General features: G+C 37.0%; 2 protein-coding genes across 2 annotated transcripts; both read left to right on the forward strand.

Moving 5' to 3' along the window:
• The first annotated feature begins 355 nt into the window (after positions 1 to 355).
• On the forward strand, positions 356 to 38,389 carry LOC125225213. The gene is made up of 7 exons (XM_048128821.1): positions 356 to 596; positions 10,061 to 10,291; positions 13,667 to 13,795; positions 24,624 to 24,738; positions 33,609 to 33,787; positions 34,598 to 34,663; positions 36,601 to 38,389. The coding sequence occupies exons 1-7, from the start codon at positions 356 to 358 to the stop codon at positions 36,690 to 36,692; spliced, it is 1,053 nt and encodes a 350-aa protein (XP_047984778.1). The 3' UTR covers positions 36,693 to 38,389.
• A 34,651-nt stretch (positions 38,390 to 73,040) lies between these two features.
• Positions 73,041 to 78,463, forward strand: LOC125227234 (glucose dehydrogenase [FAD, quinone]-like). The gene is made up of 6 exons (XM_048131498.1): positions 73,041 to 73,182; positions 73,685 to 73,945; positions 74,495 to 74,731; positions 74,903 to 75,035; positions 76,956 to 77,078; positions 77,198 to 78,463. The coding sequence occupies exons 2-6, from the start codon at positions 73,690 to 73,692 to the stop codon at positions 78,450 to 78,452; spliced, it is 2,004 nt and encodes a 667-aa protein (XP_047987455.1). The 5' UTR covers positions 73,041 to 73,182; positions 73,685 to 73,689; the 3' UTR covers positions 78,453 to 78,463.
• Positions 78,464 to 144,179: the final 65,716 nt, after the last annotated feature.

Genomic DNA, 144,179 nt, shown 5'->3' on the forward strand with positions numbered 1-144,179 from the left:
AATAAAAAACATTTATTGCAGACCACTGATCCATAGAATATATTAGTAACAATTTTAACTTACAAACTATGTTAGTAGATTCATAATAATTATCATACACACTCACAAGAAAACCCACACACATTACACACACACACACACACACACACACACACACACACACACATACACACACACACTCTCTTACTTAGCCTTGCCGATGGCAACTTCCACCCAGTATTTAATTATGGGGCAGTCGTAGTTCCCAGACAGTACTCTGAGGAGGCTATTGCTGCTGCCACGCACTCGCCTAAGCAACGATCCAACACGCTTGCGTCTGATTGCGAAAAAGTCGTCAGTTCGCACTTCGGCAAACATGCCGGACGCACTACAATGCTTCGGCAGCCGCAAGAGCATCCTCAGAATATTGTTATACTGCACTCTCAGTGCGTTATATGCCCTCTGGGTAAACGCTACCCACAGGCTGACAGTAGGCTTTAAAAAGCGTCAACTTGACCTGTTCATTACACTTTGCAAACCTGCGGGCAAGCATATTGCCACGCACTGCCATCGCCCTTCTCTCCCTCTCCAGATCCAAGTCATCCTTAAGGTCCTCCGTAATGACATGTCCCAGGTATTTAAACCTCTCAACTCTAATTTTAACGCCGAATGTGGAATTGAAAAACGAGCAAGTGAAAGGATTCTATAGTTGAACCACGAGCGACGCGAGTGGTTCGAGAATAGAATCCTGAACTTGCAAGTTTTTTAACACACGAGAAGTAAAATACATTTGCACCCGAGTGTAACACAAAACTTTTCCCCTCACTATAGCGAGGAAACTACAACGCAAAAAATGCGTTTATCGCTGCTTCCAGTAGTTCCACAGGTGGTAAATCATCTTTATTACTAGATTCACTTACTTTTATCAATTTTAAAGCAGTTAATTTGACTTTATTCAAGGTCAAATTACTTTACCCACTAGTGGATAAAATGCGTTTTTACCCGCTGGTATTAAAGGACAAAACACGTGTTTCCGAGCTAGTGAGGGGAAAAAATAATTACTGAACACGACCGTGTGTGACCGCCTTTACCACTTCCCAATGTCACCCAATGTTATTTGTTTCGGCATGTGCCGTCAATCACTTGACTTTAACTTGAATATTGTTCTTAAGGGTCTCTCACACTAATTAATTCATTTATTATAGATGAAAACGATGATTTTTTTTTTGCGAATTTAACTAAAAGTGATATACAGAGTGGTTCCTGATAACGAACCTAACGACGTGTCGAATTTAACGGAAAACAAAAAAAAAAACACGGTGTATAAATAGTATCTGTAGGTAGATAACTTTGTTCGTAGGTGGTTGCTTATTATTATTAAGTCTGCAGCTTACTGTACAAAACAATGTATTTTATAAATAAATTGTATTAATAAATTTTCTAAAGAAAGGAAAAATTCACCACCCCGATAGGTTTTACGAACCTGCAACCTTCAAGTACTGGTCCGGAGTACCAGACCCTTTAGCACAACTTGCCTTGTCGCGCGCGAGTCCATACATTAACGCCAACAAACTGCTCCGCAGTTTGGCGAAGCATAATGTAAGGTACCCACAGTAAATTGTATTTTTGATAAAACAATAAAAAAAGCGCGACTTCAAGTAGGTATGGACTCGCGCGCGACAAGGCAAGATGTGCTAGAGGGGCAGGAGGTCGCACAAGTTGAGTCCTGACAACGATCTGACGGGGGTGTGAATTTTTTATTGATTGAGATGTTGATAATGTTCTCAAAAGAATGTGATAATGGACAAAATTACTACTTACCGGTCTGGGTAAACCTTAACAACTCCCACAAAAGTTAAAAAAACCGCCAGGGTTCGTAAGTAATTATTATAAAAACACATTTTTAACGACTAAAATGTCGCCAAGTAAAAGTATGATATTTCATACCCATTAATCTTTGCTTCAACAGTCTGAAACTTTTCAGCACGCATGCGTCCCTGTCAAAGCCAAGTGTTCTCGGAAAGTTTTCAGTCCGACCGTCTCGGCTGGCGCGGTCAGGCGGCCCGTCCTGAACAAGTTCCAACTTGTCACGACGCCCACGCCCGACTTGTTGAACTTGTTCGATCGGACATTAAATTGAAATGAATTCGGCGAAGTTGGTGATGCTGGTTCTGTGCTCAAGTTCGTATTTGTTTTATGTGGTTGTTTGTGTCGGCAAAAGTTGCGTGAGGACTGATTTTTTTACAATTTTCAAAATATAGAAATATAAATACCTTCATAAAAGTTTTCGTAATAGATAATTAGGTACTTTGCTGTTTAGTTTATGATATCTTTGAATGTCTTATTGTTTATGAATTTTATGATTAAGTTATTTTTAGTCACATTATTATATCGTCAGATCGTCACTACTTTGAAAAAAACTTGTATCGTCGTCTGTCAATGAAAAGAAAATTGTAGCAAGTATGTATTATTAACTTACTATTTGAGGAAGCATGAGATACGTTTTAAAGTAGTTCACATTATTATTTACGGTATTTTAGTTCCTATAAGTCTAAACTTAGGTTTTTATTTATTTATTCGTATTATTTACAAAGTAAAATCGTTGGTTTTCATTTCATAACAATAAAAATAGAGAACTATAATCATTACAAAATACTTAAATATTAACTACTTTTGGACTTATTTTTGTTTAAATGGGTATCTTTTTTGGCACGCTTTCCTACCCTTCTCCGCTGGTCAGAGATTGGCTCGTGGTTGTTTATTTATGTCAATCAAACAAACATTTGATTAATGGATGCCTCAAATTGCAAAAAAAAGATATCGGATCTGCAATGAGGTAATAAACGCATTTTTTTTTTGTTCATTTTGCCTTAAGTTAACAATATCACTTACACTTTTTAAAAATTACAGATGTCGCAATTTATGAATTTTATACCTTATACTTTTAAACGAGCAATTCTTGTATACTTATTTATTTATTTATTTATACCGACGATCTCGGAAACCGCTCTAACGATTTCGCTGAAATTTGTTATGTAGGGGTTTTCGGGGGTGAAAAATCGATCTAGCGTAGCCTTAGATCCCGGAAAACGCGAATTTTCGAGTTTTCATGAGTTTTTCTTTCGCGTTAATAAACGTAAAAAATGGTCGTTAATTTCGCCGCGCGCGCATCGATTCCGCTTAGCTCAGTCGTACGAGGTCGGTCTAATGTACGCAGATAGATCGTAGGTGTCAGGGTTTCGAATCCCGGCCAGAAATAAAATTTTTGTTTTTTGTCTTTTTTTTGTTTTTGTATTTATAAGAGTTTTTTTTATCTAAAGACGTGATATATTAGAATAGAACCGAGCGAAGCTCGGTCGCCCAGATATTAGTTAAGTATATGGGATAAAAACCGAAACTGCGTAATAAGTAGGTAATAAACCGGTATCTAATACTCTGGTATTTCCGATGAACGGTATGGGGTTCTTCAAAAAACCAGTGTACTAATTTCTAATGGGTCGCCAATGCGCATGTGACACACCTTTAGTTGCAGGCGTCTATTTATAGGTTGCTAAATCCGTTTCCGTTAGACGATGAATCGTCCCCACAAAATCGCTACGGATCATGGTAGCCTGGATCTGCTTTGGCAACTAATCCCAATATAGTTTTAACGAAAGCGACTGCCATCTGACCTTCCAACCCGAAGGGTAACTAGCTAACTAGGTCTTATCGGGATTAGTCCGGATTTCTCACTATGTTTTCCTTCACCGAAAAGCGACTGGCAAATATCAAATGACATTTCGCTCATAAGTTCCGGAAAATAATATAAAAGTAAAGTTTCACTACTTACCTATTTCTTTTCCGTAACAGCTCTGTCGTGCGGGCCCTAAAGTGATTTATAAATTACATTAATTTCTGCTTTTTGTTTTGTTCTCGATTCTACAATGGGTTTTAAAACGAAAATTAAAAGTCCCAAAATACAGTAACGGACTAGTTTTCGTTACTTTTCGAGCCAATTTCAGATTATCCTGAATGATTAATAAATTATTTATTGAAGTATGCAACAAAGCAAATTATTTTATGAAATATTTTTTTTTGTTTTTTTTTTAAGTAATAGGACTACTATAAATGTATATTATAAACTGAGATAGATACCATACACTAAAGAAAAAGCGATCAAGCCCACGGTGGCGAAGCCGGGAATCGAACCTGGGTCCGGGGGGCGCGAGCGGTCGAGGTGGTGTAACGGTTTAGCACGTCAGCCGCGATAGCTGGAGACCCGGGTTCGGTTGATCCCTTTTTATTTAGTGTATGGTATCTATTTCAGTTTATAAATTATTTATTGTTAAGATAAACAATTAAAATTGTTTTCCGTAAGATATTATGTCAAAATATGTAGAACTGCTTTTGAAATGTTGTAACTGGTAAGTGGTGTACCTACTGCTTTATTTTTATCTGGGAATCGCTTTTTGGCATTACTGCACTTTTACAGCTGTATGACAGCTGCATAAACGTTAATTTTAAATAAAATCTCTCATAAATAATGTCCAAACATGGCGGTAACCAAAACTGAGGGTATTCGGACGGACGTTTGTATATATTTTATCGCTCATTTCAGAAGACTCATTTATTAAGCTTGCATATTAATTCACCACACTCATTATAATACGTAGGAATTTCAGAAACAAATGCAGGATTTAAGCCACAGAGAAAGTTTGCACATAAATAAAGCTGCTCGGTGATATAGCGGCGCTGGTCCAATATGCTGTTGTTTTTATACCAGCCCTCGCTTCGAAAAGGGCTTATGTGTCGATTATCCCCTATGATGTTAGGCTGTTTGTGTTGTAACAAGGAGTTCATGAGCACTGGATTGTTAACAGAGCGTTTTGAGAGTATTTTCAGTTGGGTGACCCGCGCAGAGCCGGGTACGAGATATCTCTTATTTTTGTGAATAATGAAATTTAAATCATTTTCATAACAAAAGCTGTGCTCTAGAATATTCTAAAGTTTATATATGTACTAGCTTTTGCCAGCGGCTTCGCACGCGTTAGAAAGAGATAAAAAGTAGCCGATGTCACTCTCCATCCCTTCAACTATCTCAACTGTCAATTAGTCGCTCCGTTTTGCCGTGAAAGCGGATAATATTTAAAGTATATGGATAAACTTATACATAAACAGTTACAAGAGAAAGGCTTTATATTCGTGCTTGATTTAGATTTAGATTTAGATTTATTTATTTCATAATATAGAATTACATTATAAATTATTCTACCTTAATCTATAAGAATTTATATTATGATCGTCGAGTATGATTTTTAATGAAATATCAATTACAATTATAATTTGATACTAATTTTAAAAATATAACAATAATGATTTATAAGTAATCACAATGTCAATTTTTACATAAAAAGGAAAAAAGAAAAAACAAGGTATCTCATAATGATCGTCAATTTAAGGATTAAGGATTTCTTGTTACGTTCGATTTAAGGAAGCAATGAAGTCAGTCTTCCATAAGAAGGTTAAAGTCAGAAAATTAGACGGGGAAAATAGATGGTTCCCATAGTTTTTTTGTTATCGTTTGTTTGTTAGATTGTTTGGGAAAAACCTTATCTACCCGTGCCAATTTTAATCAAAATAATATCATCTATGTAAAATCAATTTTATCGACAACCGATAATGGTCTGATTACTAACCAGTTCTACATAGCAAGAGGCATAACATAAATGAAAAGATGCTTTTTAAAATACAATTTTACGTTATAGTTGGATCCCAATCTTAGGTTCACATAAGTCAAAACTACATAAAAAAACCGGCCAAGAGCGTGTCGGGCCACGCTCAGTGTAGGGTTTCGTAGTTTTCCGTATTTTTCTCAAAAACTACTGAACCTATCAAGTTCAAAACAATTTTCCTAGAAAGTCTTTGTAAAGTTCTACTTTTGTGATTTTTTTCATATTTTTTAACCATATGGTTCAAAAGTTAGAGGGGATAAATATATCTACTAGATAAAGTTATCACTATCCTTTTCATCACACGTATAAATGACAATGACAGCTAACATTTATCTGACAGATATTATTTATCTGGCGATTGAAAAACCAGCCCCAAAACAACAAAATAATTAATTAAAATTCGTGGGAAACGTATAAGCCTAACCGGTTGTCAAAGTTTATATGAAACGAGTTTAAAATTTAATTAAAGGTTCAACCTTTATGTACGTACTGTAGGTGAATAAAGTACATACAACAATTTTCCTGGGCTTGTACTTACTTTATATAAACTTTTGAGTCTCATATTACCACACGTTATAATTAATTTGAACAAAGAACAATGGAATTTAATAAAAAACCTGGTTTCTGCCTGCGACATCTTCATCTCTCATTTTCACTGAGAGTGAGTCGCTATGTATCTGACTAACTCTCAGTGAAACTATACGTAGGAACGTGTTTGGCACCGCAAATATCATTATAATTATCATATTTGTTTTAAAATTTCAAATTGTCGTGTTTTAAATAAATCCCACAGGCAAAAATTGTAAACTGAATTTGTGTTAATTAGTGAATTTTTCTATCGAGCACAAATTAAAAACTCAGAAGCTCAGACAAGTAAGCATGGTCTTGCGATAAATGATAAAACATCAGGCCGTCCCTATCGAAATTACTAATAGTGCGACAGGGACGGCCTGATATTTTATCGTTTATCGCGCGATCATGCTTGCCTGCCAGAACTCAAATTAATTTTATTTATTATAGGAGTCGCGTTACGATCCAAAAATATGCAAAGATTTTTAAAAACTAGATTTTCTGAAACTACTGCTACATTATGCGAGCGAGAGAGGACCTTAGCAGTTTAGCACTGTAGGTGTATACTTAGTTCGAGCGTTACGCCGTGTCTTGCGTGGGCGACGGTCGCGCGACCGTCGCCGTCGCGTCTCATACTTCCATATCGATAAGGTTTGATTTCGTATGCGTCGCATCGCCGTCGCGCGACCATCGCGCGACCGTCGCCCACGCAAGCCACGGTGTTACGAAAACTCGGGAACCGTATTAATTTCGTAATAACTAAGTTTTAATACTGGCCTGCGATCAGATATAAAAATAAACCATATCTGGGTCAAAATTCTTTTCGATGTCTTATTTTGTGTCCCTAAAAAACGTGACGGAGTGGTGATTTTTGTATGAGATGATGTTTTGTTTTTATTTTTTCGTGTTTGAACTAAAATCTAGACTGAAAAAGAAATACAGTTGCACCGGTTTTTTTTTTATATTGGGTCGAACAGCATATAAAAGTGTGATAGAGTGGTATGAAACAAGACATCGAAAATAATTTTGACCCATCTAATTCTAATATTAAAATATGAAGACGCATATTATTTTAGTAACACAAATGGATGTCCAGATGACTCAGCACACTCCAATTACCCTAAGAGCTGGGGCAGTGATACATTATGTTCAGGAAAATGCGTTATTCATGAGCGTGAATATCGCCCGATATGAAGACGAATACCTGGCTCTCTAGCCAATGTTGCAATCGGTAACGATCTTTATCGTAGTTATCTCTCTCTATCGCTCTTAAGACGCTACAGGAGCGAAAATGCTAAAAAGGAGGAGATTTATCGAAAAAAATAATTGTCCACTCAGAACAACACAGTTAAAAGATATTGCGAAAAAAATCTTAAAACAGAGGTTCCGCTCTCAACTATTTCCTCCTTCAAAACTTAATTAATCGTAACGCAATATGAGAATCTGAATAACAATGAAATAATCTGTGGACCGTTTATTTTTTTTTGCAAATTGTTACCAATTTTGAATACCACAACTTTTTTACGCCATAATGAACAACGCCGTTTTTGTAAATTTTTAATGGGCCCTAGCATCTTTAAAAAAAGGAATATCAAAAAATCAAAACGGTCCGACACAGATAAAAATAATAATAATCTGTGTTGAAAAAATCATTGCTCTATCTTTAAAAACCAGGGAGGAAATAGTCGAAGGCGTTTGTATGGAGAATTGACCTCTCTTGTATCGTCTTAACGTCATTAATTAACTAGGTACTCTTTGTCACCGTTTCATAGCCTCTCCCTATCCCTGTTTTGATTTTCAAGTGGCACGACAGAGCCAGACTGCGTTAGAATCGCCACGCCATTACTAATAAATGAGTATTGGACTTAATTCGTAATTTTCTTGAAAACCTGAGCAGTTTTAATGAAATAAAATAAGTAATAAAAATAAGTAGCGTCAGCGATTGTCACCCAAAATCTAGAAAATTACTTTGCTAATCCGCAAATAGATGACGTACTTAGGCCCACTTGCACCAACCACTTAACTCAGGGTTAGTGGGCTGTCATCTGTCAAATTCCATATAAAATGGTGGGTTAACCCTCGAGTTAACCCACCATTCTCGTTGGTGCAAGTGGCCCTGGGTCAATCAGTATCGTGAATGTCTAGTATGTCAGGCAAAGTAATCTTCTAGATTTCGATTAAGTAACATGGATTTCATAATACATAATTAATTTATTGCATTTGTAATCATTGTGTTTACACAAGGTCTTACAATAGGCAATATACTTACTTTAACTACGGCTAAAATTATTTACATAAAATGGATTTTTAAATAACTTTCCGCAAAGTAACGCTTGATTCCATCGATCAACGATTGTCACTTCGTCTAGAGACCGGCTTTATTGACGATGGCGCGAGAGAGCCAGTCGCGTATCGTACAGTCGACTTCATAAATATATGTACATTTCGTCACCTTAACTCGTTGAAATAAGGTGAAAAAGTGTACACATATTTATGAACTCGACTGACGTCAACAATTGTAATATTGGCTAGATACCCAGAGCATCATCATCAGACTAAGTGTCCAATTTGCATACTAGAATGGTATTGATTATTTTGTTTGTATTATTAGGCTCGGGTGACTACTTAGACAACAGATGATACAGAATAATATATTGCGGTGAATGAGTAACGCTAGAAATGTTAATAGTGAATACCTACTAGGCATTGTTAAGTAAATAGCCTTATTTGAATAAGTAATATTGTGGCTTGATTGAAATACTTGACAAGACTGTAATGGAATATGAATTCAGAATATATATTAGGCTTATAATTTGATAATAATATCTAAGAACCGTAGCTATTGTTTACTTGGAAATATTTAATAATATTAGGGTCAAGCAAGATAAATGCGTTACTTGAGAATCTCTTGAGATAAAATCAACATACGACATTGAGTAGACTTAAAATTAAAATTGACCATTTATTGGAAATTATACCTTACTTGTCTATATCGAAGGTTTAAACAGTCAAAATAAATGTAGTATTAAATGTAGTTGTATAAACGCAAGAAAAATTCATTCGCAACTCATGTCTTTTTTTAAACACGCATCGGATGTTTTGATTTATCACGCCTCGTTTCGAATTTCCTCTTTTCCGCTCTCCTATCGATAATAACTATTGGCACATCACTAGTACCTAAGTACAATCAGCAACAAATATGAATAAAATTCTGAGGTCGTATTTTATTTGTTTCGGTTTGAATTTTGGATCCGCGCCCTCACAATCTCTCCGCTTAGCCTCGAGGTTGACTGGTAGAGAATGCGTTAAAGCATTAAGTCCGCCTTTTTTATTGTAGTTACGATTTTTCTTTTGTTACAGCCATAGTGCCAAAATATGTATACCGTATACCAGACCTTTATTGTCTGTCCTATTGAGTGCTAATTACGACAAACCACAGTTCAGCGTCGTTCAGCGTCTACGATGCATTTTCGCTACATTCCGGAAAATCCATAAAATTCATACAACGTAGCGCTATGAGCTATGACCGGAGCTGAGCAGTGAACGTGTTAAGATCCTGTAGGGTCTCCGCTAGCTGACGTGGATTACCCGGAATTCTATAAGTACAATTTCTTATTAGACGAGCGTCCGTTCCGAACATACATAGATATATATGAACAGCGCTAAATAGCCCGGGCGCGTGCGACGGACTTATTGGTCGTCCGCGCCATCTAACGGAGGCCCGAATACATATTTTTTATCACTTTTTCTGTATTCATATCTTTATTGCTGACTGTAACTATAAAAATCGCTTGTTACAGAATGTGTAGCAGTCAACATAAAGCGGCTAGAAGTCCCGCCACTAGTGGAGCTGGGCACCGATCACGTTATCCTGGACTGCGAGCACGACGCCCCGGAACTGCTGCCGGGGTTCATGATGAAGTGGTTCTTCAACGGCGCCTCGGGGCTCGTGTACCAGTGGATACCGCCCATGCGGCCGCAGGTCATAGGCTTGTTGAAAGGGAAGGTCGATCTCAACTTTAGGATATCTGGTGAGTATCAACACAGAATACACAGAAGTATTCTGTAGTGGAGTTTTCTCCCGCACAGATAAGACACTTCGTACAATATCGACGGTTAAGACGATACAGGAGGGGTCAATTCTCCATACGAACGCTCTCGACTATTTCCTTCCTGGTTTTTGAAGATAGAGCGATGATTTTTTCAACACACATTATTATTATTTTTATCTGTGTCGGACCGTTTTGATTTTTTTGATATTCTTATTTTAAAAGCCGCTAGAGCCCATCAAAACTTTCCAAAAACGGCCTTTTTCATTATGGCGCAAAAAAAGGTGTGATACTCAGGATTGGTAACAATCAGCCAAAAAAACTAAACGGTCCGACACAGATTATTTCATTGTGGTTCTGATTCTCAAATTTCGTTACGATTGATTAAGTTTTGAAGGAGGAAACAGTCGAGAGCGGAACCTCGATTTGAAAGATTTTTTCGCAATATCTTTTAACTGAGTTGTTCTTAATGAACAATTTTTTTTTCGACAAATCTAGTTAATGACACTAGTTTATTTAACTAAAATTCCCAAATTGAAAGGAGCGACTCCTTTCCATTTTAGCATTTTCGCTCCTGTAGCGTCTTAAGAGCGGTTCAAGTATGTATGGATATCGGTCCGACATCCGATATCGGATCGTATAATGTGAAAACGCACTACTGGCCAACATTTGTTCAGCAACTTTTGATTTTTTGCATTGCATTTTGATTTTTATCACCCTTGAAAGTTTTTCCTAGGAGGTAATGTATTGCGAAATCTGTTGTCTAAAGTGTGACAGACAACGTCAATGACTAAAGCTAATCCATACTAGTCCATACTAATATTATAAATGGGAAAGTGTGTGTGTCTGTTTGTTTGTCCGTCTTTCACGGCAAAGCGGAGCGCGATATTGACGTGTTTTTCAAGTGGAGATAGTTGAAGGGATGGAGAGTGACATAGACTACTTTCTGTCTCTTTTTAACGCGAGCGAAGCCGCGGTAAAGTTAGTATTTATATGTATGATATGAAAAATTAAAAACCAAAAAGACTTCTTAATTTTTAAAAGTCGCCGAACAAATCTTGGTCAGTTTAAGGAACCTAACCTATATCCTACTGTTTACTTTTTTACTTTCATTATTCACCCTGTATACTTAATTGAAATATAATTGAAGTTCTATTTCAATTATACATACTTAAAATTTAGTTTGGGACTAGACATGTCCATTTGTTGTGTAATTAGTGTTTACTAGAAGTTCTGAACTACGAATAATTTAAAGTTATTACCTATGTGTACACAATTACAATCCACTCGATACCAATCGAATCAAAAATAACACAATCGATTCGAGTTACGTGACCTAATGGTAGGTACTATGTAGTAGGTAAGTCCTATTAAGTCTGGAGCTTTGCACTTAAGATCACTCTAGGCCAACTGTAGTAGCCTCCCCTATATTGCACTGATATCACCAGTCAATATATTTAGTATAGAGAGTAGAGTTAAGGCACACCTCGGACACTGGCGATCAAATATATGAAAGAGGCGCGATCCTAGCACACATTCTAAGCTCGTGTAGGTGAACGAGTACTATGCTTGTATGAGTGAAATATGACAGATCGACTGTTCGCGTTTTTAACAGGCGGTAACTGTGAGGCAACCGAGAGGGGGTGGGCGGCACTTTCAGCGGGGAGCGGGAGTGGCCATACTGTACGATAGTACTCTTTATTATACTGTGGTTAAGGGTCACTTGCACCACCGAAAATGGAGGGGTAACCCGGGGCAACCATTTTATATGGAATTTGACGGTTGACAGCCCACTAACCTTGAGTTAAGCGGGTGGTGCAGGAGAAAACTCTCTATTTAAGAGTTACACAATCTACGAAGTGATCACTATATGCATGTCATCAAATGAACTTAGCCGTTATTGCCGAAGCATTAGCTGAACCACGCTTTATGCGTATAATTAAATTTTTTTACGGTTTTATGAAGTGAAAAAATACTAACGCAGTGTCTTGCGTGGGCGACGGTCGCGCGACCGTCGCCATCGCTTCGTCTACTTCCATATCAATAAGCGACCGTCGCCCACGCAAGCCACGGCGTAAGTAGTGTTCAGTCAGCAGTGACCTGCGTTAACCTCACCCCAGGCCCCGTAGCCGAATGGCATTTCTCCGACGCCAAACGAAAACGAAACGTAGTCCGGCTCTGTCGCGCCAATACGCAAGAGCGATAGGGATAGATATCTACTAGCGTTTCGTTTCGTGAGCGTTTGTGCCATTCGGCTACGCACCCTGAGCTGATTCCTGAGCTAAATTATCTCGTCCTTCAGTTTTTAACCCCCGACGCGAAAACGACGGGGTGTTATAAGTTTGACGTGTTTGTCTGTCTGTCTGTCTGTCTGATGTCTGTCTGTCTGTCTGTCTGTATGTTTGTCTGTCTGTCTGTTTGTCTGTCTTTCTGTGTGTGTGTGTGTGTGTGTGTGTGTGTGTGTGTGTGTGTGTGTGTGTGTGTGTGTGTGTGTGTGTCTGTGTGTGTCTGTCGTATCGTAGTTCCCGAACGGATGAACCGATTTCGATTTAGTTTTTTTTGTTTGAAAGCTGAGTTAGTCGGGAGTGTTCTTAGCCATGCTTGTTTCATAAAACCGGCCAAGAGCGTATCGGGCCACGCTCAGTGTAGGGTTCCGTAGTTTTCCGTATTTTTCTCAAAAACTACTGAACCTATCAAGTTCAAAACAATTTTCCTAGAAAGTCTTTGTAAAGTTCTACTTTTGTGATTTTTTTCATATTTTTTAAACATATGGTTCAAAAGTTAGAGGGGGGGGGCACACTATTTTTCCTTTAGGAGCGTTTATTTCCGAAAATATTAATATTATCAAAAAACGATCTTAGTAAATCCTTATTCATTTTTAAATATCTATCCAACAATATATCACACGTTGGGGTTGGAATGAAAAAAAAAACAATCCCCACTTTACATGTAGGGGGGGTACCCTAACAAAATATTTTTTCCACGTTTTATTTTACCACTTTGTCGGCGTGATTGATATACATATTGGTACCAAATTTCAGCTTTCTAGTGCTAACGGTTACTGAGATTATCCGCGGACGGACGGACGGACGGACGGACGGACGGACGGACGGACGGACGGACGGACGGACGGACGGACGGACAGACAGACATGGCGAAACTATAAGGGTTCCTAGTTGACAACGGAACCCTAAAAATCGGTCCAACATGTCGCGGTCGGGGATTTTTTCAAAATTTTAATTTAAATTATAAATGGGCTTACTTTTGGCCACAGACTAGCCAAAGGCAAAGACGTGGACTAACTACGATGGAGTGAGCTTGCCCAGATTACCAGATTACCTCTTTTTTTTTTTCTAGAGGAGCCGCTACAAGCGTACAGAGCCATCAAAATCTTGAACCCGTCGACACACCTGAGTGGGAACTACACGTGCGTGGTGTCCACGTTTGAGGAGGAGGATCGAGAGACCAGTTCCATGCTCGTTTACAGTGAGTATAGCCCTTACATTAGTTAACCCATAATATAATCATTTTCGGTCGTCGTTCCTACGTATTGTGTGCACGGCATTACCACGCGTTTATAATATGTCACATTTGACATTTAGTTTTAGGCATTTGAAATTTAGGCTTATTCAGTACATTTGTTTACTAAGTTTGCGATTGCATTCTGTCGTAGGGGTAGTTAATAAAATACATTTTCCTTAGGCAGTTAAGAATTTTCTATCTGTATTTATTTTATTGCAAAAGTGATGAAAATATTGTGTGTAACCATGGACGTAAAACTATCACAAACTCGAGCTTTGCGCTCGCGAAGGCTTGCTTACTCTCCATTGCAATATTTAATTTACGTCCCACGTTGCATAATGTAATAATGTACTATGTATTATAACCTCCAATAACCTGATAATAGAAATCAAGAACGATATAATACGGGACTGACAAAGCCCATACTAAAAAGCGTACCCCTGAAATGTATGGACTTTTTAAGCTTAAATCTAAGTAGATGGCGCTGTTTCGCAGGCTGGAAGTGGCCAAAATTGTATTTGCCCCTAATATTTTTGCGTGTTTTTATTTTTTATAAGAACAAATAACATATTTCTTTATTTTAATATCATGATATCACGTCAATACACATTTTGAAAAAAAAAAAAATTGTAGCCATCATCATCATCATGTAGTATTTAATAGGTGGCGCTAAAAAAATGAGGTACGATTCTTAGTATGAAGAGTATAAATCCTATATTTAATAATTGATTTCTATCAAGGATTATTTAAATCATTGATATAAATCAATTATTAAATTACATCGGCAACTTGTATGATGATCTACTCTAGTGGCATAGGCAATATCTGCTTCTCTTTAATGGAAATGCAAATTCTCCTCCCAATAATATCATGCACGTGTTTGGTTAACCTATATGTTCGTAGCCTGTACAGATGTATGTAAATAGGGGAAATCGAGGCAAGATGAGGCTCGGGGCTGGACGGAAAAAGGGGGTTTGTGTGAGTTATGCACGATATTAAGGAACGGGAGCACCTTTAATAGTTACCGAGTCTCGGTGTGTGACCAAAAGTGAGTTTCGGCTTCTGCGCGTAATAGGTAATATTATAACTAGGCTTGGGACTTTTGGATGCTCGCTATGGTTCTGGCATCCGCAGAGTCGCCATTATGTTAAAAAAATTTTTTTGAAGTCTAAGTCAAAGCCTGGAAATAAAATATCTAACAACAATATCTATATCCAATCTAACAACAAGCTATATTCACCACAGTTTTTTTGATGGGATACACTTTTAATATGGTTAGCAATAAAGACTTTTCTTCATCATATTTTAATTCCTGATACGGCTCTAACCAGGATTTAATTTCGCAAGTCGTAAAATTATTCATTTTAAAATTTTGTTACAAATTGCGTAAACGATATTTCATCTGAACCGACAACTTATTTTACTCAAGTGTTTTTATTTTTATTTGAAATAGATGTCAGTAGTCTGTCAAACAAAACACAAGTATCAAAGAGGATGCATAGTAAAGTAAATCGTAGGTACGTATATAGTATATATTATGCATATCGCGTCAACTGTGAACTTCGACACGTGTGTGTAATAGATTTGTGATAAAATTAATTGCATATTGTTATAGGTATACGTATAGATCATGACATCTAACATGTTTTATTTCCAGGCTTTGACTTTGACTTCGAAAAAAATGTTTTAACATAATGGCGACTCTGCGGATGCCAGAACCATAGCGAGCATCCAAAAGTCCCAAGCCTATACATAAGTAAAAGTGAATGTGCATTATAAGGTTAATGACGTCAAATTGATTTATTTTATTAATTTGATTAAAATTAAAATTAACAGATAAGTAGAAAATTAATCTACCTCCTCGTAAAATACTCCGTTCAATGACCCATTATATTTACTCATTGTATTGTCTCTCCCTCGTTGCTTATAGGAATGGAAACCAGCTTTGATAGCTTTTTCTTGCTTTATATTTTATACCGTCTACTTGCAGTCTGAGAAAATTATATCTGTTTTAATCTTTTAGAATACGCTACTTCGTAGCGTAAATGTTATGGATGATGTACCTATATGATTTTTGGTTGTCCCTAGTTAAAGAACGAAATGGCCAAGCGACCTATTTTGGGTAAAGTATAGAGTATGTGAATGTGAATCCAAGGCTTGTAGAGTTAAACGCTCGACTCTACATGGGATCTGTTAACTTTGTGACAGGCTAGCCTTATTTATGGACTCATCTTGGCAATATTTTACATGAAAATGTTTTTGGTAGAATAGATTTGAACTTCTGATCTTTGATAACATGAACACATTATTCTGTTTTTGTAAAAGACTAAATGTTTTTCGAACGTTTTCAATCCACTTCAAATGCCTAATTCTATCGCGAGATATTGAATCTATTACAACTTCACAAAACTTTACTCTTTACGTTTTTCCGAGTCATAATGGAGCGCGCTAGGTTTTTATGCACACTTTTTCCTTTGTATTGTTCGAATACCTACCAATGTAGCCCGATGGAAAAAATAGCAACACGGAGCAGTACGATGCAATAGAAACAGTGAAAATGGCTCAAAAATAACATTTCAGATACCTACTATCAGGGTCCAGTTTGGCTTGTGAAACAGCCAGACGGTAACATGACTGTCATTTATGTTCTTTTCGAGATGTTAAATGATAAAAAAAAACATTCATTCAGCTAGTAGGCCACAGGGCCACTTAAAACGCGTTTAGTTAGACAAACAATAAATAAAAACATTACAATAAATATAAGGTGTTAACAAATTAGTCACGGATATTTTTACGGCTGATAGTACTCCGTTCCTGGAGTATATTTATGTACAAAGACATCATAGCTTATGTTATGTATTTTAGAGAAAACTAGGAAACAGATTTGCTACGTTAGAACATCCTGTTAGTGTAATCATTTAATGAAAACTCCTTGAACAGGTTTTAGTATCTCTTAACTGTAAGTGGCCAGTTTTTCCGCTGAACCATAATAACATTTTTCTACTCGTCGACTTTAATCTGTCAATTAGGACACCACAGACTAAACTATAAGTGCTGACTTTTCAGTGTTGGATAGTCTTTGAAAATTAGTCAACTATAATATTTCATTACACTTCACTTAAGTTAACTGAAAAAAAATCAAAAATTTCTTCATACAAGTTCTGTACTAATTTGCGTCACCTGGCAATTTTTTCTGCATCTGAAACACATTTTTTTTTATCTATCGCGTTATCGACCAATCAGAGACGGTTATAACAAATAATTGGTTGCTAGGTAATTCGATGATGATACAACGGTTAACGACGCTATTAACATTAATTTTAACTTGAATGATGATATTTTTCGTCCATTGATGATGAAGATGATGACTCATAGAAAAAGTATTGTATACAATAGTGATATAATTAAGCTTTTCACTTTCGTACAGTACTATTAGGCCACTCAGCAAGCTTCGTGGCCTAAACATGGTACTCGACTGAACAGCTTTATATTATATCACGAATATCACGATTGTATAAAATACTATTAATACATACAATTCATGACATGACAGTTGAGTGACGTGATAAACGTCTTGTCATGTTAAATGTACATGGTGATTATTTTTAGATGAAAATTACAATAAATTTTTTGTTCGAAAAATTAAAACAAAAAAATCGTATGAAATGTTTTTTTTTAATTTCTAGTGGATGTTAATTGTTTTAATGTTAGTTAACGTTCCTTAAAATATCCGTGACATTGAGGTATATGTACTACGTACTAGAGGCGACGTTGCTAATGGCCCCTGTACACACATGGCCAACGGTTTCACCAACCCCCTTGGCCAAGCGTGTAGAGGGCTACTTGGCCGTAAGTTGGCAGTTGGCGCTTGCGCTTGCCGGCCAACCGAATGGTGTCGGTTTTTTGTCCACACATCAAAGGATCTTGGCGCCAATGGCCAACTGCGTTTACACGTTGGCGCTTCATTCAGTTGGTCGTCAGCCGTCAGAGAGGACAGTAGTGAAATATTTACGAAAATAATAAGTTTATCTATGCCAATAATAGTGTAGATTTTAGGAAATAAAATAACCTTGCAAATGTTTAATGTATTTCCTAAAAAAGATAAATGTTCTTATCAGAATATTCAAAAAATTGTTAATATTTCAAATAATTTAATTTTACTACGGGGTTATTATTTTTTAATCAAATTTTTCTGACAACGTCTATGACCTAGAATTTCCTAGACTTTTCTATTCCACGTCCATCTTTCATGAAGAGCCAATGCCAAGTGATTGGTTCGCCAATGTGTAAACAGCGGCTCTTATCTTGGCCAAGGGGTTTCACAAAGGGCTGGTGGAACCGTTGGCCATATGTGTACAGCGGCCATTAAGAGAATTTTTACACAACGCACTGCGGTCCACTGGACCGCAACGTTGTCAGTCCTTACCGGGTCCTTGCGGTGCAGTGACGTGCCGTGATGCATTTACTTTCCACGTGAATAATGCCTTCTTGTGTGTTAAAAATTGTACTAATCACTCGAGGAAATCAAATAAAAGCCAAGGTGTGACATTTCATCGGTAAATTAAACAAAAAACTCGTCTATAATATTTTAAGATTGAATATTCTACAAACTCGCGAGCGGGCGCGACACTGCCGCCATTTTGGTGACGCAATCATAGACTATAAAAAGTTAACCGCGCAGATGTGCCATTTACACTGTTCCTACTACATATGTAATGTGTTTCATCTCTAATAGAGTTGCGAAATATAAATATTTCTATTTGGAAAATTAATAAGTAACTACTTACTATTTCATTAATTATGTTACTAAAATATTTAAAAAAAAAAATTTTTTTAATATATATAGTTAATAGTTTTTGAGTAAAATTGTATTTTTAGCACGCTCACTTTTTGCAGTTTTCTTCGGCCTGGTCATGAAAAAATGGAACAATTTATACGCTTTGTCCAATAAAATCGTGCTGAGGAAACTTGGTTACCAACTGACCACACATATATATGTTCATTGTGTATTTTAAAGAAGAAGATAAATACAGCACATTTATTTTGTATTAATTTGTATTGTTTAAGTTGTAAATAAATAAATAAGTTTGACTAGAATATCCGTATTTAACTATAATGTAAAATTCCCGTTAGGCAGAATATAATAATGTGTCACATCTGGTGATAGACCTACTCTACGCGTAAATAACCGCTCCCCGCACCCCGCGCATTTGTCAGCATGTGCAGTGTTTTTGCTTGGCAACGTCGCCTCTAGTACGTAGTACATATACCTCAATGATCCGTGACTAATTTTTTCGCACCTTATATAAATACTTAACATGAATTCAAGTAAATATGTTATTAATTGTTGTTGAAGGTTCAAAAGTTCGAATCTAAGTCAATGCATCTTTTTGTGTCTTTATTTAGAACATTAGCTAGGTGTACGGGCAACCAATTGGAACCAGATTGTAGGAAATCTCTTACCTTACTGCTTGTCAATTTGACATGGTTGTAGAGTGATGGCCTAGGGTTCCAAATGGTTGACTGTACTATCAGCTGTAAAAATGCATGCCGAATTCATCAATGAATTCATTCATAATTTCTCCATGCAATTTTGCAGCTGATAGTACTTACATGTGTATTTAAGTTTATCATCAAATAGGTAGTTCAATTTTACCTTTAAAACAAATATGATAGTCAAGTTTCCTTCTATTATTTTCTCAAGTGAAATAGAACCTCCAGACTCGATTTACATGTCTCCTAGACACATAACTAATAAATTTCTCCACCCTCCTGATTATTTTTGTATGGAAATTTTACGACATCCATTCTTTCTCGATGATAATCAAATGGATAATACTTGTTTCTACTGTTTACCGATATCCTCTGAAGGGGACATTTGTTATATTTTACATGCTATTGTAAATGGGATTAAGATACTTAAGTACCAATATATGAGGGTGTTTTATATTTTTTAACCCCCGACGCAAAAATGACGGGGTGTTATAAGTTTGACGTGTCTGTCTGTGTGTATGTCTGTCTGTCTGTTTGTCTGTCTGTCTGTCTGTCTGTGTGTGTGTCTGTCTGTGGAATCGTAGCTCTCGAACGGATGAACCGATTTTGATTTAGTTTTTTTTTGTCTGAAAGCTGAGTTAGTCGGGAGTGTTCTTAGCCATGTTTCATGAAAATCGGTCCACTATGTCGCGGTCGGGGCTTTTTTCAAAATTTTAATTTTGTGGTTAGGTTATTTGTAAAGAAAAATATTTTCTTATTGAGAGTTTGTTATTGACTGCGAAAGATTTGGTATGTTTTGAAGTCTATTATCTCGAAATCTGACAACATTTTGTTGAATTTTAGCGCAGTTTGGTTGTCGCGAGAGCTTTAGCGAGGTGCGCTCGTAATAGATTCTCGCACAAGATTGCCGGCTCGGCTGACAACACGAGTTTAGACCGTGCCGCGCTGTAAACTCTTAGGGTTCTGTGTTCTGTCTAAACTTTTTATCCACTTTGAAACATAAGTAAGGTGTAGCTTCATTGTATTTAGTAAATAAATGTGAGCGTGCACGGGAAAACGTCCTACTTTGTCGATTGCTATAAAGCCGCTTTGTCAGTTTATTCATATAAAGATACAAGTAAACCGACAAAGTGGGACGTTTTACTAAACACATTCACAAATATTCTTTAAAATAATAGGTTTATAATAATAGTACATTACGATACAAGTGCGTAAAAAAGGAAGTTCGAAACGAGTGGCGATAAATTAAAACACGAGTGTTTTAAATCGACACGAGTTACGAATTTCCTTTTCGCACGTGTATCGTACGACGTTTAAGGAACGTGTAAGGAACGTAAGGATATTGTTTCCATGTCTGTTGAACGGACTATAGAACTAAGTGCTGTAGAATTGGAGCAATTTATTGTTGTCTGTGTGTATAGGCCGCCATTAAGTAATTTTGAAACTTTTGAAAAAATTATGGAATCTGTGCTACTTAAAATATCATCTTCTAGTAAAAAAATACTTATATGCGGCGACTTTAATGTAAACATCTTGGAAAATTCAATAATAAGTATCAGATTGTTGAATCTTTTCAAATCATGTAATCTCAATCATATTTTTATGGAGCCTACTAGAGTGACTGCCACTAGTGCCACCTGTATAGATAATATTTTCACTGATATTTTTCCTATTACTAAAGATGTAATTAGCAACTTAGAATCAGACCATTTAGGCCAATTGATAGTATTTGAGACATTAAGGAAAAATACTTTGAGAAAACAAATAACTTTTGTACCAGTAACCTCCGACCGCGTGGAACGAATGAAGCAAAGTTTGGTTCAGGCGCTACCCTCCCTGTCTTCCGATATGAGTCCTAATTGTATAATTCATTCTTTCACACTTTTCTGCAACATTATAATGCAATATTTACTTCAAAATCGGTCGTAGTTAGTGGTGCATCAGTTTTTAGTGAGTGGGCTACTGCAGAGTTACATCAACGAAGACGTGCATTGTATGCCTTGTATGAAGAACGGCGGTTTAATACGAGTGATGAATTTAAAGAACATGTTAAGCAATATTCGAAGAAGTTCAAGATAGATTGTCATATCGCTAAGCGAAATTATCTTAGTAATAAAATAAAAAATAGCTCTGACATTATTAAAGCAACGTGGAAAGTAATTAATGTGGAAACTGGTCGCTCGAAACACGCAGTAAAAGATATTAAACTGAATATTGATAACAAAATTAAATAAATAAAATAAAAAAGCCTTTTATTTCAAGTCCAAGTTAAGCTATTACATATCATCAAATGTCGTCACAATTTATAGTTATATTCTAATTACCTAGTTATGTCAATGTTAATTTAATTTAATTTATAATTTAATCATAATTTAATATTTAATAAAATTGTGGTATTTATTTATGGCGGACAAGAACCCCTCATCGGGTGAAGGCCTCCTCCAAGGACTTCCATCGATCCCTGTCTGTAGCTACATAGTTCCAGTTTTCTCCAGCTATTTTATTTATGTCATCAGTCCAACGGCTATTTGGCTTGCCGGCGCGTCTTTTTCCTGCAGGTCCCCTCCACGTGGTAGCTCTCAGAGTCCAGCGCGAGTCAGACAGCCTGGCAACATGCCCTGCCCATCTCCATTTTTGTGTTTGGGCGTGCTTGAGTGCATCTATTAATTTTGTTACAGCTCTTATGTTTATGTGAGGTATTCTCTGCACTTTTTTAATATTTAGCAAGCTTCTCTCCATGGCTCTCTGGCATGTGGTTATTTTTGACTTTACTTTTGCAGTAAACAACCAGGTTTATAACAAAATTATAGATTCCAATTTTGAAGTAGCAACAGAGTTCGAAAAATTTTTCACCGAGATACCAGCATTCACAACTAAGGATTTAAATTCATCACCCTTATCTGCCGTCACATTATTAGAGGAAAACGTTCCTGAGTGTTGTAGAGACCTTTATTTTGAACATGTGTGTACCTCAGATATAGTAAAGGCATTTAAATCAATTAATGTCAAAAAAACTAGTGACCTCTGGGGGGTCTCCGTCCATGCCGTAAAATCCTTAGTTGAGGTTGTAGCGCCTGACTTAGCAGTTATATTCAACAACAGTGTTGACTGCGGCGAGTTTCCTGATCTAATGAAACATAGCAAAATAACTCCTTTATTTAAATCCGGCAGCCACTCTGACCCCACTAACTTTAGACCAATATCTGTGCTGCCAACTTTCAGTAAAATATTTGAAAAATTAGTTCTTTCTCAATTAGTACGACATTTTAACGTTAATAATTTAATGCATAATAAGCAATTTGGCTTCACACGGGGTCGCTCGACAACCGATGCTGGTGTTGAGCTAATTAAGCATATTTTCGATGCCTGGGAGGAGTCACAAGATGCTTTAGGTATCTTTTGTGATTTATCTAAGGCCTTCGACTGTGTTTGTCATGAAACATTGATCAGGAAACTACATTATTATGGAGTCAGAGGATCAGCACTAGACTTACTCAAGTCCTACTTAAATGGTAGAATACAAAGGGTAGATGTCAATGGACAGAGATCAACTGGGTCATTGGTCTCTATGGGTGTACCACAGGGATCAATATTGGGGCCTTTCCTGTTCCTTATCTACATAAATGACTTGCCATTCCTTGTAAAGACCCACCATGATTTTCGAGTTTTCATGAGTTTTTCTTTCGCGGTAGTAAACGTAAAATATGGTCGTTAATTTCGCCGCGCGCGCATCGATTCCGTTTAGCTCAGTCGTACGAGGTCGGTCTAATGTACGCAGATAGATCGTAGGTGTCAGGGTTTCGAATCCCGGCCAGAAATAAAATTTTTGTTTTTTGTATTTTTTTTTGTTTTTGTATTTATAAGAGTTTTTTTATCTAAAGACGTGATATATTAAAATAGAACCGAGCGAAGCTCGGTCGCCCAGATATTTATTATTAAATGAAAAAAAGACTAAATGTATTAAGTTTGTCACTAATAGTAACGTAAGGAATGAGCAAACAAGTGTCGTTGTGAAGGATGAGGAATTAGAACTGGTAGATAGTACAGTTTTTCTTGGTATAACTTTAGATTCTAAACTTCAGTGGGGTCCCCATATTGTTAACCTCTCGAATAGACTTAGTTCTGCAGCTTTTGCAGTGAGCAAGATCCGTCAGTTAACAGACGTGAAAACAGCTCGATTAGTTTATTTTAGTTACTTTCACAGCATTATGTCATATGGTATTTTACTTTGGGGCAGTGCTTCAGAGATAAATACCATATTTATTCTGCAGAAGAGGGCTATTCGAGCAATATATAAAATGAACCATAGAGACTCACTTAGAGATAAATTTAAGGACATTAATATAATGACAGTGCATTGTCAATATATTTATGAGAATATTATGTATGTACATAAAAACATTTGTAATTTTAAGAAAAACTGTGATGTACATAATATAAATACTAGAAATAAACATAAACTCGCGGTGCCCTTCACACGGCTCTGTAAAATTAAAAAATCATTCATGGGTAATTGTGTTCGATTTTATAATAAACTTCCGAATCATATTACTGACTTGTCAATTAATAAATTTAAGAATCATGTAAAGCGTGTACTCATTTCCAAAGCTTATTATACAACACAAGACTACATGAATGATAAAACAACGTGGGATTAATTGTTATTCGAAATGGTTTCTTATTTTTACGTTTATTATTATTATTATTGTTGATGAAATTAATATTGTATTTTTTTGGACATTGGATTTTTCCTAGAAATATTCTAGACATGTATTTTTATATATACATATACCTAATTATATATTTTTTGTTTAACGATTATTTTTATATGAAATTGTATATTATAGACTCAATATTATTATGAACAATAATTTACAACAATAAATTGCTCTGATAATTAGGTTAGATTAAGATCATAATATATATGTAATGAACTATTCATAAGAGCTTGTAACTAGGCCTACATGAATAAAGATATTTTGAATTGAATTTGAGTTTTTCAGTACAGATGGCCCTCTGAAGTTTCGACCTGACATATAATGAACCACTTCTCGCACTAGTGCGTAAAAAAACCCCATCTGTACTGAAAACATAATAGACGGTCTTCGATGTCGCTTAGTGACTAACTCGTCTGACTATGAAACCGATGGTTCGGGGTTCAAATCACGGTTAGGGTATTTATTTATGTGATGAATCTATTATATTCCTGAGTCTTGGGTGTTCTTCAAATTATTAATTTATTATATCGCTGTCCGAGTTCCCAGAACACAAGCTTTATTGAGATTGCATTTATTTGCAGGTCCAGGCAAGAACTTCCACTTCGTACAGGAGAAAAAATACGTGTTTCTGGTGACGCTCACATGCGCCGCGGAAGATTTGTACCCCAGGCCGACCATGATCATACTCTCGAAAGGGTAAGTTATAGGCTATGTAGGTATTTGCTAATATTCTTCAAAAAAGGACTGCACAGATTTCTAATGGTGCTCCCACACTGGGCTCAGCACCATAAAGCCCAGTCACAAATGATGGGATGGTGAGTGACGATGAGTGGCATGAGCCCAGTGTGGGAGCACCATAAAGGGTCAGTAACGCGCAAGTAACACCTCTGGGGTTGCAAGCGTTAGGCTACGGCGGTGACAGCTTTCCACCAGGCGGACTGTATGCTTCTTGCTACCATGCGGTAGGTATTAAAAAATACGTGGTTAAGAGGATATGCTACCAGGATTCATGAGACTGATATATCCCGAGAATTCCAGAGAAAGACCGTTGGCTGTTTGCATGGAATGTAAAAAATATGTGGAAAAACCTAGTTTAATCAATTTCCTGAAATTGGCCGTTTCCAGAGAATTTCCGGGATTAATCTTGAACTAGTGCCGGAAAATTTGAAACCTTTCCCTGAACTGATTTTGCGTGCCCTAGTGATTAAGCTAAAGTGTGTAAAGCAACCACCAAATGGATTTTTTTAGACGAAACTCGACACGAATTTCAAAATTGTGTATCAAAAAAACTAACATAGCGGCCGCTTAGTAAATAAAATGTAGGAAATAGTTATTTGTTATACAAGGGGGCAAAGTTGTATTTTAACGCCGAGTGTGGAATTGAAAAACGAGGAAGTGAAAGGATTCTATAGTTGAACCACAAACGAAGCGAGTAGTTCGAGAATAGAATCCTGAACTTGCGAGTTTTTTAACATACGAGAAGTAAAATACATTTGCACCCGAGTGGAACACAAAACTTTTCCCCTCACTATAGCGAGGAAACTACAACGCAAAAAATGCGTTTATCACTGCTTCCAGTAGTTCCACAGGTGGTAAATCATCTTTATTACTAGATTCACCTACTTGTATCAATTTTAAAGCAGTTAGTTTGACTTAATTTAATATTGTCTTCGGTTACCGCGATAGTTACTCATGAAATAAAACTATGGAAACGGATTAAATCGCGTATAATGAATTTAAAATACATCCCGACGTTTCGAACTCTTTACAGCGTTCGTGGTCAACGGGTGACTGAGGAAAAATTAAAATGTGCAAAAGCTACCCACTTACAAGAAATATTAACGCGATTTAATCCGTTTCCATAGTTTTATTTCATAAGGGTTAATTTGTTCAAGGTCAAATTACTTTAACCACTGTGGATAAAATGAGTTTTTACCCGCTGGTATTAAAGGACAAAACACGTGTTTCCGAGCTAGTGAGGGGGAAAATATAATATACGTAGATAACATATTTAAAACAGAAGTTACAACATAAAATATAACGTACTTATAATATATGTAATATATAAAATTATATTAAATCATTTGTGATTATGTAGGTATAATTATAGATAGTTAATGTAAGATGCATTAGGGTAATTTCGAATGACAGAAATTCTCGGGTAATTTCGAAAGGGGAATCTTGATATGATGGAGATAGTGGTAATTTTTATGCGGATTTCGAAATTGGACGACTTTCGAAATTATCCTAATGCACCTTATAGAACTTAGTGCTCCAGCACACGTTCAGACTACATAATATTAAAACCTCGAAGGCTGACCTAGCATCGCCCGCCCTCAAAAAACTCATTGTTAGATACATACATAACTGTTACCAATAGTTACTTATCTGAGTAAATAACAAAATATCCATTGTGTGATCGCAAAGAGGATGGAGTATTATAGAGAGTTACTGTCAAAGTAAAATGTGTAATTAATCACAGTGCATAGACTGCCATCTCTCGACACAAGCTTAAATTTTTTTAACCTCAGTTTTGACAATTTGGCCCATATTGTTAGCTAAAATGTCAAATATTAATATTAGCGCCATCTAGCCGAGCATTCCCCAAAGGTTTAACGCCATCTAGGCCACCGTACCTTTTTAGGGTTCCGTACCAAAAAGGTACAACAGGAACCCTTATGGTGCGACTCTGTCTGTCTGGCTGTCCGTCTGTCACATTGTTAAATATCTCGAGAACTACTTATGCTATCGATATGAAATTTGGAATAGTTATAAACATTGTGAACCTCTACAAGTTGAAAGTATTTTTTTTTTAATTAATTAATATAAATGATAGAAAATGGCCAAAATTCAAGGGGGACAAACTGAAAATTTCAAGTAACTAGGTCAAGTGGGGTATCGTTAGAAAGAGCTCAAATTGTACATATCAAAACTATTTTTTATAATTTTTTGGTTGTGGAAAAAAAAATGTTTTTTGAAGGAAAATGTAAAAAAAAAACCGCCCCCCCCCTTATCTTCGAAGTTTACCAACATAAATTTATGAAATTTTCACTAAACATGGCTATTATAATAAATACTACAGGAAAAATAAAATCGTACACTTATCTTGAAAACTTTTTATTTATTTATAAAAAACCTTTCAGATTTACATTTTCAATTTCAACACCCTTGCGGGTGTTTATGGTACCTGTATTTTTTAACAAAATAACAATAAAATTACCTGCTTTCAAATAGAGGCCAAATGGTTAAAATCGGTTCACGCAATAAACAATTATTCCATAAAAATCATCTTCCATACTAGCTCGCGCACATTAGTTTACTCAATTTGCCGATAGATGTCGCTGTACGTTGAACGCTCATTTCCTACATCGCGTTTTTCCTGATATAATGAGGTCGGTTCAGGAGCGTCCTTGCGACATGTCGTAAGTCGTAAACTATTGAAGTCGAATAGTCTTGATTTTATTTGGACGTTGTCTAACAATAAAATTGTATATTAAAAATATTAAAATATTACTTGTTATGTGAGTAATTGAGTCTTGAGGGATTTAGTCAAATCTGTAGAGTTCTATGAATAACATTTTGATGATTCAACTATTGAAAGTTTGTACGGAACCCTCGGTGAGCGAGTCCGACTCGCACTTGACCGGTTTTTGCTCTAGGGCTTTGAGGTACGTTTTTTCTTGTACTTTATCCGTCTATACAGAGTTACATATGTCTTTGGTGATTGCCAACACACTCATAGAAAATGTCCTAGAATTTTACGATACAATGTACATTTTCCTTTCTATAAATAACTTCTTGTTTAGGTAAGTAAGTATTCTGTAGTAATTTAGTTGTTGGTCTAGTGAAGTACTATAAAAATAAAAAGGGAAAATCATAATTTCATTCCGAATCAATATAACGATATGCTTTTATAACTGTCATGTTACAATGTTTGATTCAATAAATATCTAGTTTTTTACTGTGGTATGGTTCAATTTCGACTGGAAAGCTATAGGTGGTTAATGTTCGCTTAGGTGTATAATTATGCGAGTATTTTACGTCCTCGGTTGTAACATTTAGGTCGACTTGCTACAGCTAACACGAATAGATTGAATGAATAAACGAATTTATTTAGGACAAATTGCGTTGTGGTTCATGGTTTCTTTTTTGATCGCTAACCCATTATAGTAGCGGTAGTAGCAGTGCCATATGGCACACAATTTTGTTTGGACAAGATAAAGCTTTAAATGAACTAAAATCCGTTCCAGAATATACTTGCGAGATTTTTTTCAAAATCCGAGACCTAAAAGAATTCGAGCTTTAATGGCACACGAAATTCAGTAATGGTAGACGAGAATTTTAAATTTAATAGTTAAGGTTTATAATATTCAGAGATCGGAAAAATTTGCGTCATTGCTCGCAATAATGTGGACATGTCTCCAAAATTAATCAAATAATTAATTTCTTACTTGACATATAATTTGATTCCTAGTCAATAAATACAAAAGTTTGTTGTAAAAGTATAGATTTATTAAAGAAAATAATCAGTATTTTTTCCAAATTTCAGCAGTCAGCAGTACTTAAGTGCTGAAAAACTCCGCTCGCAATCCACTTATGCTAATGGGGCAAACTTAAGTACTTTTATAGGAATATTATTATTCCAGTATAATTCAGAGTTATTTTCTGTTCTAAGTTGTGGGCGATAACCTCAAAATCGGGATTTAGTACCTGGATAGTTGTTTGAATTTACATCCATAATATCCATATATATCTAGTATAGGTAAATACGCATACGTACCATTTTCACGTCGTCAATTTTCGCCACTAATTCGTTTTTAAACTGGCGATATTAGGTACTCATCAGTAAAGAAAATGGCATTTTTTTAAATTTGCTGCCGATTAGGTATGGTACGTACCTACGTACGTAATTTAGGTACGGCAAATACGACTGTAATTTGAATACTATCAATGTCAAAATATATATATTAAGAAAAAGTGAATCCACGGAGGTTTTATATCTAGAGAACTAGACGAACTAGTTAAATAAATCTACACTTCAACAAACTTTTGTATTTATTGACTAGGAATCTTTATTTCATAATATAAAATTACATTACAAATACATAATAATAAAATAATAAAAAAGGTCCTTAAATAAAACTACAAACTAAAACTAAAATCTAAACTTATAAATAAACTTATAAATAAAAGACTTGCCCTAAATCGCCGTCCACTGGCAACGTGCCCAGAAGGCTGGCAGGAATCTAATTATATGTCAAGTAAGAAATTAATTAAATGATTAATTATTTGATTAATTTTGGAGACATGTCCACATTATTGCGAGCAATGACGCAAATTTTTCCGATCTCTGAATTAATATTACATTGGTGCTGAAACATTTGTCGTAATAGATGGGCATCAATTTTTCATGCCAAGCAATTATTATCGCAAGTATTTATTGGGAAAATTACGGCATCAGGGTCTATAGTATATATGTACCTACATATCGTCACTACTTTTAAAAAATCTCGTGTCTCACGCTGTTCCTCAAAGTTAAAACGCAGTAAGTCTATATGCATTCCATACATACTACAATTTTCTTTTCATTGACAGACGTCGATACAAGTTTTTTTCAAAGTAGTGACGATATCGTACGCCTACATAACATGAGAAGCTGTATAGTTTAGAATAGCTAGTTACTATTATAAACTTGTCGCAATTATTTGTCGATTAGTTACGTCCTGTATGACCGGATAAATTATCTATACATTTAAGTTTACGTATAGATCATATTAGCTTAAGTATGAATGGTATTTTTAACAGCGGGTTCAGTGAATACAATGAGGTTTTAAATGAAATAGAGTGGTAAGTCTGAGAAATAAATATATCTAGGCCTCAGATTACAAGTTGATCACAGGATGAGTGATTTGTGCTGTTGTTTGATAAGTTGGTAGCCTTTACACGCAACGTTTTCTAACCCCCGACGCAAAAACGACGGGGTGTTATAAGTTTGACGTGTCTGTCTGTCTGTCCGTCTGTCTGTCTGTCTTTCTGTCTGTCTGTCTGTCTGTCTGTTTTTCTGTCTGTGTGTGTGTCTGTCTGTGGCATCGTAGCTCCTGAACGGATGAACCGATTTCGATTTAGTTTTTTTTATTTGACAGCTGTGTTAGTCGGGAGTGTTCTTAGCCATGTTTCATGAAAATCGGTCCACTAGGTCGCAGTCGGGGGTTTTTCCAAAATTTAAATTTAAAATATACTATGTGCGGTAACCTGTAAATGGCAAATATGAGTAAGGGAATAGAAAATAGTTATTTGTTTTACAAGGGGGCAAAGTAGTTGTTTAACCACACGTGCCAATATTGATACCTGAGCAAGCGAAAGATTCCAATATTGAACCGCGAGCGTAGCGAGTGGTTCAAAAAGTGGAATCTTGAGCGTTGCGAGGGTATCAAGGCACGAAGGTTAAACAAACTTTGCCACCGAGTGAAATACAAAATTTTTCACCACACCAACACGAACAAAATACTGACTATAAAACATCAAAATAAATCAAATCCATCAATTTATTCAATATTTATGATTCAAAATCATCATTTATAGGTAAAATCTAGATTTTACCTATAAATGATGATTTTGAATGCAATTTTGCTATCTGTTTTCGAATAGCAAAGAAAGCTTTTACCAGTTAGTGTGGTGAAATAGTTATTTGTTATACAAGGGGGCAAAGTTGTATTTTAACGCCGAGTGTGGAATTGAAAAAGGAGCAAGTGAAAGGATTCTATAGTTGAACCACGAGCGAAGCGAGTGGTTCGAGAATAGAATCCTGAACTTGCGAGTTTTTTAACACACGAGAAGTAAAATACATTTGCACCCGAGTGTAACACAAAACTTTTCCCCTCACTATAGCGAGGAAACTACAACGCAAAAAAATGCGTTTATCACTGCTTCCAGTGGTTCCACAGGTCGCAAATCATCTTAGTTACTAGATTCACCAACTTTTATCAATTTTAAAGCAGATAATTTGACTTTATTCAAGGTCAAATTACTTTACCCACTAGTGGATGAAATGCGTTTTTACCCGCTGGTATTGAAGGACAAAACACGTGTTTCCGAGCAAGTGAGGGGAAAAATAAATTAAGCCATTTTAACGCATTGAACAACGAAGCCCTTGAAACATGTGAACCACAACAAGGTTGACGCCATTATGTGCAATTACATATTACTTAATGAGTTAGGTACCTACTTTAGGAAGGTATGCGCATTTCATACTGAAGCCGCAATGAAACCAAACGTAGCACTTTTTACTTTTGCCTTATTATTAAAAAAAATATTTGCCTCCGAAAAATATGTTTCTACGTGGTTATCCATAGAACGGTGTTCAGATCCGGCCCCGCCGTACGCAAAAGTTATCCCATTTAATGTTGATCTGGAAATGTATAACACCAGCCAAGGAGTGAGTTACATGCGAGGGTTCTTAGAAGCAAAGGCAGACATCAAAGAAGAGGGACACACAGGGTACATGGGGTACGGATACGAAACACCAAACGGTATAGAATGGCTGTTCGAATTGAAAAACTTGAAATGCGAAAGCTTCGCTCTTAGAGCCATTTTTAACGCATTGGGTCTTCCTTTTTTGAAGAAGTGTATGTTCAAGAAAGGAAAGTACAATATAGTGAAGGTGGACATGAACAAATTGGAGCACACGTTTCAAGGCAACATGGCGAGGAAGTACGGAGTGTATGTCGCTATCGTGGCTATTCACAGAGACTCGCACACTTTGGCTTGCTGGAAAGCGCGGATCAATGTGCAACCAGATAAACGCAAACATTTATAATACTATTGAAATAAAATATGAGCCGCTTTTTTATTCTATCTTTATTTTACAACGCTACACAGGACAATTTTGTTTTTCATTTTATTTAGTTAAACGATAAATAAATGCTTGGATAAGTAATAAACAAGAGAAATTAATTTTATTCTTGTCCACTAAAATATTTTGGAAAATACTTTCTTATTAATCGCAAACTCAACACGATACGCATCAGTAGCTTGTTATTTAAATAGTAGCGTCTACGGCGGCGGCGGCGGCGACCTTAATATTCATAAAATTGGCTAAGGAACTATACTATCAAAGAAAACTAGAAAAGAAATTGATTTAATTTGCTTCGGAAAATAACTTCATAAATGTTGAAATGGAATCTGAATTTATTATTAAGGGAGACATTCTGACTGCGGGAAATTTCAACTAAATAATCGAAATATATTCCATAGTTTAAGATATATTTTTTTTAATGTGATTTTACAATTTTTTCTTGAGTTACATATTTATGGATTATTGTACGTCCCTCAATATAAAAAAACCCCTTCGTTTTTGCGTCGGGGGTTAAAAAATAGATTTTAATAGTATTTTTGTGATAGTATAAATAGTATAGTATAACTAAATTATTATTTGGTTGTCGAAATTGCCCCTCCATATTTTATAAGAAATTGAAAAACTACTAGTGAGTGATGTACACAATTCAACATAACTATCGATGCAAATTCTTGATTTCAAAACACAGGTAGAATTATAAGTTCGGGAAGTTGAACTTTTACTATATAGTACGATTTTTAAAACGCAATTTAGTCCAGCTAAGCTCAGTTGAAATTACCTCACTTAAATTTTGTAACTTGTCTTTCGCACGAATAGACAAAGTCAAAATATTTATATATAATGTTTTATTTCATTTCCTTCCGCCCTGACAAACCGTTCACTTTAACGAGACTTATTACCCAACAGTTGAAAACGTACTCTAAACTTATTAAGCCGATAAAGTTCGTTTGTCCCTTTCCGACGTATTGGTGTGATAGAATAGGATAAACGAACTTTATCGACTTGATAACTTTAGAGTGCCTACGTTTATGAATAAGGGGGTTAGTATCTACATTCTTGGATAAGAGTCAGATAAAATGAAACCTAATTTACAATATCATTTAAATTACTGTGTAATGTGGATAATAGTTTTCGGTAGTCAAAGTTATCCTTTGTGATTCACCAGCCTAAATTGTTCCTCTCAACCTATCCTATTCTTGCTTGTCTTTTATAATAGAAATAGAAATAAGACTATTTCTTTTATAGGCTCCTTATTATTACGGTTAGATACCTACTTATCAAGATAAATGATAAAATTAAGATAGCAACTAAATTAAAATCCATTGTACTCGTATGTTAGATGTGTAAAGTCTCTAAGGAAATCTCTAGGTGATTTCCACAAACGCATGGAATGAAAGATTTTAGAGATATCAGAAAAGTCTGGGACATCAGTCTTCCGACTCTTCCGTAGCCACGGCCAGTGCAACCAGGCCGAAACGACGTAAAAAATCTAAAATAATGATATTTAATCGCGTTCGACCTGTTAAAACCAGAAAATGAACATTTAGCTGTAGTACAGTACCTACCGGGCGATTAAGAATACACATCGGTTTCTCGTCTTCGTAGAGCGTTGTCTCTCTCTTGCTTATGTGACGTTAATTTTCTCTTTCCAAAGACCGATGCGCATTCTTTATCGCCGTTTACTGTAGTTACCTAATCTATTTGTTCGCAGAAATCCCCTAAAGCAAGTGGAGACCCGAACAGAGATGGACTCGTGGGGCATGTACACACTCACCAGCACTGCCGTCGTGCACGATGACGATGTTTCTCGGCCTTGGGAGCAGTTCGTGTGTCTGCTGACCCTGCCGCCCGCCAACTATACCACTAATCGAACCACTTTATACTATCCTGGTAAGTCTGTGCTGAGGAGAAATGTCTATTCCAGCTATATCTCTGACGCTGTAAGTGTTGCTTAGAATGTTAGAATTAAGTATCGGATCCTGCCGCTTGCCATCTGCTCAAGCGGAACACGAAGAGGATCATTCTCAGGTATTTGCGTTGCATTTTATCTGCCTTAACCAGGAATCTAGAACGAAGGAAGTACTCCATCACCAGCACCACCGTCGTCCATGATGAAGATGTGTCGCGGCCTTAGGAGCAGTTCGTGTGTCAGCTGACCCTGCCGCCTGCCAAATATACCACTATTCGGACTCTATCTCTTTCTCTCTCTCACTGTATGCCTTGTTTAGAAGCAGCGAGTGTCCTGCCACTTACCCCATCTACCCCACTAAGAGAATCTCTCTCTGGGTTACAACCCTTGTCTGTTATTATGTACGGTGTTGCGTTTTGCTTATAATACTCGTAAAGATTGGAAGAAGCAACTCTAAACAGCAAAGCAGGAAATCCAAACTGAGATGGACTCCTAGGGCATGGATTAACAGTCTTAGGGTCGATTGCACACAACCGTCTGTGACCGAAATTAGCGTGCGAAATTTTTTTTAATGGAAAATTTCCACGGTACTTTGCTGCGTGACGTTGATCAATTGATGTGTCTGTCTAACAACTGTGGTTGATGCAACTGGCTCTTACACTCACCATGACAACAGAGAAATCGGATTATCGAAGGCTAAATAATATACAGGAATAGTTATTATCCCGTATGATACGGTTCTGCGAATTGATTTAAAAGGGAATCGTATAATAAGTAAGAAAATGTTTCAGGTTTAATGCCGACTGCCTACAGTGCAGCTATCGAGGTGGTGAAACCACAGGAGAGGCATACTAACAGTAAGTAAACATGATTCTCTTAGCCTAATTCTCTGTACTTTTAGGTACCAACTAAATGCAAAACCAAGCGAATCGGTCACTGAGCGACTTGTTTTTGACAGAAAAGATTAGGTTAGGTTAAATTAAAACGGTGCCCCCTATAAAATGAAACTGCTATCAGAAAGTAGGTTAAGTTGGGTTAGAGTTGTGACCCCCCACAAAATGAAACTGCTTGGAAAGTAGGTTAGGTTAGGTTAGGTTAGAACTGTGACCCCCCAGAAAATGAAACTGCTATCAGAAAGTAGGTTGGGTTGGGTTATAACTGTGACCCCCCACAAAATGAAACTGCTTGGAAAGTAGGTTAGGTTAGAAGTGTAACCCCCTACAAAATTAAACTGCTTGGAAAGTAGGTTAGGTTAGGCTAGAACTGTGACTCCCTAGAAAACGAAACTGCTATCAGAATGAAGGTTAGGTTAGAATTGTGACCCTCTAGAAAATGCAACAATTTTTATATTAAAGGAAAAAATGGAAAAATTTACGCTTCCGGCGGGACTTGAACCCGCATCATTTGCAATCCGTGCAAGGCTCTTAACCAATTGAGCTACGGAAGCCACGCCGGACATCGCAAATCTTTCCATGCCTTTCCTTATGTACACACGTCTTGGGGTGACGTCTAGCGCCATCTACCGACAGACTATTACATCTTGTAACGGAAGCGTAAATTTTTCCATTTTTTCCTTTAATATAAAAATGTTTAGAATCGTTAGCAGACGTTTCTGCTTGTTAAAAATAAATTTTTGCAACAATTTTATTCAATAATCGTATATTTATTAAAATGTTATAATAATATGGGCAATAATTAATATGGCAATAATTGCTTATGGCGTTTGAATATTCTATTAAACCATATGCGAATGCATATAGCGAAGAATTGACGTAATTTTTTAAGCGGAGATAGTTTTAAGGGATGGAGAGTGACATAGGCTACTTTTTGTCTCTATCGAACTCCTCACTTTTCTAAAATGGGGGGGGGGGGGGGTGAAAGTTTGTATGGAGCATTCCGCAATTTTCGAATTTAACGCGAGCGAAGCCGCGGGAAAAAGCTAGTGTTATATAACAGCCAGTGTGGGAGCACCATAAGCCATTGTGACGTTGGCTAGGTACACTGTGAACCAACGTACCGACATCGTATTAATAAAATCGTATATGATACGATAAAAGTTTAAGTCCTTTTTATTTCTCATAAAAATAATATTTTGTCTGGAGGTCAATAATTCGATACATATTCAACTTCTTTACCTTTCGTAATAAAACATGACATGAGTAATATTGCCAACTGAAACGGCACTTGTTTTTCCTATTTATTTTGATAATAAACCTAGATTTTCTTTCTAGACAGTATTTTTAAACGTGTAACATAATTTAAAAACATTAAGAACGCCCGCTGTTCCATACAAAACGCAGTGCCCTTTTTCCTCCCAAAATATTATTGACACTATGGAAAATAAGTTTAACATTTTTCATAGTGTTTTATATTGTTTAATTTTATAATGAATGCTAAAATACTACTTTTGCTAAAAAGTGTGAACTGTGTGAATATACAGCGTGTAACTCCCTTCGGTCGTGTTTTAATTTATCGCCACTCGTTTCGAATTCCCTCTTCGCACGTGTATCGTACGATGTTTTACAATACATATGGCCATTTAAAATGTTGTCTTAGGTGCATAATGAGCTCATTACCTAATTATTTTAATCCATTTAGTAAAAAAACCGGCCTTACACAGTCTGTATTAACTCAATCTGAAAAACTGATAATAAAAAAATGAATGTAGCTAAATTGTATGTAATTCCGTGCATTCTGAATATTATCATTTTATGTCGTAATTTCAGGCTATGTAAGTATGGCCTTTAGAATTAAAATTCTCTGCATTGTCTATACGATTTATCTTTTATTACAGGATGCCCCGCTCTGAAAGATCATCGCGACAGCCTAACTCTTTCAGTGGTACTTCTCGTTGTTTCATATTTAAAACTTTTCAAACTTGTTTGAACGTTGAAATATTATACTAAGCCCTATTTTGGAAGCTCTGTCTGTTTTATACTATTGATGTAAATAACTATGCATTAAATTTTCAAGTGCTGGGGGCCGATTTTTGAATCTCGATTGCACGACTTCGCCATTCGAAAGTAAGCAGAAAACGGTGAATAGCATTTTTTTGTAAAACGAGCGCTAGAATTTTTAAATCTAGTGCTTTTTCGATTTTGTTAGTAGAGTTTAAATCGCCGGTAGTGAGGGTATGATTTAATGAATTTGACGAAATCGAATGGAAGACATTAAAAATCTGTTCCCTGTTAATTTATTATGTGAATGGATATGAAAAGATTGTAACGTAACAAATGAATGTTATGTTCAAGATTTAACAAAACATTATTATTATTCAGGTTTTTTTTTTAATTGCCTAAATAGAGTCCCACTGCTGGGCAAAGGCCGCCCCTTCCTTTCTCCACTCCTCACGGTTTGACGCCCGCTCTTGCCAGTAGCTGCAAAATATGACGAGGTCGTCCCGCCATCCTCTTCTTTGGTCTACCTCTGCCCCGGCAAATTTTTAGGTACAAAAAAAAAGACGCTTTTTTTTAATGTGGACTTTGTTAACTAAAATACTTTTTCAAATTATGTACTTGCCACATAAATATGGTGACAAATGTTGTTGGTACCATTTTAATTTACTCGTCTTTCGAATTGATTCGTATGCCAATGTGTTCAAAAAACTACAATTTCCTCATCAAAATAGTCTTATGTAGATTTAACACGCATAATACAATGTTTTTTATCATATTTTGGGCACTTACCGTGTCGAGTACGGGTATGTTTACCTTATAAGAAGAATGCAAAATTATAAACATTTTATGTTATATTTTATATTATATGTTTCTTGCTTACAAAGGTTGTTGGAATACTTTGTATTTTGTACTGGTATGTTCTGTTAATAAGGATAGAGAACGACATCATTTGTTTGTGTATATATTTTTGTCGCGAAATACCAGGAAGAAAATGGCGCGCTCGGTAACTTGAGGTATTTATGAAATATGTTGTTACTGTGTAACTATCTAAGTATGTTACAGTATTTTAGCCATGTTTCCTAAAGACTAACTGCTCTAAAGCCATGCATAGTTTGTTCAAGCGTAACGTCAACAAATTAGAATCCTAGGCCATTCAAAACCCTGCCGTATTGACACCGTGATTTATTTTCTATAGAAGTCAGTTCGACTTTTACTGTGAAAGGGTTTTACAAAGGCCTAGGATTCAGATTGGTTGACTGGTACGTAACAATTGTGCCGACTTTAGATGCAATCACAGTGCCCATTTTCCTCTTAGGTGCTTGTTTATTGACCCAAGATGTATCCCTTTCTTTGTTTTTATTTATTTTCCATTTTGTTTTTAAATGGAGAATATGTTTTTATTATTAAGTGGTTAACCACTTCCCTCTTAAATCAATTCATAAACCTATTCAATATATGTAAATGTTTAATGTCAGCTCCAAAAATCTCGGCCCAAGCCCTCCTACAACTACACTTACAACTCTTCTGGGCAGCTCTACTGTGCTCCGTGCTGTCGGAATTTCATAACCAAATTCGGATTTGCAAGTCACGCTCGTGCTCATGCTCGTAACAATTTAGTTTCATAAATAGTAATAATAAATTGATTAAAATTGTCAGGATGTCGCCGTCGACGGATACGTCTGGGAGGACGTCATCATCATCATCGTCAAATGTTTAATCTTATACTATTAAACGAGCAATTCTTGTATATTTATTTATTTATTTATTTATTTATTTATTTATTTATTTATATATACCGACGATCTCGGAAACCGCTCTAACGATTTCGCTGAAATTTGTTATGTGGGGGTTTTCGGGGGTGAAAAATCGATCTAGCGTAGCCTTAGATCCCGGAAAACGCGAATTTTCGAGTTTTCATGAGTTTTTCTTTCGCGTTTGTAAACGTAAAATATGGTCCTTAATTTCGCCGCGCGCGCATCGATTCCGCTTAGCTCAGTCGTACGAGGTCGGTCTAATGTACGCAGATAGATCGTAGGTGTCAGGGTTTCGAATCCCGGCCAGAAATTAAGTTTTTGTTTTTTGGCTTTTTTTTTGTTTTTGTATTTATAAGAGTTTTTTTTAATCTAAAGACGTGATATATTAAAATAGAACCGAGCGAAGCTCGGTCGCCCAGATATTGTAATTTAATTTGGCACACGAGTTCTAACAAGTCAGCATTCTTTTAATAAATTACATATATCTTTATGAAATATTGCCAGATTACTTTTTACCGGAATTTCCGGAAATCATAATTATCTTGAAAAGAAAAAAGTATGCCTTATTAAATTACTTTCACTACGTAAATGTTCTTTTTGATGGGAATGTCTTCCTACGTTTTCTGTTAATTTCTCATATTTGAATTCTCCGATAAGATCTGTTATACGGAGTATTTTAATAACCTGCATTATTTTACGACGTAAAATATATACATTTATTTGTAAGTATATTTTCTATCATTTTTACTAAGAAAAACTTTCATAAGGCCTCAAGCTTAAGATCCTCAAGTAACCCTCGTGTCTGTAATTCTTCAAATTAACAAACAATAATTTTGAAAAATACTTTATAATTATTTAGGTAAAAAAGGAGGTACAAAAATTTCTACTAAAAAGTACCTAGTAAAAAGTAATGCTACATATAGGGTGCATTGGGGTAATTTCGAAGCACAAAAATGCTCGGGTAATTTAGATTACACCAAAAGAGAATACACCCTACCTGTTATTCTTGGAATAAGTATTTTAATTTAAAAATAGAAGCGTTTCTTGTTCATTTGCTCAGTGACATCCAACCGGGAGTCTTTTATTTCGGATATCCGAGAGTTACTCGAAACTATTCTGAACGTTCTCGCAGTTCTGGAGGCCAACTCTGATTTACCTAATTTTACCATTTTGTGTAAGTGCTTTTCTGCTCGCTGTGTTATTATTACCTTTTGATACTTTTTTGACTATGTTTCCCATACTAGTTCGCAACCACCAAAAACGTTCTAATAACCCAGCTCAAACCCTGCAACTGAACTGTGCAAATCCTAGAATCAAGGGTGAACAAACACCTTCGGCACAGAACAAGCTCGCTCCATCGTAGGCCACGGGCCGTCTTCGTCTCGGCTAGTCTGTGGCCATAAGTAAACCCATTCATAGTAAAAAACTGTAAATGAGCGATGTGTAAGCAATGGTCGTGTCAAAACAATATCAAAGTAATAAACCGGTATTTCAGACGGTCCGAACAAAATGAAATGTATTTAACTGAAACTTATTTCCTGTTTAAGCAGAAGTAATTTAGTTATAAGTATCTAGTCATAGCTTTTGTATTTAGTAAATTAATTTGAAGAGCTTTAACTATAAATATGTAAATAGGTCAAAGGATATCGATAAGACCAAATACTAAAGTAAGTACGTAAGGTACAGTGGGACAAATTCGTCTGGGGGCAAATGCAACTGATCCATCTCTTTGCCATGTTTTACAATGTTTGCATTATTACTTAGAGTGTCCATTGGTTATATATGCCACGCGTGTTCAGTGGATACATGTGGAACTCAACTTAATAGTGAAATAATGAAAAAATGGATCAGTTACAATGGCACCCCAGTCGAGTTTGCCCCGCTGTACTAAGGTACAATCATTTTTGTATAAGTACAAAAATGATTGTCATATTATTCCGTCGTGTGTAAATATTTTCATTTAGATCGATACCTTTTAATAAGTTAAGCACTTTGATGTGTTTTATAAATTAATAATTAAGATTCTGTTAATCAAGTGAAATTCTAAAAGGAAAAGTTTAAATGTACTTACACCTCTGTTAACTTTCGATGTAAAAGTTTCGATAAGATTTAATAAAGTTCATATTAAAATGGCATGGAGTTTACCATTGTTTACCTAAAAGTTAGGTAAAAGTACCAGTTCTCGACACGCGAATGCACAATGGATGACGCGAATAAAATTCTATCATATTTAAGGCCCAGCCACGACATTGGTCTAAGCGCGACAGCGGTGAGCGGCAGCCATACGTGCGAATGAAAAGTCCCATCGCTGTGTCTCGCTCCAATGTATGGCCGCCGCTCACCGCTATCGCGCTTAGACCAATGTCGTGGCTGAGCCGTTATTGACTCGTTAATGACTTAAGGTTAAAAGTAGCATACAGGTACCTACACTGTCGAGCACTGGTACTTTACCTTACACCTATATTAATTTCCCTTTTCAGTAGGTACAATCGAGTTCATAAATATGTGTACATGTCTTCACTTTAACTTTAGCAGCGGCTGGTCCATACAAGCCGATTCCCACCGACTTGCCTAAAATTGATTACTAGTAAAGTACCTAATGTTAAGGAAGGTTTCTTTTTGCTCAGTGTTGCCTAGCAGAAATTTGCACCAGCCGCCACTGGTAGGTACACATATTTATGAACTCGACTGTACCTACCAGGCCCCGTAGCCGAGTGGCATTTCTGCGACGCCAAACGCCTACTGGCTCTGTGACGCCAATACGCAAGAGCGGTAAAGAATTAAAGATGCTACAAAAGAGATATTTTCAGTACAGATGGTGTTTTTTTTACGCACTAGTGCGAGAAGTGGTCCATTATATGATAGGTCGAAACTTCGGTAGGTCATCTGTACTGAAAAACGTCGTACGATACACGTGCGAAAAGGAAATTTGTAACTCGTGTCGATTTAAAACACTCCCTTCGGTCGTGTTTTAATTTATCGCCACTCGTTTCGAACTTCCTTTTTTACGCACTTGTATCGTAATGTACTATTTCAGTACAGATGGTGTTTTTTTACGCACTAGTGCGAGAAGTGGTTCATTATATGCCAGGTCGAAACTTCGGAGGCTCATCCTTACTGAAAAACGTCGTACGATACACGTGCGAAAAGGAAATTCGTTACTCGTGTCGATTTAAAACACTCCCTTCGGTCGTGTTTTAATTTATCGCCACTCGTTTCGCACTTCCTTTTTTACGCACTTCTATCGTAATGTACTATTTTCTCGCACCCCGTTTGTTTTTTCCTAAATCTGTAACGCCAATCTTCATTAATTTGAAATCGAGGGAAGGCCTCCCGAGACCGTTTTCGCGCAGCAGCACGTGATTCTGGTAGCTGACTTACTGACCGATTATCAAAATATGCCCTGTACAAGTAAATAAGTCTGCCAAAACATGTCAGACTATAACGAAGAATGCAGGCTAAAGCTTATAATAAAGAATTTACATCCATTGACATCTTCAATATCACAAAGCCTGAATATCGTCAGCATATAATTAATAGCCTCAGCGGCAAACCTGGTTTCCGTCAGTAACATGTCGTCCTCAGTATCGCTATTGTTGTTGGCATCATTATTATAATTACCTAATGTTCGTACCGTGAGCTTGTAAACCGCTTGTTAATTATATTTATATAAATTTGTGTAAGCTTAGTACCTTATGCCTTGCATGTAACTTTTTTTTTTCTCTTAGTTAAGTCCGTTTACCTTAAGTATGTTTTAGTGAGAACGTTTAAGGAAGTACGTGAACAAATCTCGATGTATTGTTGCTAATGTAATCTTATTATCCTGTCACATACTTCTGTTGTATCTCCAAGAAATAAAAATAAAAATAAAATAAAGCTTCTCCTTATGGAACAAAAAATATGATACATTCTTCGACTTCATAAGGATGTAGTGTTAAAATCAATCATAGGTCATACATTTTATTTGTAAATATGTAGCTTCATGAAGTTTTACTGCATTAAAAATCAACAATATAGCCGGTGCGCTGGAATCAGGCGAACCAAAAATAAGATGGCGGACCTTGAACGCGTTCTACCCAAAATAGTGTGAAAACGCTGACGATAGGATTGAGTGGAAAAAGCGAGGGGAGGCCTTTGGCCAGCAGTGGGACGCTAAAATAGGCTAAAAAAAAGTATAAACTTGATTATAATACAATGTAATTTTATTAATTTTAACCATTAATTGCCTCTGAAGTTCAACAGACAACACATGGCCAGTAATATTATAATCCATACTTACTAATATTATAAATGAGAAAGTGTGTGTGTCTGTTTGTTTGTCCATCTTTCACGGCAAAACGGAGCGACGAATTGACGTGATTTTTTAAGTGGAGATAGTTGAAGGGATGGAGAGTGACATAGGCTACTTTTTGTCTCTTTCTAACGCGAGCGAAGCCGCGGGCAAAAGCTAGTTATTATATAATCCATACTTACTAATATTATAAATGAGAAAGTGTGTGTGTCTGTTTGTTTGTCCATCTTTCACGGCAAAACGGAGCGACGAATTGACGTGATTTTTTAAGTGGAGATAGTTGAAGGGATGGAGAGTGACATAGGCTACTTTTTGTCTCTTTCTAACCCCCAACTTCTCTAAAGCGGGAGGGTGGGAGTTTGTATGAAGTATTCCGCAATTTTCGAATCTAACGCGAGCGAAGCCGCAGGCAAAAAGCTAGTATATTATATACCTAACGCGAATAGAACCGAGAACGGAAATAAAATTCGAGTCCATTACGCTAACATTCCCGCTATTCCTCCGCCACTAGAAATAAGTGGCCATGTCTATTATAAGCACAGAAAACCTGCTGTTGTCTGAGTACCTGCAACACAAGCCATCTTGAGCTTACCGTGGGGCTCAGTCAATCTGTGTAAGAATGTCCTATTATATTTATTTAAAACGTTCTCTCAAACTCCATTCGGTCCGTCCTCATTTTCACTAAAACAACACGGCAAACGTCCCATCGGATCTTTGATTAGAAAGTCTCAACACAAACAAGAGTTTTGTAATTGTTTGAGAGCCCCCGCGATCGCGCGGCAATAAGGGGTAATCAGGGCAAGTTAGTACAGTTCGCGATAAGTCTCTACTAGCCGTAGATTAACTTACCTAGACTCCGCTTCATCGAAAAAAATAGAAAAACACTAGAGCGCCCACAGCAACGACTGCCTTATGTAAACGTGACTTCTCACTCGTCCAAATATGCAACTACGATTTACGATCGAATATGCATTTTATGCATACAAATCAGATCGATGCATAGAAAGCTAGTTAGGTTCGTAAAAATATTATTATTTTTGGCGGTTTGTCATCATCGTGGCATCTATATTGAATACCTTGACTGTACAGGTGACAGGCTAGGCAGGCTTAGATGAAGTTGAAAAAAAAAAAATTTATTCGTAGTGTTCCATTTTGTTTTCGCTCATAGGTACTCTGATATTATTATTAGTGAGGGTTAGTTGAATCACAAGTATGTTATGGCGACCACAGGGTGTATGTCAGTTTCACACTGCTAAATGTGTCTACGTCTAGTTAAGGGGGCACCTCAAGCTACATATTATGTAGTATCAAAATGTGTATACTTAGATACTTGGGAATATTCGACTCGGTCCGCCGCGCCGTGACCAAAGTGGCTGTATGGTGCCGCGATAACAGTGGACGCTAGATAAACTTCATGCCTTGGTAATGTTTTTCTTTGTATATTTAATTTATATGAATGTGAAAGGAAGTAACGGGAGAAGAAAACCCCTCGGTTTGTGGACTGTGTGAGAGATAGGTAATATAAAACGAAAGCAAGTGAATGATGAGATGACGGGCGATAGAGAGGTATGGAAGAGGTAGATGCTGCGCCGACCCCAAATGACTGGGATAAGAGCAGGCGAATGATGAATAATGATGAGGGTCTACTTAGTAAGTGATCTCTGGTAATAGCACTCCCGCGGAAATGGGGTAACGCGGGCAACAGAAAACACGTCGCGCGTACGTGCCCTGAAATGTACGGACCCCGGGTTCTGATAGCCGAGAGTCCACCTAGAGGGTGACTGGTGTAACTTTGAAATTAGAAACAATACTGTAGCTCAACAGATTCTTCGAATTTCATTAAAGCTTAATAAATATTGGCCAAGGTAAATAGCTAGATGGACCCTATTAGAAGCAACAAAATGGACCGGACCCGTAGGACGGAGGCGCCCAGGAAAACCACAAAAAAGTGGATAGACGATATCTCCTCTATCGCAGGAAAAGATTGGCTCCGGAAAGCCCAAGACAAGGAAGAGTGGAGGAAAAATGAGGAGGCTTTTACTCAGCAGATGGGATCTACAGTCAGCCTAAAAAGAAAGAAAAAATAATAAACAACCAGAATGTAGAACGAACGAAGCTTAAGTAATAATAATAATAAATAGTTATACGGTTCCTCTCTCTGCAGCCCTAACCACCGGCAGCTTGGGCCCTGCCCCGCTGCTGGCGGCACCCTAGGTTAGGTTTTTTATATTTTGTATTGTTTTGTATGTGGTTTTGTATTTTACTTTTATAATGATATTATAACAAACCTAGCCTAAGAATTAAAATAAATAAAGAGAATAATAAATAGTTATTATACATAAAATGCAGCGCCTAAATGTGCGATGGAATAACTTCCGCATAAATCTAATTGATTTAGTTCATTTTGATTTCGATATGTTTTTGATGTTCCGGGGAGGTTTACGCCGTGAAAATTATGAATGAATGCGATAAAATGCTTAAAATCAACGATTTACAAAATTTATTCTACTGACTAACCTTTGTGAAATCGTTGATTTTATGCATAACATTAAAGGCCCTACTATCTGGAAAAATACTTCAACTCAAATTAAGAAGAAAGTGTAGGTAATTTTAACTAACTGTTAATACGCAACTATGAGAACAAATCAAATTATTTTAACAAATATTTTGATTTGTGTTTTTTTATGTAGTCACACTACTATATATAAATTAAAAACCGGCCAAGAGCGTGTCGGGCCACGCTCAGTGTAGGGTTCCGTAGTTTTTCGTATTTTTCTCAAAAACTACTGAACCTATCAAGTTCAAAATAATTTTCCTAGAAAGTATTTATAAAGTTCTACTTTTGTGATTTTTTTCATATTTTTTAAACATATGGTTCAAAAGTTAGAGGGGGGGGGGGGACGCACTTTTTTCCTTTAGAAGCGATTATTTCCGAAAATATTAATATTATTAAAAAACAGTCTTAGTAAACCCTTATTCATTTTTAAATACCTATCCAAAAATATATCATACGTTAGGGTTGGAATGAAAACCCTAATAAAACATTTTTTTCCATTTTTTATTTTTGCACTTTGTTGGCGTGATTGATATACGTATTGGTACCAAATTTCAGCTTTCTAGTGCTTACGGTTACTGAGATTATCCGCGGACGGACGGACGGACGGACGGACGGACGGACGGACGGACGGACGGACGGACGGACGGACGGACGGACGGACGGACGGACGGACGGACGGACGGACGGACGGACGGACGGACAGACAGACATGGCGAAACTATAAGGGTTCCTAGTTGACTACGGAACCCTAATAGTTGACTACGGAACCCTAAAAATCGAAATAAGATGTCATATATTAAAGAAAGAATTCAGAAAGAAGAAGAAGAATTCTTTTTTTTCCTTTTTTTTTTCTTTAATATATGACATCTTATTTCGATTTTTAACTGTTAAGTTAATACTTTGATCTTAATTTAAGAACGTGGAAAAAACGGTTTTTTCCACGAAATTTAGCAAAATTTGGTCAATTTCGAGTGATTGTCGAGATGAGATTTCTCCATAAAAAGTCACTAAGGTAAGGTCAATACGGGTAAGTATGTCATATAGGGCGTGTGTGTGGCCTTCACATTTTGCCCGTTTAAACCAATGATCGGTATTTATTGAGAGTTCATACTCGTATGTTTACCTGCATTGCACCTGGAGGCGGAGCGTCAGCGTAGAGAACGAGCTGCGGGAGTTCGGGCTGAGTTGGAATGGAACGAGGCCAAGGCGGTAGCTCAAGATAGAAAGGCGTGGAAGGATCTTGTGGAGGTCCTATGTACCTATGGGGTGCCCTAGGATAAGCAGCAACAGCATATGTTTACCACTAATTAAAAAAAAAGCAAGTAGCAAAAGTATGAACTCGCAAAAACACCTGTGACAATGAGTAAAAGGGTCAAATGTGAAGGCCAGACACTTCTCCTTATGACACACTTATCCGTATAGACCTTGTAGATGTAGATGTAGTGTAGGGACGCCTGGCCGGATACAGGCGGGCTGTCGATCGCTGGTGCGTTCATTCAGCCCAATTCCCTGGAGTTGGAGCTGCAGGTTACTGTCCCGGCTGCCCTCCCACACTTCTCTCCTCAAATCTTCTTGTTTTCCTGCAGAACAGAAGGACATCTTTAAGTTTGACATCCTTGAGTTCATCTTCTCCCAGATTGTCTCTACCGAATGTGTCATGTCGCGGTGCCGCATACATGATACATTCTGCTAGTAGGTGCAAGCTAGTCTCCTCCTTACCACAATGTGGACAGGATTCGTCACTACTGATACCTATTATCTTCATATGTCTGTTAAGAGTGTTGTGTCCCGTTATGATACCGGTCAACATTCTTAGACTGTTCTTACCTAGTTTCAGAAGATACCTAGTTCTCCTTTGGTCTCTACCTTCTATCATCATCTTCGTTTGTCTACAACTGGTCTCTCTTTCCCAGGCTCTTTGTGCTTCCATCTCTTTTATCCTCTCAATGACTCCTTTCGTGACGTCAGCTGACATAGGCAGAGCCGGTTCCGGACCCAAGAGTTCCGTCTCCGCCCCCGCCCTTGCCAACTCGTCCGCTTTCTCATTACCTGTGACTCCCTGGTGTCCCGGTACCCACGCAACCGTTACACTTCTATGCTTGCCTATCGAGTTTAGCTCTTCCCTGCATTCTCTCACCAGGGACGAGGTCACCGATATTCTCTTCAGAGCCTTTAGCGCCGCTTGACTGTCGGTGTATATTACCACGGCTCCATCTTGTTTGTCGCTTTCTTTTAATATACGTGCACAGCGCGCTATGGCACATACCTCTGCTTGGAACACGCTAGTGTATCTCCCTAGTGGTATCGATACCTTTTCTCCTAGTTTCGGGATTACTATTCCCGCCCCTGCTAGCTCGTATAGACCTTACATCAAAATTGTATTTTATTAGACCACAATAGCCCTGTTAAAGAAAGTAACAGAGAAAAAATTATGATTTACTTTGAGTGGTCTGTGACTTTACATCACACTGAAAAAGTATGGTACAGCGGGGCAAATATCGACGGGGGGTCAATTGTAACTAATCCATTTGTTCCATTATTACGCTATGATGTTGAATTCTACATGTATCCTCTGAACACGCAGAACTACCGTATGACACTCTATTTAATAATGCAAACATTGTAAAACATGGAAAAAATGGACCAGTTACATTTGCCCCCCAGTCGAGGTTTGCCCCGCTGTATCTTACTAAATTCATGAGCGGTATTTATCAAATTGCAACATTGGTTGGGTTCTGTGTAAAGATTGTCCATTCTGAGTGCAATTGGAACACTGGATATTATGTAGTTATGTGTACTGTGTATATGTACTGGATGTAATACAGATGACACGCGGCGCGGAGCGGACCGGGGATATTATTATTGTATGCGCCTCCACGGAGAGTTACTATAATACATACAAAATGCATGGCCTTTGAGCGCGGGGTCAAAGAACACCAAAACTGTCTTTGACGGTAAGTTATTTTGCTTAAGTTGCTGAAATGGAAACGAAAACGAGTCCCTTAAGTTCAACCTGGGATAAAACATACTGTCAGTCTTTGTTTTTAAGGAAAGATAACAGGGTAATTATTAAATCATTTCTTTCAGGGTACCTACTTTGTAATCAGGGTCTGTTGCGAAAACTGCGTGAATAATTTAATAACTGTTATTCGGGGATTGTAATCTACATTTGACCTGTCAAATACCAAAGTGTACACTTGATTAAATTCCAGATGGAATTCAGAATAACAACTGTTTGATTTACTTAAAAATATAGTTAGAATACGGCAAATGAAATATCAGATCGCATAGGTACATCCATACTAATATTATAAATGGGAAAGTGTGTGTGTCTGTTTGTTTGTCCGTCTTTCACGGCAAAACGGAGCGACGAATTGACGTGATTTTTTAACTGGAGATAGTTGAAGGGATGGAGAGTGACATAGGCTACTTTTTGTCTCTTTCTAACGCGAGCGAAGCCGCGGGTAAAAGCTAGTAATCTATAAATACATAAGACTAAACCAAACCAGCTTTTGATACGGAAACTTCGTCACAATATTATTCGTAGCATTATTAGAACTCGATGAACTTTCAAATAGCTTCAAAAGCGAGGATACTTTTTCCTACGTCTTTTTTCGTTATTATACTTACATATTATACACTGAATATTAGCGTCCATAAAGTAGGTATACTTAATAATTTTGAAACCCTCTCATTTCGATATATTTTAAATACCACTTTTACTCCTGTGTTTAGTTAAATTATAATGTAATGTATCTTAATTTTTGAATTTTATAGTTTTAATTTTTATATACTTATTGTAATTTGTAAATTTTAAAAGTAGGCTTATTGATGTACCAGTATATGGCCTGGTTGTCTGAAATAAATTTAATTTTAATTCGGTCCTGGGTTCGCATTTATTTGTGTGATGAGCATAGATATTTGTTCCTGAGTCATAGATGTTTTCTATATATTATAAGTATGTATTTATCTATTTAAGGATGTATATCGTCGCTTAGCACCCATAGTACAAGCTTTGCTTAATTTGGGTCTAAGTTGATCAGTGTAAGGTGTCCCCAATATTTATTTATTTATTTGTATGTACATTATATATATGAGTTCGCCCACTATTCACTTTATGGCTTAAAAGTTGTACCTACATTTAAAAATAATTTAAACTAACACAAAAAAACCGAAACTATAAAGTAGTACGAGTAAATGAAACTAAAACTAAACTAAATCTAACTATAAAGTTAGGTAAACGCCACCCACAGTAAACAAAGCTAGGCCTTTCACTAAGGTTCAGATTTCCGAGCTCCCGATAGTTTGGACAAGTTAATTCCTGTTTTATTTATCAGAGTGTAGCAGCGAGTATGATCCCCAAGGAAATGAGCTTTGCAAAAGTCTCGCAAAGCTTTTGGGCAGCACTGATTGCTTCAGGGTCGGAAGTGACCGCTAAAGTTTTACTAACAAACTGTTTAAGTGGAGATTTTGGGATCACCTGCTGACGAAAAAATGGAAAACTTTTTGAGGATGCAGAAATATACGTAAGTACATATTTGAAAACTGGAAGCTCGCAGAAATTGCGAATAATATTCGCGTCTACTTAGATGTAAATGAGGTTAATTGATCCATCAGTTTGACTTTATCTATATCTAAGCATTAACTGGCAATGCGCAGATAACTAACACTTTTGAAATTACAAGTGCCTATTGGCTACGATACCTGCTTATCATCATAATGCTTGTTTGTCACCATATGATATTATAAAAAACCCTCATCATTTATAACCCCCTGGGCCACTTGCACCAACGAAAATGGAGGGTTAACCCACACATTTTATATGGAATTTGACAGATGACAGCCCACTAACCCCGAGTTAAGGGTCGGTGCAAGTGGGCCTAAGAAACGTCACATTTGAAATGACAAAATAATATGCGATTTACGAGTATGTATACCAAATAGAGCTCGTATTTTTTTTGTTTAATTACGTTCAGATCGGCCTGTAACTTCTTTTCTAGGAACTTCTCAAACCGTTTTTAAAATATCAAGACATAGGTACAAAATTAATAACATTTAGCGTATGTATGTATGTATGTAGGTAGGTAGGTATCAAAATATTTAACCGTCTGCCAGCGCCTCTTTTCACATAAGTGGACAATGTGGGAGCTTGTCACGTACTGTCATTAAGACAAGGGTAATTTGATTCCTCACAATGGGCTTCATAAAGAAGGGTCAAAGTCACTCAAAGGGCAATGGGGCACACTCGACGCTCAGCAGTCAGGGCTGACCGTGACGGACAATTGACTGGGTGGTAAAGTGATATTTTACAGCAAGACCAGCTTAGAAGAGATAAAAAGTATTATTTCCTCCGTGTGGTGACATGATGGGATTTACCACCCCACTTTTCATCCCGAGGGGGTATCAACTATGAACCTAACTTATATATTGGTCAAATATAAATGTCTTACTACTAATTAGTTAGTTTATTTTAAGATGTTTTTCGTTTTCATTCAACCCTTTGTTTGCCAAGAGTGGCACTGTATCTTTAGCAGTTTCATGTGCTCTGCCTACCCCTTTAAGGGAAACAGGCGTGATTGTATGTATGTATGATTGTATGTATTTTAAGATAGTTCATAATAATCAATGTACTTTTTCCCTTGTCAGTAAATATAAATGTTCGGCTTCGCCTCAAAATGTCCTACGTCGTTGCTCCACTAAATCACGCGAACCGCTAAGGAGTGTAACTCATGTTCACATCTTTTTCCAGGCCTAGCTTTTAAGCTTTTAAAATCAAGAGAATATGTTATTCATAGTTTTGGCTAACACGTTGCTTGCTGCATTTTCTGTCAGGTGAGATTGTAGTACCTATATTTGACTTTATACTCTCGCCCTACATGTTCCGATTCATAACTAACTAACTACGAGTAACTAACTATTTTGGCTCAGAGATCCAAAGTGAATCTTGGCCTCCGAAACGAGAGATCGCCACCTCTCCCGATCCTGCGCAGCCTCTTGCCAGTCACTGACTTGAAGCCGACGCAGATCCGCCACCACACTGTCCTCCCAGCACCAGCACCAACCTGTTCCGATTCATACATTGATTTATTTAAAAATAATAATATTTTTCTCTCGCATTTGATGAAATCTCTTTAATATACACACTGATAATCAGACAGTATCGTAACTTTCCCAGCAATTTTGGTGTAGAATTTGTTGTTAAAGGGATATATATGTCCGAAGCCAGCTGGAATAGTTAGGATTAATAACACTACAATGAGCCTTAATTGATCATCCACAATTAAAAACACATATTTTATTTCTACCATGCTGCAACCGACAACCCTCAAATGTAGGGTAAACTAGCAGATGCCGAAGATTCCGGGCGAGCTCAAAGCCAGCCAGCCAAAAGCCAAAAGTAAGTTCATTTATAATAAAAAATAAATTTAAGAAAAGCGGCCAAGAGCGTGTCGGGCCACGCTCAGTGTACTGTGTAGGGCTCCGTAGTTTTCCGTATTTTTCTCAAAAACTACTGAACCTATCAAGTGCAAAAGAATTTTCCTAGAAAGTCTTTATAAAGTTCTACTTTTGTGATTTTTTTCATATTTTTTAAACATATGGTTCAAAAGTTAGAGGGGGGGGGGCACACTTTTTTCCTTTAGAAGCGATTATTTCCGAAAATATTAATATTATCAAAAATTTTAGTAAACCCTTATTCATATTTATATACCTAAGTATCCAACAATATATCACACGCTGGGGTTGGAATGAAAAAAAAAATCAGTCCCCACTTTACATGGGGGGGGGGGGGGGTTGTACCCTAACAAAACATTTTTTTCCACTTTTTATTTTACCACTTTGTCGGCGTGATTGATATACATATTGGTACCAAATTTCAGCTTTCTAGTGCTAAAGGTTACTGAGATTATCCGCGGACGGACAGACATGGCGAAACTATAAGGCGAAACTATAGTTGACTACGGAACCCTAAAAAAGCACTGGAAAAGTTACGATGTCGGCTGATAAAGTCAAAATTCTATAATACATAGAGTTTGGGTTACCCCAGCGCCAAACGGGCGTTGACATGTGAGCTTTAAAGGGAAAACAAAATGTCAGCCTTTGTTCGCGGCACTTTACAGACCTTTGTCGCGTAAGTTGTGTCACTGATGAATTGACCTACTTGCTACTTCGGCCTCTGACCTCGTACGGATAGCCACAGTATCCTAATCTGTAACAAAGAGAACAATAGTTAAAGGAAATAATCATGTCATTTCCGTTTCATCGTGTATTCATCAATCATGGTATATTTTTCTAATGCGGTGTATATAAGTGCGTTTTCACACACACACACACACACACGCACACGCACACGCACACGCACACGCACACGCACACGCACACGCACACGCACACGCACACACACACACACACACACACACACACACACACAATAGGATCCTTTCAATTCCTCGGCAGGAGTTTTCCTATGCATGTGGAAAAAGTGTTTTCAGATGTTTTCTCTTTATTTTGATATTTTTTTACTAATTACGTTGGCGGTAAACAAGCATACGGCCGATGGTATGGTAAAAAGTAACCTTAGTCTGGAGACAACTCCAGGATTTGGTTCAATTTTGCTCGACCGATACCACGATACTGTTAGTCGATAGAAATCTAAGATGAAGAGAAAAAGTGTGCCTTTTGCCTAGCCAAGGTGACAAACGTTTACGCTGTGAATATACGACACGTTCGTATACTTCCTTATCTTATAATATTACGTTTGCTACGATGGGTAAACGGTTAACATGTATGTTGGCTACGGGGGCAAGACTTTTAGTGCACTCATCCTTTATAATTTTAACTTCATAAAATATTCAACGAACGTTTTAAAATCCATTTTCCCCTCACTAGCTCGGAAACACGTGTTTTGTCCTTTAATACCAGCGGGTAAAAACGCATTTTATCCACTAGTGGATAAAGTAATTTGACCTTGAATAGAGGCTAATTTTCTGCTTTCAAATTGATAAAAGTGGGTTAATCTAGTGATAAAGATGTTTTACCACCTGTGGAACTAGTGGAAGCAGTGATAAACGCGTTTTTTGCGTTGTAGTTTCCTCGCTATAGTACCTAAGGGGAAAAGTTTTGTGTTACACACGAGTGCAAATGTATTTTACTTCTCGTATGTTGAAAAACTCGCAAGCTCAGGATTCTATTCTCGAACCACTCGCTTCGCTCGTGAATAGAATACTTTCGCTTGCTCGTTTTTCAATTCCATACTCGGCGTTAAAATACAACTTTGCACTCTTGTATAACAAATAACCAGGGATGTAACGGAGCTCTGCTTCTGCTTCCGTTTCTGCGCAACTTCCGTTTTGTTTTACACATCCGCTTCTGTTCCGGTTCTGTTATTTTTCAAACGGAAGTTATAGCGGATGTCGGAACCTAGCGCGTCGGTGGGACATGAGCGGCGTACATCAAAGACCAACAGGTCTATACCTGTCATTCGCTCATCTCTCCGCTTGCCACGTGCTGCGATACTAAACATCAATCGCTTCATTCCATTGCGCGCCAATATTTGTCCTGTACACCTAGTTAGTAGCGAGTGAACAACTATTCAGTGGTGCAGGGCTTATCTACAATCCCCTTAGAAGCAAACTGCCGGGAGATAAAGCTGTTAATTTGTTTATTAAATACAGTTTACTTCTTTTACAATCACTCCATTTAATTTAAAAATTTAATTGTGTGCTAACAATTACACATATAATTTTTACTGGTTAGTTTTGGATTGTATTATACTACCTACGAGTAAGTTTTCTTTTCGTTTCTAAAACCTTTTACGGCATAATAAAGGTTTAAAAGGATTCTTATGTGATTTTTAGTGATTACCTAAACAACTAAACATTTTAAAGTTCAAGGTGATTTAAATTTTTGGATTGTAATGAATGATATACTTAAGATAAAATATCAGGTAACTTTTCTTTTCGTTTTTAAAACCTAAGTGGGCCTAAAGGCTGATTACAAACTGCTGATTACAGGCGCCAGGCTGAACAGTAAACACCTAAAAGTTCTAGGTAATTTAATTAGTTTTGGTTTAGGTTATACCTATGTGGTATTTTTTCATTTCGTTTTCAACATCTATAACTTCCGCTTCTGGTTCCGGTTCCGCTTCTGCTTCCGTTAAACTAAATTCAAAACTTCCGCTTCCGCTTCCGGTTCCGTTAAAACCACATCCGTTACATCCCTGCAAATAACTATTTATATAGTTAAACCAAGTTCGTTAAAATAGTAGCACAATTTAATAAGTTAATAATAGAGTTCTAGTCTCGCAATATATTTTCCTACTTACTTGGTAGGTTCATATTAAAATAAAATTGAAGAAAACGCTAATTACTTAATAACTACAAAAACTCGTAATCGTTTAACGCTTGTCACAGATCTGTCTCAGAGAATTTAAACTGTAATTTACAAACTGAAGGTTTCAACGGCAATTTTTTGACAACGGCGTTCCAGGGGTTAAAAGTATGCCATAAAACCAGTTAGACTTCAGGTTTAAAACCTAAACCATGGCGACTACTGACAGCATAAAGCTAATTCACCCAAATTAATACAAGGCTCAAGGATCAAAGTAACTCTGACGGTAAATGCCCTGTTTTCTGAATAGACTATTTTCCTGTACGTTAAAAATCCTACTGTGGCCCGAGTTATATATCAAAAGGAAAATGTGTGGGGCTGACTTTTGTAAAACTTTCATTCGCAAGGGCCACTTGCAAAGGGTTTTATGAGTCACTTTTGCTGGAATAGCTCTCCGCCATAGAACACGAAGACGGGAGTAACGTTATGTGTCGTATTGCGTACAAAAATGTCTAAAAAAATTGGCGGGCATGCACAAGATTACTGAAGGACAGTCATGGGAAAATTACATTTGTCAGTAAGTACACAAAAAGACACAAGTACTACAAAAAGCACACACACAAGTTCCATTTTGAAGCACATACATATCAGAAGTTAGTGTTCCATTTATCCGCACAAAAAAAATGCCTCATCTTTTGTGATGCGGACTGCAAAGGAATGGAATGCGCTCCCACCATCGGTGTTCCCAGAAAAATACGACCTCGGTCTCTTTAAAAGCAAGAGTAAATGGTTCGTTCTCAAAAAAGTGGCACCGTCAGGGTAAAGTGAATGAAAAAAAATGAAAATGGTTTTTTGTACCTTTTTGGATTTAAATATGTTTTTGAGTGCATCAATGATACGGAATTTGCAGGAGGGAACGAAATAGTCGTAAAAACGTAGAACTTATAGCGAGTTGAAATTTTAGACATGCAGGAGAAAGTGAATAGACAGGGTAGCAGGGAAAAAGTGGCAGGATAAAGGGAGTTTGAATAAAAAAACAAGTTTACCACTAATAATTCAACGTATATCGACTATTATGATTTCGTTAGGATTCAATTTTTTTTTCTTTAAGTAGAAACAAAAGCAAAAAAAGGTATTTTTTTAAACAATATCCATTATTTTTTATTCAAAACAGTTGAAGTACAGTAAGTGCTATCTGATTATTATTTTCAGTCACGATGCCTGCAGTTTTTGACTGGTAGAGAATGCCTTAAGGCATTATGTACACCATTTTGTACTTTTTTATGTGCAATAAAGAATAAATAAATAAGTACCTACAATCACAGTCTTGTAAAACAACAAAGCACATATCATGATTCAAAATGTGAGTTGTACTTGTGCATGTAATGCCTGCAATGGCTGCCCCAGTGAAAGAGTTGGTTCGTCTCCTTGATGTCTCCTTGGTAACAGATGTCGAGATAATGAGGTCAGTATTTAAAATGAGGGCCACTCTAGGGCCGGACGGTGTGCCTTGGCTCTTTAAACATCTTGGAAGTAGATTACGTGGCCACATTGACGACTGCCTCCGAGAGAGTATAAATTCTCGTTGGAAGGTGGGCAGACTGTGCCTTTCGAAAAAAGGGTAGTCCAGCTGACTGTCCCTTAGGATACCGTCCCATTGCCCTCCTAGATGAAACTGGCACGATGTTGAGCGCATCATCGTAAGTCTCATCTACTGCTGTGCACGCATTTTGAAAGACACGTGCCCAAACATCAGAGATCGGGTTCTGGGAGGAGCGATAGACGCAATTGATGCGCTGCATAAATACAGCGGTCTGGTAGCAGAGAAAAGGCAGGGAGCTATCTCAGTATCTCTTGACATTGCCAATTACTTCGGCTTTCTTCCTTATGTGGTAATAAAATAGGCGCATTGCTTCCACGATGCGCCTTTCTATTTGAAGATCATCATTCACCATAGGGCATTACCTTGCAGATAGAGTACTGCTCAATGAATCAGGAGGAAGATGCCTAGAAAGGCGAATGGAGTGTGGTGTTCCTACCGGCTGCGCCATATAAACGTATAGGGACAGGTCAATGAGACTACGTGCTCAAATCAAGACTGACTTCTTTATTCTTCTTCTTACCCACATGCATATTCATAATAATCATAACCTACCCACAGTTTTCCACAGGGGTCGGTACTGGGCGCCTGCTCTGGAGCATTGGCTTTGACTTGGCTATCAGAGTAGTCCAACTTCTCCGCATGATCACCATTTGTTATGCCGATGACACAATAGTAGCCGTGAGGGGAAGAAAGTACCAGGATAATAAGGAGAGCCACAGTGGCAACTGAGCTCACAGTTAGGCGCATTAATTTGTTTGGGCTTGCGGTGTTACTTGCCACGACCGATGACGTGGTTTTCGAAGGAAAGGTTGGCTTCTGCCCGAAGAAAGTGATTGCTGTCAAGCCAAAATGATAATTGTTGACGCTATACGCCGATCGAAATGCAATCTGGTTCTGTAATGCCTATATGCAAGAGCGATAGGGATGTTGCCTTGCCTATTGGCGGTGAGGCGGTCCCTCTTACGCCCCAAATTAAGTACTTGGGCTTAAATTCAAACCAAAATTGGTACTCCGAGGAACATTTTATCAAATTGGTTCCTAGCCTCGTCGGGACTGCTTCGGCGCTGAGCAGACTATAGCCCAATATCGAAGGACCCAATGCCCCATATCGGCGCTTATATGCGAACGTCATCCGCAGCGTGTATACAAAATTTCAGCTCAGTCGGTTGAATATTTCTGCTTCAAATTGGGTTGCAAGATTTGACCTCAACATACATACATACATACATTGCAAGTTAGCAAAAACCATGTCAAAATAGCTTTTTTTTACTTGTGTTTATTTATCCTGTCAACAGTCACTTTACCCTGATGGCAGGATAAAGTTACACAGGGTGTAGTGAAAATCCGATTAACTAGATATTATCTCCGAAACTGTTGATAATACAACTGTCATAATTTTAATATACATAGTTATACTTCAATACAACATTAAAATGTTATTGGTAAAAAAACTGCCGTATTAATATTTTAAAATAATCATGCCAGAATAAAGTGGACATACCTGTTACAAACTCCGAACGTCACACTTTGAAAACTTCTAACCACAAGACCGCAGCACCTCACACACAAACCTTTACACCGGCGGCTAGAACCATACTGGCTACGTGTTTTACGTATATTAGGGCCTCAATAAGACTTTCTGTGTGTGAGTGAGGTGCAATACCGCGGACGCACAGGATATGGAGAAAATATCGCTGGACAAACTTTGAAGGTGAAAATTAGTGTTCAAAAGTAATCGAAACATCCCGTGCAACGTATATTTAAGAATATAGTAGTCTATTCTCTACAAAAAACGATATTTTATTATCATAAAACTGCAATTTAATAATCTATAGAGCGAAAACTTGAGCAGTGTCGCGTTGTGACAAGGCAGGGTACAGTAGAAAACGGTCTTCTTTATATTTTTTTTACAAAAGTATTATATTTATAGAAAAAATATGTGTTGGCCTCGATGTGTCACGTTAATGCCTACTTATGAAAATTTTAATTATATGTGAAAATTATATATTTCGCATACTTTCTATTCAAAAACGTGATGGCAGGGTACGATGCCACTATTTTGAGAATTACCCAAATAGGCTATTACTGAATCGGTGAGCTCCATCTTGGACTCTGTCTTCACTTTCCACCAGGTGTGACTAGGGTCAATCGCCGATCACTCCATAATTAAAATAAAATTCGAAAATCTGTGGGGGTATCTTATTAGGTAGGTAATTTTTTTGGCACATTGTGCATAATTTTTTAGAAAGGGTAAATTACTAAAAGTCTACTCCATTACTGCCATGCTCAAAGCGCTCCGCCATATTTTATAACGCTGGCGTCTGACATAAATGAATTTTATTGTAGCTGGGTTTTTGAGAAGCGTATGCACTCATACAGTGGAGCGGAGTATAATAGATAAGTACCTAATATGTGAAGCAAACAATTGAATACAGGTATTATTTTAACTAGTTATGACTGTCTTTAATGTTGTAAATCTAGCTGTCAAATGCAGTAACAAAACTAGGTATAGATTCTTACATTTTTGAAGTTAAATTAGGTAGGTATATCTATATAATTCATATTATCATAAGAAGTATAATTATTTGATTTTCTATTATATACACAAAAAGTTATTTTTATGCATAATAACATGATAATTTACAAATGTCTTAAAGCATCCTCCTTAAAGTAAAATCCACAATCCTACGAACTAAATTGACAAATGACTGACAGGTAAAGTGATACCAGGAACAGCAAAATAAAAATAGTGAAGGGTATAATATGTCGATAACAATATATCGACAAGTTGTAAAGTACATAGACACGTTTAAATCAAGAATAAGTATATTAGTTTAAAATAAGAGGTACACATTTTGGTTTGTTCTATTTTCGAGGTAGTGGATGGATGTTTTTACCCACTAGTTTTAAAACATAAAAAGGTTTCCGAGACTATAGATAAAAAAAAATACCATGTCCGACGATAATTTTACTAGTCTTTATTATAAAATATTATTAATTCCCAGCTGGTGTATTATTATGTTTTCAATTTTATCACATCTATGGGGATAAAGTATCCGTCACTCTATGGCAAGTATATCATAAATAGCTATATAATTTTCATATAATATTATTGATGCTTTGAAATAAAAAAACATATCTCTAATTAGGGGTCTATAGACCTTTTGATCTGTCGGAATCACAGAAAAAATTGGTATATTGATTAGCCGATCAAATTGCCAATTTGATTGTCCCGTCTGGGTGCACCTCAATCTACGATGTAATAATAATTTTAATATCGATAAGAACGACACTGGCCAAACTGTGGCAACATTTGTTCACACTTACTTGTCAATTTGGTCCGTAGGATTATGGATTTTACTTTTAGTTCAAAGGCACCACTAGCAAATGACAAATCCAAAATTTGCCACTAAGATATGAACAATTGAACACTATATGAACAAAATTTCAGTTGCAATTGTAAGGATTGTAAATATAGTTGGGGAATAGAGCTGGCTTGTTTGTTTAGGTATTGGATGAAACAAAACAAGTGTCCCCAAAAATAAGAGGGTTTATATGTATGTATGTTAATAGGGAACTTGACTGTTCTTAAAATAAAATATGTTTGACCATTCACGAAATAAAGCATCAGATAATTATTAGAAAAACATGGACAGAAGTTATTTTTAACACCGTATGTCTATTCAATAAGTCAGGGAGAAATATAAAAGTAACTGAATTGACCGTGACGTCAGTCAATTCGATTTCATATTAATTCCATATTAGCAAGTCGTTCAAATTCGTTTTGACAGTTCTTAAAAAGAAGCTGATTTGACTAGTAGGCAAGTAGCCTATTGTATGAATCTTGGAAAATTTTGGTTTGCATGCTCTGCGATTAGAGAAAATGTAATAAGTATTAGAGTATTAACTGTCTATGTTAACCCTAAAAGATTAATTACATGATGTACCTTACCTAAGTATACCTATACCAGAACTGTTAAGGTAAGCTATATCGTATTGCTAATTATTGTGCTAAGCATCAAACATACAAATTTAGTTTACAATTCTCTCGCTATTGCTGGAAAGCTTTTGCAGCCACAGAAATTCCCTTAACGTATGCCTTTCTGCTAAATTTATTACCTCAGTAATTTATGCAGTAATTAATTGCTAGCATTTGCAAAGGCGACTGGGGTCAAAGGGAGTCTTTCGGACTAGAAGGAATATTTTAATTAACACTAATTCACCTCTCTGAAGTCATGCTGGCATACATTTCGTTTGAGTTGTCTGTAAGATAGTGAACTGCGTAATTAAGACGTGGAGTGTGCCGGGTCATGAACCTGGTCATAATTCATGGAATAGCAGTCTCGTATCGCAGGCTGATCAACGTTCAGCATTATTTAGTTCTCTAATGATAATTATAATATTCAGAACAACAAGGTCGGCTATAGGCTAGTATCCTATAGGTACAGTCAGCCAAAAAAGTGGTTTACCACTTTTCGACCTTATGAGTTTAAAATAGAGTCGAAAAGTGGTAAACCACTTTCTTGGCTGACCGTACTTAAAATAAAATATTCTATACAGTGCACGAAATAAAGCACCACATAATTAGAAGAAAATTATGGACAGTAGTTATCTTTAAACATAATTAATAAGTCAAAGAGAAATATATAAATTAAATGAATTGACCGTGACGTTACTCCTCAGTATTTCATATTAATTCCATATTAGCAAATCGTTTTGACAGTTCTTAAAAAGAAGCTGATTTGACTAGTAGGAAACTAGCCTATTTCAGCCAATTGCGACCACACCAGTTAGCAACTTGAAAGCAGTCGCCGTGGCCGTGTCGGCCGTGTTGTGTTACGAGTGTTACACTTCACTTACACGACATTATTTACTTTGCCAAAGGCTCTCTTGATTGGTCGAAAACGGATCAAAAAGTTACATTTTGTCCACATATGAGAACAAATAATCTAAATACTATTTTTGTTGTTTCCTTTATGTTGGCCGTTCCACTTTTCGAACCACTCGCTACGCTCGTTCTTCTTTCTCGTTCAGTGTTGAAACTGTCGCTTGTATAACCCGGGTTTCAAAGTAGTACGTGCGCAAATGTACATCAACATTGTCCCCTTGTAGAAACCATAATAATATCTGTAGGTAGAAGTGTAGAAGCTATGAAAACCAATTGATTAATTTCTCAAAGTTTTGCACAATCTAAAGAATGTAAAGTCATAAAGTTCAAACAATTTTATACATTTTACGTTAAAATTTCAGTATAAGTATTAAAAGTTTCATAGTTCGTAGCTAAAATCTAACCATAATATGAAATTCCTTTTGAACTTTGACGCTCTAAAATATTATTAAAAAGGCAAAATATGTGCTACCTGGTTAAAAACTGTTTTCGGTTCACAAACAAATGGCGGTTTCACAAGTACGGTATAGCAATAATCAACGAGAAACTTTAAACAAAACACACCACAGTCAAAATAATAGCATCCCGAATTGAAAACCTTCATTTAAAAGTACCCAAGCTCCGTGTGAGCACGCGGCAGGCATCAAAATACAGAATAAGAACACGTTAAAAATCCAATTACTATTTTCATTTGGACAATTTATCTGAACCTCCAGTACGACTATCGAGAGACGGCCTTGTCGCCTCTATTGAATACTCTTTATGTATTATTTTGGTACAAAACTCGGGTTTTATATACGAGGTTGTGAAGGTGAGTGCTAAATTTGGGGACGAATCGTTGATCGAACGTAGGCCGATCATACAGTGGAAGCCTATCCGCATTCCTAGCACGTACAGAGCTCAGGCAACTCAAACATAAAAGTTTTGACCACCTTAGGAAAGTTGACCAAAATTTATGGTAGAATAATCGTCTTTGTAGATTGACTGTTGATTCACTGATTTACAAACTAACCTAACCACAAAATTAAAATTTTGAAAAACCCCACGACCGCGACATAGGAGACCGATTTTCATGAAACATGGCTAAGAACACTCCTGAGTTACGCAGCTTTTTCAGACAAAAAAAACTAAATCCAAATCGGTTCACCTGTTCGGGAGCTACGATGCCACATACAGACACACACACAGACAGACACGTCAAACTTATAACACCCCGTCGTTTTTGCGTCGGGGGTTAAAAAAGGAAGAATAAAAACTTAATCAATAAACGTGCGTGAAAATAAAATTAGGCAATCACCCGGCAGCAGCAGTGCAGCAGTCAGTTGCCAAACATACGATGTTACTGCTACCTACTCATGCAGCAAACCCAGCCATTTCTACAAGATGAAACGCAAACATTGACAATGAAGAGTATTAACTTTCATATGGTGTAGGATATATGTAGAGATGAAGCATCGCTAAAGCTCTATTACAATTATATCCAATTTTAATGTCATCGAACTTGAGGACCATTAAGGGCCACTTGCACCAACGAAAATGGTGGGTTAACCCTCCATTTTATACGGAATTTGACAGATGACAGTCCATTTGGTTGGTGCAAGTGGGCTCAAGTATGACCGCAAACCGCGATCTTTACGAGGATAGCAATAATTGTTAGCATTAGGGCCTATTTACACGGTGTGAGAACACGAGAACTATTATACAAGTTTCAGTACTTTGCGGTATTCGATTGGTGCGTTGAAAGTATCAGACCTAAAATCGGCTAAGTACGAGTTCGCGTGCCGTGTATGTAGGCCCTTAGGTTATACCTACTATCATCGTTAGCGTTAAGCTCTGTACGCAATGAGAACAACACCGCTGCTGTTTCCGATAAGGCATAACCCTTCTAAACCAAATAGACACAACTCTTCACATTTCCATTGTAACTTATGTCGTTTTGATTCCGCATGTCAGCACGGAAGGTGACTTTATGGGATTAATTCGAACGCACGAGTGTCGTGAGTGATATGTTGTTCCTGTTGTATTTGAGAAATGGGATAAAATTGTATTCTGTTATAGATTGATTCACACGCTAAAAGAAAAGTAAATTTGAAATAAGTCTCCAGAGGTAAATTCGTCACTTGGTGTAAATACTTACTTGGCTGACACGATAACCCAAAATGAGTTTTTGCCTTCAACACAAGAGCACGTCACTTTGCTCGATCTTGAGCGTTTTCGCGCCAGATTTCGCCGACGCCGTATGAACGGCAACCAACATACAGGCGACGCATGTCTTACGCGACAGGTTACGACTTAGGCGACGCGGCGCGCTCCTCAAGCGACGCGCCCCAAGCGACGCGTTGCCTGGGGCGCATCTTACGTCCTTCCTATACAAAATGTACTGAGGTGACGTTTTTTAAATTACATTCGGGCGGCGTGGCGCTGACGTCCGTTCCGCGTCTCAGGACATGCGTCGCCTGTGTGTGGATGGTCCCTGATAGGATAAAGTGAAAAACCGTGAAGAGGTGGAAATCACTTACTAGTTTCTGCTCGAAGCCATACACGAGGTAGGCAATTTACAATAAAGGCTTTTTTACAGAGAAAATCTACAAAAAATATTGATGAAACACAGTCTGAGGTGGAGTTGAAGGTTACAGACTGGGCTACAATCTAAGTACCTACGATGATTGTTCATCTGGATGGTCATATCGTATTTTATACTATTTGCCACCGATGTGGTGGTGGTGGTGAAACGTGTATTGAATTTTTTTACCTTCGTTGTTGTGGGTCACAGTTGCTATACAGTATGTATAAGTAAATAAATGCAACTTATTACTTAAATATTTTATACTATTTTATCAGTACAAAAAAGACGCAAGTATTATGTTTTGATACTCTGTGAACTCTGTCTCTACCGGGCCGTAGAAAATGTTTTAAACCTGTTTCATCCCGCCATCTAACGAAAAATGTGAGAACTTCCTTGTCTCGCATTTTCATGTCGCTTCAAAGGAAAACTTGGGCATGCTTCCAACGCTTTGTTTAGCATAGTTCCAGTAGGAATCGCTAGATGGCGCTAAAATGAAACGTATTCAAACGACAATTATATTTTGTAGAAATAACATTTGTACAAATGTCACAATGTTTATTTAATCTATCTACGAGTAAGAATATGTTTTACGCAAACATCTTTCTTATATTTCATGTTCTTTCGCGATCTTTAGTTGAACCGTTTCAAATCGCCATCTCTAAACACAGGTTTAAAAGTTTTGAGCCCCAGTTTTGACAACTGATGTGTGTTAACAAATATGAATAGTAGCGCCATCTAAACGACCATTTTTTTCTCTTAGACTTTATCTGTCTACCGAGTATGTACGATATCATCATGTTTTGGGCACATCCATACTAATATTATAAATGGGAAGGTGTGTGTGTCTGTTTGTTTGTCCGTCTTTCACGGCAAAACGGAGCGACGAATTGTCGTGATTTTTTAAGTGGAGATACTTGAAGAGACGGAGAGTGACATAGGCTACTTTCTCTCTTTCTAACGCGAGCGAAGCCGCGGGCAAAAGCTAGTTGACTATAATTTCGACAGACGGTAATGGCCTAGCGGAAGTAAAAAATGAGCCACCGTCCGGCTAAAAGTTGACTATAGAAATGTTTACTTACTTACTCCTTTGGCTCAGTGCCCCAAGATGAGACTTGGCCTCCGACAAGACACTCTCGGTCCTGCGCTACCTCTATAGAAATGTTTAACCATTTTCAAAATAAACAAATATAAATGCAATAAACCAAGAAAATACGACAAAGGCCACCAAATGTCCAAGGCTTAATATGAAATGCTCTTTTGGTACGGAAAACCACAATATGATCTGAAGGTAGCCCTTCAGATCATATTACATATAATATTAGCACATGGTTAAAGCGAAAGAGCGAGATTATGTCTACGACCTAAACTACCCGTCCATAAGTAATTAATACAAGTATAATAACCTAACCACAAAATGTAAATTTTGAAATAAAAAAAAACTCCGACATAGTGGACCGATTTTCATGAAACATGGCTATTAAGAACACTCCCGAGCTCCCGACTAACTCAGCTTTCAAACAAACTAAATCTAAATCGGTTCATCCGTTCGGGAGCTATGATGCCACAGACAGACACACACACTGACAGACATACAAACAGACAGACAGACAAACAGACAGACAGACAGACACGTCAAACATATAACACCCCGTCGTTTTTGCGTCGGGGGTTAATTAAAAAAGACGTGGGTCTATATCGCGGCGAGGTACCGCCGCAAATCATGTGCTAGCCCTGCTGATGGCGAATGTACTCGCGTTCAGAGATAATGGACTAAGAGCCCAGGGTGGCTAGCCGAATGGCACAATCGCTCACGAAACGCTCACGAAACGAAGCGCTAGTAGATATCTATCTCTATCGCGCTTGCGTATTGGCGCGACAGAGCCAGCGGCGTATCGCTTTCATTTTCGTCAAGGATAAAGACTTCCTCGGGATAAAACTGTAATGAGTTCGCATCGACGTTTCATGTCTGCATATTACCTAGTTCGGCCCGTCGGCAATTTTTTTGCTACAATTTTTTTTTTAAACACAAACTTTTCCTTAATTTCTCAAAACTGATTTTTATAGAAGAGACTGCAAGACTGTAAGAATTTGATAATGATCATTTCCTGAACATTTCCGACAGCCGTAACGTTTGCCAGACGAAGTCTCTGTTACTTATCCTAATTTCTCAAGCTACGGCCGGCGCAAATGGTCAGGAAATTATAATTATCAAATCCTTACAGTCGGTTCTAACACATATATATATAAATCAGCCTTGAGCATTTAAGGAAAGTTAGTGTTTTCCAAAAAAAAAACCTTATAGCAAAAAAATGGCCGACGGGCCGAACTAGGTAGTATGCAGACATTAAACATCGATACGAACTCTACATTATCCCGAAGTTTCATCCTTGAGAAAATGAGGAAGGTCTGGCGGCTCTGGGCTCTTAGTCCATAAGTCAGTACGTTGTCGTATTAAGCACAAAAAGCGTGCGAGTATTTTGTGACATACTCGCAAGCTAACGGCACAGCCGGTTCGCAAATAGCAGTATACTGATCGCTAAAGAGAGCACGGAGGTCAACGACCGTCCCTTCCATACCTACTTACTGTTGTTGGTTTTTACTTGTGTGTCTTGCACACAGCTTACTTGATAATACTTATGGTGCGTTTGAGTTACTATTTCTATGATAATTTTTGACTAATTTTCGAAAATTGCTCGACATGTTTCGCTCCATATCGAGGAGCACTTTCAATTAGCGTGCTCGATGGTAACATGTGTCTCACGGAAGTTTTATTATTTAAGTAAGGTACAGTGGGTCAAATCTCGACTGGGGGGCCAATGTAACTGGTCTATTTTTTCCATGTTTTACAATGTTTGCATTATTAAATAGAGTGTCCACCGGTTATATATGGTAGGCATGTTCAGTGGATACATGTAGAACTCAACATCATAGTGTAATAATGGAAAAATGGATCAGTTACAATTGCCCCCCAGTCGAGATTTAACCCGCTGTACCTTATTTTTCTATAATTTAAAAAAGCAACTCTAAGAACTGATTTTTCGACCGAAGCGTTTACGTTAACAGTAAATAAATAAATAAATAAATATTATAGGACATTCTTACACAAACATTGCCACACATTCTTAGACAGTTGCGGAAGTCAATTGGAAACAGGCAAACTCTTGACAATTAATCCTTAATTATTCCTAAACTCCTAACTAATGGAGATTATCCCAGCAAAGTACCTAACACTTTATGACGCTTTGGAGTTTGCAACTTGAACATTCACGCCATTAAGTACTCCGCCTTATCCATACACTTGAACATTACAAGTACTAGGTGCAAATAAGAGTTAGGTAAACTAGTAGGTGTTAAGTGAGTAACTAAGTAGATAACTTGTACTTATTTTATTTAAATAGTTAAGTACCTACTTATAATACCTATATGTTATCTTTACGATGTGGAAGGATGCGACCCAACAGAAAAAACCGGCCAAGTGCGAGTCGGACTCGGCACCAAGGGTTCCGTACAAACTTTCAATAGTTAAAATAATGTTACTCATACAACTCTAAAGACTTGACTAGAAGGGGACCGTAACCATGGCAATAACAGGCAAGAAAAAGTTGATTCACCCAAAAATTGCATTAATAATTGTATTATATTCATCATTTTCAATATATTGTACATAAATACGTAGGTATTAGCATTGTACGTGTAGCAGGTGTGTAAAATGTAAATAATTTACGTCTTAAATTGATAAAATAAAACTATAAGAGTCGCTTCACCTCCTTGGTTGTCCCATTTTGGACCAATCCTTTGAAACCTTCATTGACTCTAAGATTCAAAATTTTAAAACAACATCACACCGTTTGGCCAAAATTAATATTCATTCAGCCTATTCAATCATTAAGCACTGCCTTTTCGTCCCAAAATTTACGTACATACTCCGCGGAACTCATCTTTGGAAATACCCAACTTTGGTATCAAAATTAGATATGTTAGTCATTGAAACAATCACCTCCATCTTCAATATCCATTTTGACGACAGAACTTGGACCCAGGCTAGTCTTCCTATTAGGTTTGGCGGCCTGGGTATCCGCAAAATTTCTTGTGTTGCTCTACCTGCGTTCTTGTCCTCGGTGCATGGTGCTCAAAGCCTTATAGGTAAAATATTAGAACCTTCAATTGGATCTATAGAAGCCGCACACTGCTCCGAGGCCAAGAACGTTTGGTCCATAACCTGTCCAAACACGGACCCGCCTGCCAATCTCTGTTCGCAGAGGCAATGGGACGAGCCGCTCTGTCGACTAGTACGGGAAAACCTTTTAAATACGTCAACTAGTTCGACAGACCGAGCTCGTCTCCTTGCGACTGCGGAGTGGGAGTCGGGTCTGTGGCTACAGGCTTTACCCTCACCAAACATTGGGACTCTGCTGGATAACACCACCTTTTGCCTAGCAGCTAGCTTGCGATTGGGGGCATCAACAAACCAGCCTCATCGCTGTCAATGCGGTACCATGGTGGACACATTGGGTCACCATGGCCTCTCATGCTCCCGAAGCGCTGGAAGGATCCCGCGCCACGCCAGTATCAATGATGTTATCCGTCGGGCCCTTGTCAGCGCGAAAGTGCCAGCAGTCCTGGAGCCCACCGGCCTGGCTAGGGACGACGGCAAGAGGCCTGACGGTATGACACTGGTGCCTTGGAGCATGGGTCGGCCGCTAGTTTGGGACGCTACTTGCGTTGATACACTGGCGCCGTCCCATGTTCCAGTCACCAGCGTTGCTGCTGGCGCTGCGGCATCCTCAGCCGAAAGCATCAAGCGCCGCAAATATGCCGCCCTAGGAACCAGCTACATATTTGCGGCGTTTGGCGTTGAGACCTTGGGGCCATGGGGGCCCAGTGCCCGTCATTTGTATAAACATTTGTCATCTCGCCTAATAGAGACCTCAGGCAACCAGAGGGCTGGCCAGTATTTTGCGCAACGTATAAGTATTGCTATACAGCGTGGAAATGCTGCCAGCCTTCTGGGTACCTTGCCCATTGACGGCGATTTAGGCCAAATTTTTTATTTATAAGTAGGTTAGGTATTTAGTTTTAAGTAGTTTTATCATGTTTTTGTTTGTTTGATGTATTTATTAAATATGTAATTAAACCTTCCAAATATTAAAAAAAATAAAATAAAATAAAACTCTGAAAAAATGAATCATTGATGTCAATATTAAAAAAACAAAATTTTTTTTTTGTTATTTTTCAGTATTTCTAAATTACTATTGTGCTTTAGTTTACTTAATACAGATATAGAAGATTGATGACTACCATTAGTGATCACGACTTCAAATGTGTTGAGCATAACATATTAAAGTAATAGCTTAATGTCAACTAATTTCTTACCATACGAACTCTGATAGTAAGATCTGCTTGGCTAAATTAAAAAAAATCTCTAAAAAATTGCCAAAAGCATGAAATAAGTAGGTATTTCATATAAAATTAAATAATATTCAAAATTCAAATATCTAATTAACTAGCTTTGGCCCGCGGCTTCGCTCGAGTTAAATTCGAAAATTGCGGAATGGTCCATACAAAGTTGCACTCCCCGTTTTTTTAGGGAAGTAGAGGGTTAGAAAGAGACAAAAAGTAGCCTATGTCACTCTCCATCCTTTCAACTATCTCCACTTAAAAAATCACGTCAATTCGTCGATCGGTTTTGCCGTGAAAGACGGACAAACAAACAGACACACACACTTTCCCATTTATAATATTAGTATGGGTATTCAAAACTCCCGCGCCAATTTAACCTACATTTTATACCATGTACCGGTTTTCGGCTTAGTAAAGTGCAAAAAGTACACACACACTACTACAAATAGTAAATAGTTTGTACCGACAATAGATTTAAGTTTACTGACCCCAGTTATGTTATGTATACAGTTGTCTAACCGGTTCTGGCGAATTCAGACCTCGATACCTACTAAACCCAATATACGTTAAAGCTTAGACTAGGCTATACAACTTTCTTAAGTTTAAGCAAGGTTTAGAATGTTGTAGGAATGCTTAAAATAAATACTGTACCTAAAACCAATAGATAGGAAAGTAGCGGAAAGTGAAAGTTTAACTTGAATCTTTAAATAGAAACATAATCGTCCGATTTCCGGATGTCAACAACTAATTAAAAGAATCTAAATTCAACGTCTCTCGTTGTGCGCCACGCATATATTATTTAGGCAAAAACAGAGTAACATTAACAATAAAATCTACTTAACCTAGACTTGGCTCACGAGATAACCGCCATGTGGGATGTTGATTCAACGATCATTGTTCCGATAGTCGTTTCAGCGAACGGTCTCATAGCGAAGAGTCTCGACCAACATCTTAAGAGACTCTCGCTAGGTGGCTGGATCAAGGGCCAGATGCAGAAGGCGGTGATCTTGGACACGGCGCGGATAGTCCGACGGTTCCTCTCTCTGCAGCCCTAACCACCGGCAGCTTGGGCCCTGCCCCGCTGCTGGCGGCACCCTAGGTTAGGTTTTTTATAATGTGTTTATATGTTTTTTTATATTGTTTTGTATGTGTTTTTGTATTTTACTTTTATATCCATATTATAAACAGCCTAGCCTAAGATAGAAAATAAATACTGGGAAAAATCTACTTAGACTTAGTATTATTTTTTGTGTAATTTTAAAATGAACATGTGCGTTTAACACACTTTAGTAGCTACAGAAATAAAACTATGAATAGGTATTACGAAAAAAAAACAGGAACAAAGGTATTCAATATTTTTTAAGCATCAACATTCCTATACATATAATAAGAATTGTTCTTCTTCTTCCGCGGTTCCTCATGGCGCACCAAAGTTCTCCATTTCGCAGCACAGTTTTCAGCAGTCCTAACAATAGGCGCCTGTCTTAATCCCTAGCAGGCCTTCTTAACGCTGTCCACCCAGCGAAGAACTAATTATAATAAGAAAAAATAATAATACTTATATAGTGATTTAGAAAACTATGTTTAATAACAACTGTAGCCATTCTAAACAATACACAAACTTAACATTACATGTAAACATAGAATTTAATATTTTAATGCATTTTTTCTACTATGAAAATGAAACCTAATGCATTGCACACAAAAAAACTCTGCAAATGCGCTTTCCGTGTTAACTTAATAAAGTGCGAGGAAACTCGGCAATTATATTAATCTTATGTAGGTATTGCGATTGTTTTATTACCTTTTATTTTACGAAAAGTAGGTAGCGATTATTTTGTACAGTATTAAAATACCATTTTACAAAAAATATTTATTCATAAAGAGGATTACGAAGGATCATCTTTATATCCTGCTGGGAGAGAGAAAAAGTGCACTTTTCTGTTAATAGGACACGATGTTTAGTATGTCACCGATGCGTCATCAATGATTTTTACGAAGATTAGGTAAAAAAGTTAGTTATTGTTTTTTATATACTTTGCCACGGTTAAATATATATAATAATTAATTCTACTAAGCATAACTTTTAAATTTTGATATGATGCCAATTTCATTCATGTACTTAAAACAATTTACTTACAATAAAATGTATAAATTTGCTTTTTATAAGTTTAATAACATAAATATTAGTATATTAGTATTGTCTTCATAACCAACCATAAATACCTACTTAGCAATTTATTTGGCAATCCTGTATATATTCTGGAACAGATACTGGAGAATCCTGTAAGATGGCATTCTAGAAAGTTCCCTGAACTTGGGCTGACAGGTATTATGTTATTGTTAATACACATAAGAACGCCTTGCAGCTTATTCCTACTAGCATGATCAGGAGATTTGTAGGTTAATCCGCATTCGATGTATATTATTGTTATATTTACGTGTGATCTAAACAAAAAGCATAAACATTTTTTTTTATTCATAAAACTTTAGAATGAGTGTATAAAATGATATTTTGTATCTACCGCATAAGCGCCTTGGCACCCTAGCTGTAAGTTTATGCATGAGTAAATAAATAATTGAGAAATAATTGAGAAATAATTGAGAAGCACTTATTCAATACATGGCATCGCTGCGAAATTGCATGGAGAAATTATGAATGAATTCATTGATAAATTCGCCATGCACTTTTGCTGCTAACTGGACATAAATGTGTTATCATTATCATCATATTATTCTTACAAAGACTTCGTTTTTCTTCGGTGTTAATGATCATCCTTTGCGAGTAATGTGAATACGCTATTAGCACACTATCGGTATGCAAGGTGTTCGGTTATGTAATACGAGTACAGCTGGTCATTGATCATCGACGCTGTACCGATGTCATCGACCACACGTGTGAAGAATGCGAAATGTATTACACTCATCACAGTGAATATGAGACATGTTGATTACAAATGTATGTTGCTATACTCTCTTAGTTCTAGAACATCGGGGATTGTAAACATAGAAAATATTTGTAACTCCGTGTTTGTAAGAAATAAAATTATTTATGGTAAACGTCTCAGCATTGTAGCTATCAATACTAAATACTATGACTATTATTTGCGAAACATTTGTCTACCTGTTGTGGCAGGTCTTGACATTGAATATATATTAATCTTAAAAAGCTATTTACCTTGTTGTTGACAATTTAAAACTAAAGTTGTTAGGCTGGTTTCTATAAAAAAAAGATCTAAATAATACGTTATTTTAAAGTGTACGCCACTAGTTTGTAAATACAATGACATTTAGGAAGATATTTGATAGTAGATACATGACTGATCAACCAATTATTAAATACTAGCTTTTGCCCGCGGCTTCACTCGCGTTAGAAAGAGACAAAAAAGTAGCCTATGTCACTCTCCATCCCTTCAACTATCTCCACTTAAAAAATCACGTTAATTCGTCGCACCGTTTTGCCGTGAAAAACGGACAAACAAACAGACACACACACTTTCCCATTTATTATATGTATTAGTATTAGTATGGATTTTCAGATAGACCTAGACCAGAAATTAAAGTTTATGTAAAAAAAATGTAAACTTCAAAGCGATTGGCGTATCTTTTACACGTCTCTTTACCTTTGGCTAATCTGTGGCCAAGAGTAAGCCCATTTAAAATACTAACAATAAAAAAAAAAGATTTGTGAGTCCCTCAGCATTATGGAGTTTTAATACTAAACCGATTTTACCTAAAACTAATGAAGTTATATAACATTTTCAATAAGGATATTCGACACATTATTAAAACACAGAACTATAAAAGTACATAAGATAATTATGGAAATTTTACAAGTAGTGTGGTTTACTTTCTCCAGTTACACTAAAGTTAGCGGCCGCCATGCTAGGCCTCGTCCTTGCCGGGGTAGCGGTACGTTCAAGTGCGCGGTCAAGGCGCAAGCGCAGCGAGACTTGCGCAGGCGGCGGACGCGCCAGTCGAACGTGCAGGACAATAAGTTCATTAGTATTTATTTGTGTAGTTTTTTTTATATAGAGTAATAAGTCAAGGATTTTTAAGGGAAAGTCGTGACTTTGTAGAAGATATTTATTGGGTAAGTGAAAAATAAATATTTACCTATATTTTAGCTTTAATAAAACATTTTTTTTATATTCGAAAAAAAAAATGTAAATAATAAATCGAGAATCGAGTCCTTGTAAGGTTTTTTTAAATATACTTTTAGTTCAAAAACTATACTGTAATCGATCATAACAAAGGCAGTATTTAAATGACTCAATTCTTACCCTGTTTAACAAATTAAAAAAAAACAGAGTTTTTTTTTATTTCCAATAAAGACACGCCGTTCATTAACCGAAGCTACCTAGTATATCGTTTTTTGATAAATTTAAAAATGTGTTTTTCATACCTAAAGAACATTGCGAATAACATAAAAGTTATTTTATTACGAGGCAATAAATGAAACGGAAATCAATAAAACCAAGGTGGATACATATTTAACGCATGATTTGGAATTTATGCGTATTTACACCGTATATTTATTATATTACACGAAATTAAAAACGTTTGTCCAATTTTAAATGTTATTTTTGTTCCAGCAAACATGAAGGATCTCAAAAAGACTGCCATAGTTCTATTCATAGCCTTAATAAGCACCAACGCACACTATTTCCACTATGCGGAGTACGTTCAACCGCAACTTCAAGCCAACGACAGTAGGTCTGGGAAGTTCCTGTGGGCGCTACCGATTCCTAAGAGTCCTTCTATGATGGATATGATGACACAAACCATTGGAGTCCCTGTCACACCAGGAGTTGATCCGCTTGACTTGTTCCGCGACGAGTATCCGCTACCCAAGGGTATGTACTGTTGAATTACCCGCAACCCCAAACAACTTATGACAGTAGGTCTGGGAAGTTCCTGTGGGCGCCACCGATTTCTAGGAGTCCGTCTATGATGGATATGATGACGCAAACCATTGGAGTCCCTGTCACACCAGGAGTAGATCCGCTTGACTTGTTCCGCGACGAGTATCCGCTACCCAAGGGTATGTAATGTTGAATTACCCGCAACCCCAAACAACTTATGACAGTAGGTCTGGGAAGTTCCTGTGGGCGCCACCGATTCTTAAGGCACCGTCCATGATGACACAAACTATTGGGAAGCCTACCACACCAGGAGTTGACCAACTCGACTTGTTCCATCACAAACATGTTATGCCACATCGTACCAAAATTATTTCTACCTTGGGCGTTAACACTTGTATACCTCACTACCCTCAGGATTAAACTTTATAATTCCTCGCTTCGCTCTGAATTCAATTATAAAATCCTTCGCTACGTGCTAGTTTTTCGCCCTCGCTGTTAATCTGTAATTGTGCTCCCTTGTAACACAATCTACTATTTCAGGTTACAGCCAACCATTGGACGAATACGACTACATCGTCGTTGGCGCCGGTTCGGCCGGCTCGGCGCTGGCGTCCCGCCTGTCCGAAGACAAGCAGAAGCCACGACCCATGGTGCTGCTGCTGGAAGCTGGCAAGCCGGAGTGTCTGCTGACCGAGGTCCCAATGCTGGCGGCGCAGTGGCCGATCTCTGAGTATGCTTGGCCATACCAGGCTGAACCGCAGCCGGGAATCTGCACAGGTAATATGTCTATATCCGGCTGTCTATGTCCGCACAAATGTGTAGGGGTTGAAAATAATTATCTAACTGAAAATCTTACGAGTATAAGTATCTAAATGCCACTTGCCTACAAATAGCGATAAGTGATGTTTCATTTTTCTGAATGTCAAAACACGTTTATTTCAATTTCAGGGAGCGAGAACAACCGCTGCTACTGGCCTCGCGGCAAAGCTGTGGGGGGCACGAGTCTCATCAACTTCATGATATACACCCGCGGACGGCCGCAGGACTGGGACAGGATCGCAGCTGACGGGAACTATGGATGGTAAGAAAATTATTTCAACCTAAAGGTCCAGAAAACACCATTGGTGCTGATCGCGAAGCTGTGGAGGATACGAGTCTCATTAACATGATATACACCCGCGGACGGCCGCAGGACTGGGACAGGATCGCAGCTGACGGGAACTATGGATGGTAAGAGAATTAAATATATCAACTTCAATAACCGGCAACTACTTTTGGTAATAACCCCATACTTGTAGGTAGGCACGAATTAGGCTGAATTAGGACAGGATCGCTACTGACGGAAACTATGCATGGAGAGATTTGTGGGGGCATTATGTATTCATGATGTAATAAAATATGAAGAAATTTTACACTGATTGACTAACCAAAGTAACCAAATCTGCATTTATTAGGAGACCATATTTTATTGAAATAAAAGCGCTCTAAATAGAGTCAAGACTACAAAACACACACAAAAAACTATTTTTAATGTTTTTCTTTAAGCAATAAAGCATTTTTTGACTGTTTTTTCTTTTGTCTTATAGTACTTAACTACCCAAAATATCGAAGGTCCCATAATGAGTATAGTATCATGGGTCAATAATAGTAGTCTCATATTAATGAGTATTACTCCGTATCTTATCAAATGACACACGTAGGTAATTATACGCATTCCGCAGGGAAATAGTAAGCTAATTAATGCAAATTGCCCAGATACGTTTCCTTTATAAATCATAGTGTCAGACCAGGAAATGATTTATATGAAAATTGCGAAAAAATGTTTTTATGTAGGTACGTATAATAAATAATTAATTTCTTTACAATATCAGTGCTAATAAAACATTCGAGCATTAGTTAAAGTCATACTTTTTTTTTAATGGGATAGGATAGGAGGCAAACGAGCAGACAGATCGCCTGATGGTAAGCGATCATGGGGGCATTATGTAATCATGATGTAAAATATGAAGACAATGGTCCATAGTTTCCGTCATAAACGTTTGAAATTGAATGTTTTTATTACAACAAAGTTTTAGACAGAAAAGGCAGCTGTGGGAAGAAAACGCGTTTCGGAAGGGTACGCTGTCGGGTATCACCTCAATACAATATTTCAAAATTTTGTGTTTTTAGGTTATAAATTATATGGAGGTGACCTGTCTCGCTACTCATCGAGTCTGACAAATATAATAACAGAAAAAACAATGACACACATATAGACTGTTTTGTTTTGTTTGTATAAAATTACTTACCCGTACATACGTTTGGCTTGTAGCAGTACATTATTGCTGTTCTGTTACTTCGTCCGCAGGGATATCTCAGCCAATGTAGGTACACTGATTGTAATAATGGGCTCATTGGAAGCACATACACGAATAAAATAAATAAAACGTGCTATAAGTACATTAAAACAACAACATTTTATCTCGTACAAAATATAAAAGGTACATACATTGTGGAATCATCATCTTGCTAGGCCTTTGTCCCATTTACTTGGGGTCGGCCTTCCCCGTCCTTTTCTTCCATTCTGCACGATTGAGCGCAAGATCGGCGTCTATATTGTGGTCTTTCAGGTCTCGTTGAACCGTCGTCAGCCAGGTGGGCGGACGTCTTCCTGGTCCTCGCTTCCTCGTTGGAATCTCGAGCGCTACCTTAACCATGTAGTTTTCTGGACGCCTCTGTACATGGCCGTACCACCTCAGACGTTTTTCCGTCAGCTTTTCGGTTATTGGTGCTACCTTGAAACTTCCCCGAATATACACATTCTTGATTTTGTCCATCATGGTGACACCCGCCGACCAGCGTAGCACGCGCATCTCTGTTGTATGGAGTTTATTCAAATGGGCTTTATTAGTGGCCCAACACTCGGATGGTCCAACAACATTGTGGAATATCTAAGTCAATTATTTACCGATTGCCAATCCTGAAAATCTATTTTTATTGAAAAATGTGTCTTTATTTTCAGGTCATATAACGACGTGATGTATTATTATATGAAGGCTGAGAAGGCAGATCTGCAAAGGCTGCCTAAACACCCTCCGTATCACGGTGAAGAGGGCCCGCTTAACGTCGAGAATATGTCTTTCAGGTAAATTGAAAAAAAAAATATTTAAAACTCATATTAATATTTATATTAAAATTTTGAAGTGTCTATTATTTAACATATAAAAAAACACGCACATTTGAGTTTTAAAATTCTGTTTACAGAACTGGGTTAGTCGAGGCATTTTTAGAAGCTGGAAGGAAAATGGGGTACCCAACTGTTGACTACAACGCTCCAGAGGGTTTCGGCTTCGGATACGTGCAATCCACTACGCACTATGGCCATCGTGTCAGCGCCGCTAAAGCCTATCTTCATGACCACAAGCGGAGACGAAACCTGCATATTCTTCCTTCGGCGACCGTTACTAAAGTCCTCATTGAACCTAACACCAAGAGAGCGTACGGCGTTGAATACGTCAGGAATGGAAAGAGATACACAGTAAGGTGTCGCAGAGAGGTGATCCTATCAGCCGGCCCAATCGCGTCGCCTCAACTCCTTATGCTATCAGGAGTCGGCCCTAAACAACATTTAGAGTCCCTTGGGATACCAGTCATTCAGGACTTGCCGGTAGGCAGGACGTTGTACGACCACGTAGCTTTCCCAGGTGTTGTATTTCCGTTGACCAGAAACAATGCAAGTTTGACGATTGCGAAAGTTTTGCAAGCCAAAAATTTAATACAGTGGCTAACATATGGTGACGGGGCACTTTCCAGCATAGGCTCTATTGAAGGTATCGGATATATCAAAACATCCCAGTCGGATGATCTCGAGCAAGTGCCTGACATTGAACTTATTTCCATGGCAGGCTCAATAGCTTTAGATGATGGCCTTTTCCTTAGAAGAGCGTGGAAAATTAAGGACAAAACTTACAAAGAAGCCTTCTCTCCTTTAAATGGGCGCGACACTTGGTCAGCCGTTCCAATGCTGTTGCAGCCGAAATCTAAAGGCTATTTAGAGCTTCGTGATACCAATCCCTTCTCTCATCCCATTATGCACGGTAATTACTTAAGTGATCCCAGGGATTTAGCGACGTTGAGGGAAGCCGTGAAGACGGTGATCCAAATAGGGGAATCGGAGCCTTTCAGGAAGTACGGTGCACAGTTGCATCTGGCGTATTATTCTCAGTGTAAGAATGAGGTGGCAGGATCAGATGCTTACTGGGATTGTGCAATCAGGACGCTGCTGATATCTCTCCACCACCAGATAGGCACGTGTCGGATGGGGCCGCCGAACGACCTGGAGGCGGTGGTGGACCCGGAGCTGCGCGTGTATGGGGTGGACGGGTTGCGGGTGGCGGACTCGGGGGTGATCCCGCGCCCCACGGCCGCGCACTCCAACGCACCCACGATCATGATCGGCGAGAAGGCAGCTGACATGATAAAACAGACCTGGTCTAATGTAGTGCAACAAAAGAAATAAAGTTATAAGTTGTTATTCCCTTAATTATTAGATTTATGATGCTATTATTTACTCCAACTTGAAGAACCAAATATGTTGCTTAACTTTAAACTTGGATAAATCTATTCTGCTTTAAGGTTGAATATATAAAACATGTAATATGATCTGAAAGATAATCAACCGTATAGCAGAATAGCATATGTAACTAGTCCATTTTTTCCATGTTTTACAATGTTTGCATTATAAAATAGAGTGTCCACCGGGTATATATGGTAGGCGTGTTCAGTGGATACATGTAGAACTCAACATCATAGTGTAATAATGGAAAAAATGGATCAGTCGAGATTTGCCACGCCGTACCTTAAGCCTATAAATAATAGAAGGTAAATGGTGCACACTTTTACGCCGTGTCTTGCGTGGGCGACGGTCGCGCGACCGTCGCCGTCGCGTCTCATACTTCCATATCGATAAGGTTTGATTTCGTATGCGTCGCATCGCCGTCGCGCGACCATCGCGCGACCGTCGCCCACGCAAGCCACGGCGTTAGCGAACATGTAAGTGACTCTTAGTAAGGTTTCTGAATTTTTGTGTAAGTATAAGTGATAATTTTAAACCACTATTTAAATCTTAGTCAATGTAATGTGGTGCACTTTTATATTAAGCACACCCATGGCCCACACCAAAGTACGACGATAGACGACTTCTGGGACACCCACGGGAGGAAAAGGGTTGGTGACACTCTTAACCCTTAAATTGTTTTTGTCCGTTTTAAATGACGTCCTATAAAGTCTAGGCTAACTCAGATTCCTAGGCACTCTGACGCAGGTGGCATGGTCCACGCGGTCTAGCGTCTATCCCTTTCATTTTTACGCACTTTCGAAGCGCTTTCGCTTTTCAACATTTGAAAAAATACTCAGTTTAAAAATTAAAACCGTGAAGTATTTTTGCGCCTGTGACAAATATCGTTGTTTTGTATGCATTTTAGTAATTTATCCATATTTTTCACTCAATTTTATTTAAATAGTAATTACGTTACTATTTAGTGTCATTATTGTGAATAAATGACATACATTTCATTCTTATTTTTGAAGTTATAATAGACGTCACTTTTAAGTGACACTGCCAGTTAGTACTAAATATTGTGTTTTTTCTATTTGTCACTTTTGTAACGGACTTGCCAACGTCCGCTAGTATCAGAAGTGTCACTGGTAACGGACATTGCCAACTTTTCTAAACGAATATTTTTTGGAATTGTTAACATTAGTTGCATTTTTACAATAATATGGCTGGGCAACGTTTGAGGTCAAAGACGATAATAGCTCTTCTACCACCTCCAGCTTCTGAAGACTCCGATTTAGAATTAAATGACGAAGAAATAAGGAGAATTTTAGCTTGAGAGTTTTTTAGAGACGACCGCAACAGTAGATCATCTTCTCCTGTGTAACTGTTTATTTTTGCCTGGACTATTTTTTTATTTTATTTATTAGGAAAACTCACAGATATAGTTACAATAAGGCTGTTATACATAGAAACAAAGAGCCAATAACAAGTTTCCACAGATTGAAACTTGGCAAAGTACATGCGTGCAAAATTACAGAAAATTGTGTAATACATTTGAAAATTTTGTAATAATACATATCGATACCTTTGGGTTCAATTGGCGTAAAGGACAAAATGCAGGTTTTCAGGAGAAGCAAAAAACAACTTTTTTTTTAGAAAAATGTTTATATCTTTTTTGTTTTTTGACCTATATTTGTGACGTATATAGAAAAATATGTAGATTTTTAGTATCCTTAACCTAGTGTAGCACCTGTAGTGATAAACTAAACGGTTTAGAAGTTAGATGGTTGTAAAGGACATGTCAAAATGCTATGAACGTCCTTTACACCCACGATTTTTTTGAACAATTAGAGTTGATAGGGTCGTAAATGACGGTCTTAGATGATTTTTATACAAATTCGGGGCGTAAATGTAACCGGAATGGTACAAATGGCAACTGTTTTTAACCGACTTCAAAAAAGGAGGAGGTTCTCAATTCGACTGAATTTTTTTTTTTTTTTTTTTTTTTTTTTTTTGTATGTATGTTACTCGATATCTCCGAGAATCGTGGACCGATTTTCAAAATTTTTTTTTTGATCGAACCGGTATAACCCCGAGATGGTCCCATTGGCACCAAGTCAGGGTCTGATGATGGGATCCTGGAGAAATCGAGGGAACTCTTCAAATGTTATAGGCACATGTAATGTTTTTAGTCTATTTTTCAAAGGTACACCAGTATTTACGTCTGATGGTAATAATTTTATGTGGCTGAGCTGATGATGGAAGGTCAACTCCTCAATGGTTAGGAGTTTAAGGATAATTCTTTCACTACTGTACATGTATTCGGACTGATACATATAATATCACTAGGAACCACTAAAAATCAACTGAGCTGATGATGGAAGGTCAACTCCTCAATGGTTAGGAGTTAAAGGATAATTCTTTCACTACTGTACATGTATTCGGACTGATACATATAATATCACTAGGAACCACTAAAAATCAACAAATAAATAAACTTTTTAACAAAAAATAAAACCGCCTTCAAAAATAAGCGCGTTACAAAACACGGAGAAACTAAAAAGCCAAAAATAATAAACCTTTCAATTCAGATTTCTTATCGTATTGCAATAAGCTAAACATCCAAATTATAAACAAATCAATTATTTTTGGAGTCGGTACCAGCCTGTGTATGGTTGGGTGGGGCAGGCAAACAGGCAATAGCAAGGCGACGAACAGGTCTGGTACCGACTACAAAAATAATTGATTTGTTTATAATTTGGATGTTTAGCTTATTGCAATACGATAAGAAATCTGAATTGAAAGGTTTATTATTTTTGGCTTTTTAGTTTCTCCGTGTTTTGTAACGCGCTTATTTTTGTTAGCTTAGTTTACAATTGAAAAACTTGAAAAATGTATCAAAACGTAGTTAATATGCCATAGAATAGCCACAATAGTGTTACAGTGTATATTTATCTAAATATTTAGCAAAGACAAAGAACAAGACTATTTTATACCCTGTTTTGCAATAAAGAAACAACATTTGCTTAAAAACTATCTAGTATTTTGGAAAGTTATTATTTTAGTACTCGCCGCTGTCTCAACTCTCAATAAGTTACGCATTCAGTATTTAATTCTAGCAGGGAAACGCTTTCGTAGTTTAAGTAAATATAAAAACACTAATGGTAATCACGTAAACTTTAATCAGCAACTGTGAACAGTAGACTATAATATACCTAGTCTTAAAATTACTGTTGTCGTATTAATATAGTCACTATTAATATAGTCACTATATTAATACGTGTCGTATTAATATAGTCACTATATTAATACGACAGTAATTTTAAGTCTAAAGTAGAAGGAAGTTCTAAGAATAACTAAGAGTTAAGTACCAGTTTATAAACGCAAGTTAGGACGCGTATACAAACTGTGACCAACTAATAAATAATAGTAACTGTAGTCAAGACTACCTACTATGTTGATTCATATTTTTGATAATTTTAAAACAGAAGATTATTATTTAGTCTTTAACCTGTTAAATAAGAATAATCTTAATTATGAGTTCAATCCTAGAAATATTATAGTCAATGCTTTAAGTACCTGTGGGTACATAGCCAAGTCACCAAACGCTAATGCTCATTCGCTAGCGAAACGCACCTGTTATTGTCGCACTAAATGTTAGTATAGTCTACTGTTAAATTTTACTGGCGGCGTAGCTGAATGGCAATCGTCGACGCCAGACGCCGACAAAAATACAGTCTGGTGCAATACGCAAGAGCGATAAAGATATATAGCTACGAAATAGATATTATCGTGAGCGTTTGTGCATACGTTGTGGGTACGTACCCTGATTACCATAGTGTTTTTTTTAAATTACCTACATCTCGTCGCAGTATAATAATACTACGAAAGCGTTTCCCCGCTAGAATTAAAGGCTGAATGCGTAACCTACTGACTATTCAACAGCGGCGAATACTAAAAAAATAACTTTGAGCTTGTTGCCAAAGTATTAGTAGATCGTTTTAAGCAAATATTGTTTCTTTATTACAAAACTGGATATAAAATAGTCTTGTTCTTTTTTGTTTCTAAGATAGCTTAGATAAATAATACACTGCATTAAACTAATGTCTATTCTATTCCATATTAAGTAAGTTTTGACACATTTTTCCAGTTTTTAATTGTAAACTTAGCACAACATTTGTACCATTTCGGTTACAATTACGCCCCGGTTTTGTATAAAAATCATCTAAGACCGTCATTTACGACCCTATCAAGTCATGGGTGTAAAGGACGTTAATAGCTTTTGACGTGTCCTTTACAACCATCTATCTTCTAAATCGTTTAGTTTATCACTACGGTTGTTACACTAGGTTAAAGATACTCGTAATCTGCATATTTTTCTTATACACGTCACAAATATAGGTCAAAAAAACAAAAAAGTGGGTTTATCTTTCTCTTGGAAACCTGCATTATATGTCCTTTACGACAATTGAGCCCAATGATATCGATTACAGTTGCGGATAAAATATTTTTAGTGCTGGTCGTAAAGGACGAAGAACAAAAAACTTGTCCTTTACGCCCAACTTTACCACACTACTATAGAAAGTGATCCTTAAAAAGTAAGGGCTTAAAGGGCAACAATATATATCAAGGTGACTTACGACTGTATTTTTATTTGTAGATTTCCTTTACGACACAAATAATAATTTATAATTAATGACTTGATATTTACGCCCCTTAAGAAAAGCTATTTTTGCAAGTCCATAGTAGAAAATCTTGGTCGTAAAGGCAACTTTTTAAGAGATATCGAAATTTTAACTACACAGATCGATAGCGCTTGAAATTCTGAACAAAACTGTATATATAACTCATTTTCGCCAAAATGTCCTTTACGCCAATTGAACCCAGAGGTATCGTATCTATATTTGGAAGTATCTACAGCAGTAATGAGTTTGAACAATGATTGGTCAATGATTGGATTGGTTGAACCTTTTTATAGTGTTATTTGAGATTTAACAGTGGGAGAAGTCTTGGGTCAGTAGTTTGCGTACTGATGTAAAACTGTCACAGATCAGATCGATGGAGTCATGGTTCCTGCAAATTTGATTGAAAGACCTAGTGGCTCTTATAATAAAAGAGTTCTTTCTGAAGTTAGTATTAGCGTAGGGGATATTTAACGTACGTTTAGTGCGACACGAAAGGCGTGAGGGGTCTGAGAAGTTGGAACTTCAAGCTTGACAGCAGATCCGGACAATCAACATAGTTTTGAATAATTTTCATAACGTAGATTACGTTACAGATATTGCGCCGGACATAAAGAGGTAGCACGTGAAGTTTCGGACAATGTTGAGTGTAACTTATTAAGTTTATGTTTTATTTTTCTATGTTAGCAATGTGCATGTGTCATTGGCAATGTCCGTCCAAAGTGACGTCTTTATGTTAAGCAGTAGTTGGCAATGTCATTTATAAGTGACGGTTAAAAAAAAACATTTAAAATTTATTTAGGGTTTTTTTTCCCCTTTTTTTTCCCTTAATCTACCCCAACTGAACCCAAAACACCAAGTTTCATTATGAAAATCCTGTGCGGTCATAGAGTGGCAATTTAAGGGTTAACCCGTTCCGTGACCACACGTGGAATAATTACAATTATTATTACAAGCTAAACCAGTGAGGCACCTTGAAATGACCGTACACCTACGGGTTATCTAAAGCGAGACAAGTTCACAGCTCATAAGAGACTAAACTGAAGTTTTAAACTAAAGTGCTTCCAACTGCACTAAAAATCCGACATCAAGTACCCTAGCGCGCTTTATTGTATACACTGATTTTAATCTTCAGCCTTACCATAAGACAGGCATATTCTTACTAAGTATGTACTATCAGCTGTAAAAGTGCATGGCGAATTTATCAATGAATTCATTCATAACTTCTACATGCAATTTTGCAGCTAACTGTACATGCGACTTACAGTAGCCCTACCCCTTTTGGGGTGATTTTATGTATGTAGGTTTTAAAAACACTAATGACTCGCAACAAATAACTGTGTTCTTCACATACATGAAATGCCCTTACCCGGACTCGAACCAAGCAGGACCATCAGCATCGCAGGGAAGGTCATCGTCAACTAGGTCAAACAGATCGTCAATTAATTACCATATGTTGTCAAATAAATTCAACTTTCTAATAATAGGATGTCGGTAGTGTAATTTTAGGTGTCTAACGTGTTACAAAGTTGTAGTATCACACCTACAGAGCCCGCAGGGAACCACGGGTTTTCGAATACTGGCGATCGTCTTTAGATTTTGATAGTGTTTAGGCGAAGGTTTTGCCTTCGGTTTAGTAGTGCAAATAAACTCTGTTTTTTTAAACAATGAATATAAAAAATAAAACTAGACTCAATGGCGTGATTCGTACTTCTCAATGAATATATTGTCTTACTTAAAATTATCTTAACCAGCCGGCGTATCATGCTGCGAATTTTATCACTTATCCACGTGGATAAAGCATCTGTCACGCTTTAGCAAGTATGTCAATGTGAGAGTGACAGATGTCTTATCCACGTGGATAAGTGATAAAATTGGCAGCATGATACGCCGGCAGGCGTCATATTCATCCTAAAAAAATAAAGAAGCTCCTGAGATTTTCTTTCTACCATATTCTAGTCTATTTTCTTAAGACCGCAATCTATCAGTATAGCATTTAAGTTGACTTCCACTTTTCATAAAGGAATAGGAATTATATGTTTTACAAATAGTTATGACAAGCAATTATTATAATTACACGCACTGTGCCCGTTCACGATTATCGTGTTTACTACGAATTCGATAAAATCAAACTATTAACAAACGTATATTATAATTATCATAGACGCTAAACTTTCGTGAGACCATATTCAATTATTTAATGAATCTACAGTTGTACTCACGTTATTATATCGCTACTGGCAGCAACATGTTTCGGACCAATTTTAGAGGCCCCTCTTCAGGCATATAGGATACGAGGATATGCTCTTCAGCCATAGGGGATATAGTGCTCGGAGTTTAGCCGTCGCGTGAACTCAAATATGCCTGAAGAGGCGCCTCCAAAATTGGCGCGAAACATGTCGCAGGAATAGTGATGTAATTATACAACCGTAGATTCATTAAATAATTAATTTATATGTTATATCTTTCTGAAGCACGAAACGATAGTACCTACTTCGGAACCGAACTTTTGGATGGTGTGGAGGCGAAGCTAACACCTGCACGGGAAGCATGGTCGCGCGATAGACGATAAAATATCAGGCCGTCCCTATCGCACTTACGAATAGTGCGATAGGGACGGCCTGCTATTTTATCATCTATCGCGCGACCATGCTTCCCGTGCTGCATCCTCTCTCTGTTATTAACTTACATACCTACTCATTTAAAAAATAACACAAAGTAGTAACATTATAATCTCAACAAAATGCTGTAGGTATTAAGCATAGTCCTCTAATTATTTTTTTGCCATTTGACTTTTTAGGCGCTATTTTTGCTATAAATAGTACTAGTTCCATGCAAAGTTGCCGGCAAACAAAATCTTTATTATTTTTCTTTCACTAAATGAATGTGTTTTTTTTTTGATCATGTACGATTTTTTTATCGTGTAAGAAAAACAGCTTTTTCATTACAGAATAGAATAGAATAAAACTTTTTTTTTTTTCATTACAGATGGTGCTTTCTTGTCAGGTCGAAACTTCAGAGGGCCATCTGTGTGCGTAGTCAAATGCACAAACGCTCACGATAATATTTCTTTCGTAGCTATCTATCTCTATCGCTCTTGTGTTTTGGCGCGACAGAGCCAGACTACATTTCTGCGGCATTTCGATGGCGTTTCGTTTCGCAGAAATGCCATTCGGCTACGGAGTCTGAACGTCGTACGATACACGTGTGAAAAGAATTATCGCCACCCTTTTCTGACGTCCTCGTTTTCACAGTTGTATCGTAATGTGCTTTTTTATTCATGATAGCTTGATAAGTTTTCAGTTATTTTTCCACCCTCAACGGCTGTGGTGTGCTATCGAGTACCCGTAGTAGCGCCGCCCCTGAATGAACAGGGGCGAGCGCAGTCGGGCACGCTCCGCGGAGCGCGCGAACGTCGAGCGCCATGCTGTCAACAAGTGGACTCTAACTTCCCGACCAAACTTGTGGAGTGCAAGTGCTGTGTAAGTGTGTAGTGCTTCAGGTGTATAAGTGCTTTTTACTGTTTTGCGTAAGTTTTCAAGAAGTTGAATTTTTATATACATACATAATTTAATCACGCCTGTATCGCACAAAGGGGTAGGCAGAGCATACGAATACTAAGTTTCAGTGCCACTCTTGGCTTTCTTGGTTGAAAGAAATCCAAATTGTGACATTGCAGATTTTTTTAAATATTTTAGTTATTTAATTGATGTGCATTCGTTTTGAAATTTTCAGAATTGCGCACTTTTTAAATATAATACATGTAGTCTAAATTAGATCATTCGATTTATTAGACAAAAATAATTATGCTAATATGTATGTATTTGTAATTAATGTTATATATTTAAAAGAAAGGTTGTGGTGTGCAAGGGCTGTGTGATAGTGGTCTTGCGTAAGTTGTCAAGAAGTTGTTTGAGTTTTTTAAATATTGTATTTATTGAATGACTGTGCATTCGTTTTGAAATTTTGCCATTTGATATTTGCCAGTCGCTTTTCGGTGAAGAAAAACATCGTGAGAAAACCGGACTAATTCCAAAAAGGTCTAATTTACCCTTCGGGTTGGAAGGTCAGATGGCAGTCGCTTTCGTAAAAACTAGTGCCTACGCCAAATCTTGGGATTAGTTGTCAAAGCGGACCCCAGGCTCCCATGAGCCGTGGCAAATGCCGGGATGACGCGAGGAGGATGATGATGATGCATTCGTTTTGAAATTTTCAGGATTGCGCGGGTACTTTAAAAATATAATGTAGTCTAAGTTAAATCATTAGATTAAATGGACAAAAATAATTTCTAAGATGTATGTATTTGTAATGTAATATATTTATAAGAAAGGGCTACCTTTTCAATCTAAATCCATACTAATATTATAAATGGGAAAATGTGTTTTTCTGTTTATTTGTCCGTCTTTCACGGCAAACGGAGCTACAAATTGACGTGATTTTTAAGTGGAGGTAGTTGAAGGGATGGAGAGTGACATAGGCTACTTTTTGTCTCTTTCTAACGCGAGCGAAGCCGCGGGCAAAAGCTAGTAATTTATAGTTTTCTTGATTACAAGCGCGTAGTTTTTAAATTTAATATAAATGAAGGTAATGAGTCTAATAAAATGAAATAAATGAACAATTTTATTATAGTTGCCTATGATTAATCAATAAACAAAAGTATGCTAAGAAATTGCAGCAGCGCGACATTACTGTTAAAATCAGGGCTGCAAACAGCTGGGAAGCATTATCGCTATGCAATGCTGTTCCAGAAATCGCGGCTGGAGTAGTTTGAATCTAAGCGGCATACCTAAAACATTACTTATTTTATTAAAAAAAACATACCTACCAATTGATAAGTATAAGATATGAAAATATTACTGGGATATTATTATTATTATTGGGAATTTTGGGCCGGGCGGAGAACAGGTTGGGGTAAGTACATGTGTAGGGTACAATGGGTATTTAAATTTTTATGGGGTTAGCATGTTTTTTTTACGAGTTTTAGTTTGATGTCTTTTTTTTTGATGAAGCGTGTTGCGGATTTTCTATTTGTGATTTGCATTTATGACGAAGCCTGTGCTGATTATGATTTGTGAGTAGCTTGTTTGGTTTATACGAAAATATTAAAAGTATTAGTTTTGACATTAAATAAAACGGTTTTTATCTACACAGTAATCTGACTCGGAAAATACGACAGTAAAACCTAGTTTTAATATTGAAAAAAATATAGAAAAAGTAAAATATGAATGGTAACTGTCACTTTTGACATCTGTGAAGATGGCGCAGACAGGTACAGCTAATATTTAACAATAAAATATACAACTACCTACTTAAAAACAATATTAAAAGATTTTGATTGCAAGCTTTTTACATTATTTTATTTTTAAATGGTACGGTTGCTTAATTGCGTGACTATTTAAATCGCTTTACAGAATACACTCTGTTTTTATTGAATTCCGTTAACTTTAAGGGAAGGTTCTTTAGATCAAATACAATTATTTTTTTTTTAAGAAACTAGCATCTTAACTCTTACGATTATTGAGCTATTAAAAAAATAAAAATAATTACTGAACACGTGTGTGACAGCCTTTACCACTTCCTAACGTTTTTTGTTTTGACATGTGCCGTCAATCACTTGACACTTACTTGAGTACTATTCTTAAGGGTCTCTCACACTAATTAAGTCATTTATTATCTATGAAAACGATGAAAAAAAAATTTAATTTAACTAAAACTGATATACAAGTACTTTGTATAAGTATCACTTTTAGTTAAATTCGCCAAAAATTTTCAGGAATTTAGGATTTTTAGGGTTTTTTTTAGGAACTACTAGTTTCTGATAACGAACCTAACGACGTTTTGAATTTAACGGAAAACAAAAAAAACCTGTTTATATGAAAGACGTGATCTGGGTTAGGTAGAACAACGAATCGCACTGACACAGTGACAGTTGCGTTTGGCTAAGGTGCCTAAACAAGTTGGTATGTTGGCTACGCTACCAGGACAAAAACAATGAAAGATCCTCAACCGATCGCGAGGAATTCAAGAAGCTAAGATCAATTAAGAAAGATTATCAAGCTGATAATTGGAAGTAATTAAATGGTCATCACCCATTTTCAGTATGCAAGAAATCTTTTAAAATAGCTTACTAATTATTATGGCATCATGATCCAAACAAAAAGCCTGCTTGATATCCAATATTGATAGTGAAAGAAACAAGCCATTAAACAATTTGGATAGCTTGAAAAAAACTTTAATTGAAAATAAATAAAATAAATCATTGAAATCGTACATTCAGCCTTGCATCAAATGAACATTCTGAACTTTTGTGAATCTTTTTGAAGCACGAGACATAATATATGTTTATTCACTTACGAAGGTAAATTGTCTTAGAAAAGTTTCGTTCCCAATTTTATTCGGGAAATCGGATTTAGGATGCAGTTTAAGAACTAGGTCGAGCGATAGATAGAAGGCTCAGCGATTCAGTGATGGTATTCTCAGCACTTGCCGAGCTTGGTGAGCTTAAGGCACATACTGTAAGTCAGAGTCATCATCATCCTTGCGTTATCCCGGCATTTGCCACGGCTCATGGGAGCCTGGGGTCCGCTTTGACAACGAATCCCAAGATTTGGCGTAGGCACTAGTTTTACGAAAGCGACCGCCATCTGACCTTCCAACCCGAAGGGTAACTAGGCCTTATTGGAATCAGTCCGGTTTCCTCACCGAAAAGCGACTGGCAAATATCAAATGACATTTCGCACTTAAGTTCTGAAAAACTCATTGGTACGAGCTGAGGTTCGAACCCACGACCTCCGCACGCTCTTACCGCTAAGCCAGTATTATAATAAATATCGATTGAGGATAAAAGCGGATAAAAGTGCCGTAAACGTAATATATAACTGAAATCGCGTTAAATATATAAATCGCGCGCGAGAACGCAGTCAAGGTAGTAGGTGTCAATATCTGTTTTCTCTAAAAAGCTACATGATTTTGACGACAAGAACTAAGTAATATTACTTACTCTATTGTAGGTACAATTCACGACCGGCGACCCTCTCTTTCCGCACAAACTCTTTGACGCTGACGTTTCGAAAACGCTAGTGTAGGTGTCTCTTAATATTTTCTCGCCTTCGCGTGGCCTATGGGAATGCTTCAAGGCTAGTAAGAGCCTACCTGAGCTGCATACCAAGTCGATAACTTCGCCATACTCGTATCGCAATTTCTGTTTCATTTTTGGACTTTATGTTTAAAAGTATGGCATTGGGAGATGCTCCTTTTCAATAATAAAGCATTTGATTTGATTCAATATTGTCTTTCAGAAACTTTTTTCGCATATATTTGATTCGTATAATATTTCTTGGTAGAAGTCACGTTTGGTAGAAACACCTTACGCATAATATGCTTTGGCATAAATCATTTCGCAGATTTTTGTAATACCGAATCGTCTGTTGTCACAATGATGACGAGCATATTAGTCTTCTAGTCGAACAATACTTTTGCATATAATATTTGTGCATAATATTTATGCCGCATAAAGCTGCAATTTGCTTTTTAATAGCGAGTTGGATGTGTTGGGGATGTAAGATACCTAACACTCCTCCTCGCTTCGTTCGTCGTCGTACCTAACGGTGACTCTGGGACAGTATTTCTTTTTTGAAAGCGTGTAATAATTCTGCTCATGTAATAGTATGCTATACGATTATTATGGTAGGTACATAAAATTATGCTAAATCAAAGTCGACCAAAGTAAAATGTACCGATACTTACAATACTTATTTTACGATTTTGTGTTGATAACAGTACCCAGGTATGAATAATGTTATCAACAGAAAAGCACAACGACTGATAGGGAAGAGATCATTTTTGTTGTTCGAAACTGGTATTCAAATGAAATCGCATCCAGATTTTTTTATAAAAAGAATCTTGAAGAAAGAAAGATCCTACTATAAACTGTAAATATAATGGTTTTGCTGATTTATGTTGTATTTTTTTAGTAGTAGTAGCAATATTCGGACCTACGGAACTAATTTGTTCCGTCTATTGTCCTGAGTCGTCGGCAAACCGAACCCTCCTTGGAACTTGTACACTCCTTTTTGCTGTGTACTTAACACAGCAAAAGGGAGTGTACAAGTTTCTAATGGGCTGGCAACGCGCATGTAACACTCCTTGACTTGCAGGCGTCCATAGGTTAAGGTGACTGCTTTCCATCAGGCGGACCGTATGTTTGTTTGCCACCGACGTAGTATAAAAATTCGGCAGAGTAGCGAATATTCGTCAAAGTACCGAATACTGACCGAATATTCGCGGGATCTCTAATATTTAGCAACAGTTCACGTAAATATTTACTCATAAACAGACCATCGCGTACGTGTAGGAGCTGCAGTACCAATATTTGCCGTACAGTTAACACTCACGGTGCGCGTTCATTAGACGTCACGAATGCAACTACATAATATCAAGCTAGATATATTTCGCATATGTTTATGTCGGGAATTGTGGACGAACCACAACAGAAACTTGTCAGAACCTTCAATTGTGGTAGATGAGAGACTTTATATGAAAATCTATGTTCACAGTCTACAATCGATTACCCGATCAAATTTAAAATACAGCTTCCACAGAAACATTCAAATTAAAAATTAAAAAGTGGTTTCTTGAGAAGATGTTCTACAATTATAATGTGTTTTTTGACATTCCACATACAATTTAGTGTTGTATTGTATTTAATTAACGATTTGGATAAGCATGTAGTAAGTAATAATTACAATAAAATTGTATTAGATTGATTAATTTATAAATCATGATAAATGCAACAAAATATGGACAAATAACAATTGTAACCAATAAAGACTTTCATTTTCATTTTGTTCATATCACAGAATTCACCTACTGAACAAATTGTTTACACATCAACATCATAGAATAACTCCGCCTGTTAAACCTACTGGCGTGCTCTGTATGCCCGCATCACTGCTCGGAACTCGATCGCTGCCTATTGGGCAATGGGCATCTAAGTATATAAAAAAATAAAGGAATCGCGACAGTATAGGAAGATCGAGCAAACTACCACATTAAATCTAGGAACTACCACCAACACCATAATATTTATCTCCTCGCACCATTGCTCCCGCAGATCGATTGGACACCTTCCGTCTATTATTGGGTTGGCACAAAAGTAATGAGACACTTGGTTTACGTTTTATATTTTTAACCGTCGCCTCATATCTCAAGAAGGACGGTTATCAAGTCGTCTGTATGTTTTATTTTTTTATTTTTTATGTTTGTTCCTCGATATCTCCGTCGTTACTGGACCGATTTTGAAAATTTTTTTTTTTATTGAATGTATATGCATACAGATTGGTCCCATTTTTCTCAGAACCCAGTTCTGATGATGGAATCCTGGAGAAATCGAGGGAACTCCTCAAATCTGAAAGGCATACATATGGTGATTTTTGTGTTTTTAAAGGAACAGCATGCATTTAGGTACGGAACAGTGACATTTGGTGCAGTGGAACTGCTGATGATGGCCAGAACGGAACTCTTCAAATCTGAACGGCACGCTTATAGTGACTTTGGTATTTTTATACGAACAGCATGCACTTTCGTCCAGAACAGTGACATTTGGTGCAGTGGAATTTCTGATGATGGTCAGAACCGAACTCCTCAAATCTGAACGGCACGCTTATAGTGACTTTGGTATTTTTATAAGAACAGCATGCACTTTCGTCCAGAACAGTGACATTTGGTGCAGTGGAACTGCTGATGATGGCCAGAACCAAACTCCTCAAATTTGAACGGCACGCTTATAGTGACTTTGCCATTTTTATAAGAACAGCATGCACTTTCGTCCAGAACAGTGACATTTGGTGGAGTGGAATTTCTGATGATGGTCAGAACCGAACTCCTCAAATCTGAACGGCACGCTTATAGTGACTTTGCCATTTTTATAAGAACAGCATGCACTTTCGTCCAGAACAGTGACATTTGGTGCAGTGGAATTTCTGATGATGGTCAGAACCGAACTCCTCAAATCTGAACGGCACGCTTATAGTGACTTTGGTATTTTTATAAGAACAGCATGCACTTTCATCCAGAACAGTGACATTTGGTGCAGTGGAATACTGCTGATGATGGCCAGAACCAAACTCCTCAAACCTGAACGTCACACTCATAGTGACTTTGGTATTTTTGTAAGAAAAGCATGCATTTAAGTTCAGAACAGTGACATTTATTTAGTTATGTTTGTTAAGCATAAGTTTTGAAGTCAAAGTTTGTCAAGCTTCGATTTCTTATAATATAATCGGATTCATGAGGAATTGAGGAAACTCCTCAAACCTTAACGTTATACGTATATTCATTTGTGTTGCCATCTAATAATTAAAGCATTAAAAGCAGTTTTAAAAAATACTTACACATTTCTACATAATCCAACATTCGCAAGTAGCTTTCACCAGAACCCGAAAGGCGACGGTTTTTTTTTTCTTAAAAATTATTTATTATTATTACAATACAAAAAGCTTAGTCGATGATGTAATCACCATTAGCTTCTTGCCAACGATCCAGCAAAGTTTGGATGCCTTTCGCCCAGAACTCTGATGGCTGTGCCTCGAAAAAGTTGTTCAACTCCACCTGTACATCATGGAAATCATTGAATTGTTTACCCCACAAATATCGTTTCAGGGCTCTAAACAAATGAAAGTCTGATGGTGCGAGGTCTGGAGAATAAGGTGGGTGGGGTATCGTCTCCCAGCCCAAGTTCTGCAGCTGTTGGTGAACGGTAGATGCGACACGATGTAGTAAAATTACGGTGGCTCGTCTTCGTCGTTTTTTTTGATAGCAGAAGATAGTAATTCGGTGAGCTGTGTTGAATATTTATTTTGTTAGCGTTTACAGTTTCATTGTGTAATAGTTCATGAAACAGCATGCCTTGCGAGTCCCAGAAACAACAAAGCAAAACTTTTAAGCGGTTCTTTTGACTCAGCTTCGGTTGGTTGGTGGCGTTTCTTCTCGAAGCAGCCAAAAAGCACGACGTGTATCTTTCTCATAATAATCCATGATTCATCTCCCGTAACCAGATCAGTCAAAAACTCTTTACGTCGGGGTCACAGCAAAAGTGATCGACAGATGGCGACACGGACTGCACGACTGGCGTCGGTAAGGATGTGCGGTACCCATCGAGCCAAAACTTTTCGATACCCAAGCTCATGCAGATGGTATTCCACAGCGTGGTGACTGCAGTTAAGTGCTTCCGCTAATTCACGAGTAGTAGCTGATGCTACTACTCGGATTCGACTGTAGTTCGCGGCGTAAATCGTCATCATTGAATGCAGGTGGTCGCCCTGAGCGTGACTGACTTTCAAGGCTCCTGTCTCCTGATTTAAAACGGTCAAACCATCTGGACACCGTGGCATGGCTTGTACTTCCAGCGCCCAATGCAGTGTTGATATTGTCAGCCGCAGCCCGCGCACTGTGGCCTAACAAGTACTCGTATAAATAAAGTGTTCGAACTTGTCGCTCGTCCATTTTATTTCAATCTAACTAAACCAATCACGAGGGCGGCTTTATATACCCTCACATTAGAAGTACCTAGAATGTTCTACAACATACTAGAATATTATCGAAAACAATTAACTTAAGAAAGGAAATATATAGAGTTTTGTAGTGTGTCATTACTTTTGTGCCAACCCAATAATTTTAGAATAGAATAGAATAGAATAGAAATCATTTATTCGTGACAAGTGAAAACAGAAATTATTTACACAACACAAAAATATAGGTACATACATAATAATTGCCACGAAATGGTCCCGACTCAGCATGGTCTTTTGAATTGATACATCTTCGGCGGTGGCATACAGGCATATGGCTCGCCCGATGATGATGAGCAGTCACCATAGTCCATGGATGCTTGCACTTCCATCCACTCCCCTTTAAACACAATTTACACAATAATTTTTGAACCTTCTCATACCGCAGATCATCTACAACACCCAATTTAATGTATTAGTCATGAGAATATGCTCTTAGGGGACGATCTTAATCTTCTAATCTGCTTACATCATATTGTGTGTCTGCGTAACGTACACATGTGTACCTTAAATACGCACACATACTAATTTATGCATATCTTTGATACGAATATGTTGTTGCTAATATGTACTATCAGCAGCAAAAGTGCATGGAGAAATTATGAATGAATTCATTGATAAATTCGCCATCCACTTTTGCACCTGATTACATGGATTGTTAATCGTATAACTATATTGGCACTGTGATCGCAAAAGAAGTGTAGACAACACGATGAGGACGGGTTGAAAAGTCTTAGCGAAAATTTCACGAGAATGTCGCTTACGACATGCAAATCTTCTAATATTTCTGAAGACGCTAAGAAAGCGAAGTTTTGTCTGACAAACTTTCATGACTTGCTTAACCAATTGGCAGTATTTTCTCGAGCTTTACGGATTTGATTGATATAGCTGCCATACAAGGCAAAAACATGTCGTAAGCGACTTTCTCGTGGAATGCCCCTTAGGCAAAAAAGACTCAGCGCTGCCAGATCTCTTCTCCTAGATGTCTCTCATGTCTGTGATTGTTGTGGTAGAAATTGCCGCTCTGGTGACTCTTCAGCCACCAGCAATAGTTATTTGTTATAAAGGGAGCAAAGTTGTATTTTAACGCCGAGTGTGGAATTGAAAAACGAGCAAGTGAAAGGATTCTATAGTTGAACCACGAGCGAAGCGAGTAAAATACATTTGCACCCGAGTGTAACACAAAACTTTTCCCCTCACTATAGCGAGGAAACTATAACGCAAAAAATACGTTTATCACTGCTTCCAGTAGTTCCACAGGTGGTAAATCATCTTTATTACTAGATTGACTAGATTCACCTACTTTTAGCAATTTTAAAGCAGTTAATTTGACTTTATTCAAGGTCAAATTACTTTACCCACTAGTGGATAAAATGCGTTTTTACCCGCTGGTATTAAACGACAAAACACGTGTTTCCGAGCTAGTGAGAGGAAAAAATATTTATTTTTGTAGGTATAACGTTAGTTGTCAAAGCGGACACCAAGCTCACGTTAGCCGTGGCGAATGTCGGGATAATATAATACAAAGAGGATGATGAATGAATATGATGATGAATAAGTAGGTACTGTAACTTATAACGTAAACGAATGTACTACTTAATATTAACTTTCGATTTTTTAAATAAATAGTATTCATATGAATATAAATAAACCAGATAAACGTCTAATCGTTTATTCATTACACGTGAAGAGATCGGACAGCCTACACAAAACTCGTAGGTAGATCGAAGACTCTAAAGATTCGTGAGAAAAATATGATTGAATATGTTTCGAAAAATTTTTAAGGCTTACCCTCCTACGCCCCTCTTGTTGATAACACAACTTCTAATGAAGTTCAGAACAAATAGGTTTTGAATCAGGCTTCATTTAATATTCATAGTACGAGCCCTGATTTTGTGCCTATTAATAGAAGTTGCGACTTCGCATGGTGGTTTGGGATTAAGCGCGTCAGACACTCATCAGATACAGTAAGATATCTGCATCTAAGCCCTTATCTTCCAATATTGCAATAATTCAATTAACTAAATAACACACATCATTTATAAGCACATGCTCTTCCAACTTTTTTTACAAGTAGGTATCTTCTTTTTTCACATGACGTCTAAATCAACCCAAAGACTAAATATCTACCTCAGTCAAAAGTAGTCACAGAAGAAAGGTAAAATAGCACTTTATCTTGTAAATTTGCCCCACGTTGGGCGCCAATAACCGAAAATATTTCTAACCGATGAAAAGGGGCGTGTAATACAATTTGTGAAAACCCACTGGCAGTGACTGCCTTATGGACGTTTGAACTGTTTCAAAATAAAACATTAAAACTACATGCTACGAAAACACACTTATTCAAAGCATTATTAAATTTTTGGAGTGTTGTTTCTGTTATTTGAAGTGAAATAACTTAAACATATTTGAGATATAATATAACCTAAAAATATAATATTTACAAGAAAAAAATGGTAATCCAAATAAATCCGCATTTGCATAATATACCGGATATACTTTGTGCCGTAACGGTAGTGAACTGCACGCAAAATTCGCAGTCTTGCTTCCGCTATAACTTAGTTACCTACGGTCAATCGTGTCCAGCAGTGAATGCCATCATCATCCATTTACCTTCGCCATCGATTGAGCCCAATAAACAAAACACAATCAGTACGTGGGTGAGGAATGCCAATTTCAATTTATCGCGACACATTATATGGGCAATAGAGCGGACTGCGTCGTAACTTCCACATTTATGTCGTATTTTACGTCCTACGTGGTAATGGGTTCACGTACTTGCGAGTACATAAAGATACATCTCCCTTTATATACATGCCCCGAGTTTAATAGATACATATCGCCACAGCAACTGTATGAATATCCTCTCATGTGTCGGAGATTTCATTCCGTTGTTTTATGCAGGACGCGGAGGGTATTTGATATCTTGGAGTGTCGCTGGGTTCGGTAGATAGCTTGGGAGATAAAGTTGCTGCTCGTCTAGATATATTTGTGATGTTTACGAGAGCTCTTGTAAATGTTAGGTATACTTGTTGTTGTAGTCACGAAGTTTGGTAGCTTAATTTCTTAAAATACGTTTCCTTGCTTTATTACATTTTTTTTGTTTTCCAACCAATGTAGTTCAGCTTGATCGCATGCGATATTAAACATGTTCAAAATTAAGATTAATTGTCGATAACACGGTTACAGTAAATATTTGTACTTACCTACAGTATTTAAATAAACATGTCAGCGTGATTGTCAATTCCCATAATTGACAAACTTATTGATTTTGGGCAATCCTATTCCAATAAGTAGTTTATTTTAAAAGATCTGGGTGCGTAGCCGAATGGCACAAACGCTCACGAAACGCTCACGAAACGAAACGCTAGTAGATATCTATCTCTATCGCTCTTGCATATTGGCGCGACAGAGCCCGACTAACTGGCGCGGCGTTTCGTTTTCGTTTGGCGTCGGAGAAATGCCATTCGGCTACGGGGCCTGAGGTGCTATAATGTAACCATAACCAAAGCCCAAACTATGCAAAATCGTATTGATTACCTACTGTCATCATATTCTAACATTTGACTAAAATGAAAAATTTGGTGACTTTTTACAATGAAATGGAATGGATGGACTTTTTTTTGGGATACTGAATCTTTTCAAAGCGAAAAATATAGGTGAGCCCCCTTAAATATAATCTATACTATAATATCAGATTCTATAGCATCATGATATGACTATGAACAATACAATTAAATGCGGCACGGAAACTATAAAAAAAATGGCAGTTCCACTCGTTGTAATGGATCCGTCAAACATGTATTTCTCTAGAAGCTCGATAAATAAATTGATCTTATTTTCCACACATCATTTTTATGCGTGCAATGTTCATTTGTTCAATTATGAACGACAAATTCAACATAGCCCTAAAATAGTCAAACATTCCCATTTTACATGCAGTTTCATTGGTTTTGTTATATCTGTCGGACGTGTTAGAAAGCGTCGTTGTATTGTAAACTGTTCCTATTACATATCCACTAAGGCCTGATTTATACGGTGTGTGAACTCGCATGCGATTTTAGTTACATTGAGGGCTATGGAGGTTACATACAATTTTGTACAGCCATCAAATACCGCATGTATCGTATGCGAGTTCTCGTACCGTCCAAATGGGCCCTTAGTTATATTGTGTGTGAAGTGTTCAATTATGAACGAAAAAATCAACGTAGCACTGAAACTGTGAAACAAATTGCTAGTTTCATTGTTTCTATTCGATCTGCTAAACGTGTCTTTCTCTAGAAGTGTTGTTGTCTGGTGATTTTTTTCTTATTATGCAATTTGAAATTATGTTGTGTGTAGTGTACAAATTATACAAACAAATTCCCAGTTTCATTGGTCCTGTTCGATCCGTCGAACGTGTCTTTAGAACTGTCGTTGTATGGCAAATTGGTGTGTCGTTTTATTCGCTGCTTCGTTAGTCGGTGACCGGCATCCGGGCGCTCGGCAAACCTTAATAAATTACCGCTATTCTGATCACTTAGCGGCCTTAGCGCATCTCCAGGCAACCCGATATTAAAATAATTTGAATAATTTGGTGATACTGTAAGAATAGCTGGAGGCAATCTCGAGAAGCTCATTTTGGCCGACAATGTATCCTAGAAATGTAAAAAGGCTTGGATAATGGATATGGACGCAACTTAAGACCTACTTTGGTTTGACCACATAGTGCGTAAACGTAATAAGGGCGATAAATGAAACCAGGTATATAATTCAATATTGTTATCATTAATTAAGAGGTGTTTTTGAGTTACTCTTAAGTTTCAGCCCATAATTAATTTTTGAAAAAATTCCCAGCAGCAATGTACTGTAAACGTGGTTGCGATGACAATCAATGACAACTGTCAACGAGCGTTTAACGCGAGTGTGTTTGCATTACGTTGCGGGCCGAATTAATTTGTATGGATAAAAAAAATATTTCAATTTTAAGTAAAAGTTATCTAATTCAATTTTTTATGTCCTATACTCACCACCGTTAAGAGATTCGCCCGTATTAGGTTTACACCCTGTATACACATCGCTTTTGACTTTTCAGTTCACACAGCTCTCCACATCGTCAAAGTTAGAAATAGGTCGAGAAAGATTGCCAGAGATAAAGTGCAAAGGATAGACCTTCAATATTGAGGAATACAATGCAAGGAGGTATACAAATAATTTCGTATGGTTAGGCAGCAAACAACACCATAACATTTATGTAAATAACATAATGCAGAAAAAAAAACTAAAATACTATTACTGTTTTGGCTGAGTTTTCCGATCTCAACTTTTTCTTTGTTACTTAATTGTTTGAAAATGTTTGCTGCTAAAGCATTATAACTGATAAAAAGTATATTGGACATAAATACCTACCTAAAATAGCTACTTACTAATCATAGAAGCACCACAGTACCAATATACGCGTATGCAAGATGTTTTGTAAATTGCTTCTGGTTTTATATTTGCCATAAGTATTTAAAATTACTCCACGTTCGAATTTAGCCCATTGCATTTTAAAGTAAAGTAAACTACATAACCATAAACTTGCAGGAAATAACTATAAACTTGGGTTTTCCAAGCCCCTAGAAGGTAGTGGGAAGATGTAAAATACAGTAGTAACATGAAACACTACTTAGTCATACATAATTACACATGCCGTTCATCAAGTCACCACTCGGTTAGGATAGTTAATATTTAAAACATAATGTTACGTAGTTGAATAAAATCCATGTCATATGACCATCTACAAAATTTAAAAAATATATAATTAAATAAAGCTATGAATGCGGTCCATGACAAACCAAGTGAAGTTGAGAATTGTTTTAAAGCTATTGTAATCTCATAAGTACAACTCATATTGCGATGTGGAGCGAAGTCCGTCAACGCCAAACGGCCAAAGATATCGGCGAACTTTAAAAGCTCGGCCACACATGCGCGTTTTGATAGCGTAGGCGGAGCGGTAGCGGAGCGTCAGCGGATTGCAATGATAGCGGTGCGCCGGACGAACGCTGGCGTTGCGCCCAGCGGACGCCGGCGGGAACTAACGAGCGCGGAGTGTGAGCGGAATGCGCGCGGATTGCGAGCGGAACGCCAGCGTTGCGCCGGCGCACCACTATCATTGCGCTCTGCTAACGCTCCGCTGACGCTACGCTATCAAAAAGCTTTATGTGTGGCGGAGGCTTAAATCGCTCGCTCTCTCTTTTACTTACACGGGGGCGACTATCTTTTGTTGGTTTCTATCGCCCATAGCTTGCTTGCTTCTGGTGTGACCAGTGGCCCGTTTCTCGAAAGGTACAAGCCTTGTATTACAAGTGTGTCTCCATGACAACCCATACGATTTGACAGTTCGCGCACTTGTAATACGAGGCTTGTACCTTTCGAGAAACGGGCCCCAGTTCCTTAGTATCCCTAGCTTTAATTGCACATGTGATTCTTCGGCAAGCAGAGGTATTAAAACCTGGTGCACCTTCCTCGAAGTAGGTCAGCTGTCGTTAACACTTGTGCCTTCTTGTTTATGGCCAGCACAATCGTTATGGACGAATACACGTAAGGAGCTGAAAGCATCTGTGAAATATACCATTTTACGAGTAGACGACCTATTGTGGACATTGCTGGGAAATCATTTCGCTTTGGCATGGTGCGTGCTGCAGCGTCTGCCTACACTGAGAGAAATCTGCATTGTGCATTTAACAAGTTCGACTTGTTGCGGGTTTATCCGTTTAAAACAAAAAAATTTTAGATACGGAATAAACCACAATATTGATGATACACGTGGAATTTGAACGAACAACAAGATCAAACTTGTTAAAAGATATTTGATTGAATCAGCCAAACATATGTTTAAAACAATACGTGTCATTGTCATGTTGCTTTTATAAAATCGACTTGTTGATTCAAATACATTGTAGATTCAAATAACAAGTAAGACAGAAGACAGGTAAAAGACAAGCAGGATTACTTTCGCGTTGATATAATTGGAAAGGATCAATTACTTGTCTTCCTATCTTAAATCTCATTTGTATAACGTTACAGGCGTAGAAAAACAGATCATATTTTTTTATTCAGAAATCGGAAATGATATGATTTGCATTGATTCTTGGGGCTCACTGACAGTCAGTTCACAACTTCACAGTCATGTAGGCGTCCATTAAAGTACCTAATTCTTATCATTCTACCGCAAAAACAGTAACTATACTGAGTTTTAGTTTTAAAAACTTTTCAAGCATCAACAGAACAAAGAATTGTATTTATAAGAGCCACTGTCAAGGTGTCAAGGTCTCCGAATTACCAAGTCTATATACACTATGTGTGTGTGTAATGTGTATGGTCATTTACACAATTGGTAGTCGCGTGACCGCGCAACAGGGCGTTGCCGGAGTATAATACAGCAGGTTTCCGCACACACGCCACCTGCCGCATTTCGGCTTGTTTTGTGACATGCTGTGAAACGGAAATGTTCGCGTTGTCACATTGTCAAAAGCAGTAGTAGCTATTTAATAATATAGTAAAATTACAAGGGCGCAACGCATTTTACTTGCCTATGTAGAATGTTCAAAATTATTAAATCGTATGGCGTAAACTTGTAGACAAAGACAATTATTATTATAAGTCGATATCCAGGTTACGCAATCAAAAGATCGTGTCAGGTGTCAAGTTGGTATAGACTATAGAGACCTTCCGGGCTGCCTCGGAAAGTTTAAAGGGCCATACATATTGTATATTAAAGTTATTTATTAAAGTTATTAAAGTTATTATTGTAAAATGTTGTACTTTACACGTGTGAAATGATTCGAAATAAGTGGCGATCAGTTAAATGGAATACTTTTGTCACACTTTTATTGTAATAAACTAATTTGTCACTGCTCGAATGTGTGCAATAATTATGAGCATACAACAACATCGTTTTTCAGACTAATATTTTCCGCTATTGATGTTAAAATTTTATTAATAAATAATTCGCCCCAGAAAACTATTGTCAAAAATCTTTTGTGACTAGGGTAGGTCAGTTTAATATGCCTATTCGCAATCGCGTTAACACGAGACCAATCAAAAAGTCATTAGTGTAAAACATGCCCCTAATGATTTCACAGCAATCGATCTACAAGTTTTCTTGAAAACAGTTACCTAAGCACTTTTTAATGGTTTCTTCTTAGTTTTTCAGATTTTGTTTCACTTAAGATTTAAAAACGGAAAGAAAGTTTGTGGCGGTGTGTTTGTAGGATTAATCGCTTATTTAGGTATATTGACGGAAGTAATGATGTTTCGCTTCACAATAGGTACACAGAACACAGGTGGCAGTAACTAATATCTACCCAAGTAACAAGAACAACCGATAAAGGTGTGAACGTACAGTCGCCATCAGATATATAAGAGCGCCCGAGGTACTCAAAAATATCTGAACACGCCTCTAACGCCTAGGCAATAGAGGCGTGTTCAGATATTTTGAGTACCTCGGGCGCTCTTATATATCTGATGGCGACTGTACATATCACGAAATTTATAGAAATATGTTCTCACTCGATATACGTACAGTCAACAACGTTTCAGCCCCGTAGCCGAATGGCATTTCTCCGATGCGAAGTGAAATCGAAACGCCACAGAAAGGTAGTCTGGCTCTGTCGCGGCAATACACAAGAGCGATAGAGATAGTTAGCTAGGAAAGATAATATATTATCGTGAGCGATTGTGCATTCGGCTACGCACACATAGGTGCCTACCATTAAACAAAAAATAATAATGATATATCTATTGCACTTATTTAAGTGCAAATATTTATTTGCGACAACACTGATAAGTATTGTCGCAAATATAACATTGCTGTTAAATTATGTATTTTTTGAACTGTGATTTATTTTAATTGTAACTTCTATGTTTGGACCTTATGTTGTCTGCAATAAACGGATTTATCATTATTATTACTTATGGAATACTAGACTTGATACTTCTGACCGTGAATTGTACAGGATTCTATAATATACATTTTTTAAAACATATATTAAAAAAAATATTCACAATGTCAGATACTTTTGGTACGTTGTTTCATCCGCTACTATTGATTCTAACTGTTCAGTAGATATATGTCGTGTGTGGTACCGTAGCGTCATTTCTCAAAGACGCCCGTGACGCCGGCTGACGGGTGAGAAGGTTCCGTACGAAAATGCAATTACGATTACCAGTCCCTGGTGATTCGATCGCCGCTGTAATTAAATTTAGGACTTTTTACAACGTAGAACTTACGTACATTATACATTTTCTTTAGAGTTTAGACTAAAACAATTTTATTCACTTCATTTACCATTATAATAAAATTGACGACCGGTCTGCTAAGGCCTAGCCCGTTCGAATATCCCGGTAAATGCATTTATTTGTGTGATGGACAAACATGTTTCCTATGTATTTATCAATTTAAAAGTATGTGTATAGTCGCCTAGCCCCCATAATATAAGCTTTGCTTAGTTTGGGGCTAGGTTGAACTGTCTAAGGTGTCCCCCGATATTTATTTATTTATCTAAAATAGGTACCTAAATAATATTTAGGTAAAAATAATGTTTTTCCTAATCAGAATCATGAGCCCTTTTGATCCTACTAGGCGGAAAAAACCTTTTGCTCGCGGCTTTGCTCGTGTTATAAAGAGACAAAAAGTAGCCTATGTCACTCTCCATCCCTTCAACTATCTCCACTTAAAAAATCACGACAATTCGTCGCTCCGTTTTGCCGTGAAAGACGGACAAACAAACAGACACACACACTTTCCCATTTATAATATTAGTATGGATTGTTTTCAAATTCAATGTCCAATTGCCGTATTCGTATAATGTTTCTAAAATGTGAGTAAGGTGTCACTGCGATATTTTGCCGACCTGTCAGTTTTGAACAACGCCATTTTTGACCAAGAAATAATCAGTCAGTAATTTCAGTTTATAATAAACCTGCCTTGCCTTGTCGCGCGCGAGTCCATACATCAAGCGCGACTTCAAGTATGGACTCGTGCGCGACAAGGCGAGTTGTGCTAGAGGGGCTGATCGATACAGTCATACAGTTATTTAATGAACATTAGTTTGACTAAAGTTTGAATCAGAACAAAAATAGAACAAAACTAAGTTTTTTGCATTTCAATATCCTACTAAAAATATCTCAAAGCTTACTCAAACACCGGAGTGCAATCGTAGTCTCTCGTACTCGTAGTAAACAATCGTAGCAGCTACGAGCTACGAAAAACGTTCACTGTAGAGCTACTGCTACGACCACCGCAAATATGGAGATTGGCGCTACAATTTATACAAACCTACACGAAATAAAACGGCATATTTTTATTTGCTATAGATGTAGTTAGGACCTTTTCTAAAGAGGAAAAGTTGTTACTTTTCCAGCGGGACAATAACTTTAAAATTTAATTCCGCGGGTACTCCGCAAGAAAGCGGCATTAGTGTCCGCTTAGCTGTCCGAGAGATACAAAGTTGTGAGAAACAAATCTCGTTTCTAATCTCGGTGTATGAATTAAATCTTGGAACGTCCTACTTTTATAGGTGAAAAAGTTAAGAAAGTCACCTTTTGTATGTGTGAGTGACGTGTTCGAATAGAGAACACATATTTAAAATTAGTAACACAAACAAAACAAACGCCTATTGACTAGGTGACTTTCTTAAGTTCTTCACCTATACTAGCCGTCACCCGTGACCTCGGCTAAGTTGGTGTCATCGAGTCAGTTTGTAGACTTTGTAAGTCATATGGATGCCAAAAAAAATATTTCTGTAACAGGAGGCCTAATTGATCCCGAGTAAGTATTATATTATACTTTGGTCTGTTAAAAATCATAAACATAGGTCTAAAACGTAACTTTGAAAATAGTACTTTATGCAACAGGCGTTTAAAGGAGGTCAAAAAAGACGAGTGGCGTGGGTAACAATTTGAGGGGAAGCCGAAAATTGTTATTAAGACGCCACGAGTATTTTCTGACTCAGTTAAACACCGTTACATACAATACTTTTTCTACGACCATGCACTTAGTTTTTAACAGTTTTCTTGAATAACTTTCGTGAAATTCACACTGTTTCCTTTATTTTGACGCAAAAGTTTGCATTGTCAGCTCCGCTACCCAAAGCCATCCCGCGCACGCGCACAGTATCGTTATAACAATGCGTTGCCATGGTTACAGAGCCGAACAATGCGTTTTCAGTTTTTTCAATACTGCGCGCATGTTTTTTTCAATACTGCGTGCGACCGCGCACATTTATTTCCTCGGCTTACTGTATTCCCTAAAAGTTAAATTTCACACGGCACATGCTATCGTAAATCTTAAGTGTCTTCAGAAAGTGAAAAAACAATTGGCCCGAGTGCTGTAAGGGCGCTATAACGGACGCAATAAAGAGCATGAGTGATCTCTGCTTTACGACCCGCTGGCTCTGAAAGTGCTCCCTGTTTTCAGATACTGAACTCGTGAATGTTAGATTATGGTCATGACTTTTTTAATGTAAAAAGAGCGGTGATCTTTGGTGCCGATTTATGGAAGTCTGCCTGTAGTATCGACGCTCTGCAAAAAAAGGATCGGTTTCAAGAAATTTACAAATATTTAAAGTAGTTATTAATCACGAAATCTTATATACAGTTTTTGATGCTTTAAATTCAACAATTTTTTTACGTGGATAGCTTTGAACATAAAATATAACAGCTTCCTTAAAACTTTAATAGGCTCCTGAAGATTAAAGTACCAAGAGTGCTGACTGACGACATTTCCTCGCTGAATCACAATGCTGACACGTTGTGCGAGGAAGTCTGTTGCTTTTACAGAAATGTGAATCCAATCCGGATACCATATAACCTTGTAAAAAGTTCCATTATTCTAATGTAAAACAATAAAATTCTCGCAACCAACAATGTGTATAATAATGTCAGTTTTATCATCACATGTGAAAAATGGCCCGAAAATTTTCATTACAAAATACGAATACCCATTTTTAGGATCAAGCAACAATATACCTTCTACAATTGTATTAAGAGCCATCTCTTGGTATAAATTTGTAAACTTGGTGCTTCAGATTTGGTGTGCTATAAGTCATTGCTGCAAGTAGAAACAAGTGAATAATGGCATTCAAAATACGTGTAATAATTGTTTTATTTTAGACGTTATACTGAAAGCGATACAGTTTATACTTCTTTTTGTGTAAAATGTAAGAAATCCTAATAAATACTGTAAGCTACAAAAAATATTTATCAGTCCGCCTTATTTCGACAAATAAAAGTTAGCAGACTTGGCAGGGAATATTTATATGAATAAGATATGAATATTAAATATGAACATACTGACTTTTGTTCTTGTGAACGATTATCTCAAACTAGCGCAATTTATGTAAATAATTTAAAAATTTGAAAAATCAGAACTATCACTAAAGTACCATTTTATATAGAACATAAATTAAATATGCAAAATCCCCAGATATATTCAGATGTTGCGACAGTGATTTAATGCAAACTATATTTTCTTTATGAATGGCGGCAAACGAATGCAAAGCTAATTCAATTATATTCGTACTTCATTCAATAAAACTCATTTAACAGAATAACCCTATTTGTGTCTAGCCTTTGTTTGGACTCACTTTTATAAGCTAGTTTATCATTTTATTAACCATTCCTTTGTTTTTACAGGTAACATAGTTGGTGCGCGAGAATAAACAAAAGTGTCACGCCGAGATGACATTGAGTGTCATTCAACAATGAGTGTGGTTCAAGAATGAGTGAGAATTGAGTGCAGTGGAGTGTAGTGAGTATGGTTGACACGAGGTGACAAGCTGCAAGATGGTGCGAGAGAGACGGCGGGTGCTCTCTATACTCTTCAGCACGTTGCTGCTGGGCCGAGTTATTGCAGGTAACATACATTATTATTGATATATTCATGCTTATAATTCAATTCAACTCACTTATAAATAACTATAACTCTCGGTACTTTTAGGTACCTACTTAAAATAATGTAAACAAATTTTGTAAATTTTCAGGTACATTTGTCGGTAAACCAACCAAATACAATAATCCAGCGAACGTATCGCTAAGCAACCTGTCTTTAGCTTTCTCATTTGGTCGTGTAATGTTTTAATTTACCCTCAACTGGCATAATGCCTGAGGGTGGATTTTGTTTACACTTTTTTAAATGCCTAAAGATAAAGAGATATAAATATAAGCAAATAAAAATATATAACTCCGACCGTAATGCAATTTTCGTCGCATATTAAAAAATAGGCAATACATTAAACAAACAAAACAATATTTCATGTCACCAAGCATTTCATTATTGAAAATAAACGTACCTGCATAATCGAATTTTTATTTTTCATTTAAAAACATCGTGTGACCAAAACAAAAACTGTAATTTTCAGCTGTTAATTTTAACCACCAACTATAAAAATACTGGCCAAGATGCGAGGTTCTAAAATTAATCAGTTAGTTTAATTAAAAAAGTCCAGCAGCGCACGCAAGGGTGTTCGCAACATGTTGGTTTTGTATTTCCGCCGAGCGATTTGCATAGTTATCCATGAAAAAGGCAGCTAAAAACGGTTAATTTGCCGCGAGCAGCACGCAATGCTGCGAATTGTTTCGTGATAGTATGCTGCCAGTGCCATGACGTCTCTTAATTAGAGCTACAAACTGAATAGGTTAAAAATTACATAAATGTCGTACCTACAGACTGGATGTTAGCCCGACGGTAGCTTAAGAAAGCTTGTATTATGGATACACCCTGGCCCCGTAGCCTAATGGCATTTCTGCGACGCGAAACGCCACCGAAACGCCGCAGAAATGTAGTCTGGCTCTGTCGTGCCAATACGCAAGAGCGATAGAGATAGATAGCTATGAAAGAGATATTATCGTGAGCGTTTCGTGAGCATTTGTGCATTCGGCTACGCACACTGACAATCACTATACATGGTAGAGCAACAGTGACAGTTGCCTTTTGTTTGTTGGCGATTGGTTACACAGGAGGCACTTTTAATAAACAGCGCGTAAACCTAATAAGGGCGATAAATGAAACCAGGCATATAATTCAATATTGTTATCATTAATTAAGAGGTGTTTTTGAGTTACTTTTAATTTTCACCCCATAATGAATTTTTGAAAAATTTCCCAGCAGCAATGTACTGTAAACGTGGTTGCGATAACAATCAATGACAACTGTCAACGAGCGGTTAACGCGAGTGTGTTTGCATTACGTTGCGGGCCGAATTATTTTGTATGGATAAAAAAAATATTTCAATTTTAAGTAAAAGTTATCTAATTCCATTTTTTATGTCCTATACTCACCACCGTTAAGAGGTTCGCCCGTATTAGGTTTACACCCTGAATAATTGCAGCGACCACTAGAAGTACCACTAAAACCTCGACGTCGAAACGTAGGAAGGTAATAAAATAACTTGCGGTATAGCCGGTTCTAAACATGTTTCAATAAATAAAATTCGGGGTTAAAATACAAAATACAAAATCATTTATTCAGCAAATAGGCCACGGGGGCACTTTTACATGTCAACATTACAGAGTATTCATTAAAGTTAAACAAATGAAATTAATAGAAATATTAACTAAAAATATTAATCATAAGCAAAGTAGCTATACACTGATATAGAATTAGAGATGTATAAAGTCTCTAAATGTCATATTATTACTAACTATAATCAATACATAAAGAAAGTGCAAACAGATACAAAGATAAAAGAAATCTATAATACTTCAATTCATTTCAAGAGATGTACAAGTCTCTAGTTGTCAATCATTAAAGAACAAATCAAGTTTACAAATAAGGGCCAATCAAGGTTACAAATTAAGTTTAAAAATATAATCAAAATCTCAGAGATGTATAAGGTCTCTAAGTGTCCAAAAAACTAACATTAACTTAATCAAACGACAACAAGGTCATTAAAGTAAGGAATCTATTTTAAAATAAAATATAATCAAAATCTCAGAGATGTATAAAGTCTCTAAGTGTCCAAAAGCTAAAATTAACTAAATTAAACGACAACGTGATGGTCTCTAGTGTCATCCTTAAGACATTACTTACTTAAGTTTAATTCTTACAAGAACCGAATGTAGTGTCTCGCAATCCGCTCAAAAGTAAAGTTAAATAATCTAACAAAACATGTGGCCCAGGTAAGCTTGAACAGACCAGTCTCCACAAACAGCACCCGTTCACGAGTATGACGCGTATCTCAGCCATCGCCTCCCTCAACCTCCATTCGGGAAGGTGGCGACCCGATCAACACGCCACCGTAAGCAAAGACTTTTAAGCGAGCATGACATGTTCAAGCTAACAGCAAATTGACAAAAGAAAAATCGACACAGTGAGACACGACATTAAGCTTGTAGGTGACATTAAAGAGGGCAACAATGCCTAGTATAGCTATACATAACTAATTACATGCTCAACGTGACTTAGAGATGTAAAGGTCTCTAAGGGTCAGTGTACTACCATACTTTAAATAAATTTTATATAACTACGCTATATAATGAAAACAAAAATCTTAGAGGTGTATAAGGTCTCTAAGCGTCCTACTAACATAACTAATGATACAATACAATTACATGAGAAAAATTACGCTGTGTCATTTTTACTGGATACTAGTACGGTTGTATTACAAACTTCTGCTACCATAATCAAGCTACTGGCTTAAAGGCATTTTTATCATCTATAAAATCATTTACCGTATAGTAAGCTTTACCTAGCAAACAGCGCTTAACATGTGACTTAAATTTGCCGAGTGGCAAGTTCACTACATCAATGGGGATTTTGTTATAAAAACGTGTACAGTTCCCAACGAAAGACGTACTAACCTTACGGAGACGGTGGAAGGGCACGGCAAGTTTATGTTTGTTTCTAGTGTTATAGTTATGGATATCACTGTTAAGCTTGTATTCATGGATGTTTTTCCTAGCATATTCTACATAATATTCTCAAGTATGTACTGAGAGGCAACGGTAAGAATGTTCACCTCTTTGAATTTCTCTCTTAGGGAAGCTCGAGCGCCCAGTCCATATATGGAACGTACAGCTCGCTTTTGCAGCACAAATATCGTCTGAATATCTGCGGCTTTACCCCATAACAGAATTCCGTACGACATAACACTATGGAAGTAACCAAAGTATACCAGCCTGGCCGTCTCTACGTTTGTTAGCTGTCTGATTCTCCTTACTGCGTAGGCAGCTGAACTAAGTTTGTTAGCTAAAGTAGCAATATGTGCGTGCCATTGCAGTTTTGAGTCTAAAGTGACTCCCAGGAAAACAGTTTGGTCTTCAAACTCCAGCGTATCACCTTTTATTTGGATTTTGCTGTTATTTATCTGCTTGACGTTAGGTAACGCAAACTTGATGCATTTGGTTTTCTTGGCGTTCAAAAGTAGATCGGTTTAATTTAGTACTTAGTACAAGAAGGTAAAGGAATTTTCATTAAATTTATGAAATAAAATCGGTAATAAAATGCTGCGTATAAAGTTGCATAGCTGTTTATCGCGTTGAAATATCTCGTCTATTCCTGTATTATGTTATTTTCTCAACATGGCCCGTACCCAAGAGTACATTATTTTGTTCACGCTGCGTTATCGTTGTTATTTATCTCTCTCTCTCTCTCTCTCTCTCTCTCTCTCTCTCTCTCTCTCTCTATCGCAAGAGATACCCAATCCCCAGGCTCTCATGAGCCGTGGCGAATGCCGGAATAACGCAAAGAGTATTCAATAAAATTGTTTAAGTACTAAGCGCTGGTAGCCTAGCGGTAAGTACCCCGGTTCGCACCAATGAGTTTTTCGGAATTTATGTGCGAAATGTCATTTGATATTTGCCAGTCGATTTTCGGTAACATCGTGAGGAAACCGGACTAATGCCAATAAGGTCTAGTTTACCCTTCGGTTTGGAAAGTCAGATGGCAGTCGCTTTCGTAAAAACTAGTGCCTACGCTATTACACTACGGATTAGTTGTCAAAGCGGACCCCAGGCTCCCATGAGCCGTGGCAAATGCCAGGATAACGCAAGGAGTCGATGATGTGGATGGTGAGTATTTAAGTACTAACAAAGGTTACAATGCTACTACAATATTGGTTCATAACAATACTAGGCTACAATATTGGTTCATAACTGGCATGTTTGCATGATCCCGCTCGATGTGTTTACTAAAATTCAATTTCAAATAGCGAGCATGTCGACCGAGTTTCGTAACACCAAACGTCTAACCCTCAATATCCACGCGTCTACGTCGAGCAAGGGGCCGATTTCTGAATCACGAGTGCACGACTTTTCCAACCGAAAATCTGCAGAAAACGATGACAAACAATTGTTGAAACACGAGTGCTAGAATTTTGATAACTGTGTGCGTAGCCGAATGCACAAACGCTCAAGAAACGCTCACGATAATATCTTCGTAGCTATCTATCTCTATCGCTCTTGCTTATTGGCGCGAGAGTGTCAGACTACATTTCTGCGGCGTTTCGCGTTACAGAAATGCCATTCGGCTACGCCCCCTGCAGCTATTTGACCACTCGTTTTCAAGTCAATAATTAGAATTTAAACGGCTGGCAGTGGAGATATTATTGACCAAATCCGTGAAACTCTGCAGTCGGGATTCAAGAATCGCCCCCAGAATCGGAATTGGTTTTCAGTGTTATGATTAAAATCGGATGTCTGAAGTAACTCCATCAAGAGTTCCGGAAAGTTGGGTAAATGTCTCAATTTAACGGCCTAATCTCTCAATTTGCGGCGCAGTCATTTAAGTTTGTTTGGGTTTTGAACCGGCAGGCACGGAAGGTGAATTTGATTATGTAGTATACCTAAATGCTAAAAATAGGTGCACTGGAGACGTTTTTAAGATGATAATTGAACAAATTACACATAATATAAAATCTGGTCGTATTATCTCATAGAAAAAAATTAGATAGGTACGCACCCCGGCTTGAATATAAAAACCTTAACTGAAAATTAATAAACACAGGTTTTATGTATTCTTTTTTAAAACTGTTTTAGGGAAACGTTAAAATAATCTGATAAAAGATAAACAAAGGGCCACGAGTATTAGCCAAGTGTAAATACATGTTATTCTATTTGAATAGTCCGCTCGTGTCAATCGTGAGCGCGATTGGAAATAATTGATGAAATAAATTACTTATACACCGTGTTTCCGGTATCACTCAAAACCTCAGACACCCCAACTGATTTTTATTTTTTTAAACGTATCTACAATGTTCATTTTTTAATCTGATGATTATTATTTTTTTAAATTGAATTTTTAATTTTCTGTGCAGCTCTACTCGGCTTTTAACTCTACACTCAATAAAATAATTGCTAGCTACCATCATAAACCTTCAAACTGTTTAATTGTGTATGTTACTGCAACGACATAAGGTTTACCAATAGACAGCTATGTCACTGTAAAGCACTTTAACCTGTGTCACAGTTAAACTTCAAATTGGACAGGTGACGCAGTAAGCAAATTTAAACCTAACATGCAAAATGACAAGGTTGTAATTAGGTACGAGTTCAATTTGTTATGACTTATGATAATAGCGGAAAAAATAATCGTCCAAGTAACCAGCCAGTATGAAAAAGGTATACAACCTCTAACAATATGATATGCACAATGTTGTATTACGAATTTGTAGAATGGGCACGTAAACAATAACTAATAATACAAATTAAAACAAAAAATATTACCCCCATCAAGATATAGCTCAATCGGTTCTACTCTCGATTCTGAACAAACAGTTTTCAGGTTTTTAGTGTTAAGTGAAACACGGTGTATTGTCAGTTTAATAATTATATCTCATGTATATTGTGCAGTTGCTAGTAGGTACTTGTTCGTACGAGTATCAGTATTTTGTAACTGTATTTGTACAAACCAAAAGTACAGCAAGATATTAAAGAGACATTTTTGTGATATCGGAGTTTAAGTTCGAATAAGGATCGTTCGCAAAAAAAATTTTAGTAAGGTACAGGGCAAATCTCAACTAGGGGGCAATTGTAACGTACATTTTTTCCATTATTACACTATGATATTGACTTCTACATGTATCCACAGAACACGCCTACCATATACAACCGGTGGACACTCTATTTAATAATGCAAACATTGTAAACATGGAAAAAATTGACCAGTTACATTTGTCCCCCAGTTGAGCTTTGCCCCGCTGTACCTTATGCGATTTTTTGTATCCGAAGGGGAGAATATTGGAGAGGATTTTGTGGGTAATTAATTTGTAATCTACGTACTTACCTGCATATTTAGCGTCATACTGCTTTCATTTATTTTGTGTTTATTTTTAGACGTAATTAAGGGCATTTTAATACTTAACAGAATTGTTAGTAAAATTTTGGTAATATGATCTTTTTATATCATGACGATATGATTTGAGCGTTTATATCATGACGATGGCACAATCGTGAACGCTCAAAACGCATTTGCGCTTGCGTTTCGCATAATCAGCGTTCGTAACTTTGTCGGACCATGGCTAGATCTACTTACCCTGGACAGAACTTACGTTAAATTCATGGATGAGCAGAAAGTTCGAAGTTTTTGTTAATATCCTGGGTAAGATATATCTTAGAATTAGCTGTCTCTTTTAACAGATGCAATTTAAGAAGGAGAGATCGTTGATATAAATAAAACTGCATTATACGTAAAATCCATTGGTATTTTTAAAGATCTAAGCACAGCTGTGATACTTATACTTATACCATAGATCAAGCAAACGTATCTACTTAGCGTGTCAAAATACATGAACTCAGTAAAATCCACTGAGTCGTCAGTCTTTAATCGCAGCTTGCAGCTTTCGGGTGTCAATTTTTGTAAATTGAAGTCAACAAAAACATTAAAAATGCATCGTTACGTGATATTTAATTGCAACAATACAAAAATTGACACTCAAGGGCCTGAGACATATTTAAAATCACAGGCAAGTAACAACTTCAGTACAAAATCTGACGCTCGGCCGCCATACAAACAGATGAACTTGTTTCTTCTATCTAAATCTAATTATGTGCATCTAAGCATAGGTACATAGGGACAAACAACGCGAAGCGACTTTGTTTTATACAATGTGGTGATAGATTTTGGCTATCGATATCGATTGTAGTAATCGATAAGTAGGTAAACCATCAACCTCATTGGTATCTAGCTTGCAGCGCCGCTGTCGAAAAGGATTTATATCGGATGCATTTCCCACGTCAAATCGAAATAGAAACATTTAGACAGATTATACATACTTAAATCAATACTTCCATGACTCAGGAACAAATATCTGTGCTCATCACACAAATAAATGCCCTTAAAACGCTGCGCTGCACGCAAAGCGGTTAATTTGTCAACGTTAGACATGGAGCTTTAGAACCGCTCTGCACCACAGCTTTGCACCCTGGGTACCTAGCCAATGTCACAATTACTAACGCTTTGTAAGTGTATCGTAGCTAGCTCTCACTATCGCTCATAGAAGAGCTATCGAAGTCTCTGTCGAGCCACTATAGAGTGGCACGACAGAGACAGACTGCGTTTCGATAGCCACGTACCGTCAACGATTGTCACTTCGGCCAGGTCGGCGAGCTTCCAAAGCGATTGGAGAGCATTTTTACACTACTCTCAGTAGTTTTATTTTGTGGAAACTGTTGCTCTGTAGAGGTACTACTACTTTAATAATAGAGGTGTGTAACATTTTTGATTGTGTGAATTTTACAGTATTTTAAAATTTACTCCGACTTCCCTAAAAGAATATAATTGTAGAATAAATCAATGGATAGTTTCTCAACTTGCAAGCAAGTATAATACAATATGTTTTTCATCTCACTAGCTCGGAAAGGACTTTTTTATTCTTTAAAAACCCACTAAGTCTTTCAATCAAATTGGTAAGAATCGAGACCTCATCGATCTGTTCTGTGACAGTTTTGCATCAGTACGCACACTACTGACCCATGACTTCTCCCACTGTTAATTCTCAAATAACACATAGTATTGTTTGTTTTCAATCATTGCTCAAACTCATTACTGCTGTAGGTACTTTAAATACTGATATTACTGATACATATGTAGTACTAGATCTTCAAATATATTTCAAAATTTTCTGTAACTTTGCACGCATGTACTTTGCCCAGTTACTATCTGTGGAAACTTGTTATTGGCTCATTGTTTTTATGTTATAAGCCTTATTGTAACTTTAGCTGTAAGTTTTCCTAACAAATAAAATAAAATAAATAAAATAAATAAAATAAAACAGATAGCAAAATCGCATTTTATCCAAAAGAGTGCAAAGAATATTTGAAATCCGAACGTGTCATTACTTACTTTTTTAAATATAATTTCTTGTAAAGGCATGTCCCAGACAGGACAATTTTCTCCCTGTGCTTAAATTGTCTTAACAAATCATGTGATGTGAACGTAAAAATTATTTCATATCGAATTGTATCCGACTAAAAACGTTAAATTCAAACAATTTTATAACATGATTTTACCATAAAACACTTGAAATCGTACAAGAAATTGTATTTTTGACTTTTCCACTCTACTTATTCAGAACGCACCTTAAGTAACATTGCAATCTCAAAACGCGTAAAACGGAACGCACCCAAATAGATTTTTCTTCTTGATTCTTAATTTGAAACTTTTGTGGTGTCGGTGGGTGCATCGTGGAAATTGTAATAAACGCAAATTGACTTCTGTGCAATTATGTGTCAGTTGTTTTTATTGCGAATTTCCTCGCTTTAGTGAGGTGAAAAGTTATGTGTTACACACGGGATGCAAAGTTATTTTACCTCGTGTGTATTGCAACACTCTCTACGCTCAGGATTATATTTTTGAACTACTCGCTTTGCTCAGGATTCTATTTTCGAACCACTCACTTCGCTCGTGGTTCAACCATAGAATCCATTCGCTAGCTCGTAGTTCAACCCTAGAATCCATTCGCTAGTTCGTGTTGCAATTCCACACTCGGTTAAAATATACAACTTTGCTCCCTTGTATAACAAATAACTATTAATTATCGTGTTTCTTTTTATACATAATACGGCTTATACGTATATACAATTATACATGCATACGCTCTTCTATACGAAGAGTCTGATCCTTGAAGTGATTCCATATTGAAATTGGAGGTATAACACTTTCCGAAAGTTTGTTCTCCCAGATAAAATTTATTATGCCCATACCTATTGCGCTTGCAATATAGAAACAGATCTAGTGCCATCCTTACTTTAGAATAAGACGAAATCCGAGGCAAGAAGAACAGTTGTACAGAATTTTCGTGCTATTCAGATCCCAGATTCCGAATTTGAATTTCGAATCACTTTGAAGTGCACTAGCTAGCTGTTCCTGTTGCTTGTGCAATCGCGGGCTGGCTAAGTCATAGTATAAGACCAATAATAAATAACTCTTCTATTCTAACCAACGTACAGCGAACTTCAAAAGTACATGGCTAATTAGTCAATGAATTCATTTATAATAAAATCTGACTATGTTATATACCGGGTGTCCCAGAACCAACGCCAATATGAAAAGGGATGATAGACAATCTAGCTTTAACATTAAGCGAATTTGAGCTTAATGAAAATGTCATGGTTCTTGATACATTGACAGTTAATGGTTAATAAATCACAAAGAAAAAAGGTAAAAAGTGGCAATATCTCGAAAACCATAACATTTTCAATATGGTCAAATTCGGTTGATGTGATAGCTAATGAGATGTCCTATCAACCATTTTCATTTTGGCGTTATTGTTTAGGGACATCCCGTATAATATGGTCCAACCAAAAAGTAGCCTATAGTCGGTAATTGCTAGGAATGCCGTCGACACCCAGCGTTCACATTTAGCCGCCGTTGAAATGAATTCATACATTAATAACGAGAAGCAGCCAATCATATACCGTAATTATTTATGACGATGACCGGTTATGAATTATTATCACTCTTATCTACTAAAATATGGATGTACTATCCCCACAAATTCATTAACAATTTTATTATTAATCTGAGCTACCAAATAAAATGTTTTCTTTTTTCTGTAAGGTAAAGCGATGCAATCTCGACTGGCGGATATTTAAAAAAATCGGAATATTTTCTGTTTTACACTATTAACTAGAGTGCCAGAGTGGACACATTCTTGAACATGCGTAATATGGCATTTATTTATGTATTTAGGTAACAGGTGGATACATATAACACTTGTAAATAATTTATTTCGATTAAATTATCCGCCTGTCGAATTTTCACCTAGTCATAGTTCTAAAATTGAAATTAATTTATTTGTTTGAGAATGTAATGAAAAAGGGATCTTTCTCCACATCGAAAGTTTCTTTTCCTATAGTATGAAAGGGGGCGTTCCGCTAACAAGTCAATTGTATGTACAATGAGCTGCAATATTGAGGAGAAATTATGAATGAATTCATTAATAAATTCGCCATGCGCTTTTGCAGCTGATAGTACGTCCTTGTACAAACTAACCTAATAGACGAGTGATTATTTTACGGCTTTTGCTTTACTAAACGTATAAAAAAACGAAGCAAAACGCACTTTTTCATTTACAGCCTCTTAAATAAATAAGCATATAGGAGGGGCCTTACCTTTCTTAAATCACTGTGTTGTTATTAGTGCATGACATTGAAGGGCACACGCGAGGAGGTCGTAATGTGTGCGGTGACCATTAGGGAGGGAATCAGTAAGGGCCGGCCATAGACCAGCAAAACAGAGCATCTCCCAAGAGTATTTGACGTTACTCGACGGGGAATTATAGAACATAACATTAAGAGGGCTTTCGTGTTAAAAATAGTGAAATCGCAACCGAGCGCTTGATCATACCGTGTGTGGTATCAAATTAAAGGGCTTTGCGTGTAGTTTATAAATATATATCACATTACAGGACTTTTTCTACTTGATCTAACAAAATATGAGAAAATGTCCAAAAGTGGTAATAATTGTACCGGTGAAGGCTCGTTTTCAAAAAATTGGCAAAAATCAATAATAGCAATTTATAATCACTAAGGCATAACAGCAATTTAAGTAAACGTTGCAGGTTAATTTAGTACAAAACTTACTTCGATGTGATGTAGATTTTCAAAGAAATTGTCACTTAATTTTAGGTAATTTCTGAAAAAAATTGAATTCGCCTTAGGCTAGTTACCTCTTTTTCAAAAACTTAAAATAAAAATCTAGTCTGAAATGATTGTGGTACAGGATATACGAATTATAAATTAACCCGTTTTTATATTCAAAATTGTCCAAATTTTACAAATAAGATCGACTGATTCAGCTCTATACGTGCGTTTTTCTAAACGTGCATTAGAGTAAAATTCATAATTAATTTAGTGAGTTAGTTTTCAAAAATCCAGTCTTACAAAAATCAAGATAATAAGATGCTCTAACTGGAACTTGAATTAAATAAATCTATTGGATAACGGAAAGTGTAGTATTTCACCGACTAAAACTATCAATTTTACATTCTTTTGACGTTTTTTTTGAAAGCAGCCTTAATTGTATACGTAGAGAAAGTGAACTGCGCCCTCTAACGTTTACTTACTAAAATCATATTTTACAAAGATTTGCCGAAACGTTCACGTTTACGAGTAATAAATTCATGTCGAAAGCTCAGTAATGACCATCAAAACAGGAAAGCTTTTAAGTTGAAACTTTTTGGGTGGTAAATTGATCAATTTGATATTGAAATGAAGAAGAAGAAAAACAAAGCGCTCTCTGTAAGTAGACAACAGGTAAGTAAGTAGATTTTCGGCAATCAATCCCATAATGCAATGTGATTATATAAAAAATGGAACACCACAATAAAATGAGATGCATCGTTTCCCAAGCAAAAAAATCTTACTTTGTGGCGTGCCATAAGGACGTTTGATAGGCTATTCGTATTTACAAGCTACAGAGTGGAACCTTTCAATAGACTTCGACACAACTAGACACATAATGCTACTAAAAATAATACTACTGAGTACTGATTAATGTTCATAATTCTTATACGTTCAACATTTACGCACCAAGTCTTCAGTTATAAGTCCATATGGCAAAGGTCGCTGGCAGCCATTAACACAAGTTGCCAGATTAAACGTTTAACTTGCACAATCTCTGTGATCCCACGGGCACGAGATGAGAGGTGGGCCGCAAACTTTGTGGCAAAAATGTTCCTAGTTTCATATTACTTAGTAACACTGGGATTTAAGAAGAGTTGTACATTCAGCCTCAAAAGCAGCATATCAAATAAAGTCTATTCGGATTTTAATTTGTCATATATTTTGGTTTAGTCAAAAAACGTCACTTATAAAACGTAAACCTTGATCATACTCTTATCTAAAACAAAAGAAATAAATTCGAAGACGTTTTTGTGACAAAAGTAAGGTACTTACTATATTCTCCGTTATAAGTCTACAGATACAATTGAACTATGCAAATACAGAATTTCTCTTATTAAATAAAATAAAAAATTAATTATTGATGAACAAACTTGAAACATGACAACTTAATTGCACATTTCACTCGTCGCAACATCGCATTGAGTCTAATTTTATTGCTGATGGTAAAGAGTATAACAACGCCCTCGCAACGAGTGTTTACTACGGACAATTATTATCAAATGAAATTCTGTAATAATACCTATTACATTCTCTCTCCTAGTTCTGTAATTTCTACCTCTCTTCACAATGTTACACAATAACATCCAGCGCCTTAAACTTTCGAATTGTTTCCTCGCAATTTCCGCGCCGGTGTTTGGGAAACGGGGGGATAAGCAATTTTTACACCGGCCAACTTAAATTGTCGTTAAATATACATTGTTTTATAGTTGAAAGCTTTACAGGTACCTATCTGGATTCAGGGGAATGGAAAATCCGGCGTTTCGCCTGGATATATAGACTGTTTGATTTGGCGATATTGTTATTTTTACCCATCGAAATATCTTATTATAGGTTAGGATTGATGATTAAATTTAATACTAAATTACTAATCACTATATTATTACCATAGTACATTATACATTACATCGAGTAGCGATCGAGTTAGATATATTCTCTTGTTCTCTGAACGAATTCACAAAGGCTACGCTATATGTTTTGTGCTACGGCAATGTATAAAATGTTGTATAAATTTCCATACTATCGTATTAGGATGCCCTGTTATTGATAGTTTATGTGTATATAATAAAAAAATAAATAAAAAAAATACAAGTGCGGAAAAATGAAGTTCAAAACAAATGGAATAAATTAAAACACGACCAAATGGAGTGTTTTAAATCAACACGACTTACTAATTTCATTTTCGTGCGTGAATCGTACGAGGTTTTTCAGTACAGATGGCCCTCTGAAGTTTGGACCTGACAAGAAATTAACTACTTTGCGCACTAGTGCGGGCAAAAAGCACCATTTGTACTGATTTTTTTTTTGACTGAGACAGCATTGGTACATTGGTAGTACATACACGAAACCCTCAGGACCGTCGGTAAGATATTCATCGTTGTATTTTCTTTTTAGACTTGCATTAAGGCTTTATTTTTAATTTCCAATCGCCAGTAATTCCTCACCAGTCAATCTCACGCAAATGATGCACAGCCCTAACGACTCCGAAACCTTCCAACCTCCAATCTGATTGATACAAGGTGGATCCAATTATTCCTGGCGGTGGATATCGACTCCCGGCCTACGAGACACTTTGCATAATGCGCTCCCAATCTCTCCCGGCGATCTTTACACGCTTCCCGTTTCAGGCGAGCGTTTGCCTCTGTTCAGCCGGTCTAGCCAAATGATAATCGTTGACGTTAAACGCCGATCGGAACACAGTCTGGCTCTGTCGCGCTAATATGGAAGAGCAAATAAGATAGCGTTTGTGTATTTCGCTACGTACCCTGAAACTGAATAAACTGGCTTAGCCGAAGTGACATTGTGAACGCAGTCAGTCAATCTAACTCTGTCACGCCAATACAAAGAGCGATAGGGAGAGTATTACGTTGGCTAAGCACCAAGGTCTCTTCTCTGAGCGGAAGGGGAGAAAATGAGGAATATTTCAGTATTTTAATGTTTTCAAGTTAAATAGATTGCCACAACAAATCTTTTGGACATTACTTCCCCACTGTTAAGTAAACGACAAGAATACACAGAAGGCAAGAACAAGAATGTAATTTTAATATGCAACGACACACATGGAACATCCCCATATTTAGGACTTTTAGGATTAAAAGTTAAAACTATTCCCGACTTAATACATATTATGTTTGTTCTAAGAGCCCACACCTAAACCTAGTAACCTAAATACTATGTTCGAAGAGAAAGACATAAAGATAGAACATAACGGAGTATGTCAGGACTTTAAAATGCCAGAGTTATTCTGAATTCCCTCAGCTCCACGATGTTTAGTAGGACGACGAGTAAATTGTTTTTCACCGCACCAACTGGTAAAGGCTCGATTTGCTATTCGAAAACTGATAACTAAATTGCATTTTTTATGCACAAGAGTGCAAAGTAATTTAATACAAATTTTAGCAGGCTGGTAGATTTATAAATGATGATTTTGAATCATAAACTGATTTGATTTAATTTGATGTTTTATAGTCAGTATTTTGTTATTGTTGATGTGGTGAAAATTTTTCTGTTTCGCTCGGTAGCAAAGTTTGTTATTCGTGCCTTGAAACCCTCGAAACGCTCAAGGGTCCACTTTTTAAACAACTCTCTACGCTCGCGGTTCAATATTGGAATATTTCGCTTGCTCGGATAAACATTAACTCTGCCCCCTTGTAAAACAAATAGAGACATAGGTACTTATTAGACGAAAATATAATAAAAATTAGACGTGTGCGCTCATAACTTCTACGACTACGTGGTGAAATCTTAACCCGTCACCCGATTATAATAAAATCAGTTACCATAAAATGTATTATAATTGAAATACCCTCGCTAAGTGAAAAGCTCTCGATATCCCAAAGCAAATAAAGTAATACCCTTATTTTGTATTCATAATTCGCTAGATTATCGCTGTTATCAAGATTTACCGACGCTACCTAATAAAATTAAAACGGAAATTAATGCAAAGAACCCCGAAACGACTTGTTTTAAATAAAGTGAGTAATGTTACATCGTTTGGTTAATAACTGGGCACTTTGTTTCGTTGAAGACAAAGGGGATTTGTAGTGGTTTAAAACATTATTTTACAAAATTTCTACTTGTCTGTGTTCGTATACATATAGCTACAATCTTGCTGTAAGTATTTGCAATTAAAATTTTATTCGTTTTCGATTTAGGGGATGTTCATAAATCAAATGATATAAACGGCAAAAATATTTGCAAGGTTCTAACAGCTTTACAATATTATATAGGTAAGTAAAGTATTTTAAAGGTAGAATATTTATTATATAATTTGAATTTTGCGAATTCCATTCAGTTTCCTATATTAATATATCAAATAATGATGTGTTAAATTGGATCAGTAAACCCAAGCCTTTTTTTCACACGGAGTCATTCTTTTAATATCATATTGATATTCCGTACATATCTTTCAAATCTTATATCTTATCAAAAAATGTTCAGTCTTTTTACAAGGTTATTATTACGTACACTGAGTTGGTTTATTTCAACAACAAAATATATTTTGTGATGCTAATTAGTCGTATTTTCCAATATTAGTAAAGTACACTAGGTTGCACGCATATAATTTTATTTACGGTATTACTTAAGACGCTGACTAGCGAAAATGCTAAAATGGAAAAGAGTCCCCCTTTCAATTTGGGAATTTCAGTTAAATATACTAGTGTTATTAACTAGATTTATCGAAAAAATATGTCCATTAAGAACAACTCCGTTAAAAGATATTGCGGAAAAATCTTAAAAATCGAGGTTCCGCTCTCGACTGTTTCCTTCTTCAAAACTTATTTAAACGGAACGAAATTTGAGAATCTGGATAACAATGAAATTATCTGTGTCGGACCGTTTAGATTTTTTGGCTAATTGTTACCGATCTTGAGTATCACACCTTTTTTTGAGCCATATTGAAAAAGGCCGTTTTTAGAAATTTTTGATTGGCTCTAGCGTTATTTAAAATAAAAATAGTAAAAAACGGTCCGACACAGATATCTGTGTTGAAAAAATCATTGCTCTATCTTCAAAAACCAGGGAGGAAATAGTCGAGAGCGTTTGTATGGAGAATTGACCTGTATCGTATCATCTTAATAAGTGTTGGCCTAAGTATCTAATATGTTTTTGATATAACTGCCAAATGCACAACCTTACTCTCAAACAAGTCCATTCACCGTAACTAACTCGTTGTATGCTCAAGAAAGCCAAAAAGAACGTTTCCGGCCAAAAAGCCTCACCAGAAAAACCGTGTACGGTGTGTAAATAATTTAACCGCCTAAATTAGAAAATGTTACAAAGACGGGCTCGAGCCGCGGCTGCGACGGAATTTTTGCAGCTTGTTGACATTTGCTCGAGGATAGGGCTGCCACATAAAACGCGGTAGAAACTAAAGGCAATGCCGTTTTCGACAGGAAAGTCAAGTATATAAATAATAGTTATACGGTACCATTAGATCAGTTACCCGAATTATAATTATGTATATTTTACTCGTTAGAACACAATTGACAGAGATATAGACGCAAATCTACATACTGACATGAAAGACATGACTATTTGTAATGAGTTGCATCAACCATTTTTGTCAGTCAATAAAAAAACTATTTTCTTAATATGTAATAATAACAAAAGTTTGTCAATAAATTGAAATGAAATGAACCGAAATAATAATTTTGCTGATAATAAATGCTAACCAAACTTGTATCGGCATAACAGGCATAACAAGTGTTAAATAAATATTTTATTTTCTAAATGAATTTACTGGCGCAGCCGGTAGGCACATGTAGCCCTCTGCTTATTCTCCGAAGCACGGTCAGAAGAGTTTACAAATTAGCTTTCGTGAATTGTGTAACATTTAATCAATGGTCTAAGTACAATTTTATCAAACACGAACCTTTTCATGTTGGGGTATGCAAGGGGAGGAGAAGGTCACTTATAGTGGTGCTTTCTTTAAAATTTGTGTGATTAAATTCCAATTTCGTGTTATTATACCGCACAAGCAAAAAGTCGTCAGACTAATATCCTTGTAATAGCTACTTAGTTTCATTTATTAAGGTAACGTGGATTTTCTATTTGCCTATTAGAACCCAAAAACAGGGCCCCGCCCGAAGCTTGTCTTCTTTACGAGCTGACTCGGCTTCAGCGGAGGGTTTTGACTCGCACCTATTTACTTTAATAGGAAAACATCGTAACATTAATTAGAGCGTCAAGTCGACATGCTTCTTAATACATTTTTCATTTTCATTAACTTTTATGGTTTATAATTTAGTTTGGACGTCGAAGCGTTCTAAATATGTGACGTCAGTTGATGTTTGACGTTTGTTTGTTAGTAAGTATAGTAATCGGAGGTTTTATGTTTTAATGTTTATGGGGGCACACGCGGTACATGTTTCTTACAACTAAATAGAATGAATACATTATTAATGAACTGATGCTTAATAGCGGTGGTCAATATTATATATTTATTTTTTTCTTTTTTACATTTTTTTTTAACTTTGCTTTATTCTATCCGCACATTACGGTATAATTGTGACAAATTAATATTATAATTCTAAGTACATTACTGTTAATTGACAGGTTGTGAGGCACCAAAGTAATTACACATATAACGTACGGTTTGTTATAAATAATTAATGTTGTCAGGTTAACGCGCTTCCGACACCTGCAGGCTACACTCCCGCCCCCTTTATCCTACGTCCTGACGTCACAACCCTCCATGACGTAGGCATCAAGTCATAACGTCTGCTCTAAATTGGGCGCATGTAAATGGAGAAGGGACAGGTGGCTTAGTCAATCTAGTAGGCTAACACCGGAACGACGTATGAGGGCCACTACGAGTCTTGTGGAATGCCCTTCGGATTAGGGAACGCCCCGGATCGCTAGGTAAATATTGTAAGTTGTAACGATTGGATTGCCTTGATTATTTAGCCCGAGATTGGGTTGGAACTGCGAGCCTCAATTGCCAAGGTTATGTGTTTGGCGCGTTTGTGTTGTTGCTTAAACTAAGTAAATAAACGTAAAGCTGGTACTTGCTAAAACTACTTAGTTATTAAATGTTATGAAATTAGATATGTATGTAATTTGTGTTACGTACTGTGGTGGATTATTTTATGAACTAACATATTTATTTATACCAAGATTGACCTCAATTTTAAATCAACCGACGCAGGGCAATAGTGATATTACCTACTTATTTTACAGTGATAAAGACAAAAGAAGACAATAATCCTAAGTGCTTTTTCACATTATCCGATCCGATATTGGACGTCGGATCGATATCCCATACATTACAGGCGCCATCTTGGATTTTTTCTATTGTTATCTTTCCGACATCCGATATCGGATCGGATAATGTGAAAACGGCCTATGTTTCATGAAAGATAACGATCAAAGTTAAAATACTATTTAATATAAGTATTAGGTACTTACCATACCTGTAACATAGAATAAAAAAAACATTATTAACGAAGTTCAACACTTTACTCAGACCATGATTTAAACATTCATTTAATCCTGCTTGGGGATTCAAGGCACATTTCCGCCGAGAGAGAACTTTGTTAACCCGGTTAACCTAACTTAGAACAATGGATGTGTTACTATATAGAAAAACACTCATCTACTACGTTATAATGCTCATATAGCGCTGAATCCACGATTGAGTCAGCGCTACTACTTAAAACAACGCTACTTTCTTCATGCTGTCTGTCTGATCCTATATGTGCGTCTTTAAAAATACGCAACGGATTTTGAAGCGGTTTTTTTTTTTTAATAGGTAGAAAAATCCAAGAGTAAGTGCGTTTTCACATTATCTGATCAGATCAGATGTCGGACCGATATCCCATACATTACAGGCGCCATCTTGGATTTTTTCTATTGAAATCCTTCCGATATCGGATCGGATAATGTGAAAACGGCCTAAGTTTTATATGTATAATATTCGTGCGAGGCTGGGGTAGGTTTCCAGGTTTTTTTTTATTTAAATATCAGAGCAGTGAAGAGCTACTATCGAGTAAAGGCCTCCTTTCCCTTCCATACTCATATTCATACTTATACTCATAATTTATTGATACCTGCAGGTCATCTTACAAATAATTGTTATAATAATTGGCTTATACTACATGATTAATATTTCCTAGTCAGGAATTCATCGAGGCTATAGAATGACTGCTCAACAAGCCGTTTTTTTTTTAAATTGTCATAGTAGGTGCATCTGTTATTACCGATGATAAGTTGTTATACACATTATACATTCATAGACGTATCTCACCAGTATCTCTGAAAGTGTTAGTGTCTGTACTGCCATCTCATGGGAAGTGTATTGCATAGTTAATGACGCTTGCAAAAATAATTATGATAAGGTCAGGACCTTGGGTCCTACAGGTGTGGTACAGGTACCACACCTGTAGGACCCACTAAATGAGATATATTTCAAAATCTCAAAAATATATTTTAAAAATATTACAACTACTATAGGTACTAAAATGTGTCCAAACTAACTCTGCACGGCTAATGGGAAATTGTGACAATTACAACATCGCAACTTAGACGGACTGTAACACTGTTAACTGTATAACGAGTAGAACTAAGTAAGAGCCAAGATGAGGAGTGAGTTGAGCACCTACTAAACTAAATCTAGTCTCAAAATTTAAACCCTCGAGCGAGGATTTACATACAAGGCACTTGGTGTTTCGAATACAATATGTATAGTTTGTAAGTTAATACTGCCACCCCGGGAGTTGTCACAGGTTATAGCGCTGGAGATAGATAAAATCACAGATATAGGAAGGAAGGAGATTGGGCACGCCGGAAAATTTGTATTTAATACGCCTCTCACAATACAAAGTCTCGAACCCACAAACACAAACACATGTAGATGGACGTTCTTATTCCGCTATTGCACAATACACGCTCATCATTTCAATGTCTGTGTACATGCGAACGATCGGCGAGACATGTCATCACGCACGCACACAAAGACAACTCTATAGTCAATGTGCTAACAAGTAACAACTGCGACACGTCCGCCGGCGGTTTGTCCGCTCTCTAGTATTATATGCTTTGACCATAAAATAGATAAATGTAAGAATATGCTCATGCTTATATAAAACTACTAAGATAATGCACCGTTACAAGCGATAGCAGCAAACGCTAAACCACGATGCAGTACTAAAAGCATTTTCAACCACTAATTCTTCGATTCTATGAAAAACTAGGTCTGCTTGTGAAGACGTAAGGTAGTCTTTACTTTGACAAAAGTATTGATATACGAGCTTGGGAAAGTAACCTGATTTGTTATCGAACGTGGCTGGGTAGGCGTAAAATTGCACTGCTACCGCAATGGTGTATATCAGCAACAGTATTTTAACTGGCTTCCATTGACTCGGCTTCAAAATTGTAAATCACATTGACATATTGCACTTGTTTTCCCATGAGCCGTGGAAAATGCCGGGATAACGCAAGGAGGATGATGATGATTACTTTTAAAACTAACTTCAGTAAATTTGAAAGTGGAAAATATCTGCCTTGGGTGAGACTTGAACTCACGGCCTCTAACACTCTTACGGTAGATGTCGCTACGGGTCCCATTGACCTTAGTAGTGGAAAATTTCGCTGGTTTGGTTGAAGTCTTGGTGGCTCAGTTGGCAGAGCGCTGGAATATTGATCCAGAGGCCGTGAGTTCAAGTCTCACCCAAGGCAGATATTTTCCACTTTTAAATTTATTCTAAGCCTAGTGGCATCGATTGCAGACGTGTTCTGCTAATCAGAAGTTAAAATTTAACTTCAGTAAATTTCCAAATGGTCAAGATTCCTTTAGAAGCACTAACTCACGCTGAATAGGTTTTATATTTTATAAGTTTGGTTTTTTAAAGCTGTATCTGCATCTCTTTCTTGCATACTTCTGTCTCAAAACTTGCAGCAATAACTTGCACGTCTAAATAACTCAGCTTAAGTTTGAGGTAAGTTCCTACTTTAAGGTGTGTAGGAAAATATATGTTATGATACTGTTTGCGACTTTAACTGGTGTCCCGCGGAGGCCGCGGTTCGATTACATCCGAATTAGCTACCTGCCCTGGATCTTCGCTTAACGCTAATAAATGGTAGCCCGAATAGAAGAGCGAATTGCATTTAGTATTTTATGCAGGTTATTTTGGTATTCACACTGAAAACATTATTTAAATGTTTGGTCTGTTAGGAGTAATATTTATATAGTAGTTTAAAAAAAATGCATGCCCATTTATATGCTTATGCTTTTTAGCGATAAGACCGCCTGTTGTTGCTTAATTTCTTGTTTGATCTTATTTGTTGTATGTAATTACTTAATGTGCACAATAAAGAATATTATTATTATTATTATTTGTTTGTCTTTTCCATATCTCGGGACCATGGGGTCCCGGACCTTTGGGAGGCATGCGTGGGGCCGAAGCCAACAGCACAGAGGCCCTTTTAGACATTTTAATCTAAAGGCAAGGGATACACGTGGCGGATACCATCCCCGAGCGCACAATATGATACAACCGGAGATGGTCCCCGCCAGGTGCAAAGACTATTGCAGTGCAGCACTTTTGTGCTGCGATGGGAGCTAAGGTCATGGGTTATTGTTTTGAAAGTTGGATGAACTGGTTAAAGGGCTATGGGAGGAGACTATCGGACACCTGCCGTGACAATTAGTCTCACAATTGTAAAAGGCAGGCGGTGACTCGCCAACTCATTGAGTGGGCCCTGCAAAACGGCCGCACGCACGGTGCGACAACAGAGCAACACTTGAGAGTGGCTAAAAGGTTGTCGAGAGGTGAGTCTGCGGTAGCTTGGTTCCTGGTGTTCCATTCAGCAGGCCGCCGGCGTTATGACATTTTACACTTCCAACCTGGAGCATAGGTCCCGCTCTTGCGAATCCACTCTGGCCGGCCGGTTAAGGCAAGCGCAGAGGCGAGGGCTAGATGGAAGTGCCCTCTGGAATAGGGGTCCGCGGTGTCGCCACTCACCGTCAGCTCGCCACAAGCTGCCCCCGCGGGCTTATTATTATTATTATTATATGGCTGACGACTGGCAAAATTAGGAAAATGGCGACTATGTCAAATAGTTATTGAAATAAAAACAAAAAAATATCTCATATTTAAATGAAAGTGTAATAAAAACCTCAAAAAGCTTATGGAGTGTTTTTTGGTAAGTACAATAACCGTCAATGGGTGTTATAAGTTTCATCTGTCTGTCTGTCTGTCTGTCTGTCTGTCTGTCTGTCTGTCTGTCTGTCTGTATGTCTGTATGTCTGTATGTCTGTCTGTCTGTCTGTCTGTCTGTCTGTCTGTCTGTATGTCTGTCTGTCTGTCTGTCTGTCTGTGGTATCGTAGCTCCCGAACGGATGAACCGATTTAGATTTAATTTTTTTTTTGTTTGAAAGCTGAGTTAGTCAGGAGTGTTCTTAGCCAACGTTTCATGAAAATCGGTCCACTATATGGGGAGTTTTATCAAAATTTTAATTTTTTGGTTAGGTTAAATGAAGTGACTCATATAATTTCGATCGAAGCACTTCAAGAAGTTCGTTTGATCGTCAAATATTGTATCGCTTTCATCAACTATAGCTAAATACATGTGCAACCCTAATAATTTCCCCGCCGCCCTATAAAGCTCGGTTACGCGGTATTTTAGGCAATCTTAACAAAGAGAAAAAGGAGCCACTGTAGAACAATGGAGGGCACCTCTAATTCAGTCCATTATCACACATAGCAGCCCATTGTTGCCCAAGTGTCGGATTTTGGCCACAAGAGGGAAAAACTGGGTCAACCGCCTTCGATTTTTGTATTGGGATTTCTAAATTTGAAGCAATTAGGTGTAACTTTTCAATGTTTACATAATACGAGGTGAACCAAATAAGTAGGTCAATAACTACAGTAACTATACTGGTATAATTATATGACAATTCTAAGTTACTAGCTTTTTCCCGCGGCTTCGCACGCATTAAATTCGAACGCTTCATACAAACTTCCACCACCCATTTTAGGGAAGTAGAAGGTTAGAAAGACAAAAAGTAGCCTATGTCACTCTCCATCCCTTCAACTATCTCCACTTAAAAAATCACGTTAATTCATGGCTCCTTTTTGCCGTGAAAGACGGACAAACAGACACACACACTTTCACATATAATATTACGTATGAATAAAAGAGACTAAAAACTATTCCATGAAGTTGTGATGTCCGTGTAAATACAGAGTATACAGACAATACAGATGTCGTTTGTATTCGGGTCACCAAAGCGTTTTATAAAATTAACGTGTTTTGTTCTAGACATCACCGGAATCCAGGTTTAAGGAGAGAACACGCATATAATATTAGCATGCATAAGAAATATCTAGGGAATCAAAATTACGTATATGACAGCATCTGTGGTCGCTCACGGCTATATTTAGAACCCATGTCGTGATTGGCATAATCTACCACATTAAATAATCTGTAAATATGTACGAGTATAAGGCATAATGATATAGTACCTGTGTGCGTAGCCGAACGCCCAAAAGCTTCACGATTCGCTTACGATTCCTTCACAATTCGCTCACGATTCGTGAACGTTTCGTGAAGCGTTTGTGCATTCGGCTACGCACACTGAAATAAATCAGTTTATTCCCCTCACATGAAATTATCTAACAATAAGCAGCGAAATAAGCATAGGATGAACAAAACGTCTGACATGATTTAAGCCTCACGAGCACAATGGAATCCCGCTTTTTATCCTCCAGGTAATGGGTATGTCCTAAGTGATTTACGTTGTTCAGTATTTGATTCAGCCCGATGATACGTACTTAGGTTAGTCAGGACTAAAGGTACAGTCGACCACTTTCACCATTGTATTGAAAAAGTAGATATAAAAGTAGGGTAGCGGAAATAAAAAAAAAACATTGCCCATCTTGATTTTTTTAGAATTAACCTCCTGTAACTCAGAAATAATTGTTTTGTTTTTGAATTCAGTACCGTTACCATGGGCTGCCCAAGTGAGAGCCGTATTACTTTACTCAGAAAGTAAGTGAGTTTACATTTGTTTACAATATATTGTGCCTAACTTCACGCCAAAGAAGCTGCTTCTATCCCTTTCTAAGTTTATCAATAAACGGAGAAAGAACTATAGGCGAATGCTACGCCTCTGGTGTTTACGCGATGGAACTAAAATCATAAGTAAATGTAATTTACCTATCGAAATCTGTCAATATAGGGTCTACTGCAAATTTCGAAACATACGCACTGAGGTATTCTTTCTCTTTCACTTTATACTGATAAGAGTAAAAGAGACGCATGTCCACATTTCGATAACTTCGGTATTCGGTAGTAGGCCTCAAACCATAGGCCAAGTCAATCTGACATGACATTTCTGTCAAGTTATACAAAAATCACACGGAATTTTCACGATTATATTTGCAGTTTTAAATAAAATTATGACTAACATATTGCATTAATTTATAATATAACGTGAAATTCAAGATTAGCTAAAATTGAATAAAAAGATAAACCAGTGAACAAATCAAATAAGAGTTATTTTTGGCCATCATTTTGTACTATTTACAATTGAGATGATTATATTGCTCAAAGCAGTTTTTGGTTTCAGAAAGATGACGGAAGCTATGATTGAAATCAATATTTCCGAACAAACCCGTATGGTATTCAGTCAACATGGAAGATGGTTCAATTGATATTAATACTGTGGCACTGTGGCAGTTACGCTACTCAAAACCTTAGGGCAGCAGAGGGGAGCAGTACCAATTTATAGGTGTTTTTGTTACGCGATGCACTTAATGGTATTATTGGCGATGATCATCACAGGTATATGTATAGAAGTGCTCCAATAAAGGAAAAAACCTCAACTCCAAAAAATAATCCTGTTACTAAAATAAAGTATTACATTAATTGACTTTGTTTATTTCTGATGTTCTCGAGTAGTAAAGAAATAGAAATATTTTTACAGAAAAAGGGTACATAGCATCTTATATAGAATTAGCTTTTGCCCGCGGTTTCGCTCGCGTACTAAAAGAATTCTTATTCAAACATATACAAATAATAAAATTTTCATTTGGATCCGTAGGTTTCTATGCAGACGTTTGTCTGCGTTTTTTTCGATTACTCATATTACTACTACTTATCCCTATCCCTATTAGGGTTTGCTCCCGGGAAATACCGGTACCGAAAGTACCGGGAATTCCCAGGATTTTCAGCCAAGCAAAGAACCGGGAAATGAACTTGAAGGCTGTTTTAAACCTTATAATTTATAAATTTATTATGCACACTATTGGTGCTTTGTAAATAATTTGTAATTGTTCAAAAATACTTCTTTTCATTCATAAAACATTGTATTGTGTAGTTACTAAATAGTCATAAGTTTAGCATTTCAATATGTGCAATATTACTTTTATTATTGACGACCGGTCTGGCTCAGTCGGTAGTGACCCTGCCTGCTGTGCCGCGATCCTGGGTTCGAATCCCGGTTAGGGCATTTATTTGTGTGATGAGCACAGATATTTGTTCTTGAGTCATGGGTGTTTTCTATGTATATAAGTATGTATTTATCTATTTAAGTATGTATATTGTCGCTTAGCACCCACAGTACAAGCTTTGCTTAGTTTGGGGCTAAGTTGATCTGTGTAAGGTGTCCCCTAATATTTATTTATTTTATTTATTTATTTATGATTAACAAAGTAATTGTTATTCCTGTAATTGTTTCTTCTGCTGTATGTTGTATTAAATATTGTATGTTTGCGCTGATGGCCAAGTTGCCAATGCTCCCAATAAATTAAAAAAAAAAACATTAGCTTTGTCAATTTTGACACAAGGACTTAGCTGAAATGTCAATCGTTGACGCTTAACCATGGACTTTAAATCTATGCGCTAAACGCCGATCGAAATTCAGTCTAGCTCTGTCATGTCAATACGAAAAAGTGATAGAGATAGCTAAGCTACGATAACGATGTTATCATAATCGTTTGTGCATTTGGCTACGTGCCCTGCCAAAAAATTAGATACAATTTTTACTTGTTTCAAAATGCTTTTTCTACTCACTTTTGTATCAAATTATAATCTTCATATACACCCCATAATGGCCTAATCGCCTTCAAAAGTTCTATACCTTACCTTAGACTTTTTCGTTACCTATGTATGTCGATGTCGTTGTAATTGATGTTTGATATGTGCGTAAACGCTGAATTTTAGGTTTTTAGTTTTCGTTTCGTCAATTTATTAAATACTTACTGTTACTCAAGAATATTACAAAATAAACAAAATCACAGAATGAGATACTTTATTTCAGTAATAGGATAATTTTTTTGAAGTTTTTTCCTTTGGTTCACTTCTAATATATACCCACGAGATATGGTGTCATGGTGACTATGTATTGTGCATTGAGGAACTAACATGCCCATGAATTGGTACTGCCTGCTGCTGTAGGTAATCAGTTGATTCTTAACTGTCTCATTCAGTATCAATTTGAACAATCTTCTACGTTGGGTTTGCTGAATACCATACGGCTTGCATGGAAATATTGTTTTCAATAATATCTTCTTTTTCTGAAAGCAACCAATATAATCATCTCAACCGTAGCTAAACAGTACAAAATGATGAATAAATATACCTAACTCATTACCTTTGTAAAAGTATCAAGCACTGGTTTCATCACTGGTTTATCTTTTTATCGAACTACTAACTGCTACATTTAAGCTGTTCTTTAATTTCACGTAATATTATACATTAATACATATTAGTCATAATTGCATTTAAAATTGCAAATATAATCGTGAAAATGTTGTGGGATTGTTATATAATTTGACAGTGACACATCAGAGTGAATTGGTGGTTTACTTTTACGTTAGTGACTGTCATGATTACTCACGTAAAGTATTGAGTTTTCATTAGAGACTGTCAAATAGTTCTGGTTCTATTGACTTCATACAATCAGAAAGAGAGCGCCTTAGCTGTAAAGTTAGGAACGTATTAAAAACTCGGAGTAAACACGTTAATAACTTATGGTACCGATGAAAATTTTAGTACGTGAGCGTTTCCGCTTGGAGCGCTGTTCAGTTTTTCCATACATTTTCCGTAACTCTCACTGAAAACGTAACGTATTTTTTTACTTAAAAAAGTCATGGTAAGGCTACAGATCCCTTCGAACTCAGAGGCCGTTAGTTAACAATAAAAGTAACAAATAGATTTTGGAATAATGCATTCACGTTAATCTTAAACTGAAAGTCTCATTCCCACTTAGTCCGTTTTCGCATTATCCGACCCGATATCGGATGTCGGAAGGATTTCAATGGAAAAAATCTAAAATGGCGCCTGTAATGTATGGGATATCGGTCCGACATCCGATATCGGATCGAATAATGTGAAAACACATATATAGTATCATTCTCGCGTGTTGCGTTACCGTCCGTCTCCTAAATTGCTAGACCTACATAACCCGCAACCGTACTAGAAAATATCCTTCGCAATAAACTTTTCTACGAACGCCTCCGTTTCTCGGTATACGTGTTACCTAACACAATTTTTGCCTGACACTTTCGAAGAATTGAAACAGAAGTGTCCCCTGGAAAACTAGGGTTGCGACCTCCGAGCTCCGGTTTACGGCCACTTGCACTTCACTTAATGTTTATGAGTATTGGTATTAAGTTTATGGAATGCGTTGGTTGGATTGTTATCGGGGAGGAGCTTCGGCCGAACTTGAAAGAGGACGACAATCTTCAGTATAGGTGCGAATTTGTCGCGATGTGGTGTGACATCATTATAATAATTAGTCACACGCATCCAGTTTTTAAGAGTACCTATAAAGTACACCGGGGCAAATCTCGACTGGGGGACAATTGTAACTGAGCCATTTTTTCCATTATTACACTATTGAGTTCCACATGTATCCACTCAACACGCGTGCCAGAGGACACTAATTAATAATGCAAACATTGTAAAACATGGAAAAAATGGATCAGTTGCACGGGCCCCCCCAGTCGAAATTGCCCCGCTGTACCTTATGTACAATTTTGTACATAGGTAGAAACCGTATGCAAATGGTACTCCCATAGTAATATTATAAATCCATAGTAATATTATAAATGGGAAAGTGTGCGTCTGTTTGTCCGTCTTTCACGGCAAAACGGAGCGACGAATTCACGTGATTTTTTAAGTGGAGATAGTCAAAGGGATGGAGAGTGACATATGCTGCTTTTTGTCTCTTTCTAACCCCACAATTCCTTAAAATGGGGGGGTGGAAATTTGTATGAAGCATTCCTCAACTTTTGAATTTAACGCGAGCGAAACCGCGGGCAAATGCTAGTAGGTTTATATTTTTTGTTCTTACAAGCCGGACGCTGTTCTCATAGTAAGGCATTTATACGTAGCTTTATTAACAAAGAGGTGTGATTTATACTTCAAGTCACTGCTTTACTGCTTATATAAAACATTAAAAATTATACGTAACATTTCCCAATCCAATCTATACTAAATACGAGCTTGGATTTACTACTATAGGTAGTAAATCCACCTTTATCATAGTAAGTAAGTAGTATAGGTTAGATATGCAGGGAAACTTGTAGAAACGACTAGTATTTATGTATCTATTGTAGCACTTATATTATGCCTTATTATAGTAAATTCATTAATTATAAATATCATTAATCATCAACCTTTAATGAACGTTTTTATCGCTTAATAATAAATGGTGGCAATGTAACGTCAACATAATTTATAAGAGAACTTAATTAAATTACTAATCATAAAGCACATTTATGGCAGAAAGTGAAAGAGAAAATGTTCATAACAGTAATTCAACCTCTTTGGAAAGCTGCCGCTGATACTATAATATTAATTACCTCCTACTAAGTAGATATGCATTTCAGTTACATCACAGTAGGTGATAAGGGTACTAAAGGTACATGGTAAGTGTGATAGGGGTATGTACACGATAAGGGTAACGTGTTATAAAATATACGTATACATACTGTGCCATACAAATGACTGGTTCAATGCGGTAAAAATAATAATATCTAACAATTTAAATGACAATACTATTTCACTACTGGTAGTAACACAAAATCCTTTCACTGAAAAGGTATCAAAACCAAAACTTTATAATTATAAATTAATATACTTATACTATAATTTAGTATATTCTTGCCTCAGGTTATCACAAATTCGGCCTGCCTGCTTTTCGCTGATGACTTGAAAATATATTTACCAATAAAAAATGAAGACGATTGTGCCAAATTACAGAGCGACATAGATAGGCTAGTTGCGTGGAGTATAAAAAATAAATTGTTTTTCAATACAACCAAATGCGTGACGGTAACTTTCACTCGAGCGTTGAACCCCATCCTCTATAACTACCAAATTAACTCAGAATCTTTAAATAGAGTCACTGAAGTTAAAGACTTGGGTGTTAAATTCACATCGGATCTGAGGTTTAGGGATCATATCGTCAATATCTGTAAAAAAGCCTTTAGAATGCTAGGCTTTGTGCTTCGGCGGTCTCAAGGTTTTGCAAATGTTGGCGCTATTATCGCCTTATACAATGCACTTGTCCGCAGCAGCCTTGAATGTAATGCCGTGATCTGGGCTCCCCATGAAACAAAATATCACTTAATGGTGGAGCGTATCCAGAACAAGTTTATCCGGTTTTTATACTTGCGGAAATATGGCGTATACCCTTTCTACCCCTTAATGTATCCGACTTTATTCGTGCTGGGTATGGTGGGGTACAACGAACTGCGGGTGCGCAGGGAGTTATGTCTCGGGACATATATTTTTAAATTACTCAGAGGTATAGTGTACAACAGTGAGGTGTTGAGGTACGTGAGTGTGTATGTACCCGACAGGTACGTGTGGCGCCGGCGGCGGCCGCGCCTGCTGGCCGAGCCGCGCGGGCGCACCAACCTGGTCACCCGGGCGCCGCTGACGCGCGCTGTGCGGACCCTCAACATAATAGCGGAACATATTGACCTGTTCTCATGTTCTCTGAATGAATTTACGAAATTAGCATTAGATATAATATCATTTAGACGTAATGAAATACTTTAGATAATAGTTATTAATAGTTACACTATTGTATTAGGTTAGCCTGTAAAAATAGTTGTAAGTGTGGATAATAAATAAAATAAAATAAAATAAAATAAAATACTTAATTGAGCAATAATTCCCAAGATTGGCTACATTCCTAGCTGTCACAAAACAACGTTTAATTGCGCCCCTGAAAGCATTTTTGAGCAATTTCATTACGCCACCGTTGCGATAACATCTCATTTCAAGATGTCAACGCCCACAACTTAACACACACTGTTTGTTTTAACAAACTCTTACCAAAAATAACAAAACAATAAAATAATTATCCTAGTTTTATGTAAAATAAAGTTTAAATCAGAATGACTGCGTAATAAAGGTACGATGTTGACAAAGTAAATTGGGAGGCGACCCACTAAATGTTAAAATGTAGGAAATGTAACGGCGGTCTCATTCCGATACGGGGTGCTTACTAATTTGAAATTTGAACTTGTCTGCCAAATGAATTACTTAATACTTTTAGCCGAGGAACTTTAACGATGAACTTGGTTTTTTTTTTTCATTTCATTTGTCATATATGTAGATAAGAATGTTTATATATCCAGAGGTTATCCAATATAATAACAAATATTCTATAGATAACCCAAAGGAAACCTGTAATTCATTCAAAGCCGCACTTAATCGGAAGACTGTATCGAACTTGGTAGTTCTAGCCCCATTTCACTATACCCATCCATACGCAATGCCTCGATTGCGGATATCTTGTAACAGTTGTAATACCCCCTCGCGTGACCTGATAGCCTCCGACCCTGGCTGTTATTCCTATAGCAAACAAGCTCAGAGGAAAGGTTGAAAATGAGCAAGTTGTCTTTGATATTGTTACAGATAATAATAATATTAATTAATTATCTTTTTATTACTTTAGTAGCTGTTGTAAAAATTACAAATATTTTTTTTGGAGCTCTACGATCTTCAATATAATTTATTTATGTTACTATTAAACTAATGATAAATAATTATAAACCTTTACGAAAAACTCATCCCATTTTTAAAATTATTAATGGATCATTAATTGACCTACCTTCCCCCTCTAATATCTCAACGTGATGAAATTTTGGTTCATTATTAGGATTATGTTTAATAATCCAAATTTTAACTGGATTATTTTTAACCATATATTATACCGCTAATATTGAAATATCATCTTTTAGTGTAACAATATCACATATAAATTGTTTTGGTAAAAACCAAAAATGCTAAACCTGTGTGAGAGAATTGTAAGGGGACCTGAGAATGTTATGGTTTCACCTAATAATTGTTTAACAGTTTAAACTTCGACACAGGAAAGGAATAGATAACGTAAGTATACGGCAGTTACCTGAGCTACGAGTATAGCCGAATGGCATTTCTGCGACGCGCAACGAAAAATAGTCTGCGATAGAGATAGATATCTACAAGCGTTTCGTGAGCGTTTGTGCCATTCGGCTACGTATCCTGACATGTATGACAGTATTGACCATAACATATTAATATGTAGTTATGAGAGGTGACATTTTACCTATAAATTGTTCAAAAGTTTAAACTTTGGCACAGGCAAGGGAAGGCTATCTTACGGCAGTTACATGAGCTACTTACGAGTATCCTTGGGAGTTAAAAAGCCTAACCTGTAACTCACGAAAGGATTGATTGCAATATAGATTATATTTTTGTGGTTCTACATCTTTATTTACGGTACCCGTACGTCACGTCCATATACCCTTCTTCTTCTTCTTCTTCTCAGCATATTTGCGTCCATTGCTGAACATACATATGCCTCTTTCATGGATTTCCATTCTGTTCTGTAAGCGGCGGTTCTGTGCCAGGTCGGCTCTGCCGTCTTTTTGATATCGTCCGACCATCTGGCTCGTGGTTTCCCGTTACCTCGGCTTCCCAGTCTTGGTCTCCACAGCAATACTTGCCGGCCCCATCGATCGTCATCCCTGCGACAAATATGACCGGCCCATACCCTAACCATATCCGGCCATATACAATGGTAACTATGTAGCCCGTAGTCATGAAGGCATGCAGAACATGTGGCCCTGCAACACTTGCGTTTACGACTACCTCATAAAACAATCATCATTCAAGGCTCCGTAGATTGCGGGTGGATCCAATTCTATAAATAGGCGCCGTAAAACGAAACTTTCCGATCCTTTCGCCTTTCTTTATAGTGTGTTGCATAAGAATTACTCTTTCTTGTTTCGGGTATATTGGTTTTGTACAAGGCGCTCAATTGGTGGAGAGATAAGGGAAACTCGTCCTTTCACAAATACTTTGTGTATTAAAATAATGATGTGAACTAGTCGGTCAAATTTTCAGTTAAAATAAAAGAGAATTGAGTATTATACAGAGTGGGGCCTGTAACAAAGGCGAAGAATTGAACTGTAGGCTATTCTTCTTATACTGATCAACATTTGTTCAGTGACTTTTAAAAATTATGAAGTCTTTAATTTTTTTTTCATACAAAATAAATATTAGCTTCAATGTACGCCATTATTGTTGTCATGGACGTTGTCTGTCACATTTTAGACTTAACAGAATTCGCAATACATTACCTCTTAGAAAAAACTTTCAAGGGTGATAAAATCAAAATACAAGTTTTAAAAGTCGCCGAACAAATGTTGATCAGTATAAGGAGAATAGCCTAGAGTTCAATTCTTCGCCTTTGTTACAGGCCCAACTCTCTAGAGAGTTACTGTCAAAGTAAAATGTGTAATCACAGTGCATAGACTGCCATCTCTCGACACAGGCTTAAAACTTTTGAACCTTAGTTTTGACAATTTGGCCCATATTCTTAGCTTGCTATGAGTTAAAATGTCAAATATTAATATTAGCGCCATCTATCCGAGCATTCCCCAAAGGTGTAGCGCCATCTTGGCCACGTTTTTTTCTCAGACTTTATCCGTTTATACGGAGCTACATATGTCTTTGGTTAAAATGAAGATAATGTAACCGTCTTAAAAATTTTACATGAGTATCCCACTGATTAACAGTTCCCGGATGATATATCAGCTTCAAGCCTATCAATTAGTTGCAAACGGTAGCAGTGGCAAACCACAGTCAGGATAATATATCGTCCTGTAAACTGGTAATCTGTGGCATCTTTTAGGCTGGTGCATGTTGTACAGGTTTATATTTAAAGGTACAACACGCAGTGGTATATACAGGGCCGGATTAAGGGTAGAGCGAGTGGAGCGGCCGCTCTAGGCGCCAACTGGTAAGGGGGCGCCAAAATCGAGAATGTGGAAAAATCCATACAAAAAAAATACATTGCGTGGGCGCGCACATATCACAAAATGGCGAGAGGAGTCGGGAATTTAATCCAGCTATTGAAAATCTAGATTTGTAATTTAGATTAAGTAGAAAGTTGCACCACATTGCCAACATATACCAATAATCATAAGGGCGCTGTTGCAAGGGCGCCGTAAAAGGAGGATTCTAGCCCTTGGCGAACCACATTGTTGTGCGGCCCAACGACAAAGTTACGTCGTTATTCAAATGCAAAAATATGAGCCTATTCCATAATCCAAAGCGGAGTTCGTCATAAAGCCAAAGGCGCCAAACGTCTCAGAGAGGCGCAATTTTGTAAGTCACAGGAGATGATGAGCGAACTTCAAAGGACTAAGATCCCGAAGGGCACTTAGAATAGTGGCAAAATACCGAAATGGGCATCCCGACGGTGAAGATCGAGTTCGCAGTTAATATCTTAATTATAACTCTTAGTATTATAAAAATAATAGTGATGGCGAAATATAAGGCCTAAAAGTAAGGGACATAGGCGCCCTGCGAAGCCAAAATATGCCAAAGACCGCAGCTCTGCGGTTGATCAAAGCTTGGAAGCTCGCTGCTTAATAAATTGTGTCAATAGGAAAAAAATCGCGCTCGCTTCGCTCGCGCTTACTATTTATATCAGTTCACTTTTAAAACGTTACTTAGGAAAAATTCCGCGCTCGCAGCGCTCGCGTTTTCATTTAAAATCTACTTTCCTGACTTGGCCACTATAGTACTCCATTTTGTTTGTTATTTTATGTACATGATATCCACGTTCAGTCCCACCTACCTAACTATACTAGGGTGCGACTGAGAAAGTTCAACCCTTGTCCCTTTCGTACTCTGTAATGATGAAATCCATAAATCTTCAAATTACGGCATTATCATGAAAAAAATTTCGCGCTCGCTGCGCTTGCGATTTTTTTATCTACGTCGTAATAGTTATTTGTTATACAAGGGGGCAAAGTTGTATTTTAACGCCGAGTGTGGAATTGAAAAACGAGCAAGTGAAAGGATTCTATAGTTGAACCACGAGCGAAGCGAGTGGTTCGAGAATAGAATCCTGAACTTGCGAGTTTTTTAACACACGAGAAGTGAAATACATTTGCACCCGAGTGTAACACAAAACTTTTCCCCTCATTATAGCGAGGAAACTACAACGCAAAAAATGCGTTTATCACTGCTTCCAGTAGTTCCACAGGTGGTAAATCATCTTTATTACTAGATTCACCTACTTTTATCAATTTTAAAGCAGTTAATTTGACTTTATTCAAGGTCAAATTACTTTACTCACTAGTGGATAAAATGCGTTTTTACCCGCTGGTATTAAAGGACAAAACGCGTGTTTCCGAGCTAGTGAGGGGAAAAACTTCTTCCCAAGGGCGCCGAAACTCAAACTCGCTCTACCCTGATTGAGTGCACGGGCCGGCGCTGGGTATATATATCATTTAAAATCTCAAGATAGGATAAAGTCAACAGTCCGATATCCGCTATAAATAATCCATCAGATTAAAGTTAAAAAACCTAAAAAAACGAAGTTTAAAATATCCATTTTTATACTGTTTCTGAATTGTTAATACTATTTTTATATGCAAATCAAAACTTCCAAGAATTCCGTAAATATTCTTTCTAATCGACTTATTAATAAAACTCCCATAAAAAAACGTTTCTTAATCTGGTTACCTTAATTCGTCAGTTGTTTCTTTCATCGCCCTCACGCGACCACCACGACTAGGGTGACCATATTTAATGACATTATTATAATTTGTTTGGTATTGGCACGTCATTTTTAACATTCAGATTATCCATTTTTTTTTTACTGTGGGCATTATACACTAGTATGCACTTGAGCAGCATATATATTTTTGCTTATTGTTTAGGTATTTTTATATTGTCCAATGCGCGGTCCAATGTGGTTTTACTGTTATGCTGTGTAACTTATTTGAATAATAAATAAATAAAAAAAATAAAAATATTATATATCTCAAAACAAGATTGCAGGACGAAATAGCGTATGCTATAGGGAATTTTATAAATCGTAGTCGGTGCCCGTACATCTATGTATAAAACTAGAGACGAAAGGTACCACAATACTCTATTTGTGGAAACCTAGCTGTAATTGGCTTTTCAGATACACATTTTTGCTAACTTAGTCTTAGATCTTAAGGTGTTGGTTTTCCGAATAAAATAAAAATACGTAAAAATGTAAACAAATAAGGATATATTTTATATACTTTTCGTAACTCCGATTTAAACTTTCACGATTATTAGATTATCATCTAGTAAAACTAGACTCACTTGCATATTTTTTTTATATTAAATGAAAAATTAAAAAAAAAAAATAGGCTCCGTCAGGATTTCAACTCACATCAAATGAAATCTGTCCATGCTCTTAACCTTTTGGAAATTCATTAGCAAGCAAGCTTGTTCTTATTAAAAATTAGTTTCACCACGTAAATATTTATTTTTAAATTGAAAAAATCCGTAACTAAATGTCCGAAACCGTGATTCGTGGTCACCCTACTACGGAAGGCATTCATCTAACAATTAACCTCAAATGTAATAAACGGTTGCCTACATCATACTGACTTAATGAACCCACCGCCGAATACTTTACTCCTGTTTGCAATAAACCAAACAATGCTATACCTGGGTTTGATTTCATTTGGAAACATGACGTAACATAAAAGTTTCGGCAAAGAGAAAGTAGAGGATTATTTTCAGGAGAGTTTTGAATGATTCACGGTTATTTTCATTAGACTTATAATGACCGGTTTATCGTGATTACCTTTTTGATTTTTGCCGATCTCCCGATATTTTAACGCAGTTGCGTGCCTCATGACCACGGAAAACAAGGTGCATTCACGAGTCTATTTTCAGGAGGTTCATTTTTTTACAAAATGCAAGGTACTAGCGCTTATAATAGACCAAGGGTTTTCACTTTCAACATTTCGTACATTTGTAGGTACTTAATTTTATTATGAAAGAGCAATTATGTGTCCATCTTCGTTAGCTCCATAAACAAAACTGAAAGTTTATATTAAAAATAAATA

Source organism: Leguminivora glycinivorella, chromosome 1 (assembly GCF_023078275.1).
Source record: "Leguminivora glycinivorella isolate SPB_JAAS2020 chromosome 1, LegGlyc_1.1, whole genome shotgun sequence".
Taxonomy (NCBI): domain Eukaryota; kingdom Metazoa; phylum Arthropoda; class Insecta; order Lepidoptera; family Tortricidae; genus Leguminivora; species Leguminivora glycinivorella.

Coding starts and splice junctions, on each gene's coding strand:
- LOC125225213 (XM_048128821.1), top strand. CDS start 356: ATGCCGGACGCACTACAATGCTTCGGCAGCCGCAAGAGCATCCTCAGA. Junction 597..10,060: donor AGTCATCCTTAAGGTCCTCC/GTAATGACATGT, acceptor CGCTTGTTACAG/AATGTGTAGCAGTCAACATA. Junction 24,739..33,608: donor ATGATCATACTCTCGAAAGG/GTAAGTTATAGG, acceptor ATTTGTTCGCAG/AAATCCCCTAAAGCAAGTGG.
- LOC125227234 (XM_048131498.1), top strand. CDS start 73,690: ATGAAGGATCTCAAAAAGACTGCCATAGTTCTATTCATAGCCTTAATA. Junction 73,946..74,494: donor CGAGTATCCGCTACCCAAGG/GTATGTACTGTT, acceptor CTACTATTTCAG/GTTACAGCCAACCATTGGAC. Junction 75,036..76,955: donor GCTGACGGGAACTATGGATG/GTAAGAAAATTA, acceptor CTTTATTTTCAG/GTCATATAACGACGTGATGT.